Here is a 144,179-nt window from a genome sequence, read left to right as displayed (position 1 = left end):
CCTGGTTAAATAAAGGTCAAATAAATGTAAAAAAATAAACTGTGAATTTCAGTGGTTTACAGGCAGCTCAGTGGCGAGTAAAATTCTGTATTTCATATTACAGTCGACCTACTATATATACCGTTGTCACAACGTCCACAGAAGGTGGTGCCTCTCCCCGGTCGGGCGGCGCTCGGCGGTCGTCGTCGCCGGCCTACTAGCTGCCACCGATCTCTGTTTCTGTGTCAATTGGTTATGTCTGTTTCGGTTAGCACTGGTTTTGCATTAGGTCATTAGTGGGGTATTTAGTCTGTCTGTTTTTGTTGGGGTTTGTGCGGGATTATTTTCATTTCTTCCTTTTATTAGGTTGGGGATTTGTGTTTTCCTCTGCCACTGTTATTTTTGGCATTAGGGTTGCTGGGCTGCGTCCCGACTCTTTCCAGGATTCATTGTTCCTGTTGTTTTGGAGTTTTGTTACCCTGCCTTGTTTCGGCTATTGTCGACCTACTCATTAAACGTGTGTTTCACGTACATCGGTCTCCTGCGCCTGACTTCAACCTCCTGCTATTTAGAGTGGATCTGACAATGGTATCAAGCAAGTACTGTGTAAGGACACACAGTAAAATAGATTAAAATGTACTGTATTATACTGTAAAAAAAAAAAAAGTAAATGCAACTGTAATTGGAATGAATGGATGATGGATGGATGGATGAATGAATGAATGGATGATGGATGGATGAGTGAATGACTGAACGAATTGATGGATGAATGGATGATGGATGGATGAATGAATGGATGATGGATGGATGGATGGATGGATGAATGAATGACTGAACGAATTGATGGATGAATGGATGGATGGATGGATGAATGACTGAATGGATGAATGAATTGATGAATGAATGGATGAATCTATGGATGGATGGATGGATGAATGGATGGTGGATGGATGAATGAATTGATGAATGAATTAATTGATGAATGAATTCATGAATGAATGGATAAGATTATAGGGGGGAGGGGTTTGTATTTCACTGTATTTTAGTATAGTTACAAAGGATTGGTACAAGGAGGTTGGCTGCTATCTAAAGTGTTTACACATTACAATTTATTAATTAATATTTGGTGTTTTATATCACTTGCACTTCTAGAGGCCTTAAAGCTACTGAACAGTCATTCTGATTCCCATTTAAATAGCCTTAAGAGTGACTCAAATATAAGCCATAACATGTATATTTTTTGAATAAGTACTTTTTCTTTCATGGCTAACTACCAGAAAGTTTGAAAAGACTGAGTGTGCGGAGTGCTTATATTCATGAGCTCACCTTGACTGACAGCTCTTTGAAAACGCCTATGTCATGGAACTTGGATGCAGTGAGCAGTGTTGCAGAGAAGTCATCTCAAGCTAATTTGGTGACACACAAAGAAACTTAAACAACATTGAAATTGCATAAAAATATTTCATACATCTCCCTGAGGTTCCACACATGATAATCCTGGTACCACCACCAGCAGCAGAATCGAATTGCTAAAGTAGAGATGCAGGGTGTGTCATGTTCTTGTATGTAGGTGGCAGGGAAGTCAGGCTCAGGAGAAACCAAGTTGGTTAACATGGAGTATTTAATAACAAAACCAACTCCAAAACCAATTGACAAAATAAATGGGTAAAATTACCCGTCACACCCCGATACACAAACCCACGTAACATAACATCAAAAACAATCACCGACAAGGACATGAGGGGAAACAGAGGGTTAAATACACAACATGATTAATTGGATTGGAAACAGGTGTGTAGGAAGACAAGACAAAACCAATGGAAAATTAAAAACTGATCAATGATGGCTAGAAGACCGGTGACGTCGACCGCCGAGCACCACCAGCAAGGAGGGGCATTGACTTCGGCAGAAGTCGTGACAGGGTGAGAGATGAGAACGACAGGTAGGCAAAGTATTTGAACTTGGGGAAGGGGATCTGGATTCACTCCTGTAGTTACTGAGCCCACATCAGACCCCCTGCTACCGCTGGCATGATTTTATACACAGGGGCACAACCTGGGGAGATAGAAAATACACATAACTAGTAATGTAAAGTTTATATAGGGGACAATGTGTCACACGGCAGCAATCGTATCTGTTTTTATGTACTAGTAAACAGTCAAACATATACCTCAAAACAATGATAATGTTTACATGTATTATTTAGGTACAAAATTATGACATAATTTGGTATGGATTAAAAGTGAGGTATCATACCCAGTTCCTCAGCTGTGAGTGATTGTTGAAGAGCAGTTTGCAGCAGTCTAGCCAAACAGGCTAGCCACGAGGGGGCGCTCTAACAGGTTGCCAAACATATCCAGCACCTGCAGGGAGGACAAGAATGTATCAATGTGTGTGTGTGTGTGTGTGTGTGTGTGTGTGTGTGTGTGTGTGTGTGTGTGTGTGTGTGTGTGTGTGCGTGTGCGTGTGTGGCCTCTACTCACATTGAAGAATTGCTCCAGTCCAGAGGCATCATCAAAGGCTTGACAGAAGATTGCGCCCAGAAGACAGTCTGTATCCTCAGCCTTATATTTGAACTTTGCCTCAAACTCCTGCATTGGGACACACACACACACACTGTCAGATAGATAGACACCCCTTTCAAGCCCTTTTTGAAAGCCCTTTTTTACAGCCCACAAAGTCATTGCTTCTTCAGTTTGCTTCAAATATTGAACATATCTTCTTTTACGGTTGAAAATGTTTTACTTCATCTGGGTCCATACAACTGACCCTTGTTCCCATATTCCTTCTTCATTGTAATGTAGCGTATTGTTGACGTCGTTGCAGACTTAGGGCTTCTCATTGAATAACATGTAGGTGTCCAGGAACTCCTGGTGGAGCCACTGGACCTGCTGGCTGCTGGCTCTGATGCCTCCAAACTCCACCTTCTCCAACTTCAACAGGTCTGACGCTGTCAGCAGGACATCCTACGCAGAGAGAGAGAGGGACACAAACTCAGTATTTATAATGTTATATTTTTATTTCACTTTTATTTAACCAGGTAGGCTAGTTGAGAACAAGTTCTCATTTGCAACTGCGACCTGGCCAAGATAAAGCATAGCAGTTCGACACATACAACAACGCAGAGTTACACATGGAATAAACAAAACATACAGTTAATAATACAGTAGAAAAAATGAAAACAAAATGTCTATATACAGTGAGTGCAAATGAGGTAAGTTAAGGGAGTTTAGGCAATAAATAGGCCATGGTGGCGAAGTAATTACAATATAGCAATTAAAGATGAATGTGCAAGTAGAGATACTGGGGTGCAAAGGAGAAAGATAAATAAATAAATACAGTATGGGGATGAGGTAGTTGGATGGGCTATTTACAGATGGGCTATGAAGCGAGGGCCAGCCAACGAGAGCGTACAGGTTGCAGTGTTGTGTAGTATATGGGGCTTTGGTGACAAAACGGATGGCACTGTGATAGACTGCATCCAATTTGTTGAGTAGAGTGTTGGAGGCTATTTTATAATTGACATTGCCGAAGTCGAGGATCGGTAGGATGGTCAGTTTTACGAGGGTATGTTTGGCAGCATGAGTGAAGGATGGGGGCAGGTGCGGGCAGTGATCGGTTGAAGAGCATGCATTTTGTTTTACTTGCATAGAAGCTGTTTTTCAGTCTCTCGGTCCTAGCTTTGATGCACCTGTACTGACCTGGCCTTCTGAATGGTAGCGGGGTGAACAGGCAGTGGCTCGGGTGGTTGTTGTCCTTGAGGATTTTTTTGGCCTTCCTGTGACATCGGGGGGTGTAGGTGTCCTGGAGGGCAGGTAGTTTGCCCCCGGTGATGTGTTGTGCAGACCTCACTACCCTTGGAGAGCCTAACGGTTGTGGGCGGAGCAGTTGCCGTACCAGGTGGTGATACAGCCCGACAGGATGCTCTCGATCGTGCATCTGTAAAAGTTTGTGAGTGTTTTCGGTGACAAGCCAAATTTCTTCAGCCTCTTGAGGTTGAAGAGGTGCTGTTGCGCCTTCTTCACAATGCTGTCTGTGTGGGTGGATGATTTCAGTTTGTCTGTGATGTGTACATCGAGGAACTTAAATCTTTCCACCTTCTCCACTACTGTCCCGTTGATATGGTTAGGGAGGTGCTCCCTCTGCTGTTTGCGGAAGTCCACAATCATCCTTCCTTTTGTTGACATTGACTGTGAGGTTATTTTCCTGACACCACACTCCGATGGCCCTCACCACCTCCCTGTAGGCCGTCTCGTCGTTGTTGGTAATCAAGCCTACCACTGTAGTGTCATCTGCAAACTTGATGACTGAGTTGGAGGCGTGCATGGCCACGCAGTCATGGGTGAACAGGGAGTACAGGAGAGGGCTGACAACGCACCCTTGTGGGGCCCCAGTGTTGAGGATCAGCGGGGTGGAGATGTTGTTTCCTACCCTCACCACCTGGGGGCTGCCCGTCAGAAAGTCCAGGACCCAATTGCACAGGGCAGGCTCGAGAGCCAGGGTCTCGCGCTTAATGACAAGTTTGGAGGGTACTATGGTGTTAAAGCTGAGCTGTAATTGATGAACAGCATTCTTACATAGGTATTCCTCTTGTCCAGATGGGTTAGGGCAGTGTGCAGTGTGATTGCGATTGCGTCGTCTGTGGACCTATTGGGGTGGTAAGCAAATTGGAGTGGGTCTAGTGTGTCAGGTAGGGTGGAGATGATATGATCCTTGACTAGTCTCTCAAAACACTTCATGACAACGGAATTGAGTGCTACGGGGCGATAGTCATTTAGCTCAGTTACCTTAGCTTTCTTGGGAACAGAAACCATGGTGGCCCTCTTACAGCAGACTGGGATAGGGATTGATTGAATATGTCCGTAAACACACCAGCCAGCTGGTCTGCGCATGCTCTGAGGACGTGGCTAGGGATGCCGTCTGGGCCAGCAGCCTTGCGAGGGTTAACACGTTTAAATATTTTACTCACGTTGGCCGTGGTGAAGGAGAGCCCACAGGTTTTGGTAGCGGGCCATGTCGGTGACACTGTATTGTCCTCAAAGCGAGCAAAGAAGTTGTTTAATTTGTCTGGGAGCAAGACGTCGGTGTCCGCGACGGGGCTGGTTTTCTTTTTGTAATCCGCGATTGACTGTAGACCCTGCCACATACATCTCGTGTCTGAGCCGTTGAATTGCAATTCTACTGTGTCTCTATACTGATGCTTAGCTTGTTTGATTGCCTTGCAGAGGGAATAGCTACACTGTTTGTATTTGGTCATGTTTCTGGTCGCCTTGCCATGATTGAAAGCAGTGGTTCGCGCTTTCATATTTGCGCGAATGCTGCCATTAATCCACGGTTTCTGGTTGGGGAAGGTTTTAATAGTCACCATGGGTACAACATCACAGATGCACTTGCTAATAAACTCGCTCACAGAATCAGCGTATACATCAATGTTGTTGTCTGAGGCTATCAGGAACATATCCTAGTCCACGTGATTGAAGCAATCTTGAAGCATGGAATCCGATTGGTCGGACCAGCATTGAACAGACCTGACCACGGGCGTTTCCTGTTTTAGTTTCTGTCTATAGGCTGGGACAAGTCTGTGAATGTCTTTGAGTGGCCCAGCCAGAGCTTGGTCTTGAACCCGATTTAACATATCTGTAGAGACCTTAAAATAGCTGTGCAGCGACGCTTTCCATCCAACCTGACCTACTTCGAAAAAACTGTTTTTGCTTTGTCATTACATGCGTAGATTTCTACATTATAGAATAAGGCTGTAGCCTAGCAAAATGTGGAAAAACATTGTGCCTACTCAAGACAGAGGAGAATATTAACTTTACATGAGACACACTGCAACAGGTGGTAAAAAGAAATGCTGATTAGCCTACAACCATTGCAAGGAAAATAATTTCAGTCTCCAATCTTAGGCCTTGTATTATCTCACATTTCAATTTAGAGTGTGATGTTGAGCAAGATGTCGTCAGGCCCATAGACTGACAATTTATTCAATCACGAATTATACAGAAACATGCAATGGCCAACAGCTGCCAGAAGGTGGCCCCAGTGGAGTACAAAAAAGCAACATAGTCAACCTCATCCAACAACTCCAGTGACATCTTTATTGAGGGTCAAAGCTGGCCCTAACCAACAGTTGACCCCAATAAAGCATGACCTTATCTGGGAACTTCATTTAGGAGTTACGTTTTCTTTTACTTTGACATTGTGATAACGCACAGCCAGATGCATCAAGCAGGTCTATCTGCTTGTGAAAATAGTATGAATATAATAACTTTAGTCTGTAAAGACGGATGGATTTAAAAGCAAACTGTACATATTAACAGCATTGAGCATAAACACTAAATAATCACTACTGCTACGTGTATTATACAGTATCTGAGATGTACTCCTATATGCATTATACAGTATCTGAGATGTACTCCTATATGCATTATACAGTATCTGAGATGTATTCCTACATGTATTATACAGTATCTGAGATGTATTCCTACATGCATTATACAGTATCTGAGATATACTCCTACATGTATTATACAGTATCTGAGATGTACTCCTACATGCATTATACCGTATCTGAGATGTACTCCTATATGCATTATACAGTATCTGAGATGTACTCCTACATGCATTATACAGTATCTGAGATATACTCCTACATGCATTATACAGTATCTGAGATATACTCCTACTTGTATTATACAGTATCTGAGATGTATTCCTACATGCATTATACAGTATCTGAGATATTCTCCTACATGTATTCTACAGTATCTGAGATATATGCCTTTTCTCAGTTCCTGGATAAAAATGTCAAACCACCAATGAACAGGTTGTGTTTTTCTCTCTTTCTTTCATATTTACACCGGTAATCCCAACATCACTATGATACACATGTACGACTTGGCAGGTGAAAACAGAAAGTGTATGTTATTATTCATGGTTCTGATGAAATAACAGGAAGAAGCTAACTGAGTAAACGTCATAGACCTCCATGAGAGAGAGAGAGAGAGAGAGAGACAGCGACAGAGAGAGAGAGAGAGAGCGAGAGAGAGAGAGAGAGAGAGAGAGAGAGAGAATGTCTACATGTGTGTGCCAGGAACCCGTCTACCAAGGAGTCCCAGTTCCTCTCCCTCTTTGAAGATGACAGACCAAAGGCAATGACCTTTCCATTCCACAATCAAAGAGGCTCTTCATCACTGATATGAGAGGGCTCTTGCTATCTGTTCACATGGTTAGGTACAATAACACCAATGCCTGTGTGTTTGAGCCGGGATGACTCGTCAATACAATATAAACAAATAAAGAAGACATCCACATATATCATATAGGGTTAGCATATAGAGTTAGCATATAGGGTTAGCGTAAAGGGTTAGCAAATAGGGTTAGCATATTGGGTTACGCTTCGAACACACCGACTGCGTAGTGCGTTTTGATACAACAGAAGTACATTCATTTCCAATGGAATGCAGCATTGCGTTGCAGAGGCAGTTGCAGTGCATTCTGTGTGGTGCATACGTTGGATTTATTGAACGTATGCATCAAATTGTATGCATAGACTTGACAGAAAGTAGCAAATGTGAATGTTGGATTTTTGTTGCACACATATCCAGTACAAAAATGTGAGATAACATAATAAAAACAGTTTGACTAGAATTTCTTTACATTTTATATTCATTTATTTGCCAAGAATATTACTATTTCGATGACATCCACAAATTAATTGTGAGAGCCTATAATATAATTTCCCTCCAAAATGCAGTTTTGGAGCAAAATCCAATAAATAGTCCAGATAGCAGAGTAGGCTCTTTCAACAATGAGACCAACGTTGAGGAAGGTGGTCTTGATCGTGCTGTTGGGCCGGGACCATCCCCGCTGAAAGCGCAGGTCTGTGTGGGTCCAGAGATGGTTAAAGCCCCGAAAGCAGGCAGGGGAGTTCCACCGTCTCATTCAAGAGCTTTGATTGTTTGGAGAGGAATTCCGAAGTTACTTTCGTCTGGACTGAAGCCAGTTCGATCACCTGCTCCAGATGGTTGGAGCCAGGATCGCCCGGATGGATAACAACTACCGGAATCCATCAGCCCATTTGAATGCCTGGCGATCTGTCTCCGGTAAGCTAAATTATAGTACATTTTTAAAGCCTTTGATACCATAATTGATTGATATTTGATAATAGTCCCTATTAGTTAATTGTCCCTATTTGACATTAGATGTACTTTTTACAGAATGTTCATTAGGACTATAACTTCTCCCAAAGTTGGTTTATAATCCTTTTTTAAATATGCAGTGTTACCAAATGAAAAGAAAGTTGAGGTGCCTTCTGCCTTGATGAAGGTAGGCTAGTCTTCTCCAGGACGCATTGTTGTTCAAGACAGTTACAGTCATTCATTACATTCTTATTGGACTCACATACATACACTCTTGGAGAAAAAGGTTCCAAAAGTGTCCTCCTGCTTTCCCCATAGGATAACCCTTTTTGGTTCCAGGTATAACCATGGAACTCCCCCTCATGATCTTACTATTTCGTGGCAACGGAGGGCTCTCAAGGGATGGTCCTGTCAGTGTTCAGGGAGGTGTGTAGGTGTTTCCTTAGGTGCCACTACGGTGGACAGTCCAAACCAGGTTTCCACCATGCACATTCCTACCGAATATGCTGATTTGGCACTCGCCTTCTGTAAAAAGAAGGCGACTCAATTACCACCCCATCGACTGGGGTATTGTGCGATAAATCTCCTGGTAGGCGCTGCACTTCCCAGGAGTCATGTGTATCCTGTCACAGGAGGAGACGGCGGCTATGGAGACATATGTCACCGAATCTCTGGGACAGGGATACATTCGGCCTTCCACTTCACCTGTCTCCTCGAGTTTTTTTTTGTGAAGAAGAAGGATGGAGGTTTACGCTCGTGCATTGACATCGAGGTTTGAACCAGATTACGGTAAAGTACAGTTACCCGCTGCCTCTCATTGCCAGTATGACAGAGTCATTGCACGGGGTGCGCTTCTTCACAAAATTGGACCTCAGGAGCGCTTACAACCTGGTGCGTATCCGGGGAGGGGATGAGTGGAAGACGGCATTTAGCACCACTTCTGGGCACTATGAGTACCTCGTCATGCCGTATGGGTTAATAAATGCTCCATCCGTCTTCCAATCCTTTGTGGATGAGCTCTTTAGGGACCTGCACGGGCGGGGTGTAGTGGTGTATATAGATAACATTCTAATATACTCCACTACCCACGCTGAGCATGTGTCCCTTGTACGCGGGGTGCTTGGTCGATTGTTGGAGCATGACCTTTACGTCAAGGTGGAGAAATGTCTGTTCTTCCAACAGTCCGTCTCCTTCCTTGGGTACCGTTTTTCCGCGTCAGGGGTGGAGATGGAGAATGACCGCATTTCAGCCGTGAGTAATTGGCCGACTCCAACCACGGTAAAGGAGGTGCAGCGGTTTTTAGGGTTTGCCAATTACTACCGGAGGTTTATCCGGGGTTTTGGGCAGGTGGCGGTTCCCATTACCTCCTTGCTGAAGGGGGGACCGATGCGACTGCAGTGGTCGGCTGGGGCGGACAGGGCTTTTGGTCACCTGAAGGCTCTGTTTACCATGGCTCCCGTGCTAGCGCATCCTGATCCCTCCTTAGCGTTCATAGTTGAGGTGGATGCGTCCGAGGCTGGAATAGGGGCTGGAATAGGGGCTGTGCTATCTCAGCACTCGGGTACGCCACCAAAACTCCGCCCCTGTGCTTTCTTTTCGAAGAAGCTCAGTCCGGTGGCGCGAAACTATGACGTGGGGGATAGGGAGTTGTTGGCTGTTGTCGGGGCCCTGAATGCGTGGAGACATTGGCTTGAGGGGGCTAGACACCCTTTCCTCATTTGGACTGACCACCGAAATCTGGAGTACATTCGGGCAGCGAGGAGACTGAACCCTCGCCAGGCTAGGTGGACCATGTTTTTCACCCGCTTTGTTTTCACCCTGTCCTACAAACCAGGTTCCCAGAACGTGAGGGCAGACGCACTGTCCCGGCTGTATGATACAGAGGAGCGGTCCACGGAGCCCACTCCCATAATTCCAGCTTCTTGCCTGGTGGGACCGGTGGTATGGGAGGTGGACGCAGACACCTATTGCCAGGACTGGCCGGGGGAGTGGGCGCCGTTTATCCCCTGGGTGGAGATGGCCCAAAACTCCCTCCGCCACTCATCTACTAATCTAACCCCTTTTCAGTGAGTGCTGGGTTATCAGCCGGTCCTGGCACCATGGCATCAGAGCCAGATCGAGGCTCCTGCGGTGGATGAATGGTTTCGGCACTCGGAGGAGACATGGAACACTGCCCATGTGCGACTACAACGGGCCATCAGGCGGCAAAAGGCGAGTGCCGACAGCCTCCGCAGTGAGGCCCCGGTGTATGCACCGGGGGATCGGGTCTGGCTCTCGACCCGAAACCTGCCCCTTCATCTGCCCTGCCGGAAGCTGGGGCCGCGGTTTGTGGGGCCATTTAAAGTCCAGAGGAGACTGAACAAGGTTTGTTATAGGTTACAACTCCCCCCTGATTATCATATTAACCCCTCGTTCCATGTGTCTCTCCTCAGGCCGGTGGTGGCTGGTCCGCTCCAGCAGTCTGAGGTGTGGGAGGTTCCTCCGCCCCCTCTGGACATCGAGGGGGCCCCGGCGTACACCGTACGAGCCATTATGGACTCTAGACGTCGGGCGACGGGCCTTCAGTACCTCGTGGAGTGGGAGGTGTACGGCCCGGAGGAGCGATGCTGGGTACCGGCGGAGGACATTCTGGACCCGTCGTTACCACAGGAGTTTCACTGCTTCCGCCCGGATCGCCCTGCGCCCCATCCCCCGGGTCTTCCCCGAGGCCGGTGTCGGCACGCTGCTGGAGCCGCGCGTCAAGGGGGGGTACTGTCACGACTTCCGCCGAAGTCGGCCCCTCTCCTTGTTTGGCCGGCGTTCGGCGGTCGACGTCACCGGTTTCTAGTCACCACCAATCCATCTTCCCCTTTTCGTTTTGTTTTGTCTTGATTACACACACCTGGTTTCAATTCCCTTATTATGTTCCTTATTTAACCCTCTGGCTTACCTTTCTGTTTTGTCCGTGATTGTTCGTTGTCAATGGTTGTTGGAGGTGTTTCTCCTCACACTGTTGTTTCCTGTTGGAGATTTTGCTTGTGTTTTTTTTTGAGTAAACGAGACTGTTTTCACTCAAACCTGTGTCCTGCGCCTGACTCCGCTACGTCTCCAAACCCAGGTCATTACAGTAAGAGAACAACAAGAGCATGTATTTTTGGCACAACTGCAGACAGATACAGGCACTACTCATAAAGCCTAGACGTAGTAGGGAAACTTCAGACATGGTCATAAAGAGAGAGGGCAGGGCACTGGAGATCTGAGGTACAGAGAGGAGTGGAGGAGAGGTGTGTGTGTGTGTGTGTGTGTGTGTGTGTGTGTGTGTGTGTGTGTGTGTGTGTGTGTGTGTGTGTGTGTGTGTGTGTGTGTGTGTGTGCTCTGAAAAAAAGAAAATAATGTGTAGCCATAACACAGCTAAACAAACAAATGGCCTCTGGATGTCATGGACCAGTCGATGGAACATAACACAGTGTCCAAAGAAGGGCCTGAAGTACACAGAATGGTGTCATCTGCTTAGAGGTGGATCAGAGAATCACCAGCAGCAAGAGCGACATCATTGATATATACAGAGAAAAGAGTCAGCCCGAGAATTGAACCCTGTGGCACCCCCATAGAGACTGCCAGAGGTCCGGACAACAGGCCCTCAGATTTGACACACTGAACTCTATCTGAGAAGTAGTTGGTGAACCAGGCAAGGCAGTCATTTGAGAAACCAAGGCTGTTGAGTCTGCCGGTAAGAATGCTGTGATTGACAGAGTCGATAGCCTTGGCCAGGTCGATGAAGATGGCTGCACAGTACTGTCTGTTATCGATGGTGGTTATGATATCATTTAGGACCTTGAGCGTGGCTGAGGTGCACCCATGACCAGCTCAGAAACTAGATTCCATAGCAGAGAAGGTATGGTGGGATTCGAAATGGTCAGTGATCAGTTTGTTCACTTGGCTTTCAAAGACTTTAGAAAGGTAGAGCAGGATGGATATAGGTCTATAACAGTTTGGGTCTAGAGTGTCTCCCCCTTTGAAGAGGGGGATGACCGCGGCAGCTTTCCAATCTTTAGGGATCTCAGACGATAGGAAAGAGAGGTTGAACAGGCTAGTAATAGGGGTTGCAACAATTGCATCGGATCATTTTAGAAAGACAGGATCCAGATTGTCTAGCCCAGCTGATTTGTAGGGGTCCAGATTTTGCAGCTCTTTCAGAACATCAGCTATCTGGATTCGGGTGAAGGAGAAGCAACTGACTGTGTATATTGGTTCTTAACTTCCCTTCCCTAAAAATCATATCGCAGGGGCTATTCGTTACTAATGCAATACTCCACAGGATGTTTTTGAGCTGGTCAAGGACAGTCAAGTCTGGAGTGAACCAAGGGCTATATCTGTTATTAGTTCTACATGTTTTGAACGGGGCATGCTTATTTAAGATGGTGAGGAAAGCACTTTTAAAGAATAACCAGGCATATTCTGCTGACGGGATGAGGTCAATATCCTTCCAGGATACCTGGGCCAGGTCGATTAGAAACGCCTGCTCGCTGAAGTGTTTTAAGGAGCGTTTGACAGTGATGAAGGGCGGTCGTTTGACCGCGGACCCATTATGGATGCAGGCAATGAGGCAGTGATCGCTGAGATCCTGGTTGAAGACAGCAGAGGTGCATTTAGAGGGCAAGTTGGTCAGGATGATATCTATGAGGGTGCCCGTGTTTACGGATTTGGGGTTGTACCTGGTAGGTTCCTTGATAATTTGTGTGAGATTGAGGGCATCTAGTTGAGATTGTAGGAAGGCCGGGGTGTTAAGCATATCCCAGTTTAGGTCAACCTACAGTACGAACTCTGAAGATAAATGGGGGGAAATCAATTCGCATATGGAGCTCAGGGCACAACTGGGGGCTGAGGGGGGTCTATAGCAAGCGGCAACAGTGAGAGAGTTATTTCTGGAAAGGTGATTTTTAGAAGGAGAAGCTCAAACTGTTTGGGCACAGACATAGATAGCATGACAGAACTCTGCAGACTATCTCTGCAGTAGTTTGCGACCCTGACCCCTTTGGCAGTTCTATTTTGGTGGAAAATGTTGTAGTTCGGGATGGAAATTTCAGAATTTCTGGTGGCCTTCCTAAACCAGGATTCAGGCACAGCTAGGACATCAGGGTTGTCGGAGTGTGCTAAAGCAGTGAATAAAACAAATTTAGGGAGGAGGCTTCTGATGTTAACATGCATGAAACCAAGGCTTTTATGGTTACAGAAGTCAACAAATGATATCGTCTGGGGAATAGGTGTGGTACTGGGGTCTACAGGGCCTGGGTTAACCTCTACATCACCAGAGGAGCAGAGGAGGAGTAGGATATGGGTACGGCTAAAGGCTATAACAACTGGTCGTCTAGTGCGTTGGGGACAGAGAATAAAAGGAGCAGATTTCTGGGCGTGGTAGAATAGATTCAAAGCATATTGTACAGACAAGGGTATGGTAGGATGTGAGTAGAGTGGAGGTAAACCTAGGCATTGAGTGACGATGAGAGAGGTTTCGTCTCTGGCGGGACCAGTTAAGCCAGGTGAGGTCTCCACGTGTGGGGCGTGGGACGGATCGGCGGGGCTCCTCGTCGACAACAAAGGGTCCAGTCCAATTGGCAAAAGAGGTATTGTAGCCTAGAATTAGCTTGTATATGGGCCTATCTCGTGGTGCTTGCTTCGGGACAGAGGCGTTAGCTAACAGTAGCCACTCGGTAGCAGCTAGCTAGCTGAGATGATTGGGTGTAATGATCCAGAGTGGCAGGAATCAGGTGATGTGGTAGGGAGAAGCAGTACGGTATGCTCTGGGTTTATATCGCGCAGTGCAGACTGGCATGTATTGTCCGAGCTAAAGCTGGCGGTGTCCGAGCTAAAAGGTGAAGACCGCTAGCCGTGGCTGACAAAGTGACTAACAAAGACTAGTAGCTAGTTTGCTAGCTAGCTCCTGACGGAGGTTCCTGTTATAAGGAATAAAAAGAGCAGATCCTTACCACATTGGGTGAGGCAGGTTGCATGAAAGTATATTTAGTTCATAGATAGAAAGCGAGGTTAAAATGTATACGAGAAAATATTTTAAAAAACGTATATTTACACGGGATAAGACACGGGATATATAGGGTTAGCATATAGGGTTATTTCCTTTTATTAGTCACAAAGCACATTCAAGCATACTGTATAGTAACTGATTACTAATAACTGAGTACATACTGCCATGTTACATCCCTCAGCTAGCTACAAGCCTCAATTAAAAAGCAGTACAGAGAAAACTAAGTAAAGAAAACATAGGGTATTATCATTTACCCGAGAATGAAGCCATGTGCAAATCAGTTTACTTTCTGTCCCATCAGACCAGACTTTACCCTGCTGAGTTCACCTGATAATGGCATCGTACAATATCAAACATTGTAAAGAGAAATAAAAGGTCATCATTGACTCGTTAACATTCCATTGTTTTACTATCAGATGTTTGTGTTCCTTCTCTCTATTTACCTTTGTTGCTTTCAGATGCATGTAAGACATCTGTTTAGGAATGCAATAAAACTGAAGATGATGAGAGAGAGAGGGAGCAACCTTGATCACTGCACTGTACAACATAGTTTTGTAGTGATAATATGCCAGTATATGAAAGCATTATCCTCTTCCCTCAATGTGATTAAATTAACATCACACATTTCCAAAAAACAGGATAAAATATTTCTTAAACGTACCAATATCCTGACACATTGATTTCTGGTGGATATCATTCTAACGGTTGGGAACAACATGCACCCTCCCACTAACTAGGCCAGTGAGAGGATGAGGAGACCCAGCAGAAGAGGGAGAGAGCTACAAAGTCTTCCCTTAAAATGTTTTGGGTTAATCTGGGAGGGCTTCTCAGACCAGAGTCAGGAAGTCACATTGTGTTATTGTGATAAGTCACACTTTTTGTGAATCACACGTACCCCTTCCACTCATTGTAAACACTTTGCGGAATGGGAACGGCCTCTTGCCAGTTCCTCACTAAGTACATGAAGATGACACTCATAAAATAAAGCATAAAATAAAGAACATAACATTGCTACTTCTACCTTCCTGTGCAATGCACTCTAATTCCTGATCTTCAGCTATATTCATATGTATATTAATATAAGTCAGTGTATTTGATTAGAGTTAATGAGAAATTATAAAGATATTTGGCAAGCATTATTAGTCTACTTTAAGTTTGTAGACATGCTTAAAGTAAATCCTCTTAAGGATCCGCTCCTTTTTTTTCAATTTTCGCCTGAAGTGACATACCCAAAACTAATTGCCTGTAGCTCAGGCCCTGAAACAAGGATAGGCATTTTTGTGGTACCATTTGAAAGGAAACACTTTGAAGTTTGTGGAAATGTGAAAAGAATGTATGAGAATATAACACAATAGATCTGGTAAAAGATAATACAAAGAAAAAAGCAATTGTTATTTAGTATTTTTTTTGTACCATCATCTTTGAAATGCAAGAGAAAGGCCATAATGTATTATTCCAGCCCAGACGCAATTTAGAATTTGGCCACTAGATGGCAGCAGTGTATTTTTATTTATTTAAATGTGTACCTTTATTTAACTAGGCAAGTCAGTTAAGAACAAATTATTATTTATAATGACAGACTAGGAACAGTGCGTTAACTGCCTTGTTCAGGGGCAGAACAACAGATTTTTACCTTGTCAGCTCAGGGACTCGATCTTGCAACCTTTCGGTTATTAGTCCAACACTCTAACCACTAGGTTACCTGTGTTTTAGACTGATTCAATGAACCATTGCATTTATGTTCCAAATGTTGTATAAAGACTGCCCAAAGGTGCCTAATTTGTTTATTAATAACTTTTCATGTTCAAAATTGTGCACTCTCCTCAAACTATAGAATGGTATTATTTCACTGTAATATCTTCTCTAAATTGGACAGTGCAGTTAGATTAACAAGAATTTAAGCTTTCTACCAACATCAGATATGTTTGTCCCGGGAAATTTTCGTGTTTCTTACAACCTCATGCTATTCGCATTAGCCTACGTTAGCTCAACCGTCCCGTGGAAGGGACACCGATCCCAAATATGTTTTTAAGGGATGCTTCTATGGACAACAGGGCAAGCCCTCTCATAAAATGATTCCTCATTCAGGTACCATTATGAATAAACCACAGCATGTTTTGTAGGGCCGGGAATTGCCAGGGATCTCACAATATTATCACGATACTTAGGTGCCAATACGATATGTATTGTGATTCTCACGATTCTATATGTATTGCGATTCAGTACTGTGATTCTATTAAGATTAGATCTTCCAAACATATTGCTGTCCGTATGTCTGCTGCAGAGGGACAAGAGAGAGCATAAATAAACTTGCTGAAAAAAATTCACTCCCTATTTAAAAAGAAAAGATGGAGAACAAGCTAGCACCATCACCAAACATACATGTTCATCACAACAGGTAGCCAGATGTGTTTCAGGCATGATTTTATTTCACTTCTAACAACACTGCTCTAACATTTTATGTATTTGTTGACTATTATCATGACCTACTATAAGGCACCTGGACACACTACACACACTACACACTACACTACACAGTGAAATTACAAACAGAATCTAGAGATAGTTCATGCACCACAAAAGTGTATTGTACATATAAAGTTGTGTATGTCAAGGTTGGCTGGAGAGTGAAGTGGTACACTGAGACAGTTTACTGCCCAGTCAATACTATGAGTAACCATAGGAGGGGGTTAAAGTATTTCTCACTGAGATCTGTAGCCCTCACACATGCACACACCCACACATACACGCACACACACACACACATACACACAGACACAGGCACACACAGACACAGGCACACAAACACACACACAAGCCCAGCCAGTGCGCTCACTTGTGACTGCCTAGTGCCAAGCCCAACCAGTACCCTCACTTGATTGTCAAGTTATTACACACTCACATAGGAAATATTTGATTTCAAAGAAAAATAACAGTTACCGGCAACGGAAAACTCAAAACACCATTAACATACCGGGGCCACAGATGTGCTCAATGGGATTGAGATCTGGGCTCTTCGCTGGCCATGGCAGAACACTGACATTCCTGTCTTGCAGGAAATCATGCACAGAACGAGCAGTATGGCTGGTGGCATTGTCATGCTGGAGGGTCATGTCAGGATGAGCCTGCAGGAAGGGTACCACATGAGGGAGGAGGATGTCTTCCCTGTAATGCACAGCGTTGAGATTGCCAGCAATGACAACATGCTCAGTCTGATGATACTGTGACACACCGCCCCAGACCATGACGGACCCTCCACCTCCAAATGGATCCCGCTCTAGAGTACAGGCCTCGGTGTAACGCTCATTCCTTCGACGATAAACGCAAATCCGACCATCACCACTGGTGAGACAAAACCGCGATTCGTCAGTGAAGAGCACTTTTTGCCAGTCCTATCTGGTCCAGCGATGGTGGGTTAGTGCCCATAGGCGATGTTGTTGCCGGTGATGTCTGGTGAGGACTTGCCTTACAACAGGCCTACAAGCCCTCAGTCCAGCCTCTCTCAGCCTATTGCGGACAGTCTGAGCACTGATGGAGGGATTGTGCGTTCCTGGTGTAACTCCGGCAGCTGTTGTTGCCATCCTGTACCTGTCCCGGAGGTGTGATGTTCGGATGTACCGATCCTGTGCAGGTGTTGTTACACGTGGTCTGCCACTGCGAGGACGATCAGCTGTCCATCCTGTCTCTCTGTAGCGCTGTCTTAGGCGTCTCACAGTACGGACATTGCAATTTATTGCCCTGGCCACATCTGCAATCCTCATGCCTACTTGCAGCATGCCTAAGGCACGTTCACGCAGATGAGCAGGGACCCTGGGCAGCTTTCTTTTGGTGTTTTTCAGAGTCAGTAGAAAGGCCTCTTTAGTGTCCTAAGTTTTCATAATTGTAACCTTAATTGCCTATCGTCTGTAAGTTAGTGTTTTAACGACCGTTCCACAGGTACACGTTCATTAATTATTTATGGTTCATTCAACAAGCATGGGAAACAGTGTTTAAACCCTTTACAATGAAGATCTGTGCAGTTATTTGAATTTTTATGAATAATCTTTGAAAGACAGGGTCCTGAAAAAGGGACGTTTCTTTTCTTGCTGAGTTTATTTATATGTACATATTCTTATTAATTCCTTTACACTTGTGTGTTTAAGGTAGTTGTTGTGAAATTGTTAGATACTAGAAGCACAAGCATTTCGCTACACTCGCATTAACATGTGCTAACCATGTTCTTGTGCTGACGTTGCTTCCAGAGGCAGTTTGGAACTCGGTAGTGAGTGTTGCATCCGAGGACAGACGATTTTTACACAATACACACTTCAGCACTCGGCGGTCCCGTTCTGTGAGCTTGTGTGGCCCACCACTTCGCGGCTGAGACATTATTGCTCCTAGACGTTTCCACTTCACAATAACAGCACTTACATTTGACTAGGGCAGCTCTAGCAGGCAAGAAATTTGACGAACTGACTTGTTGGAAAGGTGGCATCCTATGACAGTGCCATGTTGAATGTCACTGAGCTCTTCAGGAAGGCCACTCTTTGTCTATGGAGATTGCATGGCTGTGTGCACGATTTTATACACCTGTCAGCAACTGGTGGACTGTAGCTGAAATAGCAAAATCCTCTTTTGCGCTGCTGCTACTCTCTGTTTATCAACTATGCATAATAACTTGAACTATATCTACATGTACATATTACCTCAATTAGCCCGACTAACCGGTGCCCCCGCACATTGACTCTGTACCGGTACCACCTGTATATAGTCTCACTACTGTTATTTTCACTGTCATTTTACTGTTTTTTTTATTTCTTTACTTATCTATTGTTTACCTAATACCTATTTTTTCCATAAAAATTGCACTGTTGGTTAGGACTTGTAAGTTAGCATTTCACTGTATCCAGAGCGACTTACAGTAGTTAATGCATGCATTTTTTTTTTTCGCCGCACGTGACAAATAAACATTGGTTTGATATTATTTGAAATCCACTGAGTGTATATATATATATATATATATATATATATATATATATATATATGTGTATATGTGTATCTATATATATAGGCCTGCAATAGTATATATATTGCAAGCCTATATATATAGATATGTAGTGTGTCTATGATGTACCATTTGGAAGTTAAAGTTTCACCGTAGCTGTAGTACCATCCATCCTATGGTCAATATGTCATCAATACAGTACAATGGCTTCTCCCAGGGCTGTCTGGGGTGTTTGGGTTGCTCAGTGGGAACCCTCAGGGCTACTGTGTTGACTGAGACACAGTGTATTATTATGAGTGTAATGATTTTTTGTTCTCACATCCTCCTAACACACAAGTGCCCGTGCACACGCACACACATCAGGCTATTTGTGGGGCCCATCCTGCAGTGTTCCAATGGGATATAACACATCAGGCTGTTTGTGGGGCCCATCCTGCAGTGTTCCAATGGGATATAACACATCAGGCTGTTTGTGGGGCCCATCCTGCAGTGTTCCAATGGGATATAACACATCAGGCTGTTTGTGGGGCCCATCCTGCAGTGTTCCAATGGGATATAACACATCAGGCTGTTTGTGGGGCCCATCCTGCAGTGTTCCAATGGGATATAACACATCAGCTTGTTTGTGGGGTTCATCCTGCAGTGTTCCAATGGGATATAAGACATCAGGCTGTTTGTGGGGCCCATCCTGCAGTGTTCCAATGGGATATAACACATCAGGCTGTTTGTGGGGCCCATCCTGCAGTGTTCCAATGGGATATAACACATCAGGCTGTTTGTGGGGCCCATCCTGCAGTGTTCCAATGGGATATAACACATCAGGCTGTTTGTGGGGACCATCCTGCAGTGTTCGAATGGGATATAACACATCAGGCTGTTTGTGGGGCCCATCCTGCAGTGTTCCTGTGGGACATAACACACTGAGAGCCACAGTGTTACAGAGTAGGGCAGTGAGTGAGAAAGCTGATAATAACCCTCGAGGAAGTCAACAGTGTTTATCTCTCCACTATAATTGCTGGTCCACATCCAAATATGTGGCATTACAAATAGCTGCAAATAGCCTTGTTACTCTTTCCTGGGGAGGTTTGGTGGAGATGGCGGGGGTGGGGGGGGGGGGGGCACTATTGCAGGCCAATGCCAGGCCTAGTTTGAGCCATGTCCACACTCATATACACACACACACACACACACACACACAGGTCTGTGTAAGTAAGGAACACTGATGGTGCTCCTCTGTGACTGGATGGATCCTGTTCATACTGTCATGTTTTGGTGAGTGGCCAAGATTAACAGACTGGAGGCTCTCACTCTACAACAGGATATTGGGTTAGTAATGACCACCGTGGGACCCTCAGAATGACATAAATATGAGGCTTTTTCCCCCACACGTGGTACAGAGAGACCTCATAGAGGCCAGTCCAGTTGTTACGAGTGTTAAACCCTTTGTAGAACCCTGCTGTTAATTAGACAGGCCTGTGATCTACAGAAAACATCTTGGCTGATGAGCTGCTGTTTTAAATGGATCTGTGGATGACGACTCAAACCCAGGGAGAACTCAATGTTGGCAGTGATGATTTTCATTCATTGTGAAGTATGAAAGCAGAACCGGTGAAGGAGGGTTAGGTTTCTTTTCACAGCCTGGGCTAACTTTAAAAGGATTGTGTTGTTCAGCCACTGAAGACTGAAACATGTAGTTGAGGTATTGAGTTGACTAAAATGCTTATGACTTTTTTCTGTTTTTCTATTTCAGTCAGACACAAAAGCACTACATTACACAAAACTCCACCAAAAGCAACACGCATGGCTAACATCAAACTGAGAAATGATTGGATTCCTCTAAAAGCGACCATCACCTTTCAACATGTTCTCCATCCATACTCGAGTACGGTACGTGCCGTTTCTCCTCCTCTCCTTCATCACTTTTCAGACACTGACAGAGTGCCCAGTCACATTAGAGGTTCCACTGGGCTTTAACCCCACAATTACACCTTACCTGGACTATATAAAGGGAATGGCAGCAGTGAGGGCCAGAGTTAGGCCCGCCAAGGTGTTGTGGCCCGCCGAGGGGTCGGCCATGTTGTTTCTGCTAAACTCTGTCTACTGGCCATGTAATCAGGCCACAATTAGGAGTCAATTAGAGCTCAAGAATTCACCCATGAGGTCAGCGAGGAGAATGTTCCTGGACACACACCAGTTTACACTTTTATAAACTATAACAAAGTCTTTCAGACTTGGACGGTGGAGGCAAAGGCAGGGGAGGCAGAGAGGGAGAGAAAGGAGAGAGAAAGAGGGATAGAGCGGCTGAGGGATGGAAAAGGATAGAGAAATGGGGCGGCTGAGGGAGGGAAAGGAAAGAGAAAGGGGGGGAGAAAGGGATAGAGAGAGGGGGATAGAGTGGCTAAGGGAGGGAAAGGGAGAGAGAGAAGGGGATAGAGCGGCTGAGGGAGAGACAATGATAGAGAGAGGGGGATAGAGTGGCTGAGGGAGGGGAAATGGAGAGAGAGAGGGGGATAGAGCGGCTGAGGGAGAGACAATGATAGAGAGAGGAGGATAGAGCGGCTGAGGAAGGGAAAGGAGAGAGAAAGGGGGATAGAGAGGCTGAGGGAGGGAAAGGAGAGAGAAAGGGAGATAGAGTGGCTGAGGGAGAGAAAGGAAAGATAAAGGAGAATAGAGTGTCTGAGGGAGGGAAAGAGAGAGGGGATAGAGCAGCTAAGGGCGGGAAAGGGGGAGAGAGAAAGGGGGATAGAGTGGCTGAGGGAGAGAAAGAGAGAGGGGGATAGGGTGGCTGAGGGAGGGAAAGCGAGAGGGGATAGAGCAGCTGAGGGAGGGAAAGGAGAGAGAGTGAGGGTGATAGAGTGGCTGAGGGAGGGAAAGGAGAGAGAGAGAAAGGGGAATATTCTGCTCTTTGTACCATCTCTTCAACAAGGGGCATATTGAAGGTCATAGGCTTATACTTGCAGAGCGGTGTTCATAAGGGAAGGGGGAGTGCTGTGCAGACGTGGAAGGTGTATACTTCACTGTGTATACTTCACTGTGTATACTTCACTGTGTATACTTCACCGTGTATACTTCACCGTGTATACTTCACCGTGTATACTTCACTGTGTATACTTCACTGCGTATACTTCACCGTGTATACTTAACTGTGTATACTTCACTGTGTATTACTCACTGTGTATTATTCACTTTGTATGCTTCACTGTGTATACTTCACTGTGTATACTTTGTGTATACTTCACTGTCTATACTTCACTGTGTATCCTTCACTGTGTATACTTCACTTTGTATGCAATATGTGTATTCACACACTATAATGATAGTCACATCGATTTGGACTAGGCTAACATGCAGTACTTGGTCTTCAACTAACTCTACACTGTTTCCTGTCTACTCTAACGGTAGGGGGTCTTCCTTCGGTTAAAACGTTGGTGATGTGACATTTCAGGGATGCCAGTGCTGTCCAGTGTCCCGTACCTGACAGATTTCTGTAATTCGCCTAAAGTAAACGTGGGCCTAGTTGTATCTAGAAGTGTACTGTTTGTTTAAAATGGCCACTGCTCTGAGTAATGGTTGGTAATGATTACTCTAATGCCCAGTTGTTTGGGTTATTGTACTAGGGCAGCCTCCAAACAGGCCCACTGGTGTTTATTTGAATTTTCCATTTTATATTGCCACGTGTCATTAGGCTGTTTACAGTTTACCTCGGGTGATTGATGTCTCTCTCTCTCTCTCTCTCTCTCTCTCTCTCTCTCTCTCTCTCTCTCTCTGCCTCTCTCCTCTCTCTCCTCTGCCCAAACTCTCTCTCCCACTCTCCCCCTCCCTCCCCCACCCCCCAAACTCTCCCCAAACTCTCCCTCTCTCCCAAACTCTCCCGCCCCCCCCAAACTCTCCCCAAACTCTCTCTCTTTCCAAACTCTCCCCCAAACTCTCTCTCTCCAAACTCTCCCCCAAACTCTCTCTCTCTCCAAACTCTCCCCAAACTCTCTCTCTCTCCAAACTCTCCCCAAACTCTCTCCAAATTCTCCTCAAACTCTGTCTCTCTCTCCAAACTCTCCCCAAACTATCTCTCTATCCAAACTTTCCCCAAACTCTCTCTCTCTCCAAACTCTCCCCAAACTCTCTCCAAACTCTCTCTCTCCAAACTCTCCTCAAACTCTCCCCTCTCCCAAACTCTCCCCCAAACTCTCCCCCTCTCTCCCCCCAAACTCTCCCCAAACTCTCTCTCTCTCTCCAAACTCAACTACCTCTACTAATGACAGACTCCAAAGACAAACATCCTTTTAATGAACTAATAAGGAATATTCCTGGTAAATTAGAGGGCATATTCCTAGTAAACCTAGAGGGAATATTACTGGTAAACCTAGAAGGAATATTCCTGGTAAACCTAGAGGGAATATTCCTGGTAAACATAGAAATGTGCACTGAATTCTGAAAACTTTCAGGAATTTGTGGAATTAGCTTAACATTAAAATATGTCAAATAATACAATAAGATACTTGTCAAATCAAAACATACAATCGTAAAACATTTTCCTAAATATAACCAATCCAATTAGTGAATATCATAGATAAGTTAAAGCTGTTTAATATGAACAGCATCAAATAATGCAGAAATTGCTAAATACTCTAGTCCACTTGGTGGTGATGACTGTATTATAGATGTGTACGTTATACAGTTCTGTCCCCAATTGGTTTGGTACATTGTGGCAAACAAAGCTCCAAGCTCTAAAAACTATTTCAATAATCGGCAAACCTTTTTTTATGAGATTGGGAAACACCTAAAACACATTTGCTAATTAATATTCATACAAAACCCATTATGTAACATTGACACATCATGTTGTCAACTGTGTGAATGTTCAAAAAACAAGATTCATTACAAAAAGGAGAGGATTGTGCAGAGCAGAGCTGTGGTCAAGTGTGCAACACTCCCAGCAACACACTAATGTGTGATTTCCCACAGGAGACTATGGTTCAATTTCTGCCTCTGCCTTTTGTGTCTGTCTCAATGAAACAAACATACTTATGGTAGAATGGAATTCCACTTTCCATAAAATTAATGAGAGGTTAATTAATTCAGCAAATAAATGAACACTTTGTTGTCAAATAACCTGTTGGTGTTAATAACCGTAGTTGAGAGTGATTGTGTCATATTTCCTCTGAAGAAAAACACTCAGACACTCAAAACCAAGCCCATCATTATCATATTTCCCAGCATGCTTTATTGCAGGTTGATTTTTAGAATTGTTTTTTTCAATATCTGTGTTTTTGTATGAACATTGGTTGATTGATCTTACGCTGTAGAAAGTTAAATAACATACATTTTTCTAAACTAATCCAATCTGTTAGTAGTTGGATTTATTGCACCCGTTACTGAGATAGTTGTTCCAGTTTAACCTCTCTAGGGAAGGTGGGACGATTTAACTGCCAGTGGAATCCTGTGGCGCGTTATTCAAATACCTTAGAAATGCTATTACTTCAATTTATCAAACATACGACTATTTTACACCATTTTAAAGACAAGACTCTCGTTCGTGCGTTCAAGACACTATCCGAAGTGTAAAGAATGGTGATGGGCCCAACGCATTTCGTGACAAAAGAATTCTAAATATTCCATTACCGTACTTCGAAGCATGTCAACCGCTGTTTAAAATCTATTTTTATGCCATTTATCTCGTAAAAAAGCGATAATATTCCGACCGGGAATCTGTGTTTTAGTACAAAAAGAGAGAAAATAAAAACATGGGGTCGCCTCGTGCACGCGCCTCAGTCTCATTGTCCTCTGATAGACCACTTACCAAAGGCGCTAATGTTTTTCAGCCAGGGGCTGCCTCGACATCATTCAGCTTTTTCCCGGGTTCTGAGAGCCTATGGGAGCTGTAGGAAGTGTCACGTTACAGCAAAGATCCTAAATTTTCAATAAAAAGAGTCAAGAAGCCCAAGGAATGGTCAGAGAGGGCACTTCCTGTACAGAATCTTCTCAGGTTTTTGCCTGCCATATGAGTTCTGTTATACTCACAGACACCATTCAAACAGTTTTAGAAACTTTAGGGTGTTTTCTATCCAAAGCCAATAATTATATGCATATTCTAGTTTCTGGGCAGCAGTAATAACCAGATTAAATCGGGTACGTTTTTTATCCGGCCATGTAAATACTGCCCCCTAGCCCTAACAGGTTAAGTGGTTTAGGTAGTCTCGTTTGATCAAGGTCCTGAACCTTGGCAGTCATTCTAAATGCAGGTTGCAGGTGATTAAAAGTTCCAGTTGTTGGAACTCTGGTTGGAATCCAATAGGAATTACATATACCTTCGCAAGACAGCATATATCCTGTTGGGGATAGGGGGCAGTATTGACACGGCTGGATAAAAAACGTACCCGATTTAATCTGGTTACTACTCCTGCCCAGTAACTAGAATATGCATATAATTATTGGCTTTGGATAGAAAACACCCTAAAGTTTCTAAAACTGTTTGAATGGTGTCTGTGAGTATAACAGAACTCCTATGGCAGGCCAAAACCTGAGAAGATTTCAAGCAGGAAGTGGCCTGTCTGAGAAGTAGTGTTTCATCTTGGCTCTTTTTATTGAAGACTCAGGATCTGTGCAATAACGTGACACTTCCTACGTCTTCCATAGGGTCTCAGAGCCCGGGAAAACGTTGAACGATATCGAGGCAGGCTCTAGCTGAAACACTTTATCGCTTTTGGCAAGTGGCCACTCAGAGTAATATGGGCTTAGGCGCGTGCCCGCTTCGACCGAATGCTTTGTTTTCCTTTGTCTGTTTATCTCAACGCAGATTCCCGGTCGGAATATTATCGCTTTTTTATGAGAAAAATGGAATAAAAATTGATTTTAAACAGCGGTTGACATACTTCGAAGTACGGTAATGGAATATTTAGAATTTTTTTGTCACGAATTGCGCCATGCTCGTCACCCTTATTTAGCCTTTAGGATAGTGTCTAGAACGCACGAACAAAATGCCGCTGTTTGGATATAACGATGGATTATTTTGGACCAAACCAACATTTGTTATTGAAGTAGAAGTCCTGGGAGTGCATTCTGACGAAGACAACAAAGGTAAGAACATTTTTCTTATAGTAAATCTGACTTTGATGAGTGCTAAACCTGCTGGGTGTCTAAATAGCTAGCCCTGTGATGCCGGGCTATCTACTGAGAATATTGCAAAATGTGCTTTCACCGAAAAGCTATTTTAAAATCGGACATATCGAGTGCATAGAGGAGTTCTGTATCTATAATTCTTAAAATAATTGTTATGCTTTTTGTGAACGTTTATCGTGAGTAATTTAGTAAATTCACCGGCAGTGTTCAGTGGGAATGCTAGTCACATGCTAGTCACATGCTAATGTAAAAAGCTGGTTTTTGATATAAATATGAACTTGATTGAACAAAACATGCATGTATTGTATAACATAATGTCCTAGGGTTGTCATCTGATGAAGATCATCAAAGGTTAGTGCTACATTTAGCTGTGGTTTGGGTTTATGTGACATTATATGCTAGCTTGAAAAATGGGTGTCTGATTATTTCTGGCTCGGTACTCTGCTGACATAATCTAATGTTTTGCTTTCATTGTAAAGCCTTTTTGAAATCGGACAGTGTGGTTAGATTAACGAGAGTCTTATCTTTAAAATGGTGTAAAATAGTCATATTTTTGAAAAATTGAAGTAATAGCATATCAAAGGATTTGAATAACGCGCCACAGGATTCAACTGGCTGTTGAGTAGGTGGGACGCAAGCGTCCCACCTAGCCCATAGAGGTTAAAATACATTTTTATGCCATTTTTCTCGTAAAAAAGCTTGCGTCCCACCTAGCCCATAGAGGATAACAAAGTTCTGTACAGTGAGGGAAAAAAGTATTTGATCCCCTGCTGATTTTGTACGTTTGCCCACTGACAAAGAAATGATCAGTCTATGATTTTAATGGTAGGTTTATTTGAACAGTGAGAGACAGAATAACAACCAAAAAATCCAGAAAAGCGCATGTCAAAAATGTTATAAATTGATTTGCATTTTAATGAGGGAAATAAGTATTTGACCCCCTCTCAATCAGAAAGATTTCTGGCTCCCAGGTGTCTTTTATACTGGTAACGAGCTGAGATTAGGAGCACAATCTTAAAGGGAGTGCTCCTAATCTCAGCTTGTTTCCTGTATAAAAGACACCTGTCCACAGAAGCAATCAATCAATCAGATTCCAAACTCTCCACCATGGCCAAGACCAAAGAGCTCTCCAAGGATGTCAGGGACAAGATTGTAGACCTACACAAGGCTGGAATGGGCTACAAGACCATCGCCAAGCAGCTTGGTGAGAAGGTGACAACAGTTGGTGTGATTATTCGCAAATGGAAGAAACACAAAAGAACTGTCAATCTCCCTCGGCCTGGGGCTCCATGCAAGATCTCACCTCGTGGAGTTGCAATGATCATGAGAACGGTGAGGAATCAGCCCAGAACTCCACGGGAGGATCTTGTCAATGATCTCAAGGCAGCTGGGACCATAGTCACCAAGAAAACAATTGGTAACACACTACACCGTGAAGGACTGAAATCCTGCAGTGCCCGCAAGGTCCCCCTGCTCAGGAAAGCACATATACATGCCTGTCTGAAGTTTGCCAATGAACATCTGAATGATTCAGAGGACAACTGGGTGAAAGTGTTGTGGTCAGATGAGACCAAAATGGAGCTCTTTGGCAGCAACTCAACTCGCTGTGTTTGGAGGAGGAGGAATGCTGCCTATGACCCCAAGAACACCATCCCCACCGTCAAACACGGTGGTAGAAACATTATGCTTTGGGGGTGTTTTTCTGCTAAGGGGACAGGACAACTTCACCGCATCAAATGGACGATGGACGGGGCCATGTACCGTCAAATCATGGGTGAGAACAACCTTCCCTCAGCCAGGGCATTGAAAATGGGTCGTGGATGGGTATTCCAGCATGACAATGACCCAAAACACACGGCCAAGGCAACAAAGGAGTGGCTCAAGAAGAACCACATTAAGGTCCTGGAGTGGCCTAGCCAGTCTCCAGACCTTAATCCTATAGAAAATCTGTGTAGGGAGTTGAAGGTTCGAGTTGCCAAACGTCAGCCTCGAAACCTTAATGACTTGGAGAAGATCTGCAAAGAGGAGTGAGACAAAATCCCTCCTGAGATGTGTGCAAATCTGGTGGCCAACTACAAGAAACGTCTGACCTCTGTGATTGCCAACAAGGGTTTTGCCACCAAGTACTAAGTCATGTTTTGCAGAGAGGGTCAAATACTTATTTCCCTCATTAAAATGCAAATCAACTTATAACATTTTTGGCATGCGTTTTTCTGGATTTTTTTGTTGTTATTCTGTCTCTCACTGTTCAAGTAAACCTACCATTACAATTATAGAATGATCATTTCTTTGTCAGTGGGCAAATGTACAAAATCAGCAGGGGATCAGATACTTTTTTCCCTCACTGTATGTTAACCTCTGCTGTACCAAACCAAATGGTAGGTTTATGTTAACCTCCGCTGTACCAAACCAAATGGTAGGTTTATGTTAACCTCCGCTGTACCAAACCAAATGGTAGGTCTATGTTAACCTCCGCTGTACCAAACCAAATGGTAGGTTTATGTTAACCTCCACTGTACCAAACCAAATGGTAGCCTAGAAGAAAGGGGAAATAATGTGAGAGTTGAGATAAATTCAAGAGATGATTCGGACAGCAAAACGAACATGATGGTATTGTTACGGAGGCGCAGTGATAATTCAGATGGTACTGTTAGCAGGCATAGGTGTGCCTGTGTTGGTGAATACAGCACGGCTTTGACCGCTGCTCGTTAGTATGACTAATACATTGTATTCATCTTAATCGTAAAATTATATGAGTCTGAGAAAAAATATGTTCATCAAAGAATTATGAAAAATGTGAAGAACTAAAAGAATGTAAAGGATAATGTCAAATATCAAAAGCCTTAGCTATGTTATGACTCCTATAAACCTGGATAGTGTTAGAGAGACATCCATTATTCCAGCAGCATTGTGCAGCACCGTGCTCCATCAGCTATGGAACTACTGAAGTGAAGACCTTTGTAGAGGACTGAAAACAAATAATACATTGATTCTTCTGTAAGCTGTGCAACCTAGCTTGACTGTGTTGAGATGTCCCAGTAGATTTAGAAACAACAGCGGTGTTTATGTTGGCTAGGAAGGGATATGTTTCATACTCCTTTGACTTAATAAAGTCACTGACTACATGATGTTTAGACACCTGGGAGAAGGCTGAGAGAAGAATTTCAATTTTATTTGTCACTGTTTGTCATAAACCTTTAAATACATGTATACACACACGCCTGTTAAGTTACGGCCTTAGACTCACTCCATCATAGCTTTTAAAGTTAGTTGCGGCAATTTTTATTCCTTTATGAGGAACTGTTTGTTGAAAATATACCATTCAACATTTCTCAAATGGTTCCCCTTTTCTCTGAAATGCTCTGTTTTCAGCCTCCCAAACCAATGCACCGTAAAGTTAACATATTTCACACATTATAGAACAAACATATGTTTCATATATGATGTCAGCCAATACACTAACATTTTATTCTTACATGTGATTTGCAGGGTGAAATCTGTTAATCACCACACTGATGAACCGTGGAAAGAAAACACAGTAACGTGTAGCAGAACAAACAAATTACACGTTAAACAACTAGAGACGTTGAAAGGAAGTTGATTATAAAGTTAATAAAATGTAATCTCGTGCCTTAGCGTGTGAACACTTTCCAAACCCTTGATACATGTTTTGTTTTTATTGAATAAACCGCCTGTGTGACCAAGTCATAAGTACATGTAAGGCATTTTCTATTGAGCAGCTTGAACGCATCACTCCCTGACATAAGATAGTTGTTATGTGCCTTCGTCACATTATAAACACATTTTGGAGGAGTCAGGTGGTTTCTGACTGGGGTAATTCAATACAGGATTAATATAGTTCAATAAAGACGACCATGGCAGCATTTGGGATCTATTGCCTCGTTCCTTAAGGGGGGGAACAAGTCAAATTGCATCTGATTCAATGGGAGACAGACACAAAAAACAAAGACTCCACCAAACAGGACAGATAATTTAGCCCATCTCCTTTCAACATTTTTGATGTTTATTATGTTGATATGGAAAGAAGGGAACTTCTCAGGCATTTTCTAAGCTCTTCGTGCCAATATTTCTAGCATAGTCTTAGCTCTGTGATAAGAATCACCACATAGTGAAGCAGCATCCTTGCATCTGTATGTAATTACTGGGATGTAGTCTGTGGGAGGCAGCGTAGTTCAGTCACAGTTGGAGGACAGTAATACCTATAGTGTTCCAAACCCAAAGAGTCCCTCTGAATGGTTCTAATAATATTGAAGAGCATGTTTTGCAACTCTTTTACTTTTTCTCAAATGTTGTACAGTTAGACTTCCCTACTTGTAGGGGCGGCGGGTAGCCTAGTGGTTAGAGCGTTGGGCCAGTAACCGTAAGGTTGCTAGATTGAATCCCCGAGCTGGCAAGGTAAAAATCCCCTGAACAAGGCAGTTAACCCACTGTTCCTAGGCCGTCATTGTAAATAAGAATCTGTTCTTAACTGACTTGCCTAGTTAAATAAAAGGTTAAATAAAAAATTTAAATAAATAAAAATTGTAGCCCACCAAGACATGTCTGATCAATACCCCTATAAGGGCCTTCACCTAAGCATCCAGGCTTGTATAAAACAGACATTTGGCCACCATTGCTGGTTGCTGTTCAATGCCTTATTCAAGTACATCAGATTACAGATAAATGTAACTATGTGGCTCGATGCCACATTTCTGAACAACATTTACATTTCATAAGACTATATGGTTCCCCTTGGAGCATTCAGCCAAATACTCTGTAAAGGAATTTGTCAGTAGATGTTATTTCTTGCTTTCATATTTTTTACGGAAAATCGACCTATTCCACCTCTACACAAAAGGCATTGTCTTTATCCACAGTGATAGGAATGTACGTAATCAATTGTTAATAAAGATTTTAGGACTGAATGGGGCTTCGAGGCAACCCATATCTCTGGCTTCTCTGGCCTTCCATACATCCCTTTGTGAACAGACAGGCACTAATATGAGCATGTTTTCAGTTTGCACTGGATAAGGTATGATATATCTGGATGTGAATTATCATGCTTGTTTTGACATTATATGCTGGGTCGGGTTCAGCATACCAACAGTTTTTTGTTACGATTGGATAACATCACCCTCTCAGCTCAGACCTCCAGCGCACTCACTCAAAACGGCTAAAACTGAGGTAATATCTGGGTCGGGGCCAGATAGACCGACCGGGGGAGAACAGCAATACAGAATCAGGTCTAAATTTAGACAATTATTAGATTGTTAGGTAGACCTGGTAACAGTTCCATCAATCAATGGTGGTTTAGTTCATATTTTTTTCATGAATTAAATCATATTTTGCACAGTTGTAATAGAGGTAGAAAAAACCTTGAACCGAACATTTGTCTTCTTAACAGCTGAGTCTTTGGAGCAGAGGAATGACACGCGAGGTAGCCCGGACGCCAGTCTGTTTTTGCTTTGGCTTTACCCCCTTTTGTCTTCAGCCTTGATCGTCTGCCTAGCGATTTGACGAATGCAGGAGGAACAGTCAGGCACTTAGGCTACATGAATGATTAAAAACATTCAAGGTGAAACGCACCATCAAAATGATACGGCAGCACACTAGCTACACCTCAGACTGTTTTGATGCTTTAGTATTGACCTGAGCTTTACTGTTCCAGTTTCCTGTGATTACCAGACAGACTTGAACATATTTTTATTTATTTAGCCTTTATTTAACTAGGCAAGTCAGTTAAGAACAAATTCTTATTTTCAATGACAGCCTAGGAACAGTGGGTATACTGCCTTGTTCAGAGGCAGAACAATATTTTTACCTTGTCAGCTTGGGGATTTGATCTAGCAACCTTTCAGTTACTAGTCCAATGCTCTAACCACTAGGATACCTGCCGCCCTTATTGCTCCTCTTCTCTACAGAGTATCAGATGAGCTAACTTGTAGGCATCCCACAGAGCTCCTAACCTGCCACGGCTCTAACAAGCTCCCCTTTTCCCCAGAGACCAGGCTGTCTGTCAAAAAACAAACCACCCCCCGGAGATAGTCTATTTTACATACTTCTAGTTTCCTGTTATATATTCCTTTCAAATCACAGTACGACATTTAAGTCTGAACATTTTGCACATCAATATGAGGTAATACCACTTTTACATTTTAATCATTTTAGCAGACATTTTTATCCAGAGCAACTCGGGTTAAGTGCCTTGTTCAAGGGCACGTTGATAGATTTTTCTACCAAGTCGGCTCGGGGATTCGAACTAGTGGCTTTTCGGTTACTGGCCCAATGTGCTTAACCACAAGTCTACCTGCCGCCCTAAACTGTACTCTTGATAAAAGTGTGTAACATATGGTGTTACATCATGTATACTGCCCTCAATTAACTGCTATTAAATATATATATATATATATGTATCAATGAAATAACTGGTATCAAATCAATACGATGTGTTATTTGTTGTTAATGTCTGAACATCTGTAGTCTATCAACCTGTTCTGTCGATACTGAGATAAATGTAGAGTGTGGAACAGACATTAAGGTTTAGTCAATACTGTGGGAGAGATATGTACTGTACACTCTTAGAAAAAAGGCTGCTATCTAGAACCAAAAAGGTTATTCGGCTGTCCTCATAGGGATCCCTTTGAAAAACCCATTTTGGTTCCTGGTGGAACCCTTTTTGGTTCCATGTAGAACCCTTTACACAGAGAGTTCTACATGGAACCCAAAAGAGTTGTACCTGGAACCAAAAAGGGTTACACCTGGAACCAAAAAGGGTTACACCTGAAACCAAAAAGGGTTCCCCTACGGGACATGCACAGAACCCTTCTGAAACCCTTTTTTTTAAGGGTGTGGCGTATGGGGCAGTGTGGACCAGACATTAAGGTCTAGCCTAATATCTGACATAAATATCTATTCATGTTCATCACATTCATTAATGTGTTTTTGTTGCGAAATAAAACACATTGCATTCCATGCCCCCCCCCCCCCTCCCCAGTCTGCTTTCATATGGTAAATAAAAATAAATGACATGAAATACAAGTCAATCCTTTTCCCTGCAAAAACATTTAGAGTTTGTGATGGAAGTCTCTCACTCTGGAGCAACCCATCATCATCACAGGCTACTAAGACCTTTTTGTAGTACTTTATGTACTTGTCCTCAGTGGTGTAGACTATGGGTCTCATCGTATGGGAACTCTGCTGTCCTCAAGGCCTCCATGGTCCTAACTTGAGATAAGCCAATGGAACGAAGGTTGACATTTATTTTCATGAATCTTGCACTGGAGACCAAACTGAGCCATTTCCCCTAGATGGGCCAGCTGCAAAATTGGCTATATTGTAAAAATTCATGACATTTGTTTTTGCTTTTTGATCTTAATTTAAGGTTAGGTTTAGGCATTAGGGTTAGTAGTGCGGTTAAGGTTTGGGTTTAAAATGAAGAAAAATTAGAAGAATTTCAAATATATTTTGATTTGTTTAACACTTTTTGGTTTACAACATGATTCCATATGTGTTATTTTATAGTTTTGATGTCTTCACTATTTTTCTACAATGTAGAAAATAGTACAAATAAAGATAAACCCTTGAATGAGTAGGTGTGTCCAAACGCTTAACGGGTGCTGTATAAATCATTAGTATGAATAAACTCAAAACATCAGAATAGTTTGTCTAAGTGTTGTATTGTTTCTGTCTTGTATCTTTGTACCAAAGTACAAAGAACTCATTAATTACCTGTCATCTTAGCTGATTTTCTAGAAATCACTTCTATACGATTACCTCGCCAATCTCTCAAACTGAGCTCCGTGATAAGGCCCCGGATCCGGTCGGGCAAACAACAACATTTTCATGAATATAAATAGACTCACAGTTAGTATCAGAACAGGGCTGTAGCAGTACGACACTTCAGTACTATCTGAACCTGGGGAAGGCCGAGTGACGACATCCCTACACTCGGTCAGGATTACCCTCCTTTACTGCAACAGTTCTTCTGCTGAACGATCACACTGTACTGTACTGTCTTTTCTTCTAGCCTTGCATCTGGGGAGCAGGGTGGGGGGTCAATATGTCAAGTTACTCCATGTTAGTGAGTGAATTTAAATGGAATTCAATTCAAATCATGACTTGAAGTAAAAGTGTATTAACTATCTGAAATTAAATACAATTAAATGCAGTATATTGTTCAAGTCAATTCATGGATTGAATTGAACAATCCAATATGCCACTTTTTCAGTTCTCCTAAATTGAGATGGACCGCCTGGGCTCAATTCGTGGTATGTAGAGTATGTTGACCCTCTTGGGGTGATACATCCGGGGTGATACGTCTGGGATGATACGGCTGTATCTATCACAACAGTCTAGTTATCAGGAAACAAGGTAAGACCCAAGTGCAGACAGGGTGAAGTAACAATGTTTATTATAACACCAGGGGCAGGCAACCGACAGGTCAAGGCAGGCAGGCTCAGGGAGAGGCAGAGTTCAGTAACCCAGAGGTGGAGCAAAGGTAGAGGACGGCAGGCAGGCTCAGGGACAGGCAGAGTTCAGTAACCCAGAGGTGGAGCAAAGGTAGTGGACGGCAGGCAGGGTCAGGGACAGGCAGAACAAAGGTACAGGATGGCAGGCAGGCTCAGGGACGGGCAGAGTGGTCAGGGGGGCAGGTACAAGTTCAGGACAGGCAAGGGTCAAAAACCAGGAGGACGAGAAAAACACAGGAGCTGACAGGACGAACGCAGGTAAGCTTGACAAACAAGACGAACTGGCACAGACAGACAGGTGTAAATACACAGGGGATAATGGGGAAGATGGGCGACACCTGGAGGGGGGTGGAGACAAGCACAAGGACAGGTGAAACAGATCAAGGCGTGACACTAGTAGAGTAATTATTATAAAATAATACAAAAGAACAGAGTTTTAACATAAATATCATCCATATATTTACATGTATATGTTCTTGTTCCATTCCTTTACTTAGATTTGTGTGTACTAAGTAGTTGTTGTGGAATTGTTAGATTACTTGTTAGATATTGCTGCACTGTCGGAACTAGAAGCACAAGCATTTCTGCTAACCACGTGTATGTGACTGATAAAATTTGATTTGAAATATCATGAAATAAAAAGACTCGTAACCTAGCTGTCCGTTACTTGACTCGCTCATTATCAAAAGCTTGTAGAAGTTTGTTGATTGACTCCTAATTTAGTAATCAATGTGTGACGACAGAGGATGAAGATGTTTCACTGAAGTATGCTGTTTGATACAGGGTTCTAAGATGTTTCACTAAAATATGCTGTGTGATACAATGTTCTAAGATTTTTCTCTAAAGTATTCTGTGTGATACAGGGATCTTAGATGTTTCACTGAAGTATGCTATGTGATAGAGGGTTATAAGATGTTTCACTAAAGTATGCTGTGTGATACAGGGTTCTAAGATGTTTCACTAAAGTATGCTGTGTGATACAGGGTTCTAAGATTTTTCATTAAAGTATGTCGTGTGATACAGGGTTATAAGATTTTTCATTCAAGTATGCTGTGTGATACAGGGTTATACGATTTTTCACTAAAGTATGTCGTGTGATACAGGCTTCTAAGATTTTTCACTAAAGTATGTTGTGTGATACAGGGTTATAAGATTTTTCATTAAGATATGCTGTGTGATACAGGGTTCTAAGATTTTTCATTAAAGTATGTCGTGTGATACAGGGTTATAAGATTTTTCAGTAAAGTATGCTGTGTGATACAGGGTTCAAAGGCTGGTGTATTAAGATTTGTAACTGTAGGCTTTGGATGGGTAACCTAAGAAGATAGTAATAGCCCCTGCAGATGCTAGGGTGATAATGCAAAGTTGAACCACATTTTTTTCTTTAAACATTGAAACAACAGTAGGGGAAAGAGCACCACTGTCCACCCCACCATTGTTCTTTTTGTTTTGTTGACGGAGCAGAGGTGAGGACTATTCTATCCAGTGGCGACCCCTCATTCAGGGCAGTTGGGGCAGAGCCCCACATCTTTAGCAAAACAATTATAATACAAAATAAATAAAACATTTTTGGGGGGCTTGCCTGTTTTGCATGTTATTTTGGCTTTAATACGTGTCACATATCAGTTTGCAAACAATGTAAAAAAATATATATATCATTGAGTTAGTTAAGATACATACAAACATGGACTTTTTTGTTTGTTTTCTTGAGTGAGGCAGCTCCAAAATGCAGGTGTTTCAGCCTAGCTCAGTGCTTTCTGTGGTGGTGGGGCAAGCCAGCAGAAAATACGGAGCATTGCACCATGATTGGCTCAGTGTTCTGTCAATCAAGGGGAAACTACATCACCGCAAAGTCTAAGGGGAGACCTCAAAAATGTAGAGCCCTTTGGGTATTAACATAGAGATACATTAGGAGTGCCCATCCAAGAAGTGCTCAAGGTCATTGGCCACAGATACAATTAGATCAAATCACGCTATATCTACCATAGCTTTCATTGGACTGATCATGTCAACATCATGTCAATTTTCCAAATCTTAGCTAGCAGTCATCATCATGAATCAAGTCAACAATCTACTGGCAAATCCTTTTTAATCCTTGTCATATGAAGATAAATAATGAAGATAAATTATAGATAAAACGTATCGGTGCTCATCAGCTATTAGACATAAACATTACACAACAAGTTGGAAATCGCAAATTCAACAACGAGTGGTTTGGAAGGATGTGAGCACAACAAGGTGAGACCAAAAATGTCTTGCATGCTGCTGAATAAATGATGTAATATGCCAGGGAGATATGTATACTGTAGCTAAGAAAGTAATACTAAGTGTATGTTGTGTAGTAAGCTGTTAGTAGCCCATGTGTCTCACTCTAATAATTTGAGTGCGAGAGAGGCATAGAGGAAGAGAGAGAGAGAGAGAGAGAGAGAGGAAGAGAGAGAGAGAGGGATAGAGGAGGAGAGAGAGAGGGATTGAGGAAGAAAGAGAGAGAGGAAGAGAGAGAGAGGCAGAGGAAGAGAGAGAGAGAGGAAGAGAGAGCGAGAGAGCGAGGGATAGAGGAAGAGAGAGAGAGGGGAAGAGAGAGAGAGAGAGAGAGGAAAGTTTGGAACTGTTTGTAAATATTGCATGTCGGTTTAGAATTTAGAGGGAGCAAGTGAGTAAGTGACAGAGAGTGAGAGAACAAGAACGAGAGAAAGAACGAGAACGAGGAGAAGAAGGAGAGGAGAGCAAGAGCGAATACATGGCACGTTGAATAAATATCAAAATGGAAGCACTTGAGTGCTGTTTCAGAACAATGACAGCGTTGCCGTTGCTGCGAGTCTCACTGTGACACATTGTGTTTAGATCTATCCTGGCACACACAGTTAACTTCAGGGATGCTTGCACTGTGACGTCAACCAATGTTCAAAATAAGATTATAAATCAAAAGTGTAGCGAGTGGTGAAGACTCGTAGACGTTTTGGCTGGGGTGAGCGGGGCGAACAGCGGAGAGGGGGTCTGGGTTTAATGAGACCTAGTGTGTGTGTGTGTGTGTGTGTGTAAGTGTATGTGTGTGTGTGTGTGTGTGTGTGTGTGTGTGTGTGTGTGTGTGTGTGTGTGTGTGTGTGTGTGTGTGTGTGTGTGTGTGTGTCCGACGAGGCCCAGTCAGATCAGAAAGCAGACGGTTGGGTTGCTTATAGAAGGAGGTATGCAACGTCTGTTCAGAAGGAAGGTATCTGCTGGGCCCTAATTACAAACAACTAGCCAAACTCACTGCAATGGCTGGAGATTGAGAGAGATCTGTGTGTTATGGAGCTTGGCTGGTGGCTCGGCTGGCTGACAGAGAGAGGCAGGCAGGCTGGTAGGGTGCACCTCGGGGCATCTCTGTCCGTTAAGACTCTCCTGGGTCTGTCTGTGTTAGTGTGGGTTTCACAGACAGAATTGAAGTCGGGAAGGCCACCTGCCTAGTTGGAACACACAGAGAGATGTACACACACACACACACACACACACACACACACGCACACGCACACGCACACGCACACACAAAGACTACATAGCCTACATAGAAACACACTTGTCAGGTCAAATCTGTAAATTCCAAATGTCAACTTCTTTCATGTGTTAGTGCTTGCCCTATTGCCACCCAGAAACATGACATCATACAGGGGTCTGGTCAGGCAGTACTGTAGCTCCTCATTGGTTTCTACTCTTTCACCACTCATCATTACTAATGCTGTTATTATGATCAATCTTTATTCCTAACCAAACAAGAGCTGAAACTGCCACGCCACTAAGCCAGACAAGGTTTGAATCATGTCTACAGCTCTACACTACAGGGGAAGTTGACCTGAAAATGGCACTATATATTCCCCAGTGATTGTCTCCAAGTCAGGCTATAGAACTTCAGTCAGGCTATAGAACTTCAGTCAGGCTATAGAACTTCAGTCAGGCTAAAGAACTTCAGTCAGACTATAGAACTTCAGTCAGGCTATAGAACTTCAGTCAGGCTATAGAACTTCAGTCAGGCAATAGAACTTCAGTCAGGCTATAGAACTTCTTGGCGCTGCGATCCAGACATAAAATATCCTAGCTTTCAAGTCAATCTAATTCTGTGGTCAAATCATGACATGGAAGAGCTCCTCATTGACTTGGCATCAGAACTCTGAACATCTGCTGGCCAGGGCACTGCATCCAAGGTTGTAATATTTGAACAAGGTAATGAGGTTCCACGTCAATATTTCTCAGAATGTAGATGAAAAATATAATGTGAAGAAGGTATTATTACTGTACAGGTTCGTTGCTATGGTATACTATTGTCACGTCCTGACCAGCAGATGGAGCTGTTGTTGTAGTTTTGGGGTCAGGACGTGGCAGTCTTGTGTGTGTGATTGTTCTGTGTTGGTCTTGTGACTCCTGATCAGGAACAGCTGGGGATCGTTGTTCCTGATTGGGAGTCATATATGTAGGAGTATGTTTGTCACTTGGTTTTGTGGGTAGTTGTTTTTGCACTGCGTGTTGTGTGCATGCAGAACTGTAGCTGTTGTCACTTTGTTTGTATTGTTAAGTGGATGCTCTACTCCTTTATTTTAATTAAAGATGAGTATTCACATACCTGCTGCGCCTTGGTCCATTTCTACAGAAGACAGCCGTTACAGAACTACCCACCAAAGGACCAAGCAGCAGAAGAGGAGGAAGCCACAGGAGAAGAAAATGGAAGAATGGACCTGGCAGGACGAAAGAAAATTCTGGGCGGACAAGTTAAGGGAGCTAAGGGAACCCGAGAGGCAGCCCCAAGATTTTTTTTGGGGGGGGCACACGGGTAGTTTGGCCAGGCCAGGGAAGAGCCGTAAGCCAGCTACCCGTGACTACAGGGAGGTGCGTACGAGGTGGAGGGCGCCATGTTACGCTGAGGTGCGCACCATCTCGCCTATACGGACGCACAGCCCACTTCGCCCAGTACCAGCGCCCCGCAGGTGCCAGGGCAAGGGGAGCATCGAGCCGGAAGGAGTGATGCCAACCCTGCACTCAAGACCGCCAGTGCGCCCTTTCGGTCCGGTGTTTCCCGCTAGACACACTAGCATGGAGGTGCGTGTCTCCAGGCTGGTACGTCCAATACCTGCCCCACGCATCAGGAGTCAACAGTCGTCATCAGAGCTGCCCGCCAGTCAACAGTCACCAGAGCTGCCCGCCAGTCAACAGTCACCAGAGTTGCCCGCCAGTCAACAGTCTTCAGAGCTGCCCGCCAGTCAACAGTCGTCGGAGCTGCCCGCCAGTCAACAGTCGTCGGAGCTGCCCGCCAGTCAACAGTCGTCGGAGCTGCCCGCCAGTCAACAGTCGTCGGAGCTGCCCGCCAGTCAACAGTCGTCGGAGCTGCCCGCCAGTCAACAGTCGTCGGAGCTGCCCGCCAGTCAACAGTCGTCGGAGCTGCCCGCCAGTCAACAGTCGTCAGAGCTGCCCGCCAGTCAACAGTCGCCGGAGTGGCCGGACTGCGCTGAACTGCCGGAGTGGCCGGACTGCGCTGAACTGCCGGAGTGGCCGGACTGCGCTGAACTGCCGGAGTGGCCGGACTGCGCTGAACTGCCGGAGTGGCCGGACTGCACTGAACTGCCGGAGTGGCCGGACTGCGCTGAACTGCCGGAGTGGCCGGACTGCGCTGAACTGCCGGAGAGGCCGGACTGCCCTGAACTGCCGGAGTGGCCGGACTGCCCTGAACTGCCGGAGTGGCCGGACTGCCCTGAACTGCCGGAGTGGCCGGACTGCCCTGAACTGCCGGAGTGGCCGGACTGCCCTGAACTGCCGGAGTGGCCGGACTGCCCTGAACTGCCGGAGTGGCCGGACTGCCCTGAACTGCCGGAGTGGCCGGACTGCCCTGAACTGCCGGCGTGGCCGGACTGCCCTGAACTGCCGGCGTGGCCGGACTGCCCTGAACTGCCGGAGTGGCCGGACTGCCCTGTTCTGCCGGAGTGGCCGGACTGCCCTGTTCTGCCGGAGTGGCCGGACTGCCCTGTTCTGCCGGAGTGGCCGGACTGCCCTGTTCTGCCGGAGTGGCCGGACTGCCCTGTTCTGCCGGAGTGGCCGGACTGCCCTGTTCTGCCGGAGTGGCCGGACTGCCCTGTTCTGCCAGAGTGGCCGGACTGCCCGGTTCTGCCAGAGGTGCCCGCCTGCCCTGATCTGCCAGGGTGCCCGGCCTGTCAGGATCAGCCCGAGTGGTCCTCCTGCCCTCCGGTCCAGCCCGAGTGGTCCTCCTGCCCTCCGGTCCAGCCCGAGTGGTCCTCCTGCCCTCCGGTCCAGCCCGAGTGGTCCTCCTGCCCTCCGGTCCAGCCCGAGTGGCCCGCATGCCTTCCGGCCCAGCCCGAGTGGCCCGCATGCCTTCCGGCCCAGCCCGAGTGGCCCGCATGCCTTCCGGCCCAGCCCGAGTGGCCCGCATGCCTTCCGGCCCAGCCCGAGTGGCCCGCATGCCTTCCGGCCCAGCCCGAGTGGCCCGCATGCCTTCCGGGCCAGCCCGAGTGGCCCGCATGCCTTCCGGCCCTGCCCGAGTGGCCCGCATGCCTTCCGGCCCAGCCCGAGTGGCCCGCATGCCTTCCGGCCCAGCCCGAGGGGCCCTCCTGCTCTCCGGCCCAGCCCGAGGGGCCCTCCTGCTCTCCGGCCCAGCCCGAGGGGCCCTCCTGCTCCCCGGCCCGGCCCGAGGGGCCCTCCTGCTCCCCGGCCCGGCCCGAGGGGCCCTCCTGCTCCCCGGCCCGGCCCGAGGGGCCCTCCTGCTCCCCGGCCCGGCCCGAGGGGCCCTCCTGCCCCCCGGCCCGGCCCGAGGGGCCCTCCTGTCCTCCGGCCCGGCTCGAGGGGTCCGTCTGCCTGGCGCAGCTATCGGCTCCACCGAAGTGGGCGACGCCGAGGGTGGAGCAGGGTCCACGTCCTGCACCGGAGCCACCTCCAGGATAGGTGGGTTGGGGAGGGAGGGTGTAGCACAGTGCCGTCGTTGACGGCAGCCACCCTCCCTTCCCTCCCTTATTGTTTAGGGGTTATTGTTTATGGGTTTTGTTGGGGATTTTGTTTGTTGGTGTTTTTTCGTTGTTAGGTGCATTCCGGGGTCTGCACCTTGAGGGGGGGGGTACTGTCACGTCCTGACCAGCAGATGGAGCTGTTGTTGTAGTTTTGGGGTCAGGACGTGGCAGTCTTGTGTGTGTGATTGTTCTGTGTTGGTCTTGTGACTCCTGATCAGGAACAGCTGGGGATCGTTGTTCCTGATTGGGAGTCATATATGTAGGAGTATGTTTGTCACTTGGTTTTGTGGGTAGTTGTTTTTGCACTGCGTGTTGTGTGCCTGCAGAACTGTAGCTGTTGTCACTTTGTTTGTATTGTTAAGTGGATGCTCTACTCCTTTATTTTAATTAAAGATGAGTATTCACATACCTGCTGCGCCTTGGTCCATTTCTACAGAAGACAGCCGTTACAACTATACAGTACGACAGTGTTACTGTTAAAAAATATCTTTACATTTCAATTATCAGGCTAAATTTCACCAAGGATATTAAAACCTCTTACATCTAGACGTTCCGCTAGCAGAACACCACTCCAATATCCAATGATAAGGCGTGGCGCGAAATACAAACTCTTCGAAAATCAGAAAACTTCCATTTTTAAAACATATGACTATTTTACACCATTTTAAAGACAAGACTCTCCTTTATCTAACCACACTGTCCGATTTCAAAAAGGCTTTACAACGAAAGCAAAACATTAGATTATGTCAGCAGAGTACCCAGCCAGAAATAATCAGACACCCATTTTTCAAGCTAGCATATAATGTCACAAAAACCAAAACCACAGCTAAATGCAGCACTAACCTTTGATGATCTTCATCAGATGACACTCCTAGGACATTATGTTATACAATACATGCATGTTTTGTTCAATCAAGTACATATTTACATCAAAAAACAGCTTTTTACATTAGCATGTGACGTTCAGAACTAGCATTCCCACCGAACACTTCCGGTGAATTTACTAAATTACTCACGATAAACGTTCACAAAAAACATAACAATTATTTTAAGAATTATAGATACAGAACTCCTTTATGCAATCGCGGTGTCCAATTTTAAAATAGCGTTTTCGGTGAAAGCACACTTTGCAATATTCTGAGTAGATAGCTCGCCATCACGGGCTAGCTAATTTGACACCCACCAAGTTTGTTACTCACCAACCTCAGATTTACTATAAGAAAAATTGGGTTACCTTTGCTGTTCTTCGTCAGAATGCACTCCCAGGACTTCTACTTCAACAACAAATGTTGGTTTGGTTCCAAATAATCCATAGTTATATCCAAATAGCGGCGTTTTGTTTGTGTGTTCAAGACACTATCCGAAGGGTGACGAAGGGTGACGCGCGGACGCGTATCGTGACAAAAAAATGCAAAATATTCCATTACCGTACTTCGAAGCATGTCAAACGCTGTTTAAAATCAATTCTTATGCGATTTTTCTCGTAAAAAAAGCGATAATATTCCGACCGGGAGACGTCCTTTCCGTTCAAAGACTCAAAATCTAAAATGGACTCTTCACGTGCACGCGCACACCCGTCTCATTGTTCTCAGATCGACCACTTACCAAATGCGCTACTGTTTTTCAGCCATGGACAGCAGAGTCACCATTCAACGTTCTGGCGCCTTCTGAGAGCCTATGGGAGCCTTAGAAATTTTCACGTTACAGCAGAGATCCTTTGTTTTGGTTAGAGATGACAAAGAAGGCCAAGAAATGGTCAGACAGGGTACTTCCAGTACAGAATCTTCTCAGGTTTTGGCCTGCCATTTGGGGTCTGTTATGCTCACAGACACCATTCAAACAGTTTTAGAAACTTTGGAGTGTTTTCTATCCAAAGCTAATAATTATATGCATATTCTAGTTTCTGGGCAGGAGTAATAACCAGATTAAATCGGGTACGTTTTTTATCCGGCCGTGAAAATACTGCCCCCTATCCATAACAAGTTAATTACTGTAGAGAGAAAATGGAAGAAGGGAAAGATGTTCTGAGGGAGGGAAAAGGGAGTGTTGAAAGACTGTGAAGACATGGGGTGTCCCAGGCCATCATCGTAAATAAGGATGTTTTCTTAATTGACTCGCCTGGATAAATAAAGGTTAAATAAAGGTTAAATGAAGGTTAAATTAAGGGTAGGTAAGGTTAAATGAAGGTTAAATGAAGATTAAATAAAGGTTAAATGAAGGTTAAATTACGGGTAGGTAAGGTTAAATGAAGGTTAAATGAAGATTAAATAAATGTTAAATGAAGGTTAAATTACGGGTAGGTAAGGTTAAATGAAGGTTAAATGAAGGTAAAATTACGGTTATGTAATGCTTAGGCGTAGTAGAGGAGGAATCAGACGCAGGAAGCAGCGATACGGGTGATGGCTTTTAATGAGCGACACAGCAAAAACACCTGCCACCCCAAATAGCGAACTCAGCGCACACAAAAATCAAAGTGCCCCAAAAACAGGGGACAAAACACAGTGAGTGTAAACCCACGCACTAGCGCTAAATACAATACAGCGTGTAACAAAGCAACCAACAGAGAAACAATCCCGCACAAAGAGCAGGCGGGTCAACTAGCTAATATAGCCCCGCTAATCAACCCAACTAAGGACAGGTGCAAACAATAACAGAAAGGGGAAAACAAAAAGGAATCAGTGGCAGTTAGTAGGCCGGTGACGACGACCGCCGAGCACCACCCGAGCAGGAGGGGGCGCCACCTTCGTTGGGAGTCGTGACAGGGTAGGTAAGGTTAAATTAAGGTTAAATGAAGATTAAATAAAGGGTAAATTAACGGTAGGTAAGGTTAAATGAAGGTTAAATGAATGTTAAATAAAGGTTAATAGCTGTTGCTTATTTGAGTCTGAAAAGAAGATACAAATCAATGTATTTTTCAACAAAACATTTAACTTTTGGATACTACTGTACAGACTCACAATTCTACCTGAAAGTAATACCAGCGACTGAGTCTGGTTAAGCTAGTGAGTTAACTGTTGAGGAAATGTCAGACTCAGATCTCGAATGGTCAACACTGCCACAATCCACAATCCAAAGGCTCAGTTAATGTATATAGGCCTTCTGTTGCAGTATGTCATACCACATATCACTGTCAGACTGTTGTGGGGGGTGTGTGTGTGTGTGTGTGTGTGTGTGTGTGTGTGTGTGTGTGTGTGTGTATGTGTGTGTGTGTGTGTGTGTGTGTGTGTGTGTGTGTGTGTGGCACCGGAAGTTATTTTAGCTACAGGCTTTTAAAGGCTCAGTCTCACTTTAAATACTCTAGGACATCATATAGCTAAAGAGAGAGAGAGAGAGGTACTTTAACTATTTGCACATCATTATAACACTGCACATAGCCGTAATATGACATTTGAATTTGTATTCTTTTGAAACTTGTGAGTGTAATGTTTACTGTTCATTTTCTATTGTTTATTTCACTTTTGTTTATTATGTATTTCACTTGCTTTGGCAATGTAAATAATGTTTCCCATTCCAATAAAGCCCATTGAATTGAATTGAGACAGAGCGCGAGAGAGAGCCAAAGAGAGAAAGAGAGTGAGTGAGCAAGAAATAGAGACAGAGGGAGAGAGAGAACGAGAGAGAAACAAGAGAGAGAGAAAGGGAGAGAGAGAGAGAAATAGAGACAGAGGGAGAGAGAGAACAAGAGAGAAACAAGAGAGAGAGAGAGTGAGAGAGAGAGAGGGAGGAGGGAAACAGTCCACTTTGAGATGGTGATTAATTGTACATCATGGTGATTAATTGTACTGTAACTGCAGAGCGCAGTTTTAAGAGTGGAGAATTAAGATTCACTATGAAAAACGACAGAACTCCTGACCTTCATCACAATCACGTAACACAAACTATGAGAGTAGGGGTTGTTAGAAGTAAGTCCAATCCCACTGTTGCAGTCTGAGGGATTGTGGGGAGCTTTGTAAATGAGACTAAATCAATTTACTCTCTGTTATTTAAAATACACTCCTATCTGGAACGAAGAGAGAAGGGCAAGAAACCAAGTCCTGTAAAAAACAACACATTTCTAAATGTTAACATTTATTCACTCTGGACTTTTGCATGGAGGAGAACTGCTCTTCAATCATAAAAAAATATATATATATATGAGTAGTTTGCTGTAGATTGAGAACGATTAAGAACGGTGCTGTGGGTAGTTTGCTACAGATTGAGAATGATTGAGAACGGTTCTGTGGGTAGTTAGCTGCAGATTGAGTGTGATTGGGAACGGTTCTGTGGGTAGTTTGCTACAGATTGAGTGTGATTGGGAACGGTGCTGTGGGTAGTTAGCTACAGATTGAGAATGATTGGGAACAGTTCTGTGGGTAGTTAGCTGCAGATTGAGTGTGATTGGGAATGGTTCTGTGGGTAGTTTAATGCAGATTGAGAATGATTGAGAACAGTTCTGTGGGTAGTTTGCTGCAGATTGAGTGTGATTGGGAATGGTTCTGTGGGTAGTTTAATGCAGATTGAGTGTGATTGGGAACGGTTCTGTGGGTAGTTAGCTGCAGATTCAGGGTGATTGAGAACAGTTCTGTGGGTAGTTAGCTGCAGATTGAGAATGGTTCTGTGGGTAGTTAGCTGCAGATTGAGAACGGTACTGTGGGTAGTTAGCTGCAGATTGAGAATGGTTCTGTGGGTAGTTAGCTGCAGATTGAGTATGATTGAGAACGGTTCTGTGGGTAGTTAGCTGCAGATTGAGTATGATTGAGAATGGTTCTGTGGGTAGTTAGCTGCAGATTGAGTATGATTGAGAACGGTTCTGTGGGTAGTTATCTGCAGATTGAGAACGGTTCTGTGGGTAGTTATCTGCAGATTGAGTATGATTGAGAACGGTTCTGTGGGTAGTTATCTGCAGATTGAGAACGGTTGTGTGGGTAGTTAGCTGCAGATTGAGTATGATTGAGAACGGTTGTGTGGGTAGTTAGCTGCAGATTGAGAATGGTTCTGTAGGAAATTAGCTGCAGATTAAGAATGGTTCTGTGGGTAGTTATCTGCAGATTGAGTATGATTGAGAATGGTTCTGTGGGTAGTTAGCTGCAGATTGAGAATGGTTCTGTGGGTGGTTAGCTGCAGATTGAGTATGATTGAGAACGGTTCTGTGGGTATTTAGCTGCAGATTGAGTATGATTGAGAACGGTTCTGTGGGTAGTTATCTGCAGATTGAGAACGGTTCTGTGGGTAGTTATCTGCAGATTGAGAACGGTTGTGTGGGTAGTTAGCTGCAGATTGAGTATGATTGAGAACGGTTCTGTGGGTAGTTAGCTGCAGATTGAGTATGATTGAGAACGGTTCTGTGGGTAGTTATCTGCAGATTGAGAACGGTTCTGTGGGTAGTTGCTGCAGATTGAGAATTTAGCTGCAGATTGAGTATGATTGAGAACGGTTCTGTGGGTAGTTAGCTGCAGATTGAGTATGATTGAGAACAGTTCTGTGGGTAGTTGGCTGCAGATTGAGAATGTTTCTGTGGGTAGTTATCTGCAGATTGAGAATGGTTCTCTGGGTAGTTAACTGCAGATTGAGAATGGTTCTGTGGGTAGTTAGCTGCAGATTGCAAATGGTTCTGTGGGTAGTTAGCTGCAGATTAAGAATGGTTCTGTGGGTAGTTATCTGCAGATTGAGTATGATTGAGAATGGTTCTGTGGGTAGTTAGCTGCAGATTGAGAATGGTTCTGTGGGTAGTTATCTGCAGATTGAGAACGGTTCTGTGGGTTGTTATCTGCAGATTGAGAATGGTTCTCTGGGTAGTTAGCTGCAGATTGAGAATGGTTCTGTGGGTAGTTAGCTGCAGATTGAGTATGATTGAGAACGGTTCTGTGGGTAGTTAGCTGCCGATTGAGTATGATTGAGAACGGTTCTGTGGGTAGTTGGTTGCAGATTGAGAATGGTTCTGTGGGTAGTTATCTGCAGATTGAGAATGGTTCTCTGGGTAGTTAGCTGCAGATTGAGAATGGTTCTGTGGGTAGTTAGCTGCAGATTGAGTATGATTGAGAATGGTTCTGGCTGCTCTCTCTTTTCTTTTTCTTTGAGGAAAAGAATGAGATACAAAACACATTCTCTTGACGAAAAGCATCCAACAGAAACACAGCAAACCAAAATAGAAGCAGCTATTTCTGCTGTTATTTTAAGAAAAAGTGACATGCTCTATATTAAATTACAACATCATAAGGTCATTCTGAACTCTTATGTCTGCCTTCTAGCCTCCAGCCTATGACTCATGAGAAGTATGCAGTGACGTCAGTCCATACTACTCACCCCTAGTACCGATAAAGCATTGATATTCAACTAGCTTGTTCATTGACCATTGATTGGATTTGACCAATCAAGAGGATAACTCACTTACCGTCACTTAGTCTACATACCTCAGGAGGTTGGGGAGGACGGGCTCGTGGTAATGGCTGGAGCGGAATAGGTGGAATGGTATCAAATACATCAAACCCATGGTTTCCATGGGTTTGATGGCATTCCGCTCACACTGTTCCAGACATTATTATGAGCCATCCTCCCCTCAGGAGCCTCCACTGCTACATATCAATCTGCTTCTTGTTTGAACAGAGGGTTTGATATATTATATTACCTACAGGTAATTCTCTACAGCGATTATCTGTGGAATAAGATTTACAGTTAATGAGTTGACTTCGATTACACTTGTTTTATGTTGCCCATCGGGGCAAAATTGGAATTTAAAAGCTTTGATGGACAAGCTTCAGTCATAATATTGGTTGTACAGTGCCTTCAGAAAGTAAAAAAATGTGATGGTGTTACAGCCTTGATTCAAAATGTATTAAATGTTAAAAAAAATATATCAACTATCTGCACACAATACAGAGTGAATGACAGAGTGAAAACATGTTTTTAGAAATTGCTGTACATTTATTGAAAATAAATACAGAAATATCTCATTTACATACTGTAAGTATTCAACCCCCTGAGCCAATACATTTTAGAATCACCTTTGGCAGCGATTACAACTGTGAGTCTTTCTAGGTAAGTCTCTAAGAGCTGTGAGTCTTTCTGGGTACGTCTCTAAGAGCTGTGAGTCTTTCTAGGTACGTCTCTAAGAGCTGTGAGTCTTTCTGGGTACGTCTCTAAGAGCTGTGAGTCTTTCTGGGTACGTCTCTAAGAGCTGTGAGTCTTTCTGGGTACGTCTCTAAGAGCTGTGAGTCTTTCTAGGTACGTCTCTAAGAGCTGTGAGTCTTTCTGGGTACGTCTCTAAGAGCTGTGAGTCTTTCTGGGTACGTCTCTAAGAGCTGTGAGTCTTTCTGGGTACGTCTCTAAGAGCTGTGAGTCTTTCTAGGTACGTCTCTAAGAGCTGTGAGTCTTTCTGGGTACGTCTCTAAGAGCTGTGAGTCTTTCTGGGTACGTCTCTAAGAGCTGTGAGTCTTTCTGGGTACGTCTCTAAGAGCTGTGAGTCTTTCTGGGTACGTCTCTAAGAGCTGTGAGTCTTTCTGGGTACGTCTCTAAGAGCTGTGAGTCTTTTTAGGTACGTCTCTTAGAGCATTGCACACCCGGATTGTACGATATTTGCACATTATTCTTAAAATGATTCTTCAAGCTCTTTCAAGTTGGTTGTTGATCATTGCTAGACAGCTATTTTCATGTCTTGCCATAGATTTCCATGCCGATTTAAGTCAAAACTGTAACTAGGCCACTCAGGAATATTCAATGTCATCTTGGTAAGCAACACCAGTGTAGATATGGCCTTGTGTTTTAGGTTATTGTCCTGCTGAATTTGGCTTACGGTGTCTGTTGGAAAGCAGAATGAAGCAGGTTTTCCTCAAGGATTTTTATTGTGCTTAGCTCTATTCAATATATTGTTTTATCCTAAAAAACTCCCTAAAAACTACAATGTTGTTGATCCATCCTCAGTTTTCTCCTATCACAGCCATTAAACTATCTGTTTTAAAGACACCATTTGCCTCATGGTGAAATCCCTCTTCAGCAACTGAGTTAGGAAGGAGACCTGTATGTTTGTAGTGACTGGGTGTATTGATAAACCATCCAAAGTGTAATTAATAACTTCACCATGCTCAAAGGGGTATTCAATGACTGCTTTTTTATTTTTACCCATCTACCAATAGGTGCCCTTCTTTGCTAGGCCTTGGAAAACCTCCCTTGTCTTTGTGGTTGAATCTGTGCTTGAAATTCACTACTCAACTGAGGGTTCTTACAGATAATTGTATGTGTGGGGTACAGAGATGTGGTAGTCATGAAAAAAATCATGTTAAACACAATTATTGCACATAGAGTGAGTCCATGCAAGATGCCCTTGTTGTCGCCCCTGGAAGACACCCCGGGAAGATGCCCCCTGGTGACACCCCTTGACCTTTTCCACACCTTGTTGTGTTACAGCCTGACACATTTTTTTTTTGAGTTTGTGTCAATAGGCTATACCCCCCATTATGTCAAAATGGAATTGTGTTTTAAGAATTTTTTACTAGTTAATTAAAAATGAAAAGCTGAAATGTCTTGAGTCAATAAGTGTTTATGAGTCCGCCAGATCAGAGACAGTAGGTAAGTGCGTGAAATGGACAATTTTCCTGTCCTGTTAAGCATTCAAAATGTAAGGAGTACTTTTGGGCGTCAGGGAAAATGTATTGAGTAAAACGTACATTAATGTCTTAAGTAAAACGTACATTAATGTCTTAAAGAATGTAGTGGAGTAAAAGTTGTAAAAAACATAGAGTAAAGTACAGATACCCCCCAAAAACTACTAAAGTAGTTCTTTAAAGTATTTTTACACCACTGGCTGCCACCACAATCCTATTTTCATCGGTCTGAAGATTGAATGACTCGGCTTCACTCCGACACTCGGCTCGGCTGTTTCTGTAAGCGTCGAGCAGTTGAACCGCTTCGAAATCGAAACACCTTCAAGGACTTTTGAATTAAGTAAAATGGCAGTGTCGCTTCACTTCCGACAGCTCCTATAACATACAACAGAGAGGTATCCCTCTTACCATCAGGTTCCTACAGGTATTTTTTTGTTTTTATACAAAAGTTACAGCTTTATCAGAAATATTCAATGGAATGCGTAATGAAACAAACGTGTACCTGTGCGAGTGAAGAGCAGTGTGTAGGCAGTGAATTCTCAGCGAAATGTGATCTCTGCTGCAGTTTAACGAGTTCGCTTATTATTAATGTAACGTTTTAATTCACGTTCAGAATATGAAATACGACTCAAGTGGGTGCAATTCTGGCATCTCACATCAATTGAGAAAGACAAAGTCATAGAGCAGCGCTATTCTATACTGTCTGACCCATAGAGATCGGTCTGACTTGTGTTGTTGTAGTGTGAGGTAATGTTATTATAGCATGTCTCTTTGAAAGTATCCCTGGAGAACAGATGATTTGAGAGAGTACATTGAATTGTTAGCTGATTTGCCTGTGAAAGAACAAGGCATATTGTGGCTATAGTGGACAGTCAAAATAGTATAACTGCTTTAAAAGAACAGTTGGGCCACTACATCAGTGGCATCATGGCAAACTTGGTTCATTAAATGTCAGAATAACGTTTTTGTGTGGCAAGGGATCTGCTCTACACCTGCGATGTTGTCACCAGGTACTGGGACTGGGTATGACAGTAGTCAGTCAAATTAAAGTAGGCACATGTGTGAAGGCTTTCAAATGTTATTCAGCTCTCCTCTTTAGGTCATTACTGAAAAGGAAATTGGACATAAAGCTGTTGGATAACCATATTTCTGAGTTGTGAGTTATGGAACAAGGCTACAGTAGTGAGCTAAATTCAAACAAATGAATGCAATTACTGATGATTTAAAGCAGCTGCTTGATTTCCGCGCAAGAACAGAACAGAGTTAGAAGCTAGTGGAGACTGAGGGATCTACATGTGTTTGTCTGTAGGTTGTTTGCGACACACTCACAGATTATTTTGAATCAGACGCAAATTACTTATTTGAAATTAATGATTTTTTGTTTTGTTTAATAAAGGTGTGTCCACCATCACGCATTCATGTCCATTACACGATTTTATTTAACACGAATTTCAATTTGTTGTTTCTATGTTAAAGCTAGACTAAGGGTAAGGGTTAGCTAACATGCTAGCTAAGTAGTTAAAAAGTACTGTAGTAAATAGTTGCAAGGCTGGCTGAAATGTTAGTTGTCCATCATGGGATTCGAACATGCAACATTTTGGTTGCTTGGCCTCTGCGTAATACGCGCAACCGTTCTGCCCGACAAACCTCCCTCCTATAGTTTCTGTATTAATGACGTCCTGCCTTTATCTGAATTTAAATGCACTGTCTAAAAATTGTGTGGTGGACATGTCATTTTTTTATGTGTGTCGTTTTCATGAATTTCGCATTAAATCATTTGTTTATTTCACGATCATTTGTAATAGTGGGTTGTGAACCTAGAGGCGACGTGTTTGTTAGGTCTGTATGTTTGCCATAGGCATCATATAGGTGTACTTTATTGATGTATAATTGTATATATGTTGATGTATGTACTGTGCATGTTTGATGTAGTATGTGTGTGGTTTATACTACATGATATTTAGCTGTTACTGTGTGACATGTTAGGTGTTAATGATTACAAATGTTTATGTACACCCACACACTGTAGATGCCTACAGTATTTGGCTGAGATGCTAATTTTGTACTGTAGCCTAGAGAACAACATGCAGTTCCATGTTCTTTTGCGTTTTTCTTTCGTTGAATCATGATCCACGTGTTTACTGTGACATCAGCAAGGGTGTTTATAGGATATCTTGGCTCTCTAGGTCCACACAGTGTTCATGTACAACCCACCTCTTGCTCTTATCACCTGTTTATTGTCTCTGAGTACACTGAATCAATTAATCTGTAATATATCCAGTCATGTCCTGGATCAACTTTAATTTCAAAACATTTGGATTGAATTATCATGGGGATATGATATCCAAACAAACTGCTTTCTTCTGCTAGGAACATGATTGCACCATGCAATGTGAGCTAACCCAACGCGTTCAGATGTTTTCATATCTTAAAAAGTAGAAGTAGTTAACTTGCTATTATGGGAAAAACACAATTTAGAACAATGACAGTTATTTATTTTTTATTTTTTTTGCTTTGGAAGTGTCCTGGACTTGTTCAAACAGCCTTCTTTACGGCCCATGGGTATTGTTCTGTAATCAGATTTAGAATCCGTTTCAAGGATTACATGCTGGGTAATTCCACACTAACAGAATTACACTGAGACTCAGATTTCTCACTGTAAAATGTATGCCAAACCAAAAACCATTGATTGATTTTTAAAAGTTTAAACAAACCATACAGCTCTATGCACGAGGACTACTTGGAACAATTTACACAGAATTACTCTTTGCATCTGCACAGTTCTTCCAGTAAATGTGTTTTTTTGTGAACTTTTCAGTGTAAATGTCCTTCCGAGTTTATACGAACACGTTTTTCCAAAAACTCTGTGCCGAATTAAGATTAAAAGATGCCTGCAGAAAGAATGGGGTGTCTGTACACTGTAACATTACTGCAGAATTGTAGCGGGTTTCCAAACACGTTAGTTCTATTAGCTATGCTGTCTATGATGTTACGCTGTGTGTAGCAGTTTGACTTGGAACGGTTTTTTTCTCGCCTGGTCATATACTGCTGATGTGTTGTGCATTTTGAAGTCGATTCTGTCCAAAAAAGTTTCTTAAACGGAACAAAACAGGAATAAACGTACCTGAATTTGTCCAATGGACTAATGATTACACCCTATATCAGCTAGATGCAGGCAAGAGTGTACAAGGCGGTATTGAATGTCACTGTCTGTCACCTCAAATTTGTCTCTCGACCTGTGTGCATCTACATTGTAAACTTTAATTTGAAGGCTAGGTTGTAGCAACCTCATGATGGGTATAGGGAAAATATGAATATCATGTAGTAGCCTAAACCTATCAATGTTACATTGAACTGGGTGTATGGAATATGAATGACCAGCTTCACCTGGAATGCTTTTCCAACAGTCTTGAAGGAGTTCCCACATATGCTGAGCACTTGTTGGCCGCTTTACCTTCACTCAGCAGTCCAACTCATCCCAAACCATCCCAATTGGTTTGAGTTCGTGTGATTGTGGAGGACAGGTCATCTGATGCAACTCTCGTTCTTGGTCAAATAGCCCTTACACAGCCTGGAGATGTGTTGGGTCATTGTCCTGTTGAAAAACAATGATAGTCCCACTAAGCTCAGATGGGATGCCGTATCGCTGCAAAATGCTGTAATAGCCATGCTGGTTAAGTGTGCCTTGAATTCTAAATAAATCACTGACAGTGTCACCAGTAAAGCACCATCACGCCTCCTTCTCCATGCTTCACGGTGGGAACCACACATGCAGAGATCATCCGTTCACCTACTCTGCGTCTCACAAAGACACAGCGGTTGGAACCAAAAATCTCAAATTTGGACCAAAGCACAGATTTCCACCGGTCTAATTGCTTGTGTTTCTTGGCCCAAGCAAGTCTCTTCTTCTTATTGGTGTCCATTAGTAGTGGTGTCTGCAGCAATTTGACCATGAAGGCCTGATTCATGCAGTCTCTTCTGAAAAGTTGATGTGTCTGTTACTTGAACTCTGTGAACCATTTATTTGGACTGTAATCTGAGGTGCAGTTAACTCTAATGAACTTATCCTCTGCAGCAGAGGTAACTCTGGGTCTTCCTTTCCTGTGGCGGTCCTCATGAGAGCCAGTTTCATCATAGCACTTGATGGTTTTTGCGACTGCACTTGAAGAAACGTTCAACATTCTTGAAATGTTCCATATTGACTGACCTTCGTGTCTTAAAGTAATGATGGACTCTCATTTGTCTTTGCTTATTTGAGCTGTTCTTGCCATAATATGGACTTAGCCCTATTTGGTAAAAGACCATCTTCTGTATACCAGCCCTACCTTGTCACAACACATCTGATTGGCTAAAACGCATTAAGAAGGAAAGAAATTCCACAAATTAACTTTTAACAAGGCACACCTGTTAAGTGAAAGGCATTCCAGGTGACTACCTCATAAAGCTGGTTGAGAGAGTGCCAAGCTGTCAAGGCATAGGGTGGCTACTTTGAAGAATCTCAAATATAGCACACCTTTTGTTTCGAATGATTCCATGTGTATTATTTCATAGATTTGATGTCTTCACTATTATTCTACAATGTAGAAAATAGTAAAAATGAAAACTCTGGAATGAGTAGGTGTTTCCAAACTGTTGACTGGTACTGTATATAGGGTTAGAATATAAACAAATATAGGTACAACGTGTATGTATATTAGTGCTTTCAGGAAGTATTAATACCCCTTGACTTATTCCACATGTTGTCGTGTTACAGTCTAAATTCAAAATGTATGAAATATTTATAAAGATTGCACCCATCTGCACATAATATCGCATAATAACAAAGTGAAACATGTTTTTAGAAATGTTTGCACATATCTCATTTCCAAAAGTATTCACACCCCTGTGTAAACATGTTAGAATCACCTTTGGCAGCAATTACAGCTGTGAGTCTTTCTGGGTTAGTCTCTGAGGTTTTCACACCTGGATTGCACAATGTTTGCACATTATTCTTTAAAAAAGAATTGTCAAGTTGGTTGTTGATCTTAGCTAGAGAGCCATGTTCAAGTCTTGCCATAGATTTTCAAGCTGATATAAGTAAAAACTGTAACTAGGCTACATGGGTAGGGAGGGCGATTTTATATAGAATTAATTCAAATGTATGTTTTAGCTCAATGTTCCAAAAGCCTGGATTGCAAGAATCTAGTTCTAAAGGGTATTTTTTTGTTTTTTTTCTGTCCCAACTGCCAAATTTTAGAACAAAGCAGACTACTGAAATGGGACTATCAATGAACATGATTGTGGAATATTAATGCTGTCGCGCCTACCACGTACCGCTAGCAGCATTTTAGCCACAGACTGTTATATGCTAGCTGTCTAGTCTGTTTTTTATAAATGTGCAATGAGCATAAAATATGCATTTATAAAAGGAATTGGCACCTCATTCTGAGAAATTAGTGTCTTTATATCCAGATAGCTTGTTCACTTTGTTTTGATGTTACTATGTTGTTCAAACAGTTGTAGACGGACATGAGGGTGTGTTCATAGCAGTTCAACTGTTCTACCTTTGTTAGCGAGAAATAGATCCAAGTAATCTAGAAAGATGGCTACTCAGTAGCACGTGGGCTTGTGCTTGAGAGATTGTCTATGAGACCTGTGTTAATTGTCTATAACGCCTGCTACAAGAAGTTGGTCATTATCAGTGGATGTGCATTGTACATGATTCTGGTTACATTTTAAACAAAAGGGGCATTTTCATAGACAGACTTGAAAGCCAGACAAGTGATTGTATCAAAAAAGCAGGTTAAACTGTTCTAATATAAAATAATTAAATTATTAGTGTGTCTTTATGGTTATGTCCTGAAATCATTTGATTATTCCTGACTGCTTGACATGCAGTGTGTTGACCTTTTTAATTGTCCAATAAACCTTAATTAGATAACATTAAAAACATTGAGCTATATGGTGAATCGCCCATAAGTAAAAAATAAATAAATATATAATAATAATTGAAATATGATTTTTAGGCCATATCGCACTCAGGAACATTCAATGTCATCTTGGTAAGCAACTCCAGTGTAGATTTGGCCTGTTTTAGGTTATTGTCCTGCTGAAAGGTGAAATTTGTCTTCCAGTGTCTGTTGGAAAGCAGACAACCTGGTTTTCCTCTAGGATTTTGCCTGTCCTAAAAAACAACCTTAGTCTTGACTGATGGAAAGCATACCCATAACTTGATGCAGCAGCCACCACCATGCTTGAAAATATGAAGAGTGGTACTTAGTAATTAATGTGTTGGATTGGATATGCCCCAGACAATTTTTTTATCTACCAATAGGTGCCCTTTGCTAGGCATTGGAAAACCTCCCTGGTCTTTGTGGTTGAATCTGTGTTTGAAACGCACTGCTCGACTGAGGTTTCTTACAGATAATTGTATGTGTGGGGTACAGAGATGAGGTAGTCATAAAAAAAATTATGTTAATCATTATTATTGCACACAGAGTGTGTCCATGCAACTTGTTAAGCACATTTTTACCCCTGAACTTATTAAGGCTTGCCATAATAAAAGGGTTGAATACTTATTGACTCGACATTTCAGCTTTTCATTTTTTTTATTCATTTGTTAACATTTTTTAAATAATTCCACTTTGACATTTTTGGGTATTGTGTGTCGGCCAGTGACACAATCTGAATTGAATCCATTTTTAATTCAGGCTAACAATAAAATGTGGAAAAAGTCAGGGGGTGTGAATACTTTCTGAAGGCACTGTATGCCTCATCATAAAATAATATGTTTAAAAAGTTATATATAAAGAGAATGTGTTTTAACGGAATTACAAGGCAATGTTTCTTAAAATTACAGAAGGGAAATCCTTCTCAAACTATATACAGTGCATTTGGAAAGCATTCAGACCCCTTGACTCTTTCCACATTTTGTTACGTTACAGCCTTATTCTAAAATGGATTTAATAAAACAATTTCCTCATCAATCTACACACAATACCCAATAATGACAAAGCAAAAACTGGTTTTACATTTTTATTGCAAAAAAATAAACAAATACCTTATTTACCTAAGTATTCAGACCCTTTGCTATGAGACTCGAAATTGATCTCAGGTGCATCCTGTTTTCATTGATCATCCTTGAGATGTGTCTACAACCTGATTGGAGTCCACCTGTGCTAAATTCAATTGATTGGACATGATTTGGATAGGCATACACCTGTCTATAAGGTCCCACAGTTGACAGTGCATGTCAGAGCTAAAACCAAGCCTTGAGGTCGAAGGAATTGTCAGTAGAGCTCCAAGACAGGATTGTGTCGATGCACAGATCTGGGGAAGGGTACCAAAAAATGTCTGCAGCATTGAAGGTTCCCAAGAACACAGTGGCCTCCATCATTCTTAAATGGAAGAAGTTTGGAACCACCAACTACTACTGTAGAGCTGGCCGCCTGGCCAAACTGATCAACAGGGTGAGAAGGGCCTTGGTCAGGGAGGTTACCAGGAACCTGATGGTCACTCTTACAGACCTCCGGAGTTCCTCTGTGGAGATGGGAGAACCTTCCAGAAGGACAACCATCTCTGCAGCACTCCACCAATCAGACCTGTATAGTAGTGGCCAGACGAAGTCACTCCTCAGTAAAAGGCACATGACAGTCCGCTTGGAGTTTTCCAAAAGGCACATGAAGACGCTCAGACCATAAGAAACAAGATTCTCTGGTCTGATAAAACCAAGATTGGACACTTTGGCCTGAATGCCAAGCGTCACGTCTGGAGGAAATCTGGCACCATCCCTACGGTGAAGCATGGTGGTGGAAGCATTATGCTGTGGGGATGTTTTTCAGCGGCAGGGACTGGGAGACTAGTCAGAATCGAGGCAAAGAGACCTCTGGAGAGATCTGAAAATAGCTGTGCAGTGGATGCTCCCAACCTGACAGAGCTTAAGAGGATCTGCAGAGAAAAATGGGAGAAACTCCCCAAATACAGTTGTACCAAGTTTGTAGCGTCATACCCAAGAAGACTCAAGGCTGTAATCACTGGCAAAGGTGCTTCAACAAAGTACTGAGAGAGGGGTCTGAATACTTATGTAAATGTAATATTTTAGTTTTATATTTTTAATGCATTTGCTAAAATGTCTAAAACCTGTTTTTGTTTTGTCATTATGAGGTATTGTGTGTAGATTGATGAGGGGAAAATACAATTTAATCCGTTTTAGAATAAGGCTGTAACTTAACAAAATGCGGAAAAGGTCAAGAGATCTGAAAACTTTCCGAATGCACTGTATGTGTTGATATTATTTGGCAGGGGTCTTTAAAAACAAATGTATTTCTAAAACCTACACATGCTATTCTACACATTTTGCCATGAGGCTGAGAAATTGTTTTGCTATTTTTAAAGCTACTGTAATTTCCTGCAATTCTACAAATTTTGCCATGAGGCAGAGAGGAAAATTTGATTTTTGTATAGCTAATCTCATGCTGTTGTACACATTTTGCCATGAGACTCAGAGAGAATTCTAAATATTTTAAGCAAACTAAAGCAAAAAATGTAGGTGTGTTGGCTGATAAAGTCACTAGATTAAGAGCTGTGTTTGCTAAATGAACAAATGAAGTCACTGGCAAGTGGTGGTCCTGTCTATCTCTGGTGTCAGCTGGTAACAGCCGAGCTGTAGTGGAGAGGATGTGTGTGTGTTGCTCTGTCTGATTTCGACAGTCTTCTCCTCCTGGGGTTTGTCTTTGATTTCATACAAATTCCTCTCAACTGAAGTAACAATATCATTGCGCTTCATGTGTTCCTCTCTCAAATCCAGCAGAGCCCAAAGAGAGGCTCGATTTAGGCTGAATATCACTGGGAGAGGTAAGCCATTAGGGCCTGGAGTCATTTCTATATTGGATATACTTGGGAGCGGGACATGGCTTTTGTTAACTTCAATGTTCCCTATCTGTGCCCCAGATAAAAGCAGCTTTGGATGGAGGAGAAGTCACATCGCAGACGTTTTATTTGCAGACAGATCATTTAAATGAAGTGAATGCCGTTTCAGTCTTTGAGGCTTAGGCTGAGTGCTTCACTAGTGTTTCATAGGGCTCTCTCTCTGTCGTCACACAGCGTCTCTAGATCATCATATTGGAGACATAGCTGGATATATATATATATATAATATTAAACAAGAATGACTCAGACTGCTACTGTCAATTTTATTAAAACATGCAGGAGGTCTCTGTTGGTGGAGGAGGAGCTAAGATCTGAAAAATGTACACAGTAGTGTCTTTTCACAGCAGTGTGACTGGCACGCAAGGTTATTCACACAGTCACTGCTATGAGTATCACCACACCTCACATTTTCACCCTACATCCCATTTTATGTTCTAATTTGTCAATAGGCCTAACTTTCCTGGCAGATAAGTTCCATGTATTCATTTAAGTTAGCCAAAGCCCTGCCATTCTGTCCAAAAGTTGCTATTCTCCTGAGTAAGGCCTGTTCCCACTCTGGTTTCCATGGCATCCAGCTCCTTTTAACATCCTCTGATAACTGTCTCTCGTTGGCTTCTGTCAGAGACACTCTGATAACTGTCTCTCGTTGGCTTCTGTCAGAGACACTCTGATCCATTTAACACTTGCCCCTCCTTTAGACATCCACTGTCCAGTTGGATAGAGAGTAACGGGCTAGCAAATAGGCTGTAGGCCTATCTTGGGAAGCATAGAAGTAATGTCCGACCATCAATATGAAAATAGTAATAATGTTTCAATTAGAATATACATATATTGACGACTATTTTAGTTCACAACTTCATTGTCTTTTACGTTTGTGCCTTGAACTAATGTTTACACTACAGGAAACGGGGGGGGGGGGGGGGGGACGCCCCCATCCACATCGATGGGACTACAGTGGGTCGGGTCGAGAGCTTCAAGTTCCTCGGTGTCCAAATCACTAAGGACTTCAAATGGTCCACACACACGTGCACAGTTGTAAAGAAGGCGCAACAGTGCCTCTTCCCCCTCAGGAAGTTGGAAAAGTTTGGCGTGGGCCCTCAAATCCGCAAAGTTCTAAAGCTGTACCATTGAGAGCATCTTGACTGGCTACATCACTGCTTGGTATGGCAGAAGCACCGCCCTCGACCACATGGCACTACAGAGGGGGGTGAGAATAGCCCACTAAGACCGAGCTCCCTGACATTCAGGACCTCTATATCAGGCAGTGTGAAAGGAAGGCCCAGAAAATCATTAAAGACTTCAGCCACCCAAGTCATAGACTGTTCTCTCTGCTTCCACATGGCAAGCAGTACCGGTGCATCAAAGTCTGATACCAACAGGCTCCTGAACAGATTGTATCTCCATGCTATAAGACTGCGAAATAGCTAACTTAATAGCTAACAAAATGTCAACACCGACTGAGTTGACCCTTGTATTTTATTTATTTTCAGTACAGGTTCTACACACATGGACACCACTCAAATACAATCATAATTTACACTGCTGCTACTATGTTTATCATATATCCTGATGCCTAGTCACCTTACCCCTATAGATATATACCTCTTGTCACTCCAGTATCCCTGCACATTGTAAATATGGTACTGGAACTGAGCCTTTATATCGCTTACTTACTTCTCCTGTTCTTCTTATGTCTTATCTTTATTTCTTGTGTGTTTTGGTTCTACCTTATGTTATTCTTTGTATTATACTGAACAAAAATATAAACACATCATGCAACAATTTCAAAGATTTTACTGAGTTACAGTTCATATAAGGATAATGAGTCCATTTAAATAAATTCATTTGGCCCTAATCTATGAATTCCACATGACTGGGAAAACAGATATTCATCTGTTGGTCACAGATACCTTAACAAAAAAATGGTAGGGGCGTGGATCAGAAAACCAGTCAGTATCTGCTGTGACCACCATTTGCCTCATGCAGTGCGACACAACTCATTCGCATACAGTTAATCAGGCTGTTGATTGTGGCCTGTGGAATGTTGTCCCACTGGAACACTGTCATACACGTCGATCCAGAGCATCCCAAACATGCTCAATGGGTGACAAGTCTGGTGAGTATGTAGGACATGGAAGAACTAGGCCATTTTCAGCTTCCAGGAATTGTGGACAGATCCTTGCGACATGGGGACATGCATTATCATGCTGAAAGAGGAAGTAATGGCGGCAGATGAATGGGACATTAATGGGCCTCAGGATCTTGTCACTGTATCTCTGTGCATTCAAATTGCCATTGATAAACCACTCGCCCACACATTGTCCCTAGCTTATGCCTGCCCATACCATAACTCCACCGCCACCATGGGGCACTCTGTTCACAACGTTGTCATCGGCAAACCACTCGCCCACACGACGCCATACACATGGTCTGCAGTTGTGAGGCCGGTTGGACGTACTGCCAAATGATCTAAAACGACGGAGGTGGTTTATGGTAGAGAAATTAACATTACATTCTATGGCAACACCAGACTACTATGTAAATTACTTATTAAATGTATTCACTTAGCCTATGTTATACACGTTCACAGTAGCAGGACGGTTCTGTGGCCATAGAAAACAGCTAAATTGCATTACTGAGTGTAGATGAAGACAGGAACCACTACAATTGCACCAATTTACTGTCGGTTTCAAACACATTCACATATCTACTCCCTCCTTCTCCTCAGCAGCAGCCATCTCTGAGGTCAACTGAAGTCTCTCCTGTACCAAAGAGTTGTAAACGAGACTGCCATCGCTCCAGGTCCAGAACCGACCTCACTGGGGTGCTCGGGTAGAGGAAGACATCCTGATGATTGGAGCCCCAGCAGTCCAAGAGCCTTCGCTAAAGCAGAGAGACCAGAAGACCACAGCCTGAACCAACCCTTTGTCTTTCAAACCTAATTAAACTTTAAATATCTTAAGAAAAAATAGACCGCGTTCATCTGAAAAAGAGAGGGAGGGGGAGGAACAAGCATCAGACTCTGGTCTGACTGGAAGACACCCATACACAGTCAGCCTGCCCCGTTGTCCTCGGATGGAGACCCTGGCTGGATCCAGACTCAGCTGCAACATTACAGGTATGTCTTAATGATGTTTTAGGGTTACGATCGGTTTATTTCCAGTCATAATACACACTAAAGTAGATGGTCGAGGGTTGTCTTTCATAATTCTCTAGGTGAGATCGGCATAGTTATTTGGTGTGTAATTAACATTTTTCATATAAAAATGATTAATATTACAATATTTATAGCAGAAGCTTATTACCTAATATGGATATAAACTTTAATTGAAAATGTGGTATTTTGATAAGGGGGATGAAACATTTTAAAATAAGCTTCAAAAGCCCACAAAGTAGAGACATAGGCTCCTGCCAGGTTCAGCAACATCTTTACAAACTTTTAATATGTTTATTATGCTACTTTGTGCAAAATGGTTTAAGTTGTCATTATGGAATGTTGCAGGTTGCAGCTGAATTTGGTTATTATTTTGGCGTTTTTTTGTCACAAGGTTTTAAAGGGGTTTGAGTTGATGAGAAATAATCCAAGTTTGGGCTGAGATGTTAGAATATTTCACCATTCCCTTGGTTAGTTCCAGCTTCCATTGACCCATACATTGATAAACTGTAAACTGCTCCAAATATAAGACATTTGACGGCTTTATGTTGGTGCCGTCAGTCTCTACCCTTCTCTTTCGTAGCGGATCAACTACCTCGGGCTGAACTGCAGTAAGCCCAACCAGTCACAGTACATGTGGTCAATGCCAGCTGCATGGTATTGCACTTCATAATGAGTTTTGCTGTATTTTATGTCTCTGAATATGTAAATTACATCTATCAGAAATCCTAGATGGATTCATGTGGTTATGTTGTGTCAAATCTGCTCTTAGGTTGTCTTCCATCACTCCCCATACCAAATACTTAGGGTATTTAAACTCAACATAAACATCTTACCGATAGATGTAGAATTGTGGGTATGATGGCGCTGACAGAGTGGGCTGCTTCGCTTCTAGTTCACAAGCATTTTGCTACACCTGCAATAACATCTGCTAAACATGTATGTGACAAAGAAAATTTGATTGGATTTATTCTGCCATTCATGTGAATGTTGTCACGTTTCACCAAAGCTGTTTGACCCCAGTGTTCAGCATCAATAAACATTGTCCACAAAGCTGATAAGATCTCTGGAGTAAACCTGACAAAATAACTGTGGAAATAAATATAGCTTTATTGGGCTTATCCAGATCTAGCCACTGATCATCAAGACCTATAAAAAGGCACAACAGGGAGATTGGCCATAAAACCAGATAGAGTGAACCATCTAGACCATAATGATGGTTCTATATTACACACATACACTACATCCCAGTAATTACAAACAGATGCTAGGATGCTGCTTCACTGTGTGGTGATTCCTATCACAGGGCTAACACTATGCTAGAAATATTGGCACGAACAGCTTAGAAGATACCTTGACGAATTGAGGCTGTTCTGAGAGCAAAAGCGGCTGCAACTCAATATTAGGAAGGTGTTCCTTCCTATACTCAGTGTATGAAGATTGGGATTCTTAATATTTGTGTGATTACGAACCGTCAGTTAATCAAGTTTTTTTTTAAATCGCTTTTGAGGCCTCATCGTAAAAGTGCATTCTGTTATCCACTAATGGTTGTGGTTGTTTTTTTACTGCTTTATTGGACAGTAAACTCAGGCTTCATATCTCTTTCAAATCCTCAGAGATTTGTGTAAAGTACATGCTACGTTACACTTGTGAACAAATGATGTCAGCAACAAGATACCATTAAGCTGTTAAATGTTTATAGCACCTCTTAAGGATTCATCTTTGAAATAGTTTTTTTCTCTTTGAGCGAACAATGTTTCCTTTTATAAAAACAAATGTTTACCCTTTCTAATGCCATAGAACTAAACAGACAATTTGAACTGGGTTGTAAGTGACTAAAAGCATATTTGGCGTTATGATTAAATGGCTCTTGTCTATACATTTCTAATAATGTAAGACTGAGTAGAGAGATGTGATATCTACAGATGAAAATTTGCTTTGTTGCTAACTCTGGCACTTTGGCGTTGATTCATGTGCGCTGTCCCTGTTAAATGTATGTTATTCTTTCACTCTGATACAGTTGTGTTCTAAAATAATTGGCTGTGGAATGTATCCAGTGGTGTAAAAATACTTTAAAGTACAACTTTAGTTGTTTTTTTCCTGTACTTTAGTATTCATATTTTTGACATTTACTTTTACTCCAATATATTCCTAAAGAAAATAATGTACTTTTTATTTTAAAATGTAATGTACATTTTCCCTGACACCCAAAAGTACATTTCAAATGGTCCAATTCATGCACGTATCAAGAGAACATCCCAGGTCATCCCTACTACCTCAGATCTGGTCAACTCACTAAACACAAAGGCTTCATTTGTAAATAATGTTGGAGTGTGCCCCTGGCTATCCGTAAATAAATACAATTTCTGGTTTGCTTAATATAAGGAATGTAAAATGGTTCATACTTCTGATACTTCAAGTAAAGATTCACCCATTTTTGAATATTATATTGTTTTTGTGGAACTCTGAGTGATGTTCTATCCATTCCATAGGTCATTTCATGTTTTCATCTGTATCTGAGTTATTGGCGTTCAAGCAGGCAGAGATCCGTCCGGTATGACGTAGCACTGTGATAAAGTCTCTCACTACACTGGAAGTTAATAGGAATACGACTTTTAGCCCGTGAAAACATCTATCATACATTTCAGATTCCAGTACTAGCCGATGTCATAACGCGTTAGGTTGTCTTCTCTTGAATGAGCCATTGATCATTTTTTTGCGATATTCCAACCTTGAGAAATGTGTAGTTTAACAGAGGGTCTAGCACATTTTTCCTATTTGTCTGCCTCTGTAGTCCAGGGTGCATTGCATGGTACCGTTGTGAATGTCAGACTCCACTCTGTGAGGCACATCAATCTGTCAGGTTGAACATGGTGAGATTGTAGACTCCTAAATTGATAGTGCAGTTTGTTTAGGTGATTCTACAGCTAACTAGCTACTTTACATGCTGATATTTATTTTGGTATTATTGTGTGTAGCTACGTTTGCTTGCTAGCTAGCTACTAGCTAGCCAGCCAGCTCATAGAGAGAGCATTGCGGGTTTTGTAGTTGACTTAAGCTGCAACAGATTTCCACACAAATTTTTGACATGTTGCTAACAACCGTATTAGAAGGACAAAATTAAACATTTGGTCACAAAAATATTGTTCTCAGATCTTAGTGTTATGTAACACTGTAAATAAAGGAATGAGTGGTTTTGGGTGGATTTTGACTTATAAGTAATTATATTATAGCAATTACATTTTAAACTTTTATACTTTTTATACTTTTAAACTTTTGCTGAGGTAGTATTTTATTGGGTGACTTTCACTTTAACTTGAGTCATTTTCTATTAAGGTACCTTTACTTTTACTCAAGTATGACAGTTGTGTAATTTTCCACCACTGAATGTACCTAAACATCTGGTCAAATTAAATGGACAACATCACCACTATCAGATGTAAATATTTAGTTGAAAGAATGCTTTAAAATCAACACTACTTAGTGTTTATAGTGGAAATATAATCCTGAATTTACATGACGACGCACACCGTCCACACAACTTAATAGACATTTCCAAACTATTTTTTGTTGTTGTTGTATGTTTGTTGTATTGATCTACTACAGCATTGGCATATGTTGGAATCTAACTGATAACTTTGTTTAAAAACAAATCTCCACCTTGTCAGTAGGTTGTTATTCTGAGTGATTGGACTAGTGTTGTATTGCAAAATTCTCCCTGTAAGAACGCAGTGAGCTTTACACATCACCCAGATGTTTTCAATCAATATTTGTTGACACGAAGAACCATTAGATTACTAATCACATTTGCATAAACATTTCAAAATTTTCTTATTTACCTCGCATGTTTTCTAAATTAGTTTTCGTACCGAGTTTACATACGGTGGCCCTGAAGTACAAACATGTATAGAACTTAAGTACTACGGGACCTACCAGCCACACACAGAAAACATCAACAGCTTCCAGCCCTAAACAGCCTGCATTCCCCACCAGTGACCTACTCTCAACAGAAGTAAACAAATGTCTATATGAGCTGTGGTGTGAGGGGCTCATCTGTTTGTTGGACAGCCCAGTCCCAAGTAAACAAACAATACAATTGGCTTAGTTAATGTGGGGTTCCCCATGTTTTCTTCCTTCCAGCGTTAAACTCCCTTACAGTTTACATGGAGGAAATACTAATGTCTTGGCTATTTACTTTGCTGTTAGTGTGTAGTTACTTGACAGAGATCAATAAGGGCTTGCTTGAGAAAGCTTGGCAGTTTTATGGCAAGCATACAGTACCAGTCAAAAATTCCAAGGTTTTTCTATATTTGTACTATTTTCTACATTGTAGAATAATGGGGAAGACATCAACTATGAAATAACAGATGTGGAATCATGTACTAACCCCCAAAAAGGGAACAAATATTTTAGATTCTTCAAAGTAGCCAGCCTTTGCCTTGATGACAGCTTTGCACACTCTTGGCATTCTCTCAACCAGCTTCCAACCGCCGTGTCTTGCAAAGACACGGCGGTTGGAACCCAAAATCTCAAATTTGGACTTTCCACCGGTCTAATGTCCATTGCTCGTGCTTCTTGGCCCAAGCAAGTATCTTATTGGTGTCCTTTAGTAGTGGTTTCTTTGCAGCAATTCGACTATGAAGGCCTGATTCACACAGTCTTTTCTGAACAGTTGATGTTGAGATGTGTCTGTTACTTGAACTCTGAGAAGCATTTATTTAGGCTACAATCTGAGGTGCAGTTAACTCGAATGAACATGTCCTCTGCAGCAGAGGTAACTCTGGGTCTTCCTTTCCTGTGGCGATCCTCATGAAAGCCAGTTTCATCATAGCGCTTGATGGTTTTTGTGACTGCACTTGAAACTTTCAGTTCTTGAAATTTTCCGGATTGATGACCTTCATGTCTTAAAGTAATGATTGACTGTCATTTCGCTTTGCTTATTTGAGTTGTTCTTGCCATAATATAGACTTGGTCTTTAACCAAATAGGGCTATCTTCTGTATACCACCTGTCACAGTCGTCTTCGTCTTCAGAAGAAATAGAAAAGTCCTCATCAGAAAAAGTAGACCAATACGCAGCTGAGGTCGTGTTCATCTTTGAGTTTAATTAATCGATCACTTGAACACTATACAAAAACAATAAACAACGACAGTGCAACAGTTTTGCAGGCTATACAAAAGCGCAGTGCAATAACAATCTCCCACAAAAGACAAACACAAACACACCCTCATATATGGGACTCTCAATCAAAGGCAAATAGACAACACCTGCCTTCAATTGAGAGTCCCAACCCCAATGAACCCAAACATAGAAACAGACACACTAGACTAAACATAGAATACATGAAAATCAAACAGTGCCCAAAAACCCCGGAATACCTAAATCAACTGCACTACAACAAACACACCACCCCTAACCACATAAAACAAATACCCTCTGCCACGTCCTGACCAAACTACAATACCAATTAACCCTTATACTGGCCAGGACGTGACACCACCCCTACCTTGTCACAATACAACTGATTGGCTCAAACGCATTAAGAAGGAAATAAATTCCACAAATGAACTTTTAACAAGGCACACCTGTTAATTGAAATGCATTCCATGTGACTACCTCATGAAGCTGGTTGAGAGAATGCCAATAGTGTGCAAAGCTGTCAAGGCAAAGGGTGCCTTCTTTTGAAGAATCTCAAATATAACACATATTTTTTGTCTTTTGTTTTGAATAGATATCTACTTTTAGACTTAGACTTTGAGACCTACAAAGTCATAGTCATCTGTTGTCTGCAATACCAGATGTTTGTAGCGCTTTGCGGGAAATGTCCTATGTCTACTCTGTATTATATGAACCGTTATATGATGTCTTATTGTTGTTAGACGAGAGAGGGAGGGAGTGGGGAAAGAAAGTAGAGGGAGAGAGTGGGGAAAGAAAGTAGAGGGAGGGAGTGGGGAGAGAAAGTAGAGGAGGGAGAGAGCAATGGAAGCTTAAGAGAAATAAAGGGGGGGAGTGAGACATGGAAGTTGGGAGTTGGACATGGTCCAGGTCCTTGTCTGCCTGCTGTCTGGGCTCCACCTCTGTGTTGTCAGCCAGGATAGGTGAATATGCTCCATCTGCTCAGAGAGAGAGATGGATTGGTCATATGGTCACACACAGGAGTCGTCTCACTATGGAAACAATGTAATAACAAACTATCATAGAAAGCAACTGTTATTCTCTATAATATTTGGTTGTATATTTGAAATTTTCTTTTAGTGAAAATGCCACAATCGTTCATTTATCCCCTAATAGAAATTAGGTAAAACTGATTTAAGTTTCCATGCACTATAAGAGGTTAAAGTCCCCGGCCACTAGGAGCGCCACCTCTGGATGAGCGTTTTCCTGTTTGCTTGTGGCGGAATACAGCTCATCATTTAGTGCCAGGCTCGGTCTGTGGTGCTATGTAGAAAGCTACGAAAAATACAGATGAAAACTCTCTAGGTAGATAGTGTGGTCTCCAGTTTATCATGAGATACTTTACCTCAGACGAGCAAAACCCTGAGACTTCCTTAGATATCGTTCACCAGCTATTGTTTACAAATATGCATAACCCCCGCCCCGTGTCTTACCAGAGGCTGCTGTTCTGTCCTGCCGATAGAGTATATAACCCGCCAGCTGTATGTTCTTAATGTCCTTGTTCAGCCACAACTCATGAAACATAAGATATTGCAATTTTTTATGTCCCGTTGGTAGGATATACGTGCTTTCAGTTCGCCCCATTTATTTTCCAGTACTTGAACGTTAGCTAGCAGAACGAAAGGCAAGGGAAGATTAGCCACTCGTCTCTTGATCCTCATAAGGCATCCTGATCTCTTTCCGCAAAACCTACATTTCCATTTCCAGCGAATCACGGGGATCTGGGCCTGGTCGGGTGTCTGTAGTATATCCCTCGCGTCCAACTCATTGAAGAACTCCATCCAATTTGAGTTGAGTAATCCCAGTTCTGATGTCCAGATGCTCTTTTCGGTCATAAGAGACAGTAGCAGCAACATCATGTACAAAACAAGTTAGGAATAACGCGAAAAAAAATATTTAAAAATAGCATGGTTGGTTAAGAGCCGATAAGATGGCAGCCATCCCCTCCCACACCATCTTCAAATGGCCGTCCTAATTTCTATCAGCATGTTAAATGTGCAACCAGAGGGAAAAAAATTGTAGACCACCTTTACTCCACACACAGAGATGCGTACAAAGCTCTCCCTCGCCCTCCATTTGGCAAATCTGACCATAAATCTATCCTCCTGATTCCTGCTTATAAGCAAAAATGAAAGCAGAAAGCACCAGTGACTCGATCTACAAAAAAAGTGGTCATGTGAAGCAGATGCTAAACTACAGGACAGTTTTGCTAGCGCAGTCTGGAATATGTTCCAGGATTCTTTCGATGGCATTGAGGAGTACACCACATCTGTCACTGACTTTATTAATAAGTGCATCGAGGACATCGTCCCCACAGTGACTGTACGTACATACCCCAACCAGAAGCCATGGATTACAGGCAACATTCGCACTGAACTAAAGGGTAGAGCTGCTGCTTTCAAGGAGCGGGACTCTAACCCAGAAGCTTATAAGTCCTGCTATGCCCTCCAAAGAACCATCAAACAGGCAAAGCGTCAATACAGGATCAAATTGTACTACACCAGCTCCGACACTCATCGGATGTGGTAGGGCTTGCAAACTATTACAGACTACAAAGGGAAGCACAGCTGAGAGCTGCTCAGTGACACAAGCCTAACAGACGAGCTAAATAACGTCTATGCTCACTTTGAGACAAGTAAAACTGAAACATGCATGAGAGCATCAGCTGTTCTGGACGACTTGTGATCATGCTTTCCGCAGCCGATGTGAGTAAGACCTTTTAAACAGGTCAACATTCACAAGGCCGCTTAGCCTGACGGATTACCAGGACGTGTGTACTCCGAGCATGCACTGACCAACTGGCAAGTGTCTTCACTGGCATTTTCAACCTCTACCTGTCTGAGTCTGTAATACCAACATGTTTCAAGCAGACCACCATAGTCCCTGTGCCCAAGAACACTAAGGTAACCTGCCTAAATGACTATCGAAATTATGCAATCTCTATTGCACTCCACACTGCCCTTTCCCACCCGGACAAAAGGAACACCTATATGAGAATTCTTTTCATTGACTACAGTTCAGCGTTCAACACCATAGTGTTTAATCCTAAACTAAGGACCTTAGGACTAAACATCTCCCTCTGCAACTGGATCCTGGACTTCCTGACGGGCTGCCCCCAGGTGGTAAGGGTAGATGACAACACGTCCGCCATGCTGATCCTCAACACTGGGGCCCCTTAGGGGTGCGTGCTCAGTCCCCTCCTGTACTCCCTGTTTAGTCATGATTGCACGGCCAGGCATGACTCCAACACCATCCATTAAGTTTTCTGATGACACAACAGTGGTAGGCCTGATCACCGACAACGATGAGACAGCCTATAGGGAGGAGGACAGAGACCTGACCGTGTGGTGCTTGGACAACAACCTCTCCCTCAATGTGATCAATACAAAGGAGATGATTGTGGACTACAGGAAAAGGAGGACAGTGCACACCCCCTTTCTCATTGACGAGGCTGTAGTGGAGCAGGTTGAGAGCTTCAAGTTCCTTGGCATCCACATCACCAACAAACTATAATTTTCCAAACACACCAGGACAGTCGTGAAGAGGGCACGAGAAAACCTGTTCCCCCCCCAGGAGACTGAAAAGATTTGGCATGGGTCCGCAGATCCTCAAAAGGTTTTACTGCTACACCATTGAGAGCATCCTGCATCACTGCCTGGTATGGCAACTGCTTGGCCTCTTACCGCAAGGCACTGTACAGAAACCCAGCCTAAAACCCCAAACAGCAAACAATGCAGATGTAGAAGCATGGTGGCTTGGAAAAGCTCCCTAGAAAGGCCGGAACCTGGGAAGAAACCTAGAGGAACCAGGCTATGAGGGGTGGCCAGTCCTCTTCTGGCTGTGCCAGGTGAAGATTATAACAGAACATGGCCAAGATGTTCAAACGTTCATAGATGACCAGCAGGGTCAGATGATAATAATAATCACAGTGGTTGTAGAGGGTGCAACAGGTCAGCACCTCAGGAGTAAATGTCAGTTGACTTTTCATAGCCGATCATTCAGTGTTTGAGACAGCAGGTGCGGTAGAGAACGAGTCCAAAGCATCATGGTCTGGGACAAGGTAGCACGTCCGGCGAACAGGTCAGGGTTCCATAGCCACAGGCAGAACAGTTGAAACTGGAGCAGCAGTATGACCAGGTGAACTGGGGACAGCAAGGAGTCCTCAGGCCAGGTAGTCCTGAGGCATGGTCCTAGGGCTCAGGTCCTCAGAGAGAAAGATATTACTTAAATTCACACAGGACACGGGATGAGACAGGAGAAATACTCCATATAAAACAGACTGACCCTAGCCCCCCGACACATTAACTATTGCAGCATAAATACTGGAGGTTGAGACATGAGGGGTCGGGAGACACTGTGGCCTGTCCGATGATACCCCCAGACAGGGCCAAACAGGCAGGATATAACCCCACCCACTTTGCCAAAGCACAGCCCCCACACCACTGGAGGGATATCTTCAACCACCAACCTACTACCCTGAGACAAAGCTGAGTATAGCCCACAAAGATCTCCCCCACGGCACAAACCCGAGGGGGGTGCCAACCCGGACAGGAAGATCACGTCAATGACTCAACCCACTCAAGTGACGCACCCCTCCTAGGGACGGCATGGAAGAGCACCAGTAAGCCAGGGACTCAGCCCCCGTAATAGGGTTAGAGGCAGAGAATCCCAGAGGAGAGAGGGGAACCAGCCAGGCAGAGACAGCAAGGGAGGTTCGTCACTCCAGTTCCTTTTCGTTTACCTTCACACCCCTGGGCCAGACTACACTCAATCATAGGACCTACTGAAGAGGTGAGTCTTCAATTAAGACGGCATCTCTCACGTGAATAAGCAGACCATTCCATAAAAATGGAGCTCTATAGGAGAAAGCTCTGCCTCCAGCTGTTTGCTTGGACAGTAAGGACAGTAAGGAGGCCTGCGTCTTGTGATCATAGCGTACGTGTAGGTATGTACAGCAGGACCAAATCGGAAAGGTAGGTAGGAGCAAGCCCATGTAATGCTTTGTAGATTAGCAGTAAAACCTTGAAAGCCCTAGACTTAACAGGAAGCCAGTGTACAGAGGCTAGCACTGGAGTATTATGATCAAATATTTTGGTTCTAGTCAAGATTCTAGCAGCCGTGTTTAGCACTAACTGAAGTTTTATTTTGTGCTTTATCCAGGTAGCCGGGAAGTAGAGCATTGCAATAGTCTAATCTAGAAGTGACAAAAGCATGGATACATTTTTCTGCATCATTTTTGGACAAAGTTTCTGAATTTTGCAATGTTACGAAGATGGAAAAAAGGGCCCGGAGTAACGCCGAGGTCCTTTAGTTTTATTTGTGATGACTGTACAACCGTCAAGATTAATTGTCAGATCCAACAGAAGCTCACTTTGTTTCTTGGGACCCATAACTAGCATCTCGGTTTTGTCCGAGTTTAAAAGTAAAACATTTGCTGCCTTCTACTTCCTTATGTCTGAAACACAGCATTCCAGGGAGGGCAATTTAGGGGCTTCACCATGTTTCATTGAAATATACAGCTGTGTATCGTCCTCATAGCAGTGAAACTTAACATTTGTTTCCAAATGACATCACCACGAGGTAAAATATATTGTGAAAACAATAGTGGTCGTAAAACGTAACCTTGAGGAACACGGAAATTTACAGTTGATTTGTCAGAAGACAAACCATCCACAGAGACAAACTGATATCTTTCCGACAGATCTAAACCAGGCCAGAACTTGTTCGTGTAGACCAATTTGGGTTTCCAATCTCTCCAAAAGAATGTGGTGATCGATCGTATCAGAAGCAGCACTAAGGTCTAGGAGCACGAGGACAGATGCAGAGCCTTGGTCTGACGCCATTAAAAGGTAATTTACTACCTTCACGAGTGCCGTCTCAGTGCTATGATGGGGTCTAAAACCAGACTGAAGGGTTTCGTATACATTGTTTGTCTTCAGGAAGGCTGCGCAACAGCTTTTTCTCACATTTTTGAGATGGATGAGAGATTCAATATAGGCCGTTTTTTAAATTTATTTTTTATTTTTTATTAATATTGTTTTTAATATATATATATATTTTCTGGGTCAAGGTTTGGCTTTTTCAATACAGGCTGCAGTTTATTATATTCATCATAGGAGGGCCAAGCATGGGAAGCAGCTCTTTCAGTAGTTTAGTTGGAATAGGGTCCAGTATGCAGCTTGAAGGTTTAGAGGCCAAGACGGTTTTCATCAATGTGTCAAGAGATATAGGGTTGAAAAACTTGAATGTCTTCCTTGATCCTAGGTCCTGGCAGTGTTGTGCAGACTCAGGACAACTGAGCTTTGGAGAAATTCGCAGCTTTAAAGAGGAGTCCGTAATTTGCTTTCTAATGATCATGATCTTTTCGTCAAAGAAGTTCATGAATTTATCACTGCTGAAGTGAAAGCCATCCTCTCTTTGGGAATGCTGCTTTTTAGTTAGCTTAGCTATAGTATCAAAGTTACATTTTGGATTATTCTTATTCTCCTCAATTAAGTTGGAAAAATATGATGATCGAGCAGCTGTGAGGACTCTTCGAAACTGCACGGTACTGTCTTTCCAAGCTAGTCGGAAGACTTCCAGTTTGGTGTAGCGCCATTTCCGTTCCAATTTTCTGGAAGCTTGCTTCAGGGCTCAGGTATTTTCTGTATACCAGGGAGCTAGTTTCTTATGACAAATGTTTTTAGGGCTACGACTGCATCTAGGGTATTACGCAAGGTTGATTTTAGTTCCTCATTTAGGTGGTTAACCTTTTTTTGTACTCTGACGTCCTTGGGTAGGTGGAAGGAGTCTGGAAGGGCATCTAGGAATCTTTGGGTTGTCCAAGAATTTATAGTACAGCTTTTGATGATCCTTGGTTGGGGTCTGAGCAGATTATTTGTTGTGATTGCAAACATAATAAAATGGTGGTCCGATAGTGAGGATTATGAGAAAAAACATTAAGGGTCCAGAGAAGGACCGTGGCAGTGAGTAGGTCCGGAGACATGTTGGACAAAACCCACTGAGTCGATGATGGCTCCAAGAGCCTTTTGGAATGGGTCTGTGGACTTTTCCATGTGAATATTAAAGTCACCAAAAATTTTAATATGATCTGCCATGACTACAAGGTCCGATGGGAACTCAGTGAGGAGTGCTGTATACGGCCCAGGAGGCCTCTAAACAGTAGCTGTAAAAAGTGATTGAGTAGGCTGCGTAGATTTCATGACTAGAAGCTCAAAAGATGAAAATGCAGTCTTTGTTTTGTAAATTGATATTTGCTATCCTGAATGTTAGCAACACCTCCGCCTTTGCGGGATGCCCGAGGGATATGGTCACTGGTGTAACCAGGACGTGAGGCCTTATTTAACACAGTAAATTCATCAGGCTTAAGCCATGTTTCAGTCAGGCCAATCACATCAATATTATGTTCAGTGATTAGTTCACTGACTTTAACTGCCTTGGAGGTGAAGAATCTAACATTTAAGTAGCCCTATTTTGAGATGTGAGATTTCACAATCTCTTTCCATAATGACAGGAATGGAGGAGGTCTTTATTCCAGTGAGATTGCTAAGGCGAAAACCGCCATGTTTAGTTTTGCCCATGTTGGCCCAACCTAGATTGAGGCACAGACACAGTCTCAATGGGGATAGCTGAACTGACTACACTGACTATGCTAGTGGCAGACTCCACTAAGCTGGCAGGGTGGCTATCAGCCTGCTGCCTGGCCTGCACCCTATCTCATTGTGGAGCTAGAGGAGTTTGAGCCCTGTCTATGTTCATAGATAAGATGAGAGCAGAGCTAATAGTGGGAGGCTTCGGTGTCTCAGACTCCGTAACGGGTGGAGGAGAGACCAGAGAAGACTGACTCGTTGCTTAATGGGGAGAACCGGTTGAAAGTTTCTGTCGGCTGAATGAGCGACACCGGTTGAGCATTCCTACAGCAGTTCCTTCCAGAAGCCATGAGACAATTATCCAGCTGCGGGGACTGTGCGAGGGGATTTATACTACTATCTGTACTTATTGGTGGCACAGACGCTGTTTCATCCTTTCCTACACTTAAATTACCCTTGTCTAACGATTGCGTCTGAAGCTGGGCTTGCAACATGGCTATCCTCGCCATAAGGTGATCGTTCTCCTGTATATTGTGAGAAGCTTCGGCTGGTGGAGGTCTTGTAGAACCATGTCCAGATAAATCGTCCGCAGTGAAAAAGTTTAATGAAAAACGTTGAGCGAGGCGAAAAATATAAAACGGTAATTAAAAAGAAAAAAAAGTTGTGACCGGAAATTACGATAATGTATTGGAAGGAACAATAAGACTCCTGAACAGCTAATCAAATGGCTACCCAGAACATCTCTTAATAATACTTTTTTATATGCACAACTGTCACTACCTTCTAGACAACCATCACACAAGAGTCATCCTTGTCTCACATCAGATCTCACATTCAGACCGACTCAAGGGTTCAGGCTAAACAAATGTTGTGGAACAAAGAGATTTAATTGTCTTCCCTCCCCCCTACCTCGCTCCACCTGAGTCATCTCACCCCTGTAGGAGCCCTGGGGCCTTTAGTACTTTAGTTCCCCATTCCAATGCCGACCACTCGGATTAATGGCTGTTTTGGCAACAAATGAGATCATGGCTAATTTGGCTGTGCTGATGTTTCCTGCTGAATGCTACCTGGTTCCATTGTGGCTGGTGTCGTGGCTGGCTGCTTCCAGCTCAGGCTGGTAATTGAGCAGCTGTTTAGTGACACCGGTCGTGAACCGTGCAGTGGTAGGGAAGTTAGAGGAGGAACCTCAACCTGTCATTGGATAGAAGAAGAATGTGGATTTTCTGCATTTTGAATGTTTAAGTGTATAATCCTATGGTTTGACGCACCATTTACCCTGAGATTGCTTTAGTTAAGATGTTAGCCAAGTTGTGTTTTGGGTGGCAGTGTTGGCTGAGTAGAAGGCTAGGCAGACCCAGGGGCTGTAAAGGCCTGTTCTGGACTTGGCTCTGAGTTTCCTCAAAGCTGTGTCAGGATCAATAGAACCTAGAATAGAACAAGTTAGAATCTGGTTGCGCCATTATAATCTAAGAGTTCCATTAGCATCAAACGTCTGCTGTGTTTACTGTAATCATGTGTAATAGAGGAGGTCTTAGCGGTGCCCTGGCAGTGCTCCTTGGTGGGTAACCAAAGCCTCACCCTGGCTGACCAAAACACTCGCAAAGATCAAAACAAGCAGCCTGTAAAAGTCCAAAGGAAAGCTGTCATGAATGGGTACTAGGATGGATGAGGGGACATGGATAATGTTATGGATATCACACCATTTTAAGGAGCACTTGAGATGGACAATGGGATGTCACCTTTTCAGTAACTAGTACCCTAGACCCACTCCAATTCGCGTACCGCCAGATCTACAGATGACTCAATCTCAATCGCACTTCACACTGCCCTTTCCCACCTGGACAAAAGGAACACCTATGTGAGAATGCTGTTCATTGACTACAGCTCAGCGTTCAACACCATAGTACCCACGAAGCTCATCAGGTGGTAAGGGTAGACAACAACACGTCTGCCACGCTGATCCTCAACACTGGGTCCCCTCAGGGGTGTGTACTTAGTCCCCTCCTGTACTCTCGGTTCACTGTGTGGCCAACACGACTCCAACGCCATCATTAAGTTTGCTGACGACACAGCAGTGGTAGGCTTGATCACCGACAACGATGAGACAGCCTATAGGGAGGAGGTCAGAGACCTGGCAGTGTGGTGCCAGGACAACAACCTCTCTCTCAATGTGAGCAAGACAAAAGAGCTGATCTTGGACTACAGGAAAAGGTAGGCTGAACAGGCCCCCATTAACATCGACAGGGCTATAGTGGAGCGGTGTCCACATCACCAACGAACTATCATGGTCCAAAACACACCAAGACAATCATGAAGAGGGTACGACAACACTTTTTCCCCCTCAGGAGACTGAAAATATTTGGCATTGGTCCCCAGATCCTCAAAACGTTCTACAGCTGCACCATCGAGAGCATCCTGACCGGTTGCATTACCGCCTGGTATGGCAACTGCTCGGCATCTGACCGTAAGGGTAGTGGGTAAGGCCCAGTTTCCTGCCATCCAGGACCTATAGTGGCAAGAAAAAGTATGTGAACCCTTTGGAATTACCTGGATTTCTGCATAAATTTGTCATAAAATTTGATCTGATCTTCATCTAAATCACAACAACAGACAAACAGTCTGCTTAAACTAATAACTCACAAATTATTGTATTTTTCTTGCCTATATTGAATACATAATTTAAACATTCACAGTGTAGGTTAGAAAATGTATGTGAACCCCTAGGCTAATGACTCCTCCAAAAGCTAATTGGAGTCAGGAATCAGCTAACCTGGAGTGCAATCATTGAGATTGGAGATGTTGGTTACAGCTGCCCTGCCCTTTAAAAAACACTCACAAAATTTGAGTTTGCTACTCACAAGAAGTATTGCCTGACGTGAACCAATATCTCAGAAGACCTAAGATTAAGAATTGTTGACTTGCATAAAGCTGGAAAGGATTACAAAAGTATCTCTAAACGCCTTTGATGTTCATCAGTCCACGGGTAGACAAATTGTCTATAAATGGAGAAAGTTCAGCACAGTTGATACTCTCCCTAGGAGTGGCCGTCCTGCAAAGATGACTGCAAGATCACAGGTCAGAATGCTCAATGAGGTTAAGAAGATTCCTAGAGTGTCAGCTAAAGACTTAAAGAAATCTCTGGAACATGCTAACATTTCTGTTGACGAGTCTACGATACGTAAAATACTAAACAAGAATGGTGTTCATGGGAGGACACCACGGAAGACGCCACTGCTCTCCAAAAAAACCCATTGCTGCACGTCTGAAGTTCGCAAAATAGCATCTGGATGTTCCACAGCGCTACTGGCAAAATATTCTGTGGACAGATTAAACTAAAGTTGTTTGGAAGTAACACACAACACTATGTGTGGAGGAAAAAAAGGCACAGCACACCAACATCAAAACCTCATCCCAACTGTGAAGTATGTTGAAGGGAGCATCATGGTTTGGAGCTGCTTTGCTGCCTCAGGGCCTGGACAGCTTGCTATCATCGATGGAAACATGTTTATCAAGACATTTTGCAGGAGAATGTATGGTTATCTGTCTGCCAATTGAAGCTCAACAGAAGTTGGTTGATGCAACAGGACAAAGACCCAAAACACAGAAGTAAATCAACAACAGGATGGCTTCAACAGAAGAAAATACGCCTTCTGGAGTGGCCCAGTCAGAGTCCTGACCTCAACCCGATTGAGATGCTGTGGCATGACCTCGAGAGTGTTTCACACCAGACATCCCAAGAATATTGCTGAACTGAAACAGTTTTGTAAAGAGGAATGGTCCAAAATTCCTCCTGACCGTTGTGCAAATCTGATCCGCAACTACAAAAAACGTTTGGTTGAGGTTATTGCTGCCAAAGGAGTGTTAACCAGTTATTAAAACCAAGGGTTCACATACTTTTCCCACCCTGCACTGTGAATGTTTACACGGTGTGTTCAATAAAGACATGAAAACATATAATTGTTTTTGTCTTATTAGATACGATCAAATTTTATGATCAATTTATGCAGAAGTCTAGGTAATTCAAAAGAGTTCACATACTTTTTCTTGCCACTGTATATACTAGGCAGTGTCAGAGGAAAGCCCCAAAAATTGTCAGACTCCAGTTACCCAAGTCATAGAATATTCTCTGCTACCGCACGGCAAGTGGTACCGGAGTGCCAAGTCTAGGATTAAAAGGCTCCTTAACAGCTTCTACCCCCAAGCCATAAGACTGTTGAACAATTTAATCAAATGGCCACCGGACTATTTACAATGACAACCCACCCCTCCATTTGTTTTGAACAGTGCTGCTACTCGCTGTTTATTATCTATGCATAGTCACTTCACCCTTACTTACATGTAAAAATTACCTCGACTAACCTGTACTCCCGCACATTGACTCGGTATCGGTACCCACTGTATATAGCCTCGTTATTTTGTGTTATTTTTTACTTTAGTTTATTTGGTAAATATTTTCTTTAACTCTTCTTCAACTGCGTTGTTGGTTAAGGGCTTGTAAGTAAGCATTTCACGGTAAGGTCTACACTTGTTGTATTAGGCACGTGACAAATCAAGTTTTGATTTGTTCATCTCATGAATACATTAGTATAATATTCAGTAAGAGATAAGTCCTGAGGTTTGTCCCTGATTTCATTGGCAGACTGTTTTATCCAAATACACTACATGGCCAAAAGTTCATTCCAAAATCATGGGCATTAATATGGAATTGGTCCCCCCTTTGCTGCTGTAACAGCCTCCACTCTTCTGGGAAGGCTTTCCACTAGATGTTGGAAGATTGCTGGGGCTCGAGCATTAGTGTGGTCAGGCACTGGTGGTAGGCGATTAGGCCTGGCTCGCAGTCGGTGTTCCAATACATCCCAAAGGTTTTCGAAGGGGTTGAGGTCAGGGCTCTGTGCAGGCCAGTCAAGTTCTTCCACACCGATCTCGACAAACCATTTCTGTATGAACCTCGCTTTGTTCACGGGGGAATTGTCATGCAGAAACAGGAAAGGACCTTCCCCAAACTGTTGCCATAAAGTTGGAAGCACAGAATTGTCAAGAATGTCATTGTATGGAACTAAGGGGCCTAGCCCGAACCATGAAAAACAGCCTCAGACCTCCTCCACCAAACTTTACAGTTGTCACTATGCATTCAGGCAGGTCGCGTTCTCATGGCATCCGCCAAACCCAAATTCATCCATCGGACTGCCAGATGGTGAAGCATGATTCATCACTCCAGAGAACGCATTTTCACTGCTCCAGAGTCCAATGGCAGCGAACTTTACACCGCTCAAGCCGACGCTTGGCATTGAGCATGATGAACTTAGGCTTGTGTGTGGCTGCTCGGCCATGGAAACCCATTTCATGAAGCTACCGAAGAACAGTTATTGTGCTGACGTTGCTTCCAGAGGCAGTTTGGAACTCGGTAGTGAGTGTTGCAACCGAGGACAGACGAGTTTTACACAATACACACTTCAGCACTCGGCGGTCCCATTCTGTGAGCTTGTGTGGCCCACCACTTCGCGGCTGAGCCGTTGTTGCTCCTAGATGTTTCCACTTCACAATAACAGCACTTACAGTTGACCGGGGCAGCTCTAGTAGGGCAGAAATTTGACCAACTGACTTGCTGGAAAGGTGGCATCCTAATGACGATGCCACGTTGAAAGTCACTGAGCTCTTCAGTAAGGCCATTCTACTGCCAATGTTTGTCTATGGAGATTGCATGGCTGTGTGCTTGATTTTATACACCTGTCAGCAACTGTGGGCTGTAGCTGAAATAGCAGAATCCACTAATTTGAAGGCGTGTCCTCATACTTTTGGCCTTGTAGTGTACATGCTGTTATCAGTGTGGTGGAGAAAATTGGCATTGCTCTACCTTGCCGTCATTTCCCACTAAACTGTTTAATGGAGGTCTTATCACATGGGAAAGAGTATAGTGGATGATAGCAGGCCATGGTGGCCAGGACGTTTTTATGTGATTTGACCCGTCGTAATCTGATGCAATTTAAACTGAATATATTGTATGTTATGTTTTATCTTCTCAACGGAAGGTGAATTGAACCTAGTTACTCATGTCTTTATTTGTATTTATTTGTATTTATTTAACCTTTATTTAACTAGGCCAGTCGGTTAAGAACACATTCTTATTTACAATGACGGCCTACACCGGCCAAACCTGGACGACGCTGGGCCAATTGTACGCCACCCTATGGGACTCCCACGGTTGGTTGTGATACTTCCTGGAATCGAACCAGGGTGTCTGTAGTGACGTCTCTAGCACTGAGATGCAGTGCCTTAGACCGCCATGCCACTCGGGAGCCCTATTGTCCACCAATACAAAAGTATTCTCTGTGTGTGTGTGTGTTTCAGGAATGAGAAAATGTGAGAAATACATTCATCAGAAAATAGACATATTGAAATGACGCTGAATGTTGATCAGATCACCTTTTTATTTTTACATGTACTTAGTTATATGGTGTTACTAGCGATAGACATCTGGAGACAGAATATATATATTATATAAAAAATAGATTCGAATTTTTGTCGCAATCCAAAAGTTAACAAACAATCCATTAAACACATGAATAGCAACCAAACACTGTGGCTGATCTCTTTTTCTCTCTGTCTCTCTCTGTGTCTCTGTCACCCTCAATTTCAATTTAAGGGGCTTTATTTGCATGGGAAACACATGTTTACATTGCTAAAGCTAGTGAAATAAACAATAAAAGATTTACAATAAACATTACCCTCAAAGTTCCTAAAGAATAAAAACATTTCAAATGTCATATCATGGCTATATACAGTGTTGTAATGATATGCAAATCAAGTACAAAAGGGAAAAATCAATTAACATATAGGTTGTTTTTATGATGGTGTTTGTTCTTTACTGGTTGCCCTTGTGGCAACAGGTCACAAATCTTGCTGCACTGTGGTATTTCATCCAATAGATATGGGAGTTTATCAAAATTGGATTTGTTTTTGAATTTGTGGGTCTGTGGAATCTGAGGGAAATATGTGTCAATGATATGGTCATACATTTGGCAGGAAGTTAGGAAGCGCAGCTCAGTTTCCAGTTTTTGTGGGCAGTGTGCACATAGACTGTCTTCTCTTAAGAGCCAGGTCTTCCTTTGGCTGCCTTTCTCAATAGCAAGGCTATGCTCACTGAGTCTGTACATAGTCAAAACATTCCTTAATTTTGGGTCAGTCACAGTGGTCAGGTATTCTGTATTCTGAGATTTACTGTCAGGGCCCAGGTCTGACAGAATCTGTACAGAAGATCTAGGTGCTGCTGTTGGCCCTACTTGGTTTGGGACAGAAGCACCAGATCATCAGCAAACATTTACATCATTAATCATCAAACAGTAGACATTTGACTTCAGATTCTAGTAGGGTGAGGCCAGGTGCTGCAGACTGTTCAAGTGCCCTCGCCAATTCGTTGATATATATGTTGAAGAGGGTGGGGCTTAAGCTTCATCCCTGTCTCACCCTCCCACCCTGTGGAAAGAAAGCAGTGTGTTTTTTGCCAATTTCAACCGCACACCTGTTTGTGTACATAGATTTTAGAATGTCGTGTTTTTCCCCCAACACCACTATCCATTAATTTGAATAGCAGACCCTCATGCCAAATTGAGGCATCCCGCTTTTTTGAAATCAGCAAAACATGAGAAGACATTTTGCCTTTCTTTTGGTTTGATTGTTTGTCAATTAGTGTGTGTAGGGTGAATATGTGGTCTATCGTACGGTAATTTGGTAAGAAGCCAATTTGACATTTGCACAGAACATTGTTTTCACTGAGGAAATGTACAAGTCTGCTGTTAATGATAATGCAGAGGATTTTCCCAAGGTTGCTGTCTCTCTGTCTCTCTCTCTCTCTCTCTCTCGCTGACTCTGTCTCGCATCTGCTGACTTTTCTTTTCTTCAATTCTCTGGAGAGTCATAAAAGAAGATACATGCTGACAGGCTCTTATCTCTGTCTGCCAGTGCAATAAAACAGTTAAATAACCAGAGTAGGGTGTGTGCGTAGTTCATGTCTACTTCCATGTCTGTGTGTCTGTGGAGCTGTCGCTACTCACTTTCAAATGTTTCGTGGAGCACCAACTAAAAGCAAATAAGTTCAATAGACAGTAGGATTTTATCCTTCTGAAGCTGTCAGAAAACTGGCAGAATTTTTCTGTGTTGTATATTAGTTGAGTCTTTGGAACCACCAGGTTGCATAATGAACAGAAACACTAGGTCTGGATCTCTCAAATCAAGCCTTAGTCCAACAGCTGGACAGTGGCCATGACATGGCTCCGCCTCCCACTGTCTGCTCGGTAAAATCAGTGTTGTTGGCGAAGCCGCGGATTGACGTTCATTGTGCGAACATTCTTCTTATTCTTGTGAATTTACGGGCGGACCTGCTGTTTTTACATGGATGTTGACTTGGCAGCTTGTTGCCTCAGCAACCGTCTGTCACCATATGATTAAAAGTCTCTGGACTGATCTCATTCACTGTCTGTTGTAAACTAACCATCCACAGTACAGTAACAATATGATTGGTTCAGATCTCTGAAATCCAATAAAAATCCCTTGGAAGGATTCACCTTGATGATGATGATGATGCATCCAACAGAATGCTCTAAATATCACTGTACTAAATGAACAATCTAAACGTGTTTGTGACAGGTGTGAAGGCACAAAGCTGTGGCATGAATCAATGTGGGCGGGGAGTGTCAAGCTACTACCTGTGAACAGGTAAGGTCTTGTTTCAAATAAAGACAACAGTAATGTTTTCACCCGAATAACTGGAAGCCTCTTGCATTGTATGAATGTTTACTTGAGCCAAAAAAAACATATTCTACTGGTGTTATGTACTGAATATTGCGGTCTGTGAGAGAGTATAAGTATATGCTTGTATATGTCTGTGTTTATCTGTCTGTGTGTGAGTTAGTGTTACACGGTATACTAATATTCATTCATAAAAACAGTCAGTGATCTGAGACAGACATGAGTCCATGGGTTCAAATCCAGCCTGATTACAAACATTACAAATACACATCCCCATCCCCCCCCCCCCCCCCCCCCCCATCAGTCAGAGATATTTGTCCCCGAGTGGAAAAAAAGCTACAGTGGAATATGAACGTTTTTTTGTCTATGTGTATTTGTCCCGTTTGTGTGGGTGTGTGTTCATGCATTCACATGTCTGTGTGGGTGCATGCGTTTGTCCCGTGTGAAAGCCAGTGGGCAGAATATGAATTGCCCTCCTCTCTCTCACTGTTTCATAACTTTAAGTCCTTATGGACCAGATCCAGTGCTCTTCATATTAAACCATTAGGTATTTTCCACAACATACATTTTATGTTCCCATTGCATACAGTATGTGTAGGGAATTTTTTATTTCAAGTGTTTTTTCTTCTTAACACCAATACTTTTTTGTGTAATGGAGGTTTTTTTTTTACCAAAGAATGGAGTTGCTTGAGAATGTGACACCCTGCATTCGGAAAGTATTCAGACCCCTTGACTTTTAACACGTTTTGTTAAGTTACAGCATTATTTTCTAAAGTTGATAAAACAAATCATCAATCTACAAGCCCCATAATGACAAAGCAAAAACAGGTTTTATTTTTTGGATTGGAGTCCACCTGTGGTAAATTAAATTGAATGCACATGATTTGGAAAGGCACACACCTGTCTATATAAGGTCCCACAGTTGACAGTGCATGTCAGAGCAAAAACCAAGCCATGAGATTGAAGGAATTATCCATAGAGCTCCGAGACATGATTATGTCAAGGAACAGATCTGGTGAAGGGTACCAAAAAATGTCTGCAGCATTGAAGGTCCCCAAGAACACAGTGGCCTCCATCATTCTTAAATCGAAGAAGTTTAGAACCACCAAGACTACTACTGTCGAGCTGGCCAAACTGATCAATCGGGGGAGAAGGGCCTTGGTCAGGGAGGTTACCAGGAACCTGATGGTCACTCTTACAGAGCTCAAGAGTTCCTCTGTGGAGATGGGAGAACCTTCCAGAAGGACAACCATCTCTGCAGCACTCCACCAATCAGGCCTGTATAGTAGTGGCCAGACAGAAGACACTCCTCAGTAAAAGGCACATGACAGCCCGCTTGGAGTCTTTTTTTTTCTCAGACCATAAGAAACAAGATTCTCTGGTCTGATGAAACCAAGATTGGTCAGGAGGAAACCAGGCACCATCTCTACGGTGAAGCATGGTTGTGGCCGCATCATCCTGTGGGGATGTTTTTCAGCGGGAGGGACTGGGAGACTAGTGAGGATCGAGGGAAAGATGAACGGAGTGAAGTACAGAGAGATCCGTGATGAAAACCTGCTCAGGACCTCAGACTGGGGCAGAAGTTCACCTCCTAACTGGACAACGACCCTAAGCACACAGCCAAGACAACGCAGGAGTGGCTTCAGGACAAGTGTCAATGTCCTTGAGGGGCCCAGCCAGAGCCCGGGCTTGAACCCGATCGAACATCTCTGGAGAGACCTGAAAATAGCTGTGCAGGGACGCTACCCTTCCAGCCTGACAGAGCTTGAGAGGATCTGCAGAGCAGAATGGGAGAAACTCCCCAAATACAGGTGTGCCAAGCTTGTAGCGTCATACCCAAGAAGACTTGAGGTTATAATCTCTGCCAAAGGATCTTCAACAAAGTACTGAATAAAGGGTCTGAATACTTATGTAAATTTGATATTTATTTGAAAAAACTTGCAAAAATGTCTAAACCTGTTTTTGCTTCGTCATTATGGATTATTATGTGTAGATTGATGAGGAATAAAACATTTAAAACATCTATTTTAGAATAAGTCTGTAACAAAATGTGTAAAAAGTCAAGGGGTCTGAATACTTTATGAATGCACTGTATGTCAGTATGATATAACAGCATACTCGTAGTATACAGTTGGGTTTTGCTAGTTGTATGACATTTACAGAGTTGTGATTTCTCTTGTCTGTCACAGACAAGACATGAAGCCTTGTCCAGGTCACAGCTTGGAGGTAGCAGCCTTATTTTATAAAAGCTCGGCCTCATGAGGCTTACATCATCTAACTAGCTGCGTTCAAACAGCCCTCTGCTTTTCTTACATCTGTTTTTATTTGCATTTGTTGTGAAGATGCTTTGTTGTTAAGGTCAGACTGCATGCATTATGAAGTACACACACACACACACACACACACACACACACACACACACACATACACGTACACACACGTGGCTGCCATATCTCCTGAGTTTATCTACATGTGTGTATTGTGTGTCTATAATAGCCTGGGTTTTGGAGCAATAACACAAAAATAAATCTATAACTAGTGTTATTGGGGGATCATGGCTTCCATCAAAGCCTCTCCAGGAAGTCGAGGGGTTAATGTGATGTCCTGAAAGGGGATTAGCCCGTATGCCACATCTTTTAGGTCAAAGGTCACCACAGAGTTCAATCTGCCACATCTCGTTGTAGTTGCCAGAGCTGTGAACGGAGCTTTCGGAGCACACTACAGCTGTAATGGTCCAACATCTTCATCTTGAGATGTCTATCAATAATAAGACATTCTTGAGAACATTGAGTGCTCAATGCAGATGCATCCAGCCATCTTAGTATCAATTACTTTTCATACACACTGAGAAGAGGAAAGCTTGAAAACATTAAAGGTTGTGTCTGATCATTGTGAAATATCTTAATATATTAATGGTAAAGAGAAGTGCTTTATTGTTTTGTGAATTCATTTTTTCCCCCAAGGTTCATAAAAACGTCAGCAATGCTTGTCAGAACTGTCCTCGGCTTGATGAGAGCTTTACTGAGAGAGTTACTGTAAAAAGGCTTTTCTGGTTGAGTTGTGATTCTTAACTGAGATGTTGGATAGATATTGACTTGTTTACCATTCCAGAAGTGCATATAAATAGGAATAATTTGTGGCCTTGCATGGAGAACGGGTCTTTATTTAGGATAAATGATTAAAGCCTAGACATTTTTATCACATATGAGCTATAGCCTACCAGTCAAACACCTGCTCAGAGAGTAGCTATAATTATGGCTGGGCGATTATGGTCAAAATATCAGATCACATAATGTTTTTTTTTTTTTAACGCTATTTCATGGTATTTGATGTTTCTGACTAATAAAAAGTTCAACATTTGCTTTATGGGTAGTGAGTGCATGATAATTCTAAGTGGTTTTAATGGGATTTCTCCATTCTAATTTGCTTTATACTGTTCAACCAAACTTCAACCAAAACTACAAAGAGGACAAAACGTACAGTGACGTAGTCCTATTTGTAAAACATTACAAAGGAATCCAAATCGTACTCTGCTACTCAACCAATGGTTTCCAGTTGAAGAGTTGTTAGTTCACTTCCAGCATTTTAATCAATTTCTTCATTTCCTGCACTAATTTGTTATAATTTACACACAGTGACACTTTGTTTTTGTCTTAGTATGCCCATATTTCATCCCCAAAAACTTTTTCCTTGACATAATTATTCTCCTCTTTGACTGTGCATTTTTGGCTTCAATTGCAGTTCTTATTAGGGGTAGTTGGCCGATTTCCAGAGGTCTCTATTTGGTAAGCTTGCCCTCCCGAAGTTGTTGACTTGTTATGTTTAGTAGTTGTGATTGCAAGTTAGCTAGCAGTTTCTTACTGCCGATAAAACATTACAATACCTTTAGGAAAGGTAAATTCAAAATCCAAACCAGTCCTTGAATGAATAAATATATAGTGTTTTACGGTCTACCGTCCAGCTCTAGCTATAATGCATGTAGTTATGATGGAACCTAAAGACCGTAAAATGTACTGGTTCATCTCCTGTCTTTGACATGGTGATCTATGGAAAAGATACAAGATATATGATGTAGATCCTCATAAACATGTGTTACAGCAGGGTAAAGATCAGGTGGAAGAGGATAGCTTTGTACTGTACAACACCTGTACAGTTGAATGAGGGTTCTCTCCGTAAATAACCCCTAGAGGGGGAGTCATTGTTCAGAAGAAGAGAGAACAGGAAGTCGGAGCACAGAAAACCTGGAGTCTGTGAAGTCTATAAGGTACTTTTAACAGTCATAGGTTAAGCGAGGACTGGTCATCTCACAATTGATTGTGTGAACAGTTGTTTAATCAGTTTGTCTCTGTTTAGAGAAAGTGCTGGACTATATTTAGAATCACATGCAGATGTGCAGTAAAGCGGTATGTGATGTCACCTCGTGACCTTTGACATGTGGGGTAGGAATGGCTCACTTCATGACCTCTAACCTTCAGCATTTGACGTTGTCGCTAGAACCCTCACTTAACTGGACCACATAGATGAGAGGGTTTCCACAGTCTCACACGGTCTCCTCTTGTTTCTGTTTATCCACTGTTTTTATGGATAATCTATGTTCATTTTTCAACTTTCCCCTTTAAAGTGACAAGCTTTTAGGTACAGATAGCAACAGTTTAAAGGCAGTGCTTTGTCATTAAAGAAGCAATCTGGCACAAAATCTGTCAATCCCCCCCCCCCCCTCTTTTTTTATCTGTTCCGTCTCTGGATGATCTTGGTGCATGTGGGGTGTCTGGGCTATACCCTGCCCACCCACGAGGCACTCCGGGCGGGGAGAATCTGAGGCTATTGTCTCCCCTCTGGATCTCTGAGCATTCTCCATGTAAACAGCCTCCCTACAGGGCCAGAGACATGGAAAACTGACTGTTATTATTACAGCAGATGACAGACATTCACCTCTGAAGAACTTCACATTTAGATTGCTCTCTCACTGTCATTTATCTCTCTCTCCTCCCTTTGACTCTCTCGTACCATGTTCAATTATTGGAGGATTATGAATAACTTTTCAGCAGTGGAAAAAGCGAGTCATGGCCAAAACCGAGTCATCGCCATTTAACGAGAGTGCAGCCTGAGAAGACAGGGAAAGGTGTACCGGTCGCTCTCAGTGTGTGTGTGCTGCGCTCCGGTTCAACGGATGCTCTACTGTCGCTACAGCAACCGGACAGTTGACTAATTTCCATAGAATCTCCTCCAGCCAATCACACATTTTGGAGGTTTATTTTGAGTTGTCAGTTTAATGGAGATGCTCAAAGTCTTTTGGAGATCTGTTTCCTTATAATAAACGGTTGTTGCACTGTGTGTTGTGTAAATGTTATTGCTGTAGCTAGCAGTGTGTTTGCCTTGGCGATAACGGGTAGTCTATTGGCTTTATCCTCCTTCGCTTCTAATCTTACTGGTTTATTCCTCCTCTCTCATTGGGAATCTTAAGACAAAGCCACAGCGCGGTCCTTCCTCATAGGGGCCTCCAGCGATGCAAACATACACTACCACTTAGAAATGTCCTTGTTTTTGAAAGAAAAGCTCATTTTTGTCCATTTAAAATACCATGAAATTGATGATCAGAAATAGTGTAGACATTGTTAATGTAAAAAATATTCACCTTTATTTAACCAGGTAGTTGAGAACAAGTTCTCATTTACAACTGCGACCTGGCCAAGAGAAAGAAAAGCAGTGCGACACAAACAACAACACAGAGTTACACATGGAATAAACAAACATACCGTCTACATAGGCGTACAGAGGCCCATTATCAGCAACCATCACTCCTGTGTTACAATGGCACGTTGTGTTAGCTAATCCAAGTTTATCATTATCATTAAAAGGCTAATTGATCATCAGAAAATCCTTTTGCAATTATGTTAGCACAGCTGAAAACTGTTCTGATTTAAAGAAGCAATAAAACTGTCCGCCTTTAGACTAGTGGAGTATCTGGAGCATCAGCATTTGTGGGTTCGATTTCAGGCTCAAAATGGCCAGAAACAAATAACTTTCTTCTGAAACTCGTCAGTCTATTCTTGTTCTGAGAAATGAATGCTATTCCATGCGAGATATTGCCAAGAAACTGAAGACCTCGTACAATGATGTGTACTACTCCCTTCACAGAACAGCGCAAACTCGCTCTAACCAGAATAGAAAGAGGAGTGGGAGGCCCCGGTGCACAACTGAGCAAGAGGACAAGTACATTAGTGTCTTTTTTGAGAAACAGATGCCTCGCATGTCCTCAACTGGCAGCTTCATTAAATAGTACCCGCAAAACACCAGTCTCAACGTCAACAGTGAAGAGGCGACTCCGGGATGCTGGCCTTCTAGGCAGAGTTCCTCTGTCCAGTGTCTGTTATTTTGCACATCTTAATCTTTTATTTTTATTGGCCGGTCTGAGATATGGCTTTTTCTTTGCAACTCAGCCTAGAAGGCCAGCATCCCGGAGTCGCCTCTTCACTGTTTACGTTGAGACTGGTGTTTTGTGGGTACTATTTAACATATATGCAAAAGGGGTTTCTAAGGATCAATTAGCCTTTTGAAATGATACACTTGGATTAGCTAATACAACGTGCCATTGGAACACAGGAGTGATGGTTGCTGATGATGGGCCTCTGTACGCCTATGTAGATATTCCATTAAAAGTCTGCCGTTCCCAGCTACAATAGTCATTTACAACAGTAACAATGTCTACACAGTATTTCTGATCAATTTGATGTTATTTTAATAGAACCAAAAAATTTGCTTTTCTTTCAAAAACAAGGACATTTCTAAGTGACCCCGAACTTTTGAACAGCAGTGTATACACACACACACTCCCCCACCCAGACTTTCACCTCCTCTGTTTTACCACCGTATTTACCCACCAAAAATGAATCAAATCAAATAAAATGTTATTAGTCACATGCGCCGAATACAACAGGTGTAGACCTTACAGTGAAATGCTACTTACGAGCCCCTAACCAACAATGCAGTTTAAAAAAATACGGATAAGAAATAAATTAACAAGTAATTAATTAAAGAGCAGCAGTAAAATAACAATAGAGAGACTATATACGGGGGGTACCAGTACAGAGTCAATGTGCGGGGGCACCGGTTAGTTGAGGTAATATGTACATGTAGGTAGTTATTAAAGGGACTATGCATAGATGATAACAACAGAGAGCAGCAGCGGTGTAGTATTTAATGTATTCTCTATAATTTCTCCTGTTCAGATGTTAACAGAGAGTTTGACGTGGTTCCCATGACAGAGGTCTCTCCAGTGCGGTATGCGTTCCCTGCCACTGTTCTTTATTTTAGGCCCAAAGCTCATGGGAAAGCTATTTCTGTCCTCTCAGACTCAGAAAACAGCTAGGGCCCGTGGTTTATTAACAGGTGTAATGTAATGTGCCCAAGGCCCAGATATAACCCATTTACCAAACATACTGGGAATAAATAGACTATTTGGAGGGGAAAGTTATGGATGTTATAGATTTGAAGTTTGAGCAATGACTGCACAGACTGTGTAAATGTAGAAAAGCTGCACATGCGCAGAAAATTAGGATGTTTTGCTGTCGGAAAGAGGCTTCCAGAGAATTCATGAAATGCAGCCCCTCCGTAATTTGAACATGAGTTGGTGTTTTTCTATCGTTGTTATGATACAATGAAGCATACTGTACCATCCATCACATGTAAGTACTGTATAAAAACACGTTGTGGGATGGGGACCTAAAAGGCTGTGGGAATCAGATCACGATCAAATCACTAGTGACTTTTTGTATACATTGTTACCATGGCAACACTGCCAGATGTACTCGGGACATAAAGTACACATGCAATATATAGACTGAAGGCAATTTCTCATAACTTCAAGCCTTTGGCGTGTTACCAGATAATTCCCCGCAGTCGCAGCATTGTACATACAAAGCTGGTGATCTTAGGTTTCTGAACATGTATTTTCATATCGCTGATAACGTATTGCAGAATATAGCACTGTTACATTAATCATGCTTGAGAACCGCAGTCAAGTAAAATCAAGCTGCATAGGTCGGTCCCACAGAGAAGCTTGGTTTGCAGGATGACATATAACGCCTTATACATTACAAGACATACAGTAAAGAGACAATACTGAAAGTCAAGGTTTCTGATGCTCTTGGATCCCTGGTCCACGTGAGCGGATGGATGTGTGGCTGGTTTGCCCAAGCATTCTAGCCCTAGCATTTTATCACTGGCATTCAGGCCTTGGCATTTTGGCAGTGTCCCCATTCTGTGGGTCGGTCTGGGTCTCAGTGTCCCTATCCTGTGGGTTGGTCGGGGTCTGTGTCCCCATCCTGGATGGCTCTGGGTCTCAGTGTCCCCATCCTGTGGGTCGGTCTGGGTCTGTGTCCCCATCCTGGATCGGTCTGGGTCTCAGTGTCCCTCAGGACCTCCAGAGAATGCTGGTCCGCCTTGTTTCCCATATGATGGTCCTCAAACAGACCCAAACAGACACGGCCACGGGTTCAACATAGCAGCCAGCAGCTAGTCAGAGGTCTCCCACTGTCTCTGCAGCTGCTGAGTACATCAGGGTCCTTTTAACTATAGGCTGGCTGGATGAAATCCACACGCATACACTCACACACACATACACACAGTCGGTCGAGGGGATTTCCTCTCAGTCCAGTCCAGCAACCCTTGTCTGTGACCAACAGGAGTTTAAAAAACTCTCCAAGCCAAACCTTCGTACCATAACCGCTAACCGCTACACAGCCTACATTGTTACCATATTAACTAACGTCAATATCAACATAGCTATTAGAACTAACGCGTTAGTAAACCTACAATCCATGTGTACAACCACGCAGTACAGTGTACAGCAAGCAGCTTAGCAGTCATACCGGCGGGCCCCGGTGGCAATAAATTAATAAAACTGACAGTTTACCTTAACATAAATAGCATTCCTGTCTGTTTGAGTCAGGTTGTTGCGTAGGCTAAATTAGCTGCATTAGCTAAGTAAGTGAAAGGTAAACTAAAAAGAAGAAAGAAATACAAAGAAATATAGCTCTCTTTCTCTGCTGCCTCTCCTTAATTTTTTGATAAATATTTATTTTCAAAACTGTTAAACTATTCTCTTTCTCTCTGTTTGAGTCAACTACTCAGAGGTGGGACCAAAGTCATAAGCAATTCTCAAGTCACAAAGTCGAGTCCGAAGAAGAACGGGTCCAGTCTAGAGTCAAGTCCAAGTCCTGCATTCTAAGAGCAAGTCGAGTAATTTCTTTTCTCCAAGTCAAGTAAAAAAAAAAATCTATACCGGTTCAACCACAAATCTTTGTCTCTTTATTGAGACTAGAGTACAGATAACGCTTTTCATTTTTATTATGTAAATGCTGTCTTAAGGGCATGAAATCAACAGGAGGCAGGTTGACATGCTCAGAGTGTAGATTCAGTTACAGGGCCAATGGTGAAAGTGCCACACCTAAAAAAAAAAAAAGTTTATTTACCGAATATATTCTCTGTATCAGGCTTAACCTATCTGAATGGACACAGGTAGAGGGCAAGACAGCACAGCCTCCCCTTGAGAAACCAAATGGAATCTGTCTAACAGATCAACAGGTACATATAAGCACTTGGCCCCTCCCAGGACCATACAATTACCCAATTGGCAATTACAACCAATAAACTGGTTCTACAATGTAAAAGGCAATTTCCACATTCATTGTTACATTGGTACATTTTTATTAAAACTGAATGATTATGAATGATATTTCATCACCATTCATACATGGAACAATGATTTGTATCTTATTCAACATACTATTATTATTAATTTTCAAGCAATTTTGGCATACCAAAAGACCAGTTGGCCTGTGCTAGTATTTGTTGCTTGATGTGCCATTGATGGTGAGCTTGCAAAGTAAACAGTTCATATTCTTGATCACCAAAATTTTTGGAGCCAGATATTTATTTATTATGGCAATCCGCTCCCCCAACAAATTCACGTTTGCAATGCACCCGATCTGTCTTGATTGACAGTTTGCTGGTCCAATCGGAGGGCCGAGTGTGCTTTTCAATAACCAATCTGTTGCACTTTTTATTGCAAGGGCGATGCTGCGGCTACTGCCTCTGGCTGCGTGGAGAGTAATCCACAGAGACTCTGTGCCTGTGCCACAAAATTAGTGACAAAAGTAAAAAACCTGGCCAGATAACTTTGAAATTATCAGTCTCAAGTCAAAGTTGAGTCCCGTGTCTTGAGGGTCCAAGTCAAGTCGCAAGTTATACAATTTCTGACTTGAGTCAGACTGCAGTACTGCAGTGCTAGCTGGTAGCTTACGCTTTCAGTATTAGATTCATTCTCTCATCCTTTGATTGGATGGAGAACAAGTCAGTTCATGCTGCAAGAGCTCTGGAGGACATCCTTCAGAAGTAATCATAATTACTGTGTAAGTCTATGGAAGGGGGTGAGACCCATGAGCCTCCTAGATTTTGCATTGAAGTCAGGGTACCTAGAGGAGGACGCAAAATAGCCGTCCTCCGGCATCACCATAGTGCTACTCTAGAGGGTGCTGTTGAGGCTACTGTAGACCATTACAAAACAGTGTTTTTTAATCAGTTATTTGGTGATGTGAATATATTTTGTATAGATTTGTCTAAAAATGATAACTTTAATCTTTAACTATTTAAATGTTTCTGAAATGCACTGAGTAGGATGCTCTTCCTCTTCCGAGGAGCCTCCACTGGTTGTAAATGTTCTGAGAGTGGTAATTGACGCTTCCGGTTTGTGCTGTTCATTTTTGATAGTTTTCAAAACCTGTGAAGTTGTCCAGTGAAAGCAGATATGCAATTTATTGACATCACAATACTGTACAGACTTGGATACACATTATCTCGAATGCTAATCAATAAAAACGTATGTAAAATTCTCTGCTCTGTTTCATAAGGAATTGTCGGAGGCGATCTCATATTGTTACGTCAAGAAAATGTTGAGAATAAAGGCGCTAACAGTATATGACAGCATTCTCCGTTTCCTCCTTGACTATTGCAAAATGTGTCATCTTATTAGATCAATCATTTTCTTTGTATTTCTTTTTTTTCTGGGTCTTTCTTTAGTGTAGTAATACATCCTATCTTCATAAAAAAGTGTGGTTTTCTCTTGCTCTAAGACAATTAAAGACCTTACGGATATTGTTGATATGAGACTTGATGAATGATTACTGTTGTCCTTTTATACCGTTATTAATATGAAATTGTCACCAATTATTAGACCACTAAAGACTCGCAATGGCCGCTAGTCCACCCATTATGCCTTCATTGACTTGAATGGGGACACCTGTTCTATTCAATCTGTTTCTATGGTAGCATGGTTATTTGACTGACCAATAACCGTCATCCAAAATTCCATGACTGTCACAGTGGTTTTCATGGGTTCCACCGCCTTTTAGCACTTGTGACACATTCTCCCTCTGGAAACTGAACGATGGGATTCCCCATACAACAACTGTATATTCATAGAATAAGATAAGGGAATACTAATGTCCTTTTATCAGCCTATATCGTTCCAAGTCTTTACCCCTTTTTGTCATTTGTGTGGATTGTCTCTGTTAGGCTTGTTATATATGATAGATGTTTCTGTTATTATTCAAATAATATCGACATTTAACAGTACAATAAATCCAGCGATTTTAAAGCACATTCATAACAGGGGCTAGATCTAAATATGTGTGTTTTGTAGGCCATAGCTGGAATGGTTCAGCTTCAGAGCCTCTGTGACGCAACAAAATGTAGCGCAAATCCCAGAAGCGCGTCGTTAGCTTAGGTCCAGCTCGTAACACACACACACACACACACACACACACACACACACACACACACACACACACACACACACACACACACACACACACACACACCTGCTCCCTGAATCCTGTTCTGCTTCAGCACTACTGGCTCTGGGGGTCTGGGGACTGGACAGGATTGGGATATGGGATACACTGTTCCCAACCCAGGATCCGGGCAGGAAACCTCCCCTGCATTTCTTGGCCGTCCTGACTGATCTGTGTGTCTGGCATGGAAGCCCCCCTCTATCTTCCATCCTCCCCACCTTCATCCCTCCATCTCTGGCACCCCTCTATCCTCCATCCAGCTCATCTTCATCCCTACCTCCCTGGCACCCCTCCATCCCTACCTCCCTGGCACCCCTCCATCCCTCCATCTCTGGTCCCCATCCGCTGGTCTGTTTCAGAGAACTTGTCTAGTCTTTGTCATTGGGTCCTGACCTGACCAGTGTTTTCCCTCCTCAAGCAGAGAGAGTGATCCTAACATTGGTCATATTCTGCAAGCTAGCTGAGATTGATGAGTAAATTAGATCCAATCTTAACTTTCTTTCGGAACAGAGTGTGCTGTGGTATTCTCGTGTGATGCTTAGTCTGAGTGATGGATTTGAACATCTGAAGAAATATTTAGAATGGCCTCCAGGGGGCAGCTGGAAGCGGTGTTTGTATACAATGCAGTATCGTACCTACATTGTACCTTCTGTAGGCTACGTGCAGGCTACAGCACATCTTGTGTGAATACTTATGTGGATTATAATAAATTGAAATATTTGTAGTGGGTAGATGTATTTTTGTTCGGGAGAATCAGTTTTTATTTATATCAATTGTTTTATTATATGTTGAAGGCAAGCAGTATAGGCAGAATTAATAATTTACACATCAAAGAAAAGTGTCTCCGCTCAATGAAATCGTCTTTGGAAAAGCTCAAATACATAAACATCCTGACAGCTTTATGAAATTAAATATTAAAGTCACACAATACAGGCTTTCAATCCACACCAAAGACCAGAACTATATTGACAAATTATACAAATCCTAACTATAAAACGTAGGCGAGCATCCAGACTGGAGGAAAGTGTATCGTTCTACAGTAGGTCTACAGTACATCTGTCAATCAACTGATAGCCAAATCAGCTCATCAACTCAGCCTGCTGTTTGTTTCTCCCTGACTATCTAATTATGCAGGACAGAAACAGTAGGCTATATAATTATGTAGGTCAGAAACACAAACGGTAGGCTAGCTTCTTATGCAGGTCAGAAACAGTAGGCTATTTTAATTATGCAGGTCAGAAACACAAACAGTAGGCTAGCTTCTTATGCAGGTCAGAAACAGTAGGCTATTTTAATTATGTAGGTCAGAAACAGTAGGCTATTTTAATTATGTAGGTCAGAAACAGTAGGCTATTTTAATTATGCAGGTCAGAAACAGTAGGCTATTTTAATTATGCAGGTCAGAAACAGTAGGATATTTTAATTATGCAGGTCAGAAACACAAACAGTAGGCTAGCTTCTTATGCAGGTCAGAAACAGTAGGCTATTTTAATTATGTAGGTCATTAACAGTAGGCTAGCTTCTTATGCAGGTCAGAAACAGTAGGCTATTTTAATTATGTAGGTCAGAAACAGTAGACTATTTTAATTATGCAGGTCAGAAACAGTAGTATATTTTAATTATGCAGGTCAGAAACACAAACAGTAGGCTAGCTTCTTATGCAGGTCAGAAATAGTAGGCTATTTTAATTATGTAGGTCAGAAACACAAACGGTAGGCTAGCTTCTTATGCAGGTCAGAAACAGTAGGCTATTTTAATTATGCAGGTCAGAAACAGTAGGCTATTTTAATTATGTAGGTCAGAAACAGTAGGCTATTTTAATTATGCAGGTCAGAAACACAAACAGTAGACTAGCTTCTTATGCAGGTCAGAAACAGAGCCATTTATTTGTTTGGCCACATGTCCTGATTAAACCCTATTTAGGCAACTGACTTACCTAGCCACCCATATTATTACTTTGAACGTTGTTGAAACGTGTCAATTTTTGCCATTGTAACGAGACGAGGTGTTAAATCAAACACAATTGTCTGACCTTTGAATGTATATGACTGGTCAGAATTCATCACATTTTACACTTTAATTGAGACGTTTAAAAGAGGGTTCCATTCCCTAATGTAGTGGTTTGTCCCAGCCGCAAATCCGGTTACATTGAATAACGTCTAGCCTTCATAACGTCTCGGCTTTGGTTGTGTTTGCTTGGTTTTGACACTTCAGTTGATGTACCTGTGTATTGACTTCCTCATAGGCAGCCAAAGTACAGTACCTCAGTGACCAAATCAGTATCCAATTGGCTGTATGTTTTGAGACCCACACAAGTTGACAGTTACAGTCAAATGTACAGAAATGCAAGCTGACTAGTCACATCGCTGGAAACATTACCTTAAGGAACCTACTACCCTTTACTTTATTGACACTGACGTAAGGAATGTAGAATGACAAACCTAGCTGGAGGTTGTGGTCTAAGGACATAACACTAGTGGGGATGGGTAGAAAACTGAGGGAGAGGACTGGAGAGTCCTAATAGAGGATGGGAGAGAGAACCTGAGAGAACTTGAAGGGCAGAGGGGAAAGAGACAGGGGAAATAAGGCCTGGAGGGAGAGAGAACCTGAAGGGCAGAGGGGAAAGAGATGGGGAAAGAAGGCCTGGAGGGAGAGAGAACCTGAGAGAACCTGAAGGGCAGAGGGGAAAGAGACAGGGGAAATAAGGCCTGGAGGGAGAGAGAACCTGAAGGGCAGAGGGGAAAGAGACGGGGAAAGAAGGCCTGGAGGAAGAGAGAGAACCTGAAGGGCAGAGGGGAAAGAGACGGGGAAAGAAGGCCTGGAGGGAGAGAGAACCTGAGAGAACCTGAAGGGCAGAGGGGAAAGAGACAGGGGAAAGAAGCCAGGGGAGAGGGAACCTGAAGGGCAGAAGGGAAAGAGACAAGGGGAAAGAAGGCCTGGAGGGAGAGAGAACCTGAGAGGGGAGAGGGGCAAGGACCAGGTGGGAGAGAACCTGAGAGGGGAAGGAGCCAGGGGGGAGAGAACCTGAGAGGGGAAGGAGCCAGGAGAGCGAGAACCTGAGAGGGGAAGGAGCCAGGGGGGAGAGAACCTGAGAGGGGAAGGGGCCAGGGGGGAGAGAACCTGAGAGGGGAAGGAGCCAGGGGGGAGAGAACCTGAGAGGGGAAGGAGCCAGGGGGGAGAGAATCTGAGAGGGGAAGGAGCCAGGGGGAGAGAACCTGAGAGGGGAAGGAGCCAGGGGGGAGAGAACCTGAGAGGGGAAGGAGCCAGGGGGGAGAGAACCTGAGAGGGGAAGGAGCCAGGGGGGAGAGAACCTGAGAGGGGAAGGAGCCAGGGGGAGAGAACCTGAGAGGGGAAGGAGCCAGGGGGAGAGAACCTGAGAGGGGAAGGAGCCAGGGGGGAGAGAACCTGAGAGGGGAAGGAGCCAGGGGGAGAGAACCTGAGAGGGGAAGGAGCCAGGGGGGAGAGAACCTGAGAGGGGAAGGAGCCAGGGGGGAAAGAACCTGAGAGGGAAGGGGCCAGGGGGGAGAGAACCTGAGAGGGGAAGGAGCCAGGGGGAGAGAACCTGAGAGGGGAAGGAGCCAGGGGGGAGAGAACCTGAGAGGGGAAGGAGCCAGGGGGGAGAGAACCTGAGAGGGGAAGGAGCCAGGGGGGAGAGAACCTGAGAGGGGAAGGAGCCAGGGGGGAAAGAACCTGAGAGGGAAGGGGCCAGGGGGGAGAGAACCTGAGAGGGGAAGGAGCCAGGGGGAGAGAACCTGAGAGGGGAAGGAGCCAGGGGGGAGAGAACCTGAGAGGGGAAGGAGCCAGGGGGGAGAGAACCTGAGAGGGAAGGAGCCAGGGGGAGAGAACCTGAGAGGGAAGGAGCCAGGGGGGAGAGAACCTGAGAGGGGAAGGAGCCAGGGGGGAGAGAATCTGAGAGGGGAAGGAGCCAGGGGGGAGAGAACCTGAGAGGGGAAGGAGCCAGGGGGGAGAGAATCTGAGAGGGGAAGGAGCCAGGGGGGAGAGAACCTGAGAGGGGAAGGAGCCAGGGGGAGAGAACCTGAGAGGGGAAGGAGCCAGGGGGGAGAGAACCTGAGAGGGGAAGGAGCCAGGGGGAGAGAACCTGAGAGGGGAAGGAGCCAGGGGGGAGAGAACCTGAGAGGGGAAGGAGCCAGGGGGGAGAGAACCTGAGAGGGAAGGGGCCAGGGGGGAGAGAACCTGAGAGGGGAAGGAGCCAGGGGGGAGAGAACCTGAGAGGGGAAGGAGCCAGGGGGGAGAGAACCTGAGAGGGGAAGGAGCCAGGGGGGAAAGAACCTGAGAGGGAAGGGGCCAGGGGGGAGAGAACCTGAGAGGGGAAGGAGCCAGGGGGAGAGAACCTGAGAGGGGAAGGAGCCAGGGGGGAGAGAACCTGAGAGGGAAGGAGCCAGGGGGGAGAGAACCTGAGAGGGGAAGGAGCCAGGGGGGAGAGAACCTGAGAGGGGAAGGAGCCAGGGGGGAGAGAACCTGAGAGGGGAAGGAGCCAGGGGGGAGAGAACCTGAGAGGGGAAGGAGCCAGGGGGAGAGAACCTGAGAGGGGAAGGAGCCAGGGGGGAGAGAACCTGAGAGGGGAAGGAGCCAGGGGGGAGAGAACCTGAGAGGGGAAGGAGCCAGGGGGGAGAGAATCTGAGAGGGGAAGGAGCCAGGGGGGAGAGAACCTGAGAGGGGAAGGAGCCAGGAGAGCGAGAACCTGAGAGGGGAAGGAGCCAGGGGGGAAAGAACCTGAGAGGGAAGGGGCCAGGGGGGAGAGAACCTGAGAGGGGAAGGAGCCAGGGGGGAGAGAACCTGAGAGGGGAAGGAGCCAGGGGGGAGAGAACCTGAGAGGGGAAGGGGCCAGGGGGGAGAGAACCTGAGAGGGGAAGGAGCCAGGGGGAGAGAACCTGAGAGGGGAAGGAGCCAGGGGGGAGAGAACCTGAGAGGGGAAGGAGCCAGGGGGGAGAGAACCTGAGAGGGGAAGGGGCCAGGGGGGAGAGAACCTGAGAGGGGAAGGAGCCAGGGGGAGAGAACCTGAGAGGGGAAGGAGCCAGGGGGGAGAGAATCTGAGAGGGGAGAGGGGCAAGGACCAGGTGGGAGAGAACCTGAGAGGGGAAGGAGCCAGGGGGGAGAGAACCTGAGAGGGGAAGGAGCCAGGGGGGAGAGAACCTGAGAGGGGAAGGAGCCAGGGGGGAGAGAATCTGAGAGGGGAAGGAGCCAGGGGGAGAGAACCTGAGAGGGGAAGGAGCCAGGGGGGAGAGAACCTGAGAGGGGAAGGAGCCAGGGGGGAGAGAACCTGAGAGGGGAAGGAGCCAGGGGGGAGAGAACCTGAGAGGGAAGGGGCCAGGGGGGAGAGAACCTGAGAGGGGAAGGAGCCAGGGGGAGAGAACCTGAGAGGGGAAGGAGCCAGGGGGGAGAGAACCTGAGAGGGGAAGGAGCCAGGGGGGAGAGAACCTGAGAGGGAAGGAGCCAGGGGGGAGAGAACCTGAGAGGGGAAGGAGCCAGGGGGGAGAGAACCTGAGAGGGGAAGGAGCCAGGGGGAGAGAACCTGAGAGGGGAAGGAGCCAGGGGGGAGAGAACCTGAGAGGGGAAGGAGCCAGGGGGAGAGAACCTGAGAGGGGAAGGAGCCAGGGGGGAGAGAACCTGAGAGGGGAAGGAGCCAGGGGGGAGAGAACCTGAGAGGGGAAGGAGCCAGGGGGGAGAGAATCTGAGAGGGGAAGGAGCCAGGGGGGAGAGAACCTGAGAGGGGATGGAGCCAGGGGGGAGAGAACCTGAGAGGGGAAGGAGCCAGGGGGGAGAGAACCTGAGAGGGGAAGGAGCCAGGGGGGAGAGAACCTGAGAGGGGAAGGAGCCAGGGGGAGAGAACCTGAGAGGGGAAGGAGCCAGGGGGGAGAGAACCTGAGAGGGGAAGGAGCCAGGGGGGAGAGAACCTGAGAGGGGAAGGAGCCATGGGGAGAGAACCTGAGAGGGGAAGGAGCCAGGGGGGAGAGAACCTGAGAGGGGAAGGAGCCAGGGGGAGAGAACCTGAGGGGAAGGAGCCAGGGGGGAGAGAACCTGAGAGGGGAAGGAGCCAGGGGGGAGAGAACCTGAGAGGGGAAGGAGCCAGGGGAGAGAAGGCCTGGAGGGAGAGAGAACCTGAGAGTAGAGTAAGGAGAACTAGGTGAGGAAACCAGGGAAGAGAGGGGGAAATCTGTGGGGAAGAGGAGACGGGGGGGGTGTATCTGTTGTCTGTCAAATCCTCCAGGGCACGGTACGGATTAGAGTGGACAACTCTGGCCGAGGGCCGCGGAGCGTGTGCGGCGTAATTTAATTTCACGCTCGCTGCCTCCTCCTGATGTCGTTCAGCAAAGCGGTCATTTGAAATGAAAGCTATTAGTCAGGGTCTCTGCCAAGCCCCAGCTGCCCCCGTACCGCCCGCTATAGGAAACCAGGGATTTCTGTGGCAACAGCCGTCAATGCTCAGTCAAAACACAGTTGTTGTGACAATGGGAAGGAGTGAAGGGGACATCTACCATATGGAGAAATAATAATAATACTAATAAAACTACTGCTAATAATAATGTATTGTACATGAATTTGTTCTACAGTATAGCTAGATACATTTACAGATCTAAAGGCTCTCTCCTTTGAGGTATTTCTGAGTTGTATGTGATTCCTTCTATCTGTCCTTGGGATCAAGGTTGAGGTTTTAAAGTTTTAATTGTGTTTTGCATGCTATGTTTACATGTCAAACAATGGGGGAAAAACAGAGCTTCGAGCCAAGTCTCAAAAGCCTTAAAAAAAAGTAAACACAATCATACATTTTTGGACACAGAGCGATGTCAATAAAGAGTTAGCTCTAATCTTCTCGTTCAGATGTATTATGCTGGAGTCTTCTCTGAATTGGTTTGGACCTTTGCTCTGTCCTATCCTTATCAGATCCTTCTAATATCATCTTTAATCCAAAGAGAAACCAGCTCATTTAGATGATATGAGATATTGTCATATTAATCAGTAGGTACACTACATGACCAAAAGTATTTGGACCTGCTCGTCAAAACATCTCATTCCAAAATCATAGGCATTAATATTGAGTCGGTCCCCCCTATGCTGCTATAACAGCCTCCACTCTTCTGGGAAGGCTTTTCACTAGATGTTTGAACATTGCTGCGGGGACTTGCTTCCATTCAGTCACAAGAGCGTTAGTGAGGTCGGGCACTGATGTTGGGCGATTAGGCCTGACTTGCAGTCGGTGTTCCAATTCATCCCAAAGATGTTCGATGGGGTTGAACTCAGGGCTTTGTGCAGGCCAGTCAAGTTCTTCCACACCAATCTCGGCAAATCATTTCTTTATGGACTTTGCTTTATGCCCGGGGCATTGTCATGCTGAAACAGGGAAGGGCCTTCCCCGAACTGTTACCACACATTTGGAAGCACAGAATCGTCTAGAATGTTATTGTATGCTGTAGTGTTAAGATTTCCCTTCACTGGAACTAAGGGACCTAGCCCGAACCCAGATTTGTTTGTCGGACTGCCAGATGGTGTTGCGTGATTCATCACTCCAGAGAACGCATTTCCACTGCTCCGGAGTCCAATGGTGGAAAGCCACTCCAGCCGAATCTTGGCATTGCACATGGTGAACTTAGGCTTGTGCTTGGCTGCTCGGCCATGGAAACCCATTTCATGACGCTCCCTGACGCTCCCGAAGAACAGTTCTTGTGCTGATGTTGCTTTCAGAGGCAGTTTGGAACTCGGTAGTGAGTTTTGCAAACGAGGACAGATGATTTTTATGTGCCATACATTTAGCACTCTGGTCTCATTCTGTGAGCTTGTGTGTCATACCACTTTGCGGTGAACCGTTGTTGGTCCTAGACATTTCCACTTCACAATAACAGCACTTACAGTTGACCGAGGGAGCTCTAGTAGGGCAGAAATTTTATGAACAGACTTGTTGGAAAGGTGGCATCCTATGACGGTGCCTGTCAGCAATGGGTGTGGCTGAAATAGCCGAATCCACTAATTTTAACTTCTATACTCAACAGCCAGTGTAATCCCGTGGCGCGATATTCAAATACCTCAAAAATGCAAAAACTTCAATTTTGACTATTTTACACCATTTTAAAGACAAGACTCTCGTTAATCTAACCACACTGTCCGATTTCAAAAAGGCTTTACAACGAAAGCAAAACATTAGATTATGTCAGCAGAGTACCCAGCCAGAAATAATCAGAAACCCATTTTTCAAGCTAGCATATAATGTCACATAAACCCAAACCACAGCTAAATGCAGCACTAACCTTTGATGATCTTCATCAGATGACAACCCTAGGACATTATGTTATACAATACATGCATGTTTTGTTCAATCAAGTTCATATTTATATCAAAAACCAGCTTTTTACATTAGCATGTGACTAGCATGTGACTAGCATTCCCACCGAACACTGCCGGTGAATTTACTAAATTACTCACGATAAACGTTCACAAAAAAACATAACAATTATTTTAAGAATTATAGATACAGAACTCCTCTATGCACTCGATTTTGCAATATTCTCAGTAGATAGCCCGGCATCACAGGGCTAGCTATTTAGACACCCAGCAAGTTTAGCACTCACCAAAGTCAGATTTACTATAACAAAAATGTTATTACCTTTGCTGTTCTTCGTCAGAATGCACTCCCAGGACTTCTACTTCAATAACAATGTTGGTTTGGTCCCAAATAATCCATTGTTATATCCAAATAGCGGCGTTTTGTTTGTGCGTTCAAGACACTATCCGAAAGGGTAAATAAGGGTGACGAGCATGGCGCATTTCGTGACAAAAAAATTCTAAATATTCCATTACCGTACTTCGAAGCATGTCAACCGCTGTTTAAAATCAATTTTTATGCAATTTTTCTCGTAAAAAAGCGATAATATTCCGACCGGGAAAGCCTGTATACGTACAAAGAGAGAGAAAATAAATACATCTCGTGCCCTCGTGCACGAGCGTGAGTCTCAGAGTACTCTGACCAGCCACTATCCAAACGCGATAATGTGTTTCAGCCAGAGGCTGCCTCGATAGCATTCAGCTTTTTCCCGGGTTCTGAGAGCCTATGGGAGCCGTAGGAAGTGTCACGTTACGGCAAAGATCCTCAGTCTTCAATAAAAAGAGCCAAGATGAACAACAACTTGTCAGAGAGGGCGCTTCCTGTTTGGAATCTTCTCAGGTTTTTGCCTGCCATATGAGTTCTGTTATACTCACAGACACCATTCAAACAGTTTTAGAAACTTTAGGGTGTTTTCTATCCAAAGCCAATAATTATATGCATATTCTAGTTACTGGGCAGGAGTAGTAACCAGATTAAATCGGGTACGTTTTTTATCCGGCCGTGTCAATACTGCCCCCTAGCCCTAACAGGTTTTAAGGTGTGTACACATACGTTTGTATATATAGTGTATATGTATTTATAAATATATTGGCTCTGAAAGTGGACTGGGCCTACAGTATATTGAGAACCTGATTTTGATGATGGTGGTTGTTATCCATGGAACATGAACCCAGTATTATGAAACACTAATCAGGGGTCCATTTGTTGCTCTGCAGTGCTGAAACCTAGTTCGTCAAGAATTGATGAACAAACTAGGAAAACACATAAACCTTAGACTTAATTGGTGTCTCGATGACGTATACAATTAGAAACAAATATTTCCCAAAATTAGTGTCAGGAGCCCCATCAACATTCCAGAACAAATAACAGAACTCAGTAACAAAAACAATGAAACTCAATAATCATTAACAATTCCCTGCCATTATTATTGTGATCAATTATTTTTATTTTCCTAAGTCATATTTGGAAAATTCGTTTGGGTGATTGACAGGTAGGAGGGCAGGTTTGAAGGGCTCGTTAGAACAGATTGAAATACCACAGTCCTGCAGTTACTGGGCTATTTCCAGACCTCGAGAATATTCTATTAGCCCACATCTTTACTTTTGTTTCAACTCGCTCTAATATGTGAACTGATAGAGTTAACAAAAAAGCAGCATTCTCCAAGAGACTATGGCTTTCACTTCAGCAGTAATAAATTCATGAACTTCTTTGAGGAAAAGATCATGATCATTAGAAAGCAAATTACGAACTCCTCTTTAAATATGCGTATTCCTCCAAAGCTCCGTTGTCCTGAGTCTGCACAACTCTGCCAGGACCTAGGATCAAGGGAGACACTCAAGTGTTTTAGTACTATATCTCTTGACACAACAATGAAAATAATCATGGCCTCTAAACCTTCAAGCTGCATACTGGACCCTATTCCAACTAAATTACTGAAAGAGCTGCTTCCTGTGCTTGACCCTCCTATATTGAACATAATAAACTGCTCTCTATCCACCGGATGTGTACCAAACTCACTAAAGTGGCAGTAATAACGCCTCTCTTGAAAAAGCCAAACCTTGACCCAGAAAATATAAAAAAACTATCGGCCTATATCGAATCTTCCATTCCTCTCAAAAATTTGAGAAAAAGCTGTTGCGCAGCAACTCACTGCCTTCTTGAAGACAAACAATGTATACGAAACGCTTCAGTCTGGTTTTAGACCCGATCATAGCACTGAGACTGCACTTGTGAAGGTGGTAAACGACCTTTTCATGGCGTCAGACCGAGGCTCTGCATCTGTCCTCGTGCTCCTAGACCTTAGTGCTGCTTTTGATACCATCGATCACCACATTCTTTTGGAGAGATTGGAAACCCAAATTGGTCTACACGGACAAGTTCTGACCTGGTTTTGATCTTATCTGTCGGAAAGATATCAGTTTGTCTCTGTGAATGGTTTGTCCTCTGACAAATGAACTGTAAATTTCGGTGTTCATTAAGGTTCCGTTTTAGGACCACTATTGTTTTCACTATATATTTTACCTCTTGGGGATGTCATTTGAAAACATAATGTTAAATTTCACTGCCATGCGGATGACACACAGCTGTACATTTCAATGAAACATGGTGAAGCCCCAAAATTGCCCTCGCTAGAAGCCTGTGTTTCAGACATAAGACATGGCTGCAATCTTTCTACTTTTAAACTTGGACAAAACAGAGATGCTTGTTCTAGGTCCCAAGAAACAAAGAGATCTTCTTTTGAATCTGACAATTAATCTTGATGGTTGTACAGTCGTCTCAAATAAAACTGTGAAGGACCTCGGCGTTACTCTGGACCCTGATCTCTCTTTTGAAGAACATATCAACACTGTTTCAAGGACAGCTTTTTTCCCATCTACGTAACATTGCAAAAATCAGAAACTTTCTGTCCAAAAATGATGCAGAAATGAATCCATGCTTTTGAAATGAATCCATGCTTTTGTTACTTCTAGGTTGGACTACAGCAATGCTCTACTTTCCGGCTACCCGGATAAAGCACTAAATAAACTTCAGTTGGTGCTAAATACGGCTGCTAGAATCCTGACTAGAACCCAAATATTTTATCATATTACTCCAGTGCTAGACTCCCTACACTGGCTTCCTGTTAAGGCAAGGGCTGATTTCAAAGTTTTACTGCTAACCTACAAAGCATTACATGGGCTTTCTCCTACCTATCTTTCCGATTTGGTCCTGCCGTACATACCTACACGTACGCTACGGTCACAAGACGCAGGTCTCCTGATTGTCCCTAGAATTTCTAAGCAAGACCTGGAGGCAGGGCTTTCTCCTATAGAGCTCCATTTTTATGGAATGGTCTGCCTACCCATGTGAGAGACGCAGACTCGCTCTCAACCTTTAAGTCTTTACTGAAGACTCATCTCTTCAGTAGGTCATATGATTGAGTGTAGTCTGGCCCAGGAGTGTGAAGGTGAACGGAAAGGCTCTGGAGCAACGAACCGCCCTTGCTGTCTCTGCCTGGCCGGTTCCCCTCTCTCCACTGGGATTCTCTGCCTCTAACCCTATTACAGGGGCTGAGTCACTGGCTTACTGGTGTTCTTCCATTCCGTCCCTAGGAGGGGTTCATCACTTGAGTGGGTTGAGTCACTGACGTGGTCTTCCTGTCTGGGTTTGCTCCCCCCCTTGGGTTGTGCTGTGGCGACGATCTTTGTGGGCTATACTCGGCATTGTCTCAGGATGGTAAGTTGGTGGTTGAAGAGATCCCTCTAGTGGTGTGGGGGCTGTGCTTTGGCAAAGTGGGTGGGGTTATATCCTGCCTGTTTGGCCCTTTCCGGGGGTATCATCGGATGGGGCCACAGTGTCTCTTGACCCCTCTTGTCTCAGCCTCCAGTATTTATGCTGCAGTATTTTATGTGTCGGGGGGCTAGGGTCAGTCTGTTATATCTGGAGTATTTCTCCTGTCTTATCCGGAGTCCTGTGTGAATTTAAGTATGCTCTCTGTAATTCTCGCTTTCTTTCTTTCTTTCTTTCTCTTTCTCGGAGGACCTGAGCCCTAGGACCATGCCTCTGGACTACCTGGCATGCTGACTCCTTGCTGTCCCCAGTCCACCTGGCCATGCTGCTGCTCCAGTTTCAACTGTTCTGCCTGCGGCTATGGAACCCTGACCTGTTCACCGGACGTGCTACCTGTCCCAGACCTGCTGTTTTCAACTCTCTAGAGACAGCAGGAGCGGTAGAGATACTCTCAATGATCGGCTATGAAAAGCCAACTGACATTTACTCTTGAGGTGCTGACTTGTTGCACCCTCGACAACTACTGTGATTATAATTATTTGACCATGCTGGTCATTTATGAAAATTTGAACATCTTGGCCATGTTCTGTTATAATCTCTACCCGGCACAGCCAGAAGAGGACTGGCCACCCCTCATAGCCTGGTTCCTCTCTAGGTTTCTTCCTAGGTTTTGGCCTTGCTAGGGAGTTTATCCTAGCCACCGTGCTTCTACACCGGCATTGCTTGCTGTTTGGGGTTTTAGGCTGGGTTTCTGTACAGCACTCTGAGATATCAGCTGATGTAAGAAGGGCTAATATAAATAAATTTGATTTGATGTGGATTCTAAACCTCTTTGTGACATCTGTAACAGACCCTGGATCAGTCTATTATGATTACACATTTATTTAAGACGAACAATCACTTTCACAACAGCGAACGAGGCCTACTGTGGGACGATCCTGTTTATTTAGTTATGCAGAATGAGGAAAATAGACCTAGTAGTGGTGCATTTACAAAGAAATAACAGTTGCTTCTCACTGCATAGGCATTGTTTGCTGTCAGCTTGCCTGAGACCCATGGCCAGACTGGTAGGCTAAATGTGGTGATGCTCTCTGCTAAGCGTCCTCCTATTGTTTTACGTCACATTTTATAGTTGTTGTTGCAACAATATTGGTCTCCATAGATGAGACTGGATTAAATATATAGAATTTATATAGTGCCTTTTCTACCAGAAGTTCAAAGCGCTTTGGAGGCGAAACGCACATCATCCACATTCTCTGTTGTTTGACGTTGCTGTTTATAGATGAACCGTGAACTGACAAGAAAGATTCCTTGGACATTCATAATCTCTGTATAGCTTGCTCACCCTCTAAACTCATAACAACTGTCTTAATATTGGTGTTCACTGGTGACGTCAGCATGCCATTACCAGGTATGTAGCATAGTTATGCTGCGTTCACATGCTTGTCAGAACTAGGAAACTCTGAAATGTCGGACTTGGTAACTGGTTGAATGTGGCACGTGAATAAATATCCTAAACAAAAATATAAACGCAACATGTAAAGTGTTGGTCCCATGTTTCATGAGCTGAAATAAAATATCCTGACATTTTCACAATCAACAGCCTGATTAACTCTAAGCGAAAGAGATGTGTGGTCACACCAGATACTGACTGGTTTTCTGATCCACGTCCTTACCTTTTATTTAAGGTATTTGTGACCAACAAATGCATAGCTGTATTCCCAGTCATGTGAAATTCATAGATTAGGGCCTAATGTATTTATGTCAATTGAATAATCTCCTTATATGAACTATAACTCAGTAAAATCTTTGAAATTGTTGCATGTTGCGTTTTTATATTTTTGTTCAGTGTACAACCAATTAGCAAGTCGGAAATTTCAGAGTTTCCTTGTTCTGATGATGTGGCAATACCTACATGTCTACATTCATTACCATGATATCAAATATGTAGCATAGTTAGCTTCATGTCCCCAGGACCTACAGTCATTACCATGACATCATCAATGGAAGTGGTTCCCAAACTTTTGTGGTTACTGTACCACCAAGAGGCTTTTGTTTTGCCCAGTGTACCCCTGAAGTACCCCCTCATGTGCATTTTACCAGTAGCGCTATGGTCTCATGAGCAATGTTCCCTCTAAGCTGCGCACCGTTCCCCGCGGAGAAGAAATATCAGCCCGTGCAGAGAGGCATGAGATTGAACTTCACTCAACTTTCTAGTTAGTTTAGTTAACACTATCAACATTTCGCTGTCCAAGAGATTTTCTTGTAGGTAGAACGCATCGGAGTAGGATTCTATTACATTGACAGGCACGACTCATGCCCGTACTCTACACAGACCTGTGCGCAATAACCAATCAGAGCTGCAGTAGGCCTATATGCAAATAGCCATTGCCATATATGGATCAGTCTATAGAAACATTTGTGGTCATACAGGGCTAGTATAGCTATACTAGTATAGAACAAGAAGGCCCGCACACTGTTAAAGCTCCCAATTCACCGATTTATTGACAACGTTCTGATCCGAAGTCAATAAATCAGTGAATTGGGAGTTTTAACAGTGTGCAGGCCATGTTCTACACGTATAAGTATCTGTGCCATTCACTTTGAACTGGACTGTGTTTACAGCATGAGCGGTCATGAGTAGATGCGCTTGTTTTGAGATCAAAGCGAGGGCTGCATGTTGCCACATGTGCACATGTTGTTCATATCCTTTACCAGTTAGTGAGTTATGAGCCCAGTTATAGATCATTTGTAGTCAGCAATGTGGGAGTGGTTGCTTCCAACAAGAGCACAACACATTACATTTCTAGACATCTTTGAAAAGTGAGTGGGGCAAAGAGGCAGTGTTGTATTTTGAGACAGGCTTGAATAAGCTAAGTAGCCAATAGTCAGAGGGTAGCATAATTTGTCTGATTCTCTGTAATAATGGTATGGGAATACTAATGCATTTTATTTTGTAAAGTGGTTTCTTGCATCAAACAACACATTTTCAGTCACCTCCTTGTTTGAAGGACAAGTGGATAAACAGGATAAAGTCAAGCCTTGCATGTTTTATTCAAATGTCTAGTGGAATGTAGGGCCTACATTGAACACAACACATTGGCTGCTACTGTAGGCTAAATGATAGAACAGCTATTTCCATGTTAAAATGTTATGGGATACATTTTTCTCCATAGTTTTTTATGGTAGGCCACTCTGGTAGGCCTACATTATGATCAAATAGCCACAGTAGCCTACTTGGCCACTGTCAAAACTGTAACTTAAAGTGATAACAGCCTGAGTGTTCACAGTAAACGTGCACAGGAAGTTTTCACAAAGTTAAAGTTTGAGCTCAGCAGACCTGAAATTTGCTCAGTGTCCAAAGATGTTGTGGGAACATTGCTCATGAGTCTTCTCAAGTGTGAATAGGCCAACTACCCTAGTACCCCTGGTTGGGAACCATTGATCTATGTAGCGTAGGTAGCTTCCTGTCTACATTTATTACCATGACATCATCTAAACTTAGGAAAAATAGAAACTTACCTTTTTCAGGACCCTGTCTTTCAAAGATAATTCCTAAAAATCCAAATAACGTCACAGATCTTCATTGTAAAGGCTTTAAACACTGTTTCCTGTGCTTGTTCAATGAACCATGAACAATTAATGAACATGCACCTGTGGAACGGTCGTTAGGACACTAACAGCTTACAGACGGTAGGCAATTAAGATCACAGTTATGAAAACTTAGGACACTAAAGAGGCCTTTCTACTGACTCTGAAAAACACCAAAAGAAAGATGCCCAGGGTCCCTGCTCATTTGCGTGAATGTGCCTTAGTCATGCTGCAAGGAGGCATGAGGACTGCAGATGTGGCCAGGGCAATAAATTGCAATGTCCGTACTGTGAGACACCTAAGACAGCGCTACAGGGAGACAGGGCGGACAGCTGATCGTCCTCACAGTGGCAGACCACGTGTAACAACACCTGCACAGGATCGGTACATTCGAACATCACACCTGCGGGACAGGTACAGGATGGCAACAACAACTGCTCAAGTTACACCAGGAACGCACAATCCCTCCATCAGTGGTCAGACTGTCCGCAATAGGCTGGACTGAGGGCTTGTACGCCTGTTGTAAGGCAGGTCCTCACCAGACATCACCGACAACAACATCGCCTATGGGCACAAACCCATCATGGTCTGGGGTGGTGTGTCACAGCATCATCGGACTATGCTTGTTATCATTGCAGGCAATCTCAACGCTGTGCGTTACAGGGAAGACATCCTCGTCCCTCATGTGGTACCCTTCCTGCAGGCTCATCCTGACATGACCCTCCAGCATGACAATGCTACCAGCCATACTGCTCGTTCTGTGCGTTATTTCCTGCAAGACAGGAATGTCAGTGTTCTGCCATGGCCAGCGAAGAGCACAGATCTCAATCCCATTGAGCACGTCTGGGACCTGTTGGATCGGAGGGTGAGGGCTAGGGCCATTCCCCCCCAGAAATGTCCGGGAACCTGCAGGTGCCTTGGTGGGGTAACATCTCACAGCAAGAACTGGCAAATCTGGTACAGTCCATGAGGAGGAGATGCACTGCAGTACTTAATGCAGCTGGTGGCCACATCAGATACTGACTTTTGATTTTGACCCCCCCTTTGTTCAGGGACACATTATTCCATTTCTGTTAGTCACATGTCTGTGGAACTTGTTCAGTTTATGTCTGTTGAATATTATATTCATACAAATATTTAAATCTGTTAAGTTTGCTGAAAATAAACGCAGTTGACAGTTATAGGATATTTCTTTTTTTGCTGAGTTTATGTAACTTAATTAATTAGCTTCGTGTCTACATTCATTACCATGATATCATCTATGTAGCATAGTTAGCTTCATGTCTACATTCAATACCATGATCTCATCTATGTAGCATAGTTAGCTTCATGTCTACTTTCATTATCATGCGTTAGCTATTTAGCATAATTAGCTACATGTCCCCAGGACCTACATTCTAATCTACATTCATTGTAATGATCAAAATTAATCAGATGCATGAAAAGGGTAAATAAAATGCTAGGTGTCTAAATTAACAGGCCAACTTGTAATTCAAAGCACAAAGGCATTTTGAAGTTAATCAGAGTTTATCATTGGTATGTTGCACTCAAACAACAAAGTTTACCGGCTAAAAGCCAGCAGAGGTTTAAAGTAAACAGTTTACACTGCGTAGTGTAACTTCTCGGAACCATAACGTAGAACTTTTGCACAGAAATGACAGTTGTTTTTTACGAAAATGTACTTTTATTTGAAAGGCGCTTAGAAGATGAAAGGCCTTGTGTCACCGACTATATGGTTGGAGTGTTATGCTCAGATCAATCAGTTCACATTAGGGGCATGGATTTTTCTTTAGGTCAGGCTGAAGAGCTACTGTTTTACAGTGAACCTCAACAAGAGCACCAGATAGTAGGAGTCCATCAGCAAATCTGGGGATTTTTCTGGAATCCTGTGAGTTACACACTGACTTGCAGTCATGTTGATGAATACCTTTTTAAAAGTTCAAGCTAAGACATCACAGACAGACCTGTTGTCCTCCGTTCTCATTCACCTGTCACCTTGGTATCCCGGCAGCAGAGTTCACTGTATGTGTGATGGGCTTCCAACCATAGAAATAGAATGAATAGAACAGGCTTGGACCCTCTAACCCTGGCAATTTGACTGGTAAACTCACAGGTACACTCGCAATGACTGCCTGGTATTGTGACGCAATAATTTCTGTGGTAATGTAGAATCTTCATTTAAATGATGCTAACTGATGCGGCTCATGCAATTTGATTGTATTTGTTATGTTAGTTGAGTTGAATCAACAAATCACAGCACAGATTGATGGGTACACTTCCTGCCTTTACTTTGTGCTTTGCTCCTATTGGTACACTCGCAATGGCCGCCAGTCCACCCATTATGCCATCATTGACTTGAATGGGGTCGCCCGTTGTATTCATTCCATATCTATCTCTCCAACCTGACCTTTGTTAGACACAACCCTCTCAGAATGCCAACCAGAGTTTGAGACCGGAGACCCATTCGTTAATTAGCAGCCAATTAGTGGGTGCAGGTCTCACTGTGACTCCTCACTGTTTGTTTGGGGGGTCCTGTACAGCTATAACCCCTCTCCAGTATCCATGGTTACACTGTGGATCGCTGCCCCTGGGTGCTTCACATGACACCCACACACACACACACACGTTGACGTTGTGGGCCACTAAACTGTAAGGCTAAATCTTAATGATGTGCACACATCCAGTATTCCTCAGGTGCTGGGGGAATAAAACACTAAAGGTTGAAGGGTGTGTGTGTGTGTGCGCTTGCGGAGCGAGTGTGTTTGCTCGTTTTATGATTTACAGTGCCACCTTCCACAAATACAGTGCTTTTTTTCCCACATTTTGTTGTGTTACAAAGTGGAATTAAAATGGATTGAATTGTCTTCTTTTTGTCATCGATCAACACAAAATACTCTAATGTCAAAGTGGAAGAAAAATTTGAACATTTGTGAAATATTCATGAAAAATAAACACTAATATATTGATTAGATAAGTATTCACACCCCTGAGTCAAAACATGTTAGAATCACCTTTGGCAGTGATTACAGCTGCGAGTATTTCTGGGTAAGTCTCTAAGAGCTTTCCACACTTGGATTGTGCAACATTTTCCCATTATTATTTTCAAATTCCTCAAGCTCTGTCAAATTGGTTGTTGATTATTGCTAGACAACCATTTTCAGGTCTTGCCATAGACTTTCAAGCAGATTTACAGTACCAGTCAAAAGTTTGTACACACCTACTCATTCCAGAGTTGTTCTTTATTCTTACTATTTTCTACATTGTAGAATAATAGTGAAGACATCAAAACTATGAAATAACACATGAAATCATGTAGTAACCCAAAATTGTTCAACAAATCAAAATATATTTTATATTTGATATTCTTCAAAGTAGCCACCCTTTGCTTTGATGACATCTTTGCACACTCTTGGCATTCTCTCGGCATTCTCTCAACCAGCTTCATGAGGTAGTCACTTGGAATGCATTTCAATTAACAGGTGTGCCTTGTTAAAAGTTAATTTGTGGAATTTATTTCCTTAATGCGTTAGAGCCAATCAGTTGTGTTGTGACAAGGTAGCGGTGGTATACAGAAGATAGCCCTATTTGGTAAAAGACCAAGTCCATATTATGGCAAGAACAGCTCAAATAAGCAAAGAGAAACGACAGTCCATCATTACTTTAAGACATGAAGGTCAGTCAATCCAGAAAATTTGCTTGAACTGTAAGTACTGTAAGTCAAGAACAGTAACCAGGCCACTCAACAACATTCACTGTTGGTAAGCAGCTTCAGTGTAGGTTTGGCCTTGTGTTTTAGGTTGTCCTACTGAAAGGTTAATTATTTTCCCAGTGGCTGGTGGAAAGGAGACTGAACCTGATTTTCCTCTAGAATTTTGCCTGTACTTAGCTCCATTGCGTTTATTTTTTATCTTAAACTCCCCAGTCCTTAATGATTATAAGCATACCCATAGCATGATGCAGCCACCACTATGCTTGAAAATATGGAGAGTGGTACTCAGTGATGTGTTGTATTGGATATGCCTCAAACATAATACACTGCTCAAAAAAATAAAGGGAACACTAAAATAACACATCCTAGATCTGAATGAATGAAATAATCTTATTAAATACTTTTTTCTTTACATTGTTGAATGTGCTGACAACAAAATCACACAAAAATAATCAATGGAAATCCAATTTATCAACCCATGGAGGTCTGGATTTGGAGTCACACTCAAAATTAAAGTGGAAAACCACACTACAGGCTGATCCAACTTTGATGTATTGTCCTTAAAACAAGTAAAAATGAGGCTCAGTAGTGTGTGTGGCCTCCACATGCCTGTATGACCTCCCTACAACGCCTGGGCATGCTCCTGATGAGGTGGCGGATGGTCTCCTGAGGGATCTCCTCCCAGACCTGGACTAAAGCATCCGCCAACTCCTGGACAGTCTGTGGTGCAACGTGGCGTTGGTGGATGGAGCGAGACATGATGTCCCAGATGTGCTCAATTGGATTCAGGTCTGGGGAACGGGCGGGCCAGTCCATAGCATCAATGCCTTCCTCTTGCAGGAACTGCTGACACACTCCAGCCACATGAGGTCTAGCATTGTGTTGCATTAGGAGGAACCCAGGGCCAACCGCACCAGCATATGGTCTCACAAGGGGTCTGAGGATCTCATCTCGGTACCTAATGGCAGTCAGGCTACCTCTGGCGAGCTCATGGAGGGCTGTGCGGCCCCCCAAAGAAATGCCACCCCACACCATGACTGACCCACCGCCAAACCGGTCATGCTGGAAGATGTTGCAGGCAGCAGAACGTTCTCAACGGCGTCTCCAGACTCTGTCACATCTGTCACGTGCTCAGTGTGAACCTGCTTTCATCTGTGAAGAGCACAGGGCGTCAGTGGCAAATTTGGCAATCTTGGTGTTCTCTGGCAAATGCCAAACATCCTGCACGGTGTTGGGCTGTAAGCACAACCCCCACCTCTGGACGTCGGGCCCTCATACCACCCTCATGGAGTCTGTTTCTGACCGTTTGAGCAGACACATGCACATTTGTGGCCTGCTGGTGGTCATTTTGCAGGGCTCTGGCAGTGCTCCTCCTGCTCCTCCTTGCACAAAGGCGGAGGTAGCGGTCCTGCTGCTGGGTTGTTGCCCTCCTACGGCCTCCTCCACGTCTCCTGATGTACTGGCCTGTCTCCTGGTAGCGCCTCCATGCTCTGGACACTACGCTGACAGACACAGCAAACCTTCTTGCCACAGCTCGCATTGATGTGCCATCCTGGATGAGCTGCACTACCTGAGCCACTTGTGTGGGTTGTAGACTCCGTCTCATGCTACCACTAGAGTGAAAGCACCGCCAGCATTCAAAAGTGACCAAAACATCAGCCAGGAAGCATAGGAACTGAGAAGTGGTCTGTGGTCACCACCTCCTTTATTGAGGGTGTCTTGCTAATTGCCTATAATTTCCACCTGTTGTCTATTCCATTTGCACAACAGCATGTGAAATGTATTGTCAATCAGTGTTGCTTCCTAAGTGGACAGTTTGATTTCACAGAAGTGTGATTGACTTGGAGTTACATTGTGTTGTTTAAGTGTTCCCTTTCTTTTTTTGAGCAGTGTACTTTGTGTTGAGGAAAAAAAGTGAATTGGTTTGCCACATCTTTTGCAGTATTACTTTAGTGCCTTGTTGCAAACAGGATGCATATTTTGGATTTTTTTTATTCTGTACAGGCTTACTTCTTTTCATGCTATCAATTAGGTTAGTATTGTGGAGTAACTACAAGGTTGTTGATCCATCCTCAGTTTTCTCCTATCACAGCCATTAAACTCTGTAACTGTTTTAAGGTCACCATTGGCCCTGATGGTGAAATACCTGAGCAGTTTCCTTCCTCTCCGGCAACTTAGTTAGGAAGGACACCTGTATCTTTGTAGTGACTGGGTGTATTGATACACCATCCAAAGTGTAATTAATAACTTCACCATGCTTAACGGGATATTTAATGTCTGTTTTAATAAAAATTAAATAAAAGCATCGGTGACATTCTTTGCAAGGCATTGGAAAACCTCCCTGGTCTTTGTGGTTGAATCTGTGTTTGAAATTCACTGCTCGACTGAGGGGCCTTACAGTTTTTGTATGTGTGGGGCACAAATATGATGTAGTCATTCAAAAATCATGTTAAACACTATTATTGCTCACAGAGTGAGTCCATGCAACTTATTGTGTGACTTGTTAAGCAACTATTTACTCCTGGACGTATTTAGATTTGCCATAGCAAAGGGGTTCAATACTTATTGACTCAAGACATTTCAGCTTTTCATTTTTTATTAATTAGAACATTTATCTAAAAACATAATTCCACTTTGACATTATGGGGTATTGTGTGTAGGCCAGTGATGAAAAAAAATCTAAATGTAATACATTTTAATTCAAGCTGTAACACAACATGATGTGGAAAAAGTCAAGGGCTGTGAATACTTCCTGAAGTACAATCTTGTCTGTGCTTCCTCAGACAAAGCAGTAATGGAACCTCTGTATGTTTGACTGTAGCTGACAAGACACCTTCATTTGGTAACCATGAGCAGCACACCCCTCTTACTTATTGTATATGAAAATGGCAGCTCCCTATAAGCTGATATCAAAGACCCTGTGTGCATGGTGTTCAGTGGGCACAAAGGGAAAACAACATCTTGAAATGGAAAACTTAAAATGAAGTTCAGGTTCTATTATTTGCTCAAGTGTTTTCTTTGTTTTGGCAGTTACCTGTAGATTACTTAGCAGTATTTTTGGCGAGCTAGAGGAACATTTGTAACGAGTAAAACAAGGCAAATTGTTCTACTGTTTACTAATCACTACCCCTTGCCAATAAGACACAACACAATTCACCATATTAATCCTTTGGGCAGGTCTGCTCGTCTCAAATTGAAATGTAAAAAAAATGTACCTCTGAAATATAATTAATTATTATATTATGAACGTACACTTGAAACAACAGGCTCCGACGTTGAAAAATGTTCTTAATGTTTAAACAGGCATTTGTTTTATGTTCAAACGATTGAAATAAATAAAAAAAATCCATGTGAATTCACAATGCAACTGTTCTGCTTACAGCTATGGTTTTGGGTCTCACGGTGCGTTCTTTTCCGATGGTGAAGCATTACACCTGTACTACCGTTACTGTACCTCCACCTCGCAAAGTTTACATTTCCTCATTTATCTTCTCAAAATATTGTCATACAGGACTTCGCTGCTGTTGGTTGCCTTTCTCTGCCATTTATCTAACTGTTAACGATGATGACGTAGTGGTAGAGAGTCGACTCGTCTCCTTGCACGTCGACTCCCAGTGTCGAATCCCAATTCTGAATGTCAAGATTCTTTATTTTTGGAATGGACGAGAGTGATTAGTTGCCGTATGTCCGAGAACACAAAGACCATGTTCAAGAGGATCAAAACCGTATTGTATCATGGGTAAATTGTGATTGACTAATCTACAAATAATCATTAGTAGTTATTTATGATGCAAGGTTCTTTGTAGATCAGTCAGTCGCCTGCACTGTTGGCTGCAATGTTGAATAAGCCCAAACATTTGCATCTTTCATAGTGAGCTAGCGAGGGACTGAGAGAAAGGGGAGGGGCACAGTATAGGCAGGTCGTCCACCACGCAGATGGAGTCAGAATCGTGCATTAGGCCATCTCGCAATTTCTTGGCTTGCTATGTCTCGCTACTTCAGTAAAGCAGGCAATCAATTATCAATGAAGAGGCTAGGATGTTGAGATGAGCGTGATGCAACACCTCACGATCACACAGTTCATGTGCACGGGTTCGCAGTGTGGGAGCCACGGGACCAAAATAAGAGAGAAGTCGAACGTCATGCTTCAACGCTCTTAGCTGTTGCTGAAATTGACCCACGATGCTGTTTACTTTCTGCTTCTAAGTTATATCGCTGAGTCTACCTTTTAAATGACACAACTTTCCTCAGGCCTTTATAGCCGATCATCTAGTTAGCCTATAACACAGAAAATATGTTTTGTGATTTTCATTTTGTTGGAATTAAAACAAAAAAACATTGTTTTTCGGTTAGGGATTTTAAGGATCCCGATTTTGTTTAAATGTTTTAATGTTTAAACGTCACACCCCTACTTTTCTGTGATGTTTAGATTACAAACGCAAACATGCACATGTACAGACCTTCTGGCACGTGTACACACACACACACACACACACACACACAGACGATTACAGCATATTGATAAAGGTCTAGGACTCTTGCATATCAAAGATCCACAGAACGCTTCAGTTAAAGTTAATTCTAATTCATCTGAATGATCCGAACACTGAATGGTGCTGTGTGTTTCTCACAGCCGTTTGACACCTATTAAACAAGAGCAACACCTTGATAGTCTCCTCTCCACCTTGAAAGGGTCCGATAAAGCCGCACTGCTCAGATCTCAACGACACACAGCTCCCTTAGACCTGGCAGCCCGGCTGACATTTACAGTTCCAGATACACACATATTCATAACCGCTTGGAAAATAGACATTTGAAGAAATATTTCCACACATGGTCCTTGTCAAGTGGCTTCACAGGGCCGCTTAGAGCCGAGAGTGTAGACGTTCCTGTGGCGCGTCAAACTAAATGTTTGTGTGGAGGAATGTACTGGGGTGTATTAGTTGACAGGCCCTGTTCTGTGTTGTTACAGTGGAACTCGTTAGCGCTAAAGGTCGAAGCTTCATCATCGGCAGGCAGGTGGTGTCATTGATAATCAGTTAGTGTTGGGGGTCGTAAAACCGGTCACCCAAAAGAGATGGGCTGTGTTGGTCACACTTTTTTACATGGTCTCAATGTATCAGATTGAACAGCAGGGAACTATTATGTGGCACTTTGACAACAGTATGCCACTAAAGAGTTTTACAAAAACACATTTTTTATTTATTTATTTCACCTTTATTTAACCAGGTAGGCAAGTTGAGAACAAGTTCTCATTTACAATTGCGACCTGGCCAAGATAAAGCAAAGCAGTTCGACAACATACAAAAACACAGAGTTACACATGGAGTAAAACAACATACAATCAATGATGCAGTAGAAAAAAAAAAAAAGATAAAAAAAATTATGATTATATACAATGTGAGCAAATTATGTGAGATAAGGGAGGTAAAGGCAAAAAAATGCCATGGTGGCAAAGTAAATAAAGTATAGCAAGAAAAACACTGGAATGGTAGATTTGTAGTTTGAAGAAAGTTCAGAGATAAAATATAAATAATATGGTGCAAAGGAGCAAAATAAATAAATACAGTAGGGGAAGAGGTAGTAGTTTGGGCTAAATTATAGATGGGCTATGTACAGGTGCAGTGATCTGTGAGCTGCTCTGACAACTGGTGCTTAAAGCTAGTGAGGGAGATAAGTGTTTCCAGTTTCAGAGATTTTTGTAGTTCGTTCCAGTCATTGGCAGCAGAGAACTGGAAGGAGAGACGACCAAAGGAGGAGTTGGCTTTAGGGGTGACCAGAGAGATATACCTGCTGGAGCGCGTGCTACAGGTGGGTGCTGCTATGGTGACCAGTGAGCGGAGATAAGGGGGGACTTTACCTAGCAGGGTCTTGTAGATGACCTGGAGCCAATGTGTTTGGCGACGATTATGAAGCGAAGGCCAGCCAACGAGAGCGTACAGGTCGCAGTGGTGGGTAGTATATGGGGATTTGGTGACAAAACGGATGGCACTGTGATAGACTGCATCCAGCTTGTTGAGTAGGGTATTGGAAGCTATTTTGTAAATGACATCGCCGAAGTCGAGGATTGGTAGGATGGTCAGTTTTACGAGGGTATGTTTGGCAGCATGAGTGAAGGATGCTTTGTTGCGAAATAGGAAGCCAATTCGAGATTTCACTTTGGATTGGAGATGATTGATGTGAGTCTGGAAGGAGAGTTTACAGTCTAACCAGACACCTAGGTATTTGTAGTTGTCCACAAATTCTAAGTTAGAACCGTCCAGAGAAGTGATGCTGGACAGGCGGGCAGGTGCAGGCAGCGATCGGTTGAAGAGCATGCATTTAGTTTTACTTGTGTTTAGGAGCAGTTGGAGACCACGGAAGGAGAGTTGAATGGCATTGAAGCTCGTCTGGAGGGTTGTTAACACAGTGTCCAAAGAAGGGCCAGAAGTGTACAGAATGGTGTCGTCTGCGTAGAGGTGGATCAGAGATTCACCAGCAGCAAGAGCGACATCATTTATGTATAAAGAGAAAAGAGTTGGCCCAAGAATTGAACCCTGTGGTACCCCCATAGAGACTGCCAGAGGTCCAGACAGTAGGCCCTCCGATTTGACACACTGAACTCTGTCAGAGAAGTAGTTGGTGAACCAGGCGACGCAATCGTTTGAGAAACCAAGGCTACTGAGTCTGCCGATGAGGATGTGGTGATTAACAGAGTCAAAAGCTTTGGCCAGGTCAATGAATACGGCAGCACAGTATTGTTTCTTATCGATGGCGGTTACGATGTCGTTTAGGACCTTGAGCGTGGCTGAGGTGCACCCATGACCAGCTCTGAAACCAGATTGCATAGCGGAGAGGGTGCGGTGGGATTTGAAATGGTCGGTAATCTGTTTGTTAACTTGGCTTTCGAAGACCTTAGAAAGGCAGGGTAGGATGGATATAGGTCTGTAGCAATTTGGGTCAAGAGTGTCACCTCCTTTGAAGAGGGGGATGACAGCAGCTGCTTTCCAATCTATGGGAATCTCAGACGACACGAAAGAGAGGTTGAACAGGCTAGTAATAGGGGTTGCAATAATTTCGACAGATAATTTTAGAAAGAAAGGGTCCAGATTGTCAAGCCCAGCTGATTTGTAGGGGTCCAGATTTTGCAGCTCTTTCAGAACATCAGCTGAATGGATTTGAGAGAAGGAGAAATGGGGGAGGCTTGGGCGAGTAGCTGTGGGGGGTGCAGTGCTGTTGAATGCAGTAGGGGTAGTTAGGTGTAAAGCATGGCCAGCCGTAGAAAAATGCTTGTTGAAATTCACAATTATAGTGGGCTTATCGGTGGTGACAGAGTTTCCTATCCTCAGTGCATTGGGCAGTTGGGAGGAGGTGTTCTTATTCTCCATGGACTTTACAATGTCCCAAAACTTTTTAGAGTTGGAGTTGCACGAAGCGAATTTCTGTTTGAAAAAGCTAGCCTTGGCGTTTCTAACTGCCTGTGTGTATTGGTTTCTAACTTCCCTAAAAAGTTGCATATCGCGGGGGCAGTTCGATGCTAATGCAGAACGCCACAGGATATTTTTGTGTTGGTTAAGGGCAGTCAGGTCTGGGGAGAACCAAGGGGTATATCTGTTCCTGGTTCTAAATTTCTTGAAAGGGGCATGCTTATTTAAGATGGAGAGGAAGGCATTTAAAAAAAATAACCAGGCATCCTCTACTGACGGGATGAGGTCAATATCCTTCCAGGATACCAGGGCCAGGTCGATTAGAAAGGCTTGCTCGTTGAAATGTTTCAGGGAGCGTTTGACAGTGATGAGTGGAGGTCGTTTGACCGCTGACCCATTACGGGTGCAGGCAATGAGGCAGTGATCGCTGAGATCTTGGTTGAAAACAGCAGAGGTGTATTTAGAGGGCACGTTGGTTAGGATGATATCTATGAGGGTGCCAGTGTTTGCGGCTTTGGGGTTGTACCTGGTGGGTTCATTAATAATTTGTGTGAGATTGAGGGCATCAAGCTTGGATTGTAGGATGGCTGGGGTGTTAAGCATGTCCCAGTTTAGGTCACCTAGTAGCACGAGCTCTGAAGATAGATGGGGGGCAATCAGTTCACATATGGTGTCCAGAGCACAACTAGGGGCCGAGGGGGGTCTATAGCAGGTGGCAACGGTGAGAGACTTGTTTTTGGAGAGGTGGATTTTTAAAAGTAGAAGTTCAAATTGTTTGGGTACAGACCTGGATAGCAGGACAGAACTCTGCAGGCTATCTCTGCAGTAGATTGCAACACCGCCCCCTTTGGTCGTTCTATCTTGTCTGAAAACGTTGTAGTTAGGGATGAAGATTTCAGAGTTTTTGGTGGACTTCCTCAGCCAAGATTCAGACACAGCTAGGACATCCGGGTTGGCAGAGTGTGCTAAAGCAGTGAATAAAACAAACTTAGGGAGGAGGCTTCTAATGTTAACATGCATGAAACCAAGGTTATTACGGTTACAGAAGTCATCAAAAGAGAGCGCCTGGGGAGTAGGAGTGGAGCCAGGCACTGCAGGGCCTGGATTCACCTCTACATCCCCAGAGGAGCAGAGAAGAATAAGTATGAGGGTACGGCTAAAAGCTATAAGAATTGGTCGTCTGTGACGTCCAGAATAGAGAGAAAAAGGAGCAGGTTTCTGGGGGCGATAAAATAGCTTCAAGGTATAATGTACAGATAAAGGTATGGTGGGATGTGAGTACAGAGGAGGTAAACCTAGGCATTTAGTGATTATGAGAGAGATATTGTCTCTAGAAACATCATTGAAACCAGAAGATGTCATAGCATGTGTGGGTGGAGGAACTGAGAGGTTGGATAAGGTATAATGAGCAGGGCTAGAGGCTCTACAGTGAAATAAGCCAATAAACACTAACCAGAACAGCAATGGAGAAGGCATATTGACATTAAGGAGAGGCATGCTTAGCCGAGTGATCAAAGGGTCCAGTGAGATTCAGACAGCTAGCCGGGCCATAGGTAGCAAGCTGGTGGAAGATGGGAGGGAGGTCTGTTTTTAGCCACCTCGTGCGTTTCCGTCTGTGGGTTAGTGGGGTTCCGTGTGGAAGGGGGGACCAGTCCAAGTTGGCAAAATAGTTAGTTATAGTGGCCCAAGAAAAGTGTCCGATAGACCTATTCAGATCGCAGCCGAAAAGACAGCTAACGATTAGCGGGCCGCAGATGGGCGATCAGGTTACGTCGCGACGGAGGGGCCAGTTGGATAACTCCCTCGGGCAGATAACGTCGGTGGTCCAGTCGTGAAGACCCGATGGGGCTCCGCATCGGCAGTAAAACGGGTCAGGATAGGTGAGTTGTAGCCCAGGAGACACTTCAGCTGGCTAGCTCAGGAATAGCCCAGGAGTGGCTGACGGAACTCTTCAGCTGGCTAGCTGGCTAGCTCCGTAATAATGTGTGTTAATTCCGTGACCGACGTTGACAATAGTCACTCAGGTAGCAGCTAGTTAGCTGCAAGATCCAGGTGTAAATGTCCAGAGCCTGCGGTAGAAATCGGGGAAAGGAGAGAGAATAGGTCCGGTATGCTCTGGTCTGAGTCGCGCTGTACAAAAACTGGCGATAGCTTTTCGAGCTAATGGATAGCTGAGGACAGCTAACCGTGGCTAGCTGAACTTCAACGTTAGCCTGTGAAAATGGCTAACCTCTTGCTAGCTTCTGTTGTGGAATTCAGATGAGGTAAATAATACTTTCTTTTTTAAATTGGTGAGGCGGGTTGCAGGAGAGTGCTTTGAGGTTGAGTTTTTAGAATAAAAAAAAAAATATATATATATATATAAAAAGATAAGTGAAGAAAAAAATATGTAAATATATATATACACGGGACACGACAAGAGGAGGGTAGAGGACGTCTGAACTGCTACGCCAACATGACATCTGGCCTGGCCCTTTGTAGACTAAAAAACACTTCTGGAGTACTAAAGTTGTTTTATTTTTATTCACTTGCTACCATATATATGTTTCTCATATTTCTTCTGTTAGAAACATTTCAATCTGTCCCTATCCATATAGGTCAGTTCCCACATATTTAAAGGGCTAAGATAGCTAGTGAGGTAATTGCTGACAAGGTTATGTTGTGTTGCAGGTCTGGTCCTCTGGGGTTGCCAGGGCCAGCTCAGGGGGGGTTTCCCTGGATCGAAATGGTATTTGTTTTTATTTTCAATACTTGAGCTTACGTTGGTTGTTGGTTGGGCAGGTTTTTGCACTCAGGTATATGATTTTGGTTCCATTCTGCCAAGGAAGCCAAATGAAGCGTACCTAATGTATTTTGGAAAAAAAATGAACAATATTTCAATTCAGGTCTGCTACGCTGTTGCCAGGTCAGGGCTTGTACTGTAGGGTTGCCAGGTTTGCTATGGTTTCTTGAAGCATCCTAATTGAATGAGACCTTGGAAGTCAGGGATATATATGTTCAGTGTCACTCATAATTACTGTTTCCTGTTTCCTTCAATCTAGAGTAGAGCTGTTTCAGGAGAACATTACATCATCATTAAGAGGCCTGAGGTCTCCATGACAGGCTTATCATTCAGATTGATGACATCACCATTGAAAATGTAAAAAAGTAGCCTATACAGTGCATTCGGAAGGTATTCAGACCCCTTGACTTTTTCCACATTTTGTTATGATACAGCCTTATTCTAAAATGTATTCAATCGTTTTTTTCCCCTCATAAATCGACACACAATACCGAATAATGACAAAGCAAAAACAGGTTTTTAGAAAATGTATTACAATTAGAAAACGTAAATATCACATTTACATAAGTATTCAGACCCTTCACTCAGTACTTTGTTGAAGCACCTTTGGCAGCGGTTACAGCCTTGAGTCTTGGGTATGACGCTACAAGCTTGGCACACATGTATTTGGGGAACCATTCTTCTCTGCAGATCATATCAAGCTCTGTCAGGTTGGATGGGGAGAGTCTATTTTCAGGTCTCTCCAGACATATTTGATCGGGTTCAAGTCCCGGCTCTGGCTAGGCCACTCAAGAACATTCAGAGACTTGTCCTGAAGCCACTCCTGCGTCAAGGATCTCTCTGTACTTTGTTCCGTTCATCATTCCCTTGATCCTGACTAGTCTCCCGGTCCCTGCCACTGAAAAACATCCCCACAGCATGATGCTGCCACCACCATGCTTCACCATAGGGATGGTGCCATGTTTCCTCCAGATGTGACAATTGGCATACAGGCCAAAGAGTTCAATCTTTGTTTCATCAGACCAGAGAATCTTGTTTCTCATGGTCTGAGTCCTTTAGGTGCCTTTTGGCAAACTCCAAGCTGACTGTCATGTGCCTTTTACTGAGGAGTGAATTCCGCCTGGCCACTCTACCATAACGGCCTGATTGGTGGAGTGCTGCAGGGATGCTTGTCCTTCTGGGAGATTCTCCCATCTCCAAAGAGGAACTCTGGAGGTCTGTAAGAGTGACCATCAGTTTCTTGGTCACCTCCCTGACCAAGGCCCTTCTCCCCCGATTGCTCAGTTTGGCCGAGCGGCCAGCTCTAGGAAGAGTCTTGGGGGTTCCGAACTTCTTCAATTTAAGAATGATGGAGGCCACTGTGTTCTTGGGACCTTCAATCCCGCAGACATTTGTTGGTACCCTTCCCCAGATCTGTGCCTCGACACAATCCTGTCTGGAAGCTCTATGGAAAATTCCTTCGACCTCATGGCTTGGTTTTTGCTCTGACATGCACTGTTAACTGTGGGACCTTCAATCAATTGAATTTACCACAGGTGGACTCCAATCAAAATCTCAGGGACGATTTACATTTTACAATTGAAACGTCTTATAGCAAAGGGTCTGAATACTTATATAAATAAGGTATTTCTGTTTTTTATTTTTAATACATTTGCAACAACAAAACTTTGTCATTATCGGGTATTGCTTGTAGATTGATGAGAAAATGTTTTAATTTAATACATTTTAGAATAAGTCTGTAACTGTAATGTAACAGAATGTGTAAAAGTCAAAGGGTCTAAATACTTACCGAATGCAGTGTATGTGATGCTAATTGAAAATGAAAGAGAATTGAAGAGATCAGACAAAGTATGGATGCAGCAAATAGCCATTAGATTTAGTCGGCAACGAGAAAAGTCTGACAGATCATTGACAGTCATATCAGCTCATTTGCCAGACACCTTGGAACCACAGCTGAACTACGAGTCTGATAAAGAAAATATACAAAGGCTGACTGTCTGTGAGAAAGACGAGATCTAGTGAACTCTGAGCACACAACTCACACAGCACACTATAGGCTCAGACTAACATGAAGCAGATGTACACTTTAGTTTAGTTAAGTCTGGGTTTTAAGGTGTTTTTGTATTTATATTAATCATCCTGCGTCAGTTGTAACGGTTCGGGGTTAACACGGAATAACCTCATCATCCAAGATGGCATAGCAGTCAGACGTCCTTTTGTCCTCGTCTTGTCGTGTCCCGTGTATATATATACTGCTCAAAAAAATAAAGGCAACACTTAAACAACATATCCTAGATCTGAATGAAAGAAATAATCGTATTAAATACTTTTTTCTTTACATTGTTGAATGTGCTGACAACAAAATCACACAAAAATAATCAATGGAAATCCAATTTATCAACCCATGGAGGTCTGGATTTGGAGTCACACTCAAAATTAAAGTGGAAAACCACACTACAGGCTGATCCAACTTTGATGTAATGTCCTTAAAACGAGTCAAAATGAGGCTCAGTAGTGTGTGTGGCCTCCACGTGCCTGTATGACCTCCCTACAACGCCTGGGCATGCTCCTGATGAGGTGGCGGATGGTCTCCTGAGGGATCTCCTCCCAGACCTGGACTAAAGCATCCGCCAACTCCTGGACAGTCTGTGGTGCAACGTGGCGTTGGTGGATGGAGCGAGACATGATGTCCCAGATGTGCTCAATTGGATTCAGGTCTGGGGAACGGGCGGGCCAGTCCATAGCATCAATGCCTTCCTCTTGCAGGAACTGCTGACACACTCCAGCCACATGAGGTCTAGCATCGTCTTGCATTAGGAGGAACCCAGGGCCAACCGCACCAGCATATGGTCTCACAAGGGGTCTGAGGATCTCATCTCGGTACCTAATGGCAGTCAGGCTACCTCTGGCGAGCACATGGAGGGCTGTGCGGCCCCCCAAAGAAATGCCACCCCACACCATGACTGACCCACCGCCAAACCGGTCATGCTGGAGGATGTTGCAGGCAGCAGAACGTTCTCCACGGTGTCTCCAGACTCTGCCACGTCTGTCACGTGCTCAGTGTGAACCTGCTTTCATCTGTGAAGAACACAGGGCGCCAGTGGTGAATTTGCCAATCTTGGTCTTCTCTGGCAAATGCCAAACGTCCTGCACGGTGTTGGGCTGTAAGCACAACCCCCACCTGTGGACGTCGGGCCGTCATACCACCCTCATGGAGTCTGTTTCTGACCGTTTGAGCAGACACATGCACATTTGTGGCCTGCTGGAGGTCATTTTGTAGGGCTCTGGCAGTGCTTCTCCTGCTCCTCCTTGCACAAAGGCGGAGGTAGCGGTCCTGCTGCTGGGTTGTTGCCCTCCTACGGCCTCCTCCACGTCTCCTGATGTACTGGCCTGTCTCCTGGTAGCGCCTCCATGCTCTGGACACTACGCTGACAGACACAGCAAACCTTCTTGCCACAGCTCGCATTGATGTGCCATCCTGGATGAGCTGCACTACCTGAGCCACTTGTGTGGGTTGTAGACTCCGTCTCATGCTACCAATAGAGTGAATGCACCGCCAGCATTCAAAAGTGACCAAAACATCAGCCAGGAAGCATAGGAACTGAGAAGTGGTCTGTGGTCCCCACCTGCAGAACCACTCCTTTATTGGGGGTGTCTTGTTAATTGCCTATAATTTCCACCTGTTGTCTATTCCATTTGCACAACAGCATGTGAAATCTATTGTCAATCAGTGTTGCTTCCTAAGTGGACAGTTTGATTTCACAGAAGTGTGATTGACTTGGAGTTACATTGTGTTGTTTAAGTGTTCCCTTTATTTTTTGAGCAGTGTATATATATATATATATATATATATATATATATATATATATATACAAATATTTACATATTTTCTTCGCATATCTTTTTATTTATTGTTTCTTCTAAAAACTCAACTTCAAAACACTCTCCTGCAACCCGCCTCACCAATTGTTTAAAAAAAGTATTATTCACCTCAAATCTGAAATCCACAACAGAAGTTAGCCAGAAGTTAGCCAGTTCACTGGCTAACGTTAGTATTTAGCTAACCACGGTTGGCGGTCATCAGCTATCCCTTAGCTCGAAAAGCTATCGGCAGTTTTTTTCTACAACGCCACTCAGACCAGAGCATACCGGACCTATTTTCTCTCCATATCCCCGGATTACTACCGCAAGCTCTGGACATTTACACCTGGATCTTGCAGCTAGCTAGCTGCTATCCGAGTGACTATAGGCTAACGTTGGTGCCGGAGCAAACATAAATTATTCCGGAGCTAGCCAGCTGAAGAGTTCCATCAGCCACTCCTGGGCTACAATCACCTATCCGGACCCGTTTTACTGCCGATGCGGAGCCCCACCGGGCCTTCACGACTGGACTACCGACGTTATCTTCCCGAGGGAGTTATCCAACTGGCCCCTCTGTTGCGACGTAACCTGAACGCCCATCTGCGGCTCGCTAATCATTAGCTGTCTTATCGGCTGCTATCCGAATATCGGACAATTTTCTTGGACCACTATAACTATAACTATTTTGACAATTGGATTGGTCCCCTCTACCACATGGAACCCCACTAATCTGCCGACGGAAACGCACGAGGTGGCTAAAACAGACCATCTTCTGCCAGCTTGTTACCCATGGCCCGGCTAGCTGTCTGAATCGCCGTGACCCCAACCAACCTCACTACTCACTGGACCCTTATGATCACTCAGCTAAGCATGCCTCTCCTTAATGTAAATATGCCTTGTCCATTGCTGTTCTGATTAGTGTTTATTGGCTTATTTCACTGTAGAGCCTCTACCCCTGCTCATTATACCTTATCCAACCTTTCAGTTCCACCACCCACACATGCGTTGACATCACCTGGTTTCAATGATGTTTCTAGAGACAATATCCCTCTCATCATCACTCAATGCCTAGGTTTACCTCCACTGTATTCACATCCTACCATACCTTTGTCTGTACATGTCTGTACATTAAACCTTGAAGCTATATTATCGCCCCCAGAAACCTGCTCCTTTTACTCTCTGTTCCGGACGTCCTTAGCCGTACCCTTATCCTACTCCTCCTCTGTCCCTCTGGCGATGTAGAGGTGAATCCAGGCCCTGCAGTGCCGAGCTCCACTCCTATTCCCCAGGCGCTCTCTTTTGATGACTTCTGTAACCGTAATAGCCTTGGTTTCATCCATGTTAACATTAGAAGCCTCCTCCCTAAGTTTGTTTTATTCACTGCTTTAGCACACTCTGCCAACCCGGATGTCCTAGCCGTGTCTGAATCCTGGCTTAGGAAGACCACGAAAAACTCTGACATCTCCATCGCTAACTACAACATTTTCAGACAAGATAGAACGGCCAAAAGGGGCGGTGTTGCAATCTACTGCAGAGATAGCCTGCAGAGTTCTGTCCTACTATCCAGATCTGTACCCAAACAATTTGAACTTCTACTTTTAAAAATCCAACTCTCTAAAAACAAGTCTCTCACCGTTGCCGCCTGCTATAGACCACCCTCTGCCCCCAGCTGTGCTCTGGACACCATATGTGAACTGATTGCCCCCATCTATCTTCAGAGCTCATGCTGCTAGGTGACCTAAACTGGGACATGCTTAACACCCCAGCCATCCTACAATCTAAGCTTGATGCCCTCAATCTCACACAAATTATCAATGGGTTAGCAGGTACCACCCCAAAGCCGTAAACACGGGCACCCTCATAGATGTCATCCTAACCAACTTGCCCTCTAAATACACCACTGCTGTTTTCAACCAAGATCTCAGCGATCACTGCCTCATTGCCTGCATCCGTAATGGGTCAGCGGTCAAACGACCTCCACTCATCACTGTCAAATGCTCCCTGAAACACTTCAGCAAGCAGGCCTTTCTAATCGACCTGGCCCAGGTATCCTGGAAGGATATTGACCTCATCCCGTCAGTAGAGGATGCCTGGTTATTTGTTTATATGCCTTCCTCACCATCTTAAATAAGCATGCACCATTCAAGAAATTTAGAACCAGGAACAGATAATTGAGAATTTCAATAAGCATTTTTCTATGGCTGGCCATGCTTTCCACCTGGCTACCCCTACCCCGGTCAACGGCACTGCACCCCCACAGCAACTCACCCAAGCTTTCCCCATTTCTCCTTCTCCCAAATCCAGTCAGCTGATGTTCTGAAAGAGCTGCAAAATCTGGACCCTACAAATCAGCCGGGTTAGACAATCTGGACACTTTCTTTCTGAATTTATCTGCCGAAATTGTTGCAACCCCTATTACTAGCCTGTTCAACCTCTCTTGCGTGTCATCTAAGATTCCCAAAGATTGGAAAGCAGTTGCGGTCATCCCCCTCTTCAAAGGAGGGGACACTCTTGACCAAAGCTGTTACAGACCTATATCTATCCTACCCTGCCTTTCTAAGGTCTTCGAAAGCCAAGTCAACAAACAGATTACCGACCATTTCGAATCCCACCGCACCTTCTCCGCTATGCTATCTGGTTTCAGAGCTGGTCATGGGTGCACCTCAGCCACGCTCAAGGTCCTAAACGATATCTTAACCGCCATCGATAAGAAACAATACTGTGCAGCCGTATTCATCGACCTGGCCAAGGCTTTCGACTCTGTCAATCACCACATCCTCATCGGCAGACTCAATAGTCTTGGTTTCTCAAATGATTGCCTCGCCTGGTTCACCAACTACTTCTCTGATAGAGTTCAGTGTGTCAAATCGGAGGGTCTGTTGTCCGGACCTTTGGCAGTCTCTATGGGGGTGCCACAGGGTTCAATTCTTGGGCCGACTCTCTTCTCTGTATACATCAATGTTGTCGCTCTTGCTGCTGGTGAGTCTCTGATCCACCTCTACGCAGACGACACCATTCTGTATACTTCTGGCCCTTCTTTGGACACTGTGTTAACAACCCTCCAGACGAGCTTCAATGCCATACAACTCTCCTTCCGTGGCCTCCAGCTGCTCTTGAATCAAAACTAAATGCATGCTCTTCAACTGATCGCTGCCTGCACCTGCCTGCCCATCCAGAGTAGGTGGACGGTTTTGACTTAGAATATGTGGACAACTACAAATACCTAGGTGTCTGGTTAGACTGTAAACTCTCCTTCCAGACTCATATCAAATATCTCCAATCCAAAGTTAAATCTAGAATTGGCTTCCTATTTCACAACAAAGCATCCTTCACTCATGCTGCCAAACATACCCTCGTTAAACTGACCATCCTACCGATCCTCGACTTCGGCGATGTCATTTGCAAAATAGCCTCCAATACCCTACTCAATAAATTGGATGCAGTCTATCACAGTGCCATCTGTTTTGTCACCAAAGCCCCATATACTACCCACCACTGCAACCTGTACGCTCTCGTTGGCTGGCCCTCGCTTCATACTTGTCGCCAAACCCACTGGCTCCAGGTCATCTACAAGACCCTGCTCCAGCAGGTATATCTCACTGGTCACCCCAAATCCAATTCCTCTTCGGCCACCTCTCCTTCCAGTTCTCTGCTGCCAATGACTGGAACGAACTACACAAATCTCTGAAACTGGAAACACTTATCTCCCTCACTAGCTTTAAGCACCAGCTGTCAGAGCAGCTCACAGATTACTGCACCTGTACATAGCCCATCTATAATTTAGCCCAAACAGCTACCTCTTCCCCTACTGTATTTATTTATTTTGCTCCTTTGCACCCCATTATTTATATTTCTACTTTGCACTTTCTTCCACTGCAAATCTACCATTCCAGTGTTTTACTTGCTATATTGTATGTACTTCGCCACCATGGCCTTTTTTTGCCTTTACCTCCCTTATCTCACCTCATTTGCTCACATTGTATATAGACTTATTTTTCGACTGTTTTATTGACTGTATGTTTGTTTTACTCCATGTGTAACTCTATGTTGTTGTGTGTCAAACTGTTTTGGTTTATCTTGGCCAGGTCGCAATTGTAAATGAGAAATTGTTCTCAACTTGCCTACCTGGTTAAATAAAGGTGAAATAAAAGAAATAAACTAAAAAAAACACGCTTCCAAGTGGATGTTTTCATTCGTCTGGCCTGTGAACTCAGTGTGTATTTGAATGGTTGTGCTTCCAATATTATCATTATTATGGAGGCTTGTTCATGTGGATTTTAAATTAAAAAGGCATGTTATCAAATCAAATGTTATCTGTCACATACACATGGTTAGCAGATGTTTAATGCGAGTGTAGCGAAATGCTTGTGCTTCTAGTTCCGACAGTGCAGTAATATCTAACAAGTAATCTAACAATTCCCAACAACTTCCTTATACACACACATGAAAGGGATGGAATAAGAATATGTACATATAAATATATGGATGAGCGATGGCCGAGCCGCATTGGCAAGATGCAATAGATGGTATAAAATACAGTATATACATATGAGATGAGTAATGTAAGATATGTAAACATTATTAAAGTGGCATTATTTTAAAGTGACTAGTGATCCATTTATTAAAGTGGCCAATGATTTGAGTCTGTACAGTGGGGGGGGAAAGTATTTGATCACATTTTTACATTTGAGTCATTTAGCAGACACTCTTATCCAGAGCGACTTACAGTAGTGAATACATACATTTCATGCATTTAAAAAAATATATGTTTTGTCCCCTGCTGATTTTGTACGTTTGCCCACTTACAAAGAACTGATCAGTCTATAATTTTAATGGTAGGTTTATTTGAACAGTGAGAGACAAAATAACAACAAAAAGAATCCAGAAAAACGCATGTCAAAAATGTTATAAAATGATTTGCATTTTAATGAGGGAAATAAGTATTTGACCCCCTCTCAATCAGAAAGATTTCTGGCTCCCAGTTGTCTTTTATACAGGTAACGAGCTGAGATTAGGAGCACAATCTTAAAGGCAGTGCTCCTAACCGCAGCTTGTTACCTGTAAAAAAGACACCTGTCCACAGAAGCAATCAATCAATCAGATTCCAAACTCTCCACCATGGCCAAGACCAAAGAGCTCTCCAAGGATGTCAGAGACAAGATTGTAGACCTACACAAGGCTGGAATGGGCTACAAGACCATCGCCAAGCAGCTTGGTGAGAAGGTGACAACATTTGGTGCGATTATTCGCAAATGGAAGAAACACAAAAGAACTGAAAACTGTATAAAAAGTATGTGCCGAGGCTGGAAAGGCAGTTGATCCATGGACCAGCTCGGCTTGTTCCTTTGTCTATTTGAAATCACAAGTTACGGTATCTGAGAAATATTATTGAGCAAATATTTCTAGGGCAATGTCCTTGAGATAGAAGCTGTTTTTCAGTCTCTCGGCCCCAGCTTTGATGCACCTGTACTGACCTCGCCTTCTGGATGGTAGCGGGTGGACAGGCAGTGGCTCGGGTGGTTATTGTCCTTGATTATCTTTTTTGCCTTCCTGTGACATTGCCTGCTGTAGGTGTCATGGAGGGCAGGTAGTTTGCCCCCGGTGATGCATTGTGCAGACCGCACCACCCTCCGGAGAGCCTTGTGGTTTAGGGTGGTGCTGTTGCCGAACCAGGCGGTGATACAGCCCGACAAGATGCTCTTAATTGCGCATCTGTAAAAGTATGTGAGGGTTTTAGGTGACATGCCATGTGATCCTTGACTAGTCTCTCAAAGCATGACAAGCTGCTGTCCAGTGAATACCTCGGAATATCATATTCCTGGAATCTCTGTCTCTCTGTCTCTTTATCTCTCTCTCGGTCTCTCGCTCTCTCAATTTCAATTCAATTCAAAATGACTTTATTGCCAAGACATTCAGGCAGTATGTATTGCCAAAGCATACAAAACAATTACAATGCAAGACATACAGATGGAAAGAAAAAGACATATGAATGAAAAACATACGAATTGTAGTGTGTGTTGTCTCTCTCTCCCCTCTCCCTCTAAAAAAAAGTGCTCTAGAAAGTGTAATTTCAGTGTGACCTTATAGTTGACATGGCTGGCTTGGTGTGATGTGAAGTGCAGTTCAGAAGACCAGTCCTGCAGACGTTTCAAGCGTGACATTTAGCATAAATTCAGTGTTTTTCTTTTGGTTCTGTCCATTCTAGAATGTGACGCACGACAGAACAAAAACCCCAAGACAAATACACAGTAGCCTCCGAGCTCTCAGCCTGACAGAGTCAAATATTAATTGTCAACAGAACTTTTCTGAGACTGGGAACAATGGAAGCTGGACACTAGAGAACTCATGCCCTATCCCATCAGGACAAGAGGAATGCCAATTAAAATTTGATTTGATTTGAAAATAGAAATGCATGAATGGAAAGTGTGTGTGTGTCCAGGGAGTGTCTGTTTCGCTGCTGATGGGTATTCTGCGTCAAAGCTTGTCACACAAAGCTAGGTAGAAGTACCACTCTGTGTAAACTTTCTGGGAGCGAGTTTTAAACACAGCGACCGCCAGTCAGTGGAGATAGGGAGGCACAGCCCAAATCTCACAAGTCACACACGTACAGCAGTCATACACACACACAGACACACACGGTCATAGTTTCAGTGACGCTCACACTTAAGCGTGCACGTACAAACACTACCGTCTGCACAAGAGTTCTTTAAATTACCTTATGTAATTAGATTACCTCCAGTATTTAGATTAACACCTGTATTTAGATTATCTCATGTATTTAAATTACCTCCTGTGTTAAGATTGCCTCCTGTGTGTAGAATGCCTCCTGTGTTTAGATTACCTCCTGTGTTTAGAATGCCTCCTGTGTTTAGATTGCCTCCTGTGTGTAGAATGCCTCCTGTGTTTAGATTGCCTCCTGTGTTTAGATTGCCTCCTGTGTGTAGAATGCCTCCTGTGTTTAGATTACACATCTTATTTGTGTTGAACAAGTTAAACACGCAGGACACTTACAGTGCCAGCATCAGCAGGGAGTCTGTTCAACTCCCAGCCCCAAGCCCTCAGCCCCATCCCCCGGTCTCCATCCCTAGGGTAATTGGTGGTGTGTCCAGGACCCAGGTGTCTATCGGTGACGTCAGTCCCCAGCCAGACACAATAAGGACAAGCTGCTATCAGCCAGACATATCTGACTGCTGTCACTGACTGTGTTGCTAAAGCAATCACAGCACTTCAGGGCTTAGCTGCGGTGTCACTTAAATAAATCAATCATATGCTGATAGGGGAGTATAGGCTTGCTGTGTGAAAGAGATGCTATCATGCTATGCTATAGCTTAAAGCTACTCTGTGTAACATCTTTGTCACAACAATGCTGATTTACTGAGCGATCTTGAAATATTCATATACATAGGCCAACTATCTTGTTTATAAAATGTTGAAATGAGTGAATACAATTTACAGTGTTAGCAGAGCTACAATTTATACCACGTTGTTCAATGATAGCCATCTACTGGAGTATATAAAATAATCATGTAATATTATTCCGATTTTTTTTTTCTTAACCTTTGCCCTTGACCTGAGGAACGGGAACATCAGACCATCTTATCGAGAGGGTTTCTGTCCATGTGGCTGTAGACAATAAAGTTACGAAGATATCAACCTCTTCCCCTTTGAAAACTGATGTCACGACGCCAAGAAGCATCCATTCATTCCCTCACATGTACATACAGATGTAGGATCTTAATTTGAGCCAGTTTGCTTTTAGCAGGAAAATAATCCTGCAGCAGCAGGAAATGTGAATTATTATGTGGATTATAATTAATGGACATTTTTGTAGGGGTTGATACATTTTTCGTAAATTAATATAAAATCTGACATTTCAAAGTGGAAATTTCCGCCACTACAATACGAGTTTTAGATTTCTTCATTGCAGGAAGGTTCTCCTGCAACAAGGTGTTCAAATTAAGACCCAACATCTGTACGTGTTCACATTCAGTTGAACATTCCAGTCTCCCAAAAAAACTAATCTTTTACAAAGTTAATTGTGTTCCTCAGATTTGGACCAAATTTAGACCATAATCCTGGGGTCACGTCATTCCTCCTTAATTTAGTTCAATTAAATCCTAAATTAGTCAGTGTGGTGTGGCGTGGCTAGGTGTGGCGAGGTGTGGTGTGGCGTGGTGTGATGTGGTGAGGTGTGGTGTGGCGAGGTGTGGTGTGGAGAGGTGTGATGTGGTGTGGCGAGGTGTGGCGTGGTGTGATGTGGCGAGGTGTGGTGTGGCAAGGTGTGGTGTGGCGAGGCGTGGTGTGATGTGGTGTGGCGAGGTGTGGTGAGGTCTATCAGTTTATCACACAGATAAACTGATAGACCTCAACATTCTGAAATCTACTTCTAAGTAGTCTACATAGCGTGGATTACATGTTCAATATGATGTCATTCTGTGGGATTAGGACTACATATTGTGGATTCCACGTCACGTGCCTCCCAACACAATAGAAGCAGCAGACATTAAAGAGCTCAAGGAGCGGGCGACCCAGGGAGTTCAGAATGTTGGAGCTGCTCTCTTAAATGTCCTGATAGACTACATCTGGGATTCAATTCCAGCATGTCACACAGCCTCAGCCAGGTAGAGCATTGGCTGGCACACACGCACGCACACGCAAAGTGTCTCTATGTACAGTGTGGCTTGGTCCGACGTGCTGTTCCTGTCCCCCCCCCATCCATTTAGTTTCAAAAGGTAAATAGGTAAATAGGTTTATAGATAAACCGAGAGCTGCTTGACATATTTTCACGTTAAGGGAAGTTCTCTAGGCTCACTGTCTCCCAGGTACTGCTCATGTGATGTTTAACACAGTGGTGTAGTCAGTGGTGTAGTGGTGCCTGGATAAGTGGGTATACTCTGAATGTGATGTGTGGTGTGGTGTGAAGTGATGTGGTGTGGTGTGGTGTGAAGTGATGTGGAGTGGTGTGAAGTGATGTGGTGTGAAGTGACGTGATGTGAAGTGATGTGTGGTGTGGTGTGAAGTGATGTGAAGTGGTGTGAAGTGATGTGGTGTGAAGTGACGTGTGATGTGGTGTGAAGTGGTGTGATGTGATGTGATGTGTGATGTGATGTGGTGTGGTGAGGTGTGATGTGGTGTGTGACTTGTAGAATGGATGGAGGGCAGTACAAGTGTTAGACGTAACATCGTTACCAGCGGTGTAGTGGAGGCTATACCCATGTATTCTCACTGATTTTTCCATGGGCATTGCCTTTTTTCTCACTTCCTTTGATGCGGATCAAAGTAGTGGAGGTATACGCCATGTAAATAATGTAGTACAATAGAGAAATTGTGCACAAAGTAGCCTGCACAACTATATTCCCGTGCACTGGGAATATATTTATCATCAGAAATATCATCTGGCAGCAGGAGTGCTCAGCTGTCAACTGGTTTTCGCATGGTGCAGCTCACAGAGGAACCACATCGGTAGCAGGTGGTTTTTCAACTTATGATATTTACCAGTAAATGCTAACTAATGCAACAAAGGGTAAACCAGGTATAGAAAAGGTTTGGTTCGAAGTCTTGGTTGAATTTCTGCGATGCGCAATCCAGTCGTCATGCATTGTTTTGAATGAACATTTATAAAGGCTTTCCCCAAAAAACTTCCCAATTTAAATGTTGACTGCAAAGTAGGCCTACCTGGCAGAATGATATTCTGATGATTTGTGTCAGTTGAGAAGGCATTTGTTTCACAAAATCTGCCATCACATGTAGGCCTATTGTACAGTACAGAAACACAGCTAGCCAAACAGTCTCTTGCTAGCTCCCAAAGATATTTATTTAGATTTTTCCCAGACCGCAAAATGGTTCTCCTGATGTGGTTTAAGCATTGTTGTGGACTTAAACATAAACATTTTGTAGTTTTTCTATTAAAAAAATGTGAATTTGCAAGTGAAAACTATAGGAAAACATAGTATTTTTAACACAGGACGCCTTTCCTTCGCCGGGGTGGGGACGTTTTATGAAATTGTTAACAAGATTTGAGTTTAGAGTATACCCACTTATCCAGGCACCACTACACCACTGACTACACCACTGACTACACCACTGTGTTAAACATCACATGAGCAGTACCTGGGAGAGACAGTGAGCCTAGAGAACTTCCCTTAACGTGAAAATATGTCAAGCAGCTCTCGGTTTATCTATAAACCTATTTACCTATTTACCTTTTGAAACTAAATGGATGGGGGGGTGACAGGAACAGCACGTCGGACCAAGCCACACTGTACATAGAGACACTTTGCATGTGCGTGCGTGTGTGCCAGCCAATGCTCTACCTGGCTGAGGCTGTGTGACATGCTGGAATTGAATCCCAGATGTAGTCTATCAGGAGATTTAAGAGAGCAGCTCCAGCATTCTGAACTCCCTGAGTCGCCCGCTACTTGAGCTCTGTAATGTCTGCTGCTTCTATTGTGTTGGGAGGCACGTGACGTGGAATCCGCAATATGTAGTCCTAATCCCACAGAATGACATCATATAGAACATGTAATCCACGCTATGTAGACTACTTAGAAGTAGATTTCAGAATGTTGAGGTCTATCAGTTTATCTGTAACGTCCCTCATTACTAAATATCACATGTCTAAAGTTTTTGTTGTTAGATATATTTTGGAGGGGATGGGTAGATGGATTAATGGTTAGGATATTTGTCATAACACCCGGGCTACATCTGGTGAACTGTAAAGTATTAGCGAATTCTCTTTTCTCCATTATCTTCATCTTTCTTGCCGTTTGTTGCCAGACAGAGACGCAAGCTCTTAGCGCTGTGTATTCCAGTTATTTTTCTGTTGAATTTACACTTAAGAGGTCCTGGCCTGGGACATATTCCACTGTTTTGCTGTGTAGAGGGTTGATGAAACACCCCGGCCCAATTCCTCTGGTGATTGATGCCTATGAAACCCATAGAGCTAAACAGTGTTGAAGGAGGAGAATACCAGAAGCTACAGCTGCGTTGATACCGTAGATCAGAGACAGACTGGACAGTGGTAGTATGTAGCTGCCTCATATTCATCACAGATACATACTCAACCACTTTACAAACAGGTTGGGGAGAAAAGTTTGACAGTTGGTTGGTTATATTGTATTGTCGGGTTCTGAAATGGTGTGCACACTATGCTGAAAAAAACAACCTTTGATTTAGATTTGATTGTCAGATATCCTCCAAAGTAACGTTCTATGTTTTGTCTCCATTTCACCTCCCATCGTAACATGGCCTCGCTTTCCTCACTGTTTTTGAGTGAGTGTAGGTAGTGACAAAGCAGCCTGGCCTCAGAGTTAACGTAGTAACATGTATGTTTACCATTCTACATCTACCCAAGTCATTTCAAAGTTTATTGGTTGCGTACACAGATTTACAGATGTTATTCGCAGGTGCAGTGAAATGCTTGTGTTTCTAGGTTCCAACAGTGCAGTAATAATACCCTAACAACACAAAACAATACGCACATCATCCAAAAAGTAAAAAGAAAAATTAAGAACTATCAGAGCGAGCAATGTCAGTGTCCAGAATACAAATATACAGTACAAGTCAAACGTTTGGACACACCTACTCATTCCAGGATTTTTCTTTATTTTTACTATTTTGTACATTGTAGAATAATAGTGAAGATATTACAACTATGAAATAACACATTTGGAATCATGTAGTAACCAAAAAAGTGTTAAACAAATCAAAATATATTTTATATTTGAGATTCATTAAAGTAGCTACCCTTTGACTTGATGACAGCTTTGCACACTCTTGGCATTCTCTCAACCAGCTTCATGATGTAGTCACCTGGAATGCATTTCAATTAACAGTTGTGCCTTCTTAAAAGTTAATTTGTGGAATTTCTTTCCTTCATAATGCGTTTGAGCCAATCGGTTGTGCTTTGACAAAGTAGGGGTGGTATACAGAAGATAGCCCTATTTATTAAATGACCAAGTCCATATTATGGCAAGAACAGCTCAAATAAGCAAAGAGAAATGACAGTCCAGCATTACTTTAAGACATGAAGGTCAATCAATCTGGAACATTTCAAGAACTTTGAAAGTTTCTTCAAGTGCAGTTGCAAAAACCATCAAGCGCTATGATGAACATGGCTCTCATGAGGACCACCACAGGAAAGGAAGACCCAGTTACCTCTGCTGCAGAGGATAAGTTCAAAAAAGTTTTTTTAATATATATCTTTCCAAATGAATAAGCTTAATAATTCTTTGTTGAATGACCTCGAATAAGTCTGATCTATGAGAACAAGGGGAGTTGGAAGGTTTGCTGTTGTGGATTGAATGCAGAGATTGTTTTTACAGATTTATTTGCGTACAGCACAGCACATCACTGACAACTGATGACGACAATCGAGACAGTTTTATTGTGTTTCTGTCGGCTTGTCACCAAGATCTGAATGATGAACTGAATCAAATTAGCTTGAATAGAAAAACCCACATTTATTTCATAAAGTATTGTCTTTGATTTACCATTCAACAATAATCACAACCAAATGTCACCTTTCCAATACTTTTGATGGATGAAATTTAGAATAGAGACATGCAGTAAACCAACATCCTAAAATCTGTCTGATCTCTCCCAGCATAGGTGGATATCAAAGCAACATGCAGGGAAAACATATTTGGTCCACTCATCCAGTTATCACCTACTTGAACATTTTGCTAAGCTTCTGCAACTCTGTCATCATTTATAAACCCCTCCCCCAAGATGGGAGTAATAAAAAATTAAATAAAATGTTTGTTTTTTCCCCTGGATAGTTCTTCTACTGGTTGCGAGAAGGCCAGGGTTTCCAAGAGGGCCAGGGTTTCCAGGAGGGCCAGGGTTTCCTGGAGGGCCAGGGTTTCCTGGAGGGCCTGGGTTTCCTGGAGGGCCTGGGTTTCCAGGAGGGCCTGGGTTTCCAGGAGGGCCTGGGTTTCCAGGAGGGCCAGGGTTTCCTGGAGGGCCTGGGTTTCCTGGAGGGCCAGGGTTTCCTGGAGGGCCTGGGTTTCCAAGAGGGCCAGGGTTTCCTGGAGGGCCAGGGTTTCCAGGAGGGCCTGGGTTTCCAAGAGGGCCAGGGTTTCCAGGAGGGCCAGGGTTTCCTGGAGGGCCAGGGTTTCCTGGAGGGCCTGGGTTTCCTGGAGGGCCTGGGTTTCCTGGAGGGCCTGGGTTTCCAAGAGGGCCAGGGTTTCCTGGAGGGCCAGGGTTTCCTGGAGGGCCTGGGTTTCCAGGAGGGCCAGGGTTTCCTGGAGGGCCAGGGTTTCCTGGAGGGCCTGGGTTTCCTGGAGGGCCTGGGTTTCCAAGAGGGCCTGGGTTTCCAAGAGGGCCAGGGTTTCCAAGAGGGCCAGGGTTTCCTGGAGGGCCAGGGTTTCCTGGAGGGCCTGGGTTTCGAGGAGGGCCAGGGTTTCCTGGAGGGCCAGGGTTTCCTGGAGGGCCTGGGTTTCCTGGAGGGCCAGGGTTTCCAGGAGGGCCTGGGTTTCCAAGAGGGCCAGGGTTTCCAAGAGGGCCTGGGTTTCCAAGAGGGCCAGGGTTTCCAAGAGGGCCTGGATTTCCAAGAGGTCCAGGGTTTCCAAGAGGGCCTGGATTTTCAGATCTGGTGTCTGCGGTCTATGACAACATTGTCTTGTCTGTCACCTGAAAGTTGACTGCTGTAGCTGCTTAGCAAACACTCCTGTTATATTTTCCATTGGAACAAGCCGAGGGGTCACCAGAGCGGGTTGCCTGTGTTAGCCAAAGCCAGATGGGATTTTCCTATAAACAAGTGTACAGACAGTGGCACCTGACGCCATAACACTTCCGACTCTGTTTAGTGACCAGCGTTGCCATAAGTCACTTTGGAGAATTAAGTAAATATTTTCAATATGGCCCATGCCATTATTTATTATAGAATGGCAAAAGTTCTAAATCCTCTGTTAAAAAATAATTTAATAACAACTTGTCAGAGCGGCAAAGCGTGGCGTACATAGAACCGGTACATTTTCATTAGTTCAAAGTCTATTTACTTTAAAACAAATCCTGAAACACCACTTTTCTTCTCTCTCTCTCTAGCGTGTGGAAGGGCTCATATTGTAGTCGTCTATTACACAGACTATGACAAGGATTCTACAGTTTGGGATAAAAGCATGCCTTCGGCTTGCCAGGGTCCTGTGTGAAGTTAGAACCAAATAATGACGTTAGCCATAACATAGAATAACATAACATAGAACTTGAATAGGAATGGATTCTATTTCTATGTTTAAAACAGTGTGTCACCACTCATTGATACAGACTCATATTTCATCCTCATATTACCCATCATGCTGCTGGATTCAGGCTCCTCCATCCCTTCCTACTTCATTAGCTCCATGGAATGCCCAGCAGGAAGCATTAGGACACGTTAGACGTTGTGAGACCGCAGGGAAATACTCAGAGAATAGACACCATGTTAGTTAGAGAGGCCAATACTCTACGTACTGCTTCTTACCCTACAAATCCACTGGGGGCCTGTTTTATACAAGAGAAAAGTCACAAACATGGACCAGAATAACATATATTTTTCTCCAAACTCTGTGTTTGAAGTAAGACGTGGTAAAACCGAGGCAGTTAAATAATTAGCTCAGGATGAGATGCCGGTATAACTGTCACATTTAGTCATTTAGTAGATGTTGTCTAGAGCACCTTACAATAGGTGCCTCCAAATAACATGGTTAAAGAAGGACTACAGTTTGCGTGCCAGCAACTATCGCAGGACTATAATATAATACGACAAGCGACCAGAATATCCTAATTAGCTTCAATTGAAAATGTATTAATTCCCAGTGGTGGAAGTCTTGGCTTAACCCTGACATAAATAAGACCAGTCATGAAAGCATGCAGCCGTAAATGTGACCAGCCAGCCAGCCAGCCAGCCAGCCAGCCCTCAGCTCAGCTGGTGGTCCAACAGGGGGAAGAACAGAAAGAAATGAAAGAAAATAACAACATTCCTGGATATAATAATCTGTCAGTGAGAGGTGCCGGGGATTTGGAGGATATCTCTGTAAGCTAATACTGTAACCTGCGT

The 144,179-nt window shown here is 43.5% G+C and overlaps 1 long non-coding RNA gene across 1 annotated transcript; it reads left to right on the top strand.

The window, feature by feature from the left end:
• The first annotated feature begins 50,511 nt into the window (after positions 1 to 50,511).
• Positions 50,512 to 110,254, top strand: LOC145862299 (uncharacterized). The gene is made up of 3 exons (XR_014381621.1): positions 50,512 to 50,690; positions 61,905 to 62,291; positions 108,043 to 110,254. It is a non-coding gene; the product is annotated as an uncharacterized LOC145862299 (long non-coding RNA).
• Positions 110,255 to 144,179: the final 33,925 nt, after the last annotated feature.

This window comes from Salmo salar, chromosome 19 (genome assembly GCF_965601325.2).
Source record: "Salmo salar chromosome 19, fSalSal1, whole genome shotgun sequence".
Classification (NCBI taxonomy): domain Eukaryota; kingdom Metazoa; phylum Chordata; class Actinopteri; order Salmoniformes; family Salmonidae; genus Salmo; species Salmo salar.
The sequence above is the reverse complement of the archived record's forward strand: the minus strand, read 5'-3'. Positions and strand labels throughout refer to the sequence as shown.